This window comes from Amphiura filiformis, chromosome 11 (assembly GCF_039555335.1).
Source record: "Amphiura filiformis chromosome 11, Afil_fr2py, whole genome shotgun sequence".
Classification (NCBI taxonomy): Eukaryota; Metazoa; Echinodermata; class Ophiuroidea; order Amphilepidida; family Amphiuridae; genus Amphiura; species Amphiura filiformis.
In genome coordinates, this window is record NC_092638.1 from 48,600,875 (window position 1) to 48,745,053 (window position 144,179).

The 144,179-nt window shown below is 36.4% G+C and overlaps 1 protein-coding gene across 1 annotated transcript; it reads right to left on the reverse strand.

Moving 5' to 3' along the window:
- Positions 1–29,451: 29,451 nt before the first annotated feature.
- Positions 29,452–116,361, reverse strand: LOC140164923 (GTP-binding protein Rhes-like). The gene is made up of 2 exons (XM_072188321.1): positions 114,882–116,361; positions 29,452–32,396 (listed from the first exon to the last, which is right to left on the reverse strand). Exons 1-2 carry the CDS (start codon positions 115,153–115,155, stop codon positions 31,837–31,839), a joined length of 834 nt encoding a protein of 277 aa, XP_072044422.1. The 5' UTR covers positions 115,156–116,361; the 3' UTR covers positions 29,452–31,836.
- Positions 116,362–144,179: the final 27,818 nt, after the last annotated feature.

Consider the following 144,179-nt stretch of genomic DNA (forward strand, 5'->3'; position numbering starts at 1 on the left):
TCCTCCTTCGGGAAAAATGTAGTGTTTGTCAATGGATAATACAGCAGATACGAAATCAGTTTCGGAATCAGAATGAATGATCACTACTTTTGATACACCTTGATTAAATCAGTATCGATAGTCAACGATTTAGCACATTTTCTGCTCCAGAACTCGGATTCACAGCTGCTCATACAATGTGATGTGTATGTACATTTATTATAGGATATCGTACCGCCTTTGAATATCTTACCATGTTTAAAACCCTTCATAAGTTTTTTCTTGTTGCACATAGCATATTTCTTACTTGTTGCACATAGCATATACAGGTGTATTCAATTCAATACATAAACTGGCCTCAAAAAGAAATTTATAATTTTTCACAAGGTCATATCTTAAAATCCTCTCCATAAAAATGAACAAAAAACAGATTTCTTTTGCTGGGTTCCAATTATTCACCTGTGAATGTGGTCCCGGAAGCTGTTCCGTGTCAGTGCCTTTTACTGTTGTGTCAGTTGGACAACTGCTTGGTTACTGACATGTGTTTAGAGTAGAGTATTGAAGTAATCCTGTGTGTAATTGTTATTCATGTACAGGCGAATAATTGGAACCCAGCAAAAGAAATCTGTTGAGCTGTGAATGTGGTCCAGGAAGGTGTTTATGTCAGTGCATTTTGCTGTTGTGTCAGTTAGACAACTGTTTGATTACTGACCAGTGTTTAGAGTAGAGTATTGAAGTAATCCTGTGTGCAATTTTTGTTCATTTTTATGGAGAGGATTTTAAGATATGACCTTTTGAAAAATTTTCTTTTTGAGGCCAGTTTATGATTTTGGATTCAGCTCGGTAGGGCTTTTATATTTTATAATGTTAAGGGCGTACTACACCCATATATTGGTTTGATTGGTCTAAAAAAATATTTTTTCATTTATAGCTAGGCGATATATGCACGGATCATGTGAAATAAAAAAAAAAGGAAACAACTTCGCAAAAGTGTCCTTTTTCACCTATTTGTCGTAAAGTCGACTGGTTGATAAGGACGCTTATGTTGTCTTTTTAAAGACATTTCTTGTTTAGCGATACGTCTATGTCAATCTCCATAGGGATGGGCGATACCAGCTTTTGGTACCAATTGTCGATTTAGAGCAGTCAGGGGGTGGGGGCCGAATTTTTAGAAAAAATAAAATAAAATGAAAAAAAAATGGCCGCGGAGCGCGCTTGCGCGACGCAGGGGGTTGTCTGAGGGGGGATGTTCCCCCTCAGAAGTAAGAAACTTGTGCAAAATGAAGATCTAATTGAAGCGATTTGGTGGACAATTTTATAGTGTAAAATTTTAGTTGAAAAAGCCGCAAATTTGTAAAATTAATGACGGTCCATGAAACCTTCCGTGGACAAGTTTTCCCTATAAATTGTGTTAACATAGGAAATTTGCAAATGTCGAAAGAAGAGCGAAAATGGTCATATGTTTATCCACTACGCTGTCTGAGGACGGATGTTCCCTCCTGTTTGAAAAATGTGCAAAATGAAGGTCCAATTCAAGCCATTTGGTGCATCATTTTTACACTATTCAAATCAATTGCTTAAAAAAATGGGCCCGAACTCAATTTGCAAAATTCGAGATTCGTAAACATGGTAAAAGCCGTGCATAAATCGATGAAGTCGGTAGGAATAATGACTTTTTTGGCAAAATGTGACGGACCCTGCATATCGGCGGGGCCGCAGTAATTTTCACATGCTTACCCGCCTTCAAGCCCAATGCCTATAATCGCAGGCCATTATTATAGGACCTACTTCAAATCGACCCGACTGTGCGGGTTTTTATTAAGCATGGGCCTACTCAATTACGTGAAATTTAACCTTCCTTTTCTCTCCTCCATTTTCTCCCTTTCTCTTCTCGCTTTTCCTCTTTTTTTTTTGGGGGGGGGGGGTAGCGGGTCAGTCGGCGTTCCCCCTGAATCTGCGCCTGAAATGAGTAGGATGTGTTTGTTCAGGGGATGGGTACGTACGTGTGGCTGTAGGCCTACCACATTAATGAACTAAACTTACTCTTTGTGGGATTACGAATCGTAAACACAAACAACACAGGTGATAATAAAACCAGTAGCAAACATCACTTTAATCAACTAGATGCAACAAGTTTACAACTTTCTTTTTAAAGCCTTGTAGGCCTACGATCGTTTCAAATTTTTAGATTTTTCTTTTTTTCTTCCAAAATGATAAAATAGGCCTAGTTAAAGGCCCATTCAGTGATTTGCTCATCCGGACGATAGTAAAATTCATCAAAATTCGGATTTTGGTACCTTTGTCATTGACATAGATGTGCTAAACATAGCCTGCGAGTGGTTCAGCCGAAAGACATTTTACACGAATCTGTAATTTACATACTGACAGTATCTAAATTAAAGGGCATTTCGTGATCCACAGCCTCATCCCCCACTTTTCTCAAAAAAAAGTTGAGATTTTTATATCACTGGAAACCTCTGGCTACATAATGTTTATGTACAAAATATTTCTTGCAGATTAATTCGTTTTGCAAAGATATCGTGAAATTTGAATTTCGTTCTGGTGCACCAGAACGAAATTACAACGCATTGTCTATGGAGCAGTGTAATACACATAATCATGCATAACTCGCAAACGCAAAATCGGAATCAACTGAAATTTTGGGAATAGGCTTTTTCGTGGATATGTACTGAAAATGTCATAAAAAGAGGATGCTAGGATCACGAAATACTCCTTTAATAGCTACGTGTATTTGAATGTGGCTTCAACTTCGTCAGTACTGCTGGGTTTGTTTTTTCTTTTTTTTCCAAATTTGTAATTTCAAAAATACAAAATGACAATTTGAATGACTTCGTATATCCGCCATTTTGGATTTTGCCATTTTTGCATTTGAAACCAAAGACCAATTTTTTCTTCATTTTTTAAAGTCCGCAATTAATCTCTATGCAATGACCTATTATGTGAGACATGTTAATGGCTTGGCTTCGATTTAGTTTTCTTCTTCTGACAATTTTAACTTTACGGCCGCCATGGATTTTGAGCTGAATTTTCATAAATGTTCAAGTTTTACCGGATTTTTAAGCCGAAGGTGATTTTTCTTCAAATTTGGAAGTCGCCAAGTAATCCTTGTACAATTATCGTTCATATAGTACATGCAAATTGGTTGGCTTCGACTTGGTTATCTTTTTTGAACTTTTTGAACAAGTGATCGAGCGGTCTATGTACATCAACCCCTGTGATCCTTCAAAAACAATTTTATTTTTTTAACTTGCGCTGGGATCACTGAATGGGTCTTTAATATGCAATCATTATGAAAGTTCCCAATACATTTGGAAGCGAAAAACATTTGAAATTTGCAACAACAAAAAAAAAAAAAAAACATCATAAACTTCACCTCTATCACTCGAAATATCACGCCATCAGGCATGGTATGCCGATGAGTGTATCCCATAGACCAGGGGCGGCGCCACAGGGGGGGGGGAAGGGGTGCAATTGCCCTCCCCTAAGATTTTCAAAAAGGTAAAAGGAATGAAAAAAGAAGAAAGAGAGAAAAGGAGGGAGAGAAAGAGGAGGAGAAGAAGAAAAGGAGCCATTCCCCTCCCTGGCCATGGTTAGAAGGAGGAAACTCCCCCTTCGGACATCTTGCCCCTTGTGGAATGCTGACCTACGCGGTTTTAAAGTTGTTGGTATTTATATTTTGGGCCCATTTTCGGCAAATTTTCCCCCATGAAAGTGCCTTTTCTCCCAACTACTTTGGAAAAATCCTGGCTACGTGACCAAAGTAACCCTAATATTTGGCCATTTTAGCCTAAAAAGTGCGCAACTTTATTAACATTTACACCATATTTCACTTTGTGCACATTTGTACCATGAACTTATTTTGTTGCTAAAAGGTGCTGGGTTTACTGATTGAGTAGGTCCATGCCTAAAACCAGCGGGCTGAAAGTCGGGCCCGTGAATGAAATTCATAAAAAATATGCGGTTGGAAAGTAAATAAAGTAACCATAAAAAGCATGAAAATGGTGCATCAAATGGCTTCATTTGTGCTTTCATTTTGAAAATTTTCCCAATTCTGAGGGGGCACATCCCCCCTCAGACACCCCCCCTGCGTCGCGCAAGCGCGACGGGCAGCGCTGTCTGGCGCCGCATGAAATTTCCAACATTTTGTTGCCCCCCTATCAAAATACCCTGGCGCCGGCCCTGCCATAGACAATCCCATTCATTCATTCATTCATATTTATTCGGCAAAATCGACAAGAACAATAAATATAATCAATCACAAATGATCACAAATTTAGCATTATACATGGATACAAGCAAAGACACCAAAAAGCCGAAATGCCAGGATAACCCATAAAGTCTAGCTGCAAATGGGGAGACAATTCATTGGAATTAAATCACTATACCACAAACAATTTATTCGCTACCTGAAGTTGCTAATAGAGAATGAAAGATTAGAATATTTGCTTATATTTGTTTTCAATTTTCAAATATTTTTGTTTTCAATACGTTTCATAATAGGCCTAGTACATTTTATTTTTGCTATCTGTCAAAAGTAGCCGATACCAATTACGATACCACTGGTATCGTAATTGTAGCGCCGAGTACCGCCCAACACCGGAATGCAAAATTCAATTAAAATGGCGACGCTTACAATTTATAAATATCATACACTGGCAGCGGTTGTTTCTGGGTGAAATTGACTGGATTGAGGTGTCCGATGTAAGTACAAATGGTGGCATATTAATTATACTCCAACATAGACTGTCAACGTTCCCATTTTAGTTGATTTTGTGCAATAAGTTGCAAGAAATTAACATTTTTGTCCCAAACACATATACTTGCGTATCGTTTCACGTTATATTTAATGTTCGTGTTTTGCTTAGATGACGGCCCTAAAAATCACCTAATACTGAAAACAAAGGCATTGACTGTTCTTTAATTTCAACCTTATCAAACCTGAAACAAATATGCTGCCTTGCGAACACAAATTTTGCATATCATTGTCAACTGGAAGGGGGAAAAATAAGTTTAATTTCATTGGTAACATGAAATTGATGCATATTAATGTTTTCAAAGCTGTGAATAATTAATTAATTTCCCCCAAAAAATCATTTTTATAGTTTTAGCGTCTGTCATAAATGCTTTACATGTGTGTGTAATTGGATTTACGGTAAAAATTCTGAAATTCTCAAGAAACTCGATTTCATGAATGCAGGCCTATGTACTTCTTCCGGGCTTCTACCTTTAAAAGCATGTAAGCTACATTCATGCCGATGCCACCAATAGAACGAGAAGATTTGCCCCTTCATTTTGCATACCACTTTGACCAATTTTTTTTTCTGATTTCTTCACAAAATGCAGAAAACCCGCAAAAAAATCCAATGGGTGTAGTACCCCCTTAACGACATCATTATATTATGATGCGTCTGTTCACACTATCCTATCATGTGGAATCCTTAATGTATACATTCATTTATATACATTAACATATTGAAATAGACAAAACTCGAACTGATCACGTTAGCATTTGTTCCAATTTTAACTCATTGAATCCACTTTGAATTTCTCCATCAACAATGCCCTTACCGGCATTCAAAAGTATTCGGTCATCGTTATAATAGTTATTACGCCAGATGTACGATGGATGAAGCTATCGGATTTGTTTCAAATCTTAACCATTATGAGAGATCAAAGAGAATATAAAATATGTATTTTTATTTTTACTATCCTCTGCCGTGTGATTGACGACATAGGCATGCCATGGGGTGGTCTACACAGTCATCCCCACATTGTTATGCAAATGAAATGACCAAATTTAAGCTAATATTTTAGCTGACAAATGCTCATTTTTCCCCTTTAATGTTCATTATTTGATCATTTGCGCGGAGCTTGTACCAAGAAGTTTAATCTGTAAGAAAAAGACACTAGTTTCAAATTGCGCGCATTTTGTTCCGTTCATTGTTCAAATATTTGATTATTTAAGCTTGAAATTGGCAAAGTTTCTGCACTTCCCGCTGAATTCTAATTTAACTTAATCTGGGAGCAAAATGCGCTACTATCAAATTGCACATTTCTGTGCAATTGTCTCGTTCAATGTTTACCAATATTTTAGCTTTAAATTGGCAAAACACGGATTTTTTTTTCAAGAAATTTAATCTAGCAGCTAAACACGCTTATTTCGCCCCGCTTCAATATGAATGGCTTCATTGATTTTATCCTCCATCCAAAAAAATATCATAAAGAAAACACCCCTACATTCACCCCACCCAACTTATGAAGTCTTGTACATCATCGCTGATCAAAGGGGCCCACGAGTTCATTTTGCCCCGGGCCCGTAATAGTTCTCGGCGGCACTGTGGGTTAAAGTTATTGTTAAAAAAGAATTGTGTTTCACCCTCCATGCTTTTTATATTTTCGGCGCGGTCGAAAATATATTTGAGGTCAATGATTCACAATTATAGTCGGCGACAAATTCCTTATACAACACACCTCCCCACCCATTCCGACTGGTCTAGTGACGATCCTGCAAACGGACATATTTGATTTCAATTCCACTTTTACTGAATTAGTTTTTTGCGAGCCAATATAAACGCAATGTAACTTTTTTTAATATAATCTGTTTGCTTTGTCCTCTTTAACGGCTTTTTCTGTTTTTCTTGCCCACGATAAACAATAAGCTTTCTAAAGCGGGTCGGAGGGCAGCATGGCCAAGCGTGTTTGCTATTGAGATTCAGACAAATAAAGCCGACACACAAGAGGAATGGTATGGATAAAATGATATCCAAAACTTTATATAAGGGGTGTCATTTCGCTCTCCATGTGCATGATATTGATATTATCATTATTTGCATTAGCTCAAGTAAGTAAGGTTCCTTCCTTCCCACTTGCGTTAAGTGTTTCTATTTAGACCCTTTCATTACAATTCAAACAAGCATCTCAGATGCTAGCTTTTACTCGTGACAAACGTGAGGTATTAATATATCTACAAGGCATTTCTGCCATAGTACATGATGGATTTCCATTATCGTCGATGGTTAAAAAGGTGTTCCCGTAATGAAATTGTAAAATGTGTGTCGAGCACATATGGGCCATGTCCCCAAAGATATACATTAGTACACATCTGCGTGTTGATCTAAGAAGTAAAGCAGGAAGAAAAGCTTTTAAAATGCATCAAACTTTTAAAAGCAAGTCACATTTTAATGTTCGTATTTGGCATTAGCTGGCATAAGATTGTTAAAATGTATTTCAAAATGTCAAATATTTTAGGCTTTTTTTGTAACTTCAAGCTTTGAAATCTAACATTTTTAAAAGACTTATTTCATAATTTCTACAAAAAAGAGGTGATTGCAGTTATTGTAGCCTTTGAATTACACAATAAAAGACAAGATAATTCTTGTTTTTCATATTTTAACATACAAATTATACTTCGAAGTTGTCTTGATGTTTTTACTTAGAGCGCTACATTAACCCGCACTTCAATGAGAACCATCTCATGAGGTGTCGATACATGACTTTTTGCAGCTCAAATGGAATTCTAAATTGAAGTAGTTACGTGACTTGGGTTGGTAACACGCGAGTGCAAGCCTTGAGGTTAAGCTAATCATCTCTGAAAGTTACGTATGGAAATATCCTCCAAAACCAAATTTGACAAAGTAATGATCAAATTACCGGGAGGTTGGAAAGGCTAACGGTGATTGATATTACCCAGATTATACTATGATTTTCCACTGTTTATCAAATTCCCTGGATCAGCCCGTGAGAACCGCACAAGGGGATTACGTGACGATGTTCGGGGTAAATATTCTGACAAAAACCAGTGCTTTTCAAAATGGAAAAATGAAGAATTGGTCAAAACCAAGCTGCACAATCCTACAATCAGGGCCGGATTTACCATTGGGCCAGATGGGCCCGGGACCAAGGCCCCCAAAATGTGGGGCCCCCAAAGTTGTCATGTGCATGTTTCTTTTTAGCCCGAAAACAAGTTTTGGACCAAAATATGTTAAAATTGTACAATTTTGTGCGCTTCGTGCACACTGGCCATTTGTGTAGCAAAATTCACCTTCATTTTGGACTAAAATGGTCTGAATTCGTGCTTCGCGCGCAAATGTCCTATAAAGTTGATCATATAATAGGCCCCCTATTTATAAACCAAAACTTGGCTACTTGAATGCATATATGCCTTTATCACGGTGCATTTAGGGCCTCCAAAGTTTGCCTTGGGCCAAGGCCTCCAAAAGGATAAATCCGGCCCTGCATACAATAGGGGAAATTAGATCAAAGTAAAGAAATTATATCCAGTCACTTAGGATATGTAGTCGATCAGTAACAAATGAAAAGTACCATTGTCGAAGGAAAGTATCGATCACTCTATTGGCTGAATAAGCAGACATCAGTTGGTGCCATGAGCAGACCTGAAGTCAATACCTGCTTTCTATACGAGGTGAAACAGTAAAATTGAAAAACGCTCATTTAAAAACACCTTTGGGCATGCATTGGCGGCAGATGTCGTTTGTTGATGCAAGAAGTACGTTTTTTGCTTCAGAATACGATTGATATTGAGTAACGATTTCGTTGTACAAAAGCCTTGTGTCGTCTGCTTATGCGGCCCATACACGATCAATTTGATTGATCAATATTGGGGACCCTGGATGCAGGATTGGATGTAAAATAATATTTCTCTTGATTTTATTGATGGTTGGCCCATAAAATCACTATTGATGTTCGTGTGTACAGTGCATAATGTCAGATTTTGTATCCACTCTAGTATCTAGTGATATTGATCAATCAAATTGATCGATCGTGTATAGGCCGCATTAGCAGGATTAATTACCATAGCGATAGGTGAATACAATTGAATATATTGCCCTCACTGGAATAGGCAAAGAAAAGGCAATAAGACCTGGATCGTAATTCTATAGAAATTTCACATTATGCCGACATCACTCACTCCTGTATCTCATGTATCTCTATGATTGCAAACATACATAAAAATGACAGGTGATGAGTGCAAAATACTTCATCTATTGCTACGGTAATTATTCCTGTATATTGTGGTTTTTTTCTTTTTGACACACAAAACAAATTTTCTTAAATAGTTTTGTCAAATACTGTCCCTAATTTATGTTAAGTTTGGTACTATGGATTGTTTTCTTTTTGATTGAAATTAAGGTTCAAGACTTTTGATACACCCTGTACATCACAATCATGGAATCATGGAGTCAAAATGTTTTCATTAATGAACGTGCAAAAGCATTTATATGGAACTGTATTATTATTCTAGTGCTAGTGTTTTGTTTATCGCATGCCTTTATGCATAAAAATCATTACAATTCAAATTAAAACAAAACATGACATTTTGCTGCTTTTTTGAAGTGAGTCTTAAGTTACGGTAACATCGTATATAAAACCAGAAGTAGGAAAGCAATCACTTCAAGGGGCATATGACATTACCTGGAGGTTATGATCGATATTTAATACAATGCAAGCAAATAATAGGGAAGAACGCAATTCTAATGATTGTTTAAAATTCCAAACAGATTTGTGGAAAGTTCTATCATATTCCCCACTGGTTTAAACATAAAAATGTATCGGCTTTATATGAATTGGTTATAATCATATATAAATAAAGTTATAATCCATGTGGAAGAAAGTAATGAGATTCTATTATTTCAAACATTAAAATGTGAAGGTTTTATATTAAATTTAAAGTTGTATAGTAAGGTTTGACTTGCGCTTCTATTCGAACCCAACGCTCATGCATTATAACAATTTAAATGGAATTGATACATTGGTACGATTTTGTCTAAAAGGGTTCAATTCAAACATAAATAAATGAATACGTGAAATTGCCACAAAAGACATTACGTTCCATTGGGACTCAATATACTTGTAAAATGCTAGTCTTCTCACTATAATTCATATGCCAATTGCTAAGCTATTTTGAATATAAATACTTCATGCATAAAACACTTGACTCGAATGACTCGACTTTATACGTGCACATTCGTAGAGAACTCGAGTCGACATGTTAGACTCGAGGCGAGTTTCACATCCAAAATTACTTTCAAGACTCCAATGAGTCTTAAGAAACATAAGAAAATGCACATTATAATATAGACCAATACACGCATTTCTACACCTCAATGGCAGCCAAAGCTGGGTCCCCGTCAGTTCCATCTCACCTAAAATGTGAAATGATGCGGCCTTGGAGGGTATTTTAGACTGCATTCTATCACCTGTGTTACACGTAGACAAAAGAATGATGACAGTTTACAATACAAAAGAATCTAACATCGAATTTTAAGCGGCTTTAATCCACCCATTTGGGCAGTCACAACACCACTTTGGCGCTGCGGGGACCCAATAATGGTCGACCAAATCCTGACCATGACTTGGCTCGTTGGATTCGTCTATAACTTTGCAACCATAAGAGTATGTTGTATTATGCTATACTGGACTCGATAGTTTAAAACCCTGGTTTGAAATGCCTCAACTCAATTTGACATTCAGACTCGACTCGTCTCGAGTCACAAACATGAAATGACCAGATTCCAGCGTTAGTAGACATCACTTCCTGCAGGAACTCTAAAGCATACCACATGAAAAAACAGGTCGTAGTTACTCATTGGTGTAGCACATGCTTGTGAATTAAGACAGGACATCAATACTGATTCATAATGAAATATATTCCTCAAAAGAAATCGTTATTTTCATCTTAAGTAAAATATATTGAACAATTTGGCATTACACTATAGCTATTATGTAGAACTCTGAAAGTAGTTCATACGAATGAGCCTCAATCTTGTTATATTAAATTATCAATGTCTTTTTCATCTACCTCCAATTTACAATAAAGCGCTAGCGAGCAGAACGGGAGACAAGAAAAGAGTGAAACCTGGATGCCCGGGGTATATAAATGAAGGTAGGTCCGGAATGCGACAAAAGCGAGACAACTTCCGATTTTTACCTGACAAATGTATTGATAAGAACTCTCAATAGCGGGATTCACGACCGCACTGAATTCCATTGCTTTTATCATGAATACATCGCTACTTTACATTACCCACGACATTAACTTGCTTTATATTTGTGATGTTTATTACTTTCATGTTTGTAAAGTAATTTGATACAGAAGCAGGTTGTTGAATGGCAAATGCACAAACAATCAGGCAATTATACGGTGTTCTAAATTGATTTAAACTCCTCTTGGATAGAACATGCATATTATAAATGACAGGCAAGTCATCAAATTGTGCATGTAATACAAATACTGTGTTTTGATATGAATCAGTAAAGTATCGAGACGTTTAAACTTTAAAACTAGTTCCGGGAGATTCGCGATTTGATTTGGATTTATATTTTATTCCAATGTTAATGATATCTTAAATAAATTTTGTTGAATAGAACAAACTCATCTCTCATATTTTAATGTAGTGAATTTTGATGTAATTCTATATCACATTTTCTATTACGCCCATGACCCATTATTCAAAATCGCGCACTGTGATTTGTTGAAACGCGTCACGTGAAAGACCATTAATTAGCAATAAAGTAGCCAGGGCAGGCAACGAACTTTATGTTCTTCTCGCATCATAGCGCACAGCAAAGCGCGATGCAGTATATTAGCGTCGTTACGCATTCTACGCAAAGCATTACGCTTGGTTACGCGTTCTGCAATACTCGCTGTCACTTACGCTTTGGCTACGCGTAGGCGCTCCACCTTGAGGTAAACAACTTGAAATATTTGGGCAAAAATGTTTTCTCTTTAAATCGCACTATTTTTTGGTAATAGAATAGAAATAAAGGGTGCAGCATTATCCTTTACACGAAAATAATGTGTCTTCGGCAGCAAAAACGTTTAAATAATGGGTTCGGCTGCGCCTCACCCATTATTTACGTTTTTACTGCCTCGGACACATTATTTGCGTGTAAAGGATAATGCATTCCCCTTTATTTCTTAAATCAATGTAAGTACGATTATATCATATGTCTTGGAAAGAAATTGTATTAACAAGAACAACAATTATTAGCGCGTCGTTCTTTGGCACACTTATTCAGCAGCCCAATCTGATAATGTTTGCAAGTATGTTTTGTGTTGTCTTGAAAGCAAGGTTCGTATTAAATTTAATGAAAGTATTTATAAGTTGTGAAGTGTTTCGGTATCTGGCCTCTTGGCCTGAAGCAGACCAAGTTATCAAATCTAAAACCAACATTGCCTCGAAAATGTATAGCTTAAATAGGCTCCACAAAAAATTATGTGACTGCGTCAATTTATTCTTGCGCTAGTGTTTTGTTTATCACATGCCATGGTGCATGAAATATCATTGCAATTCAAATTAAACAAAGCATGACATTTTTGTACATGTTTGAAGTGACTCTTAACGCGGCTGTGTACTCTAGACATTGTTTCTTTCTCAAAATTGAGTTTTTTTGATATGTTTGTACTTTGTTATGTTTTTTATAAATACAAGGAATGAAAATCCAGATTTGCAAACTCCAACTGCAATATTTTAAGGATTTTATTTCACTATTCCACTCGTGTTTGAAATTGAAAAGGAAAGAAAATCTTTGTTGTACCAGCAGGGTACACGCGCGCAACAACACATCGCGTTGCGTATCGCGCAATTTGTTAACGCACAAATACGCTACGCATACGCGACGCTTATCTGCAAGCGCGGCGCATCTTATGGAAGCACCGCGGAAGCACTGATTTCACAAAAACCTAGCGGTCAAATGGCTCCGTTTTAGCTGATAAAATGTGGGTTTTTTCAAGTTCTTTCCCCCGATTTAAATATCAAGTTATGAATGGATTTCACTCAAACTTCTCAAGGATCTGTGGATTTACCCGATGTTCACGTAATATAAGGTACAAAAACGAAAACTGCCGCATTCTCCTGTGAGATTCGATGAAAGTGCAAAATTTGACCACTTTAAACTTCAACGGCCATTATTTCAATGTTCATTTTCTCGGTAAAATGACGATTTAGGTACACGATAACTCAATAAATACAGCATCTATAGGTAAGCAAATATGATCATCGTAAAAAGCATGATCGACTCAAGAAACGGTTTTCTCATTTTTTATATTTTGGTCTATTTCCGATTTTAGGCATCATTTTGTGCAAATAGGCATTTGTGAATTTTAAAAAGTTCAATTTGATGCCTTATATGGTCAATATCTAAAAAAATAAGGCCAATATCAAAAAAATTAAAAACCGTTGTTGGAATGGAGCCTCAAGATTGAGCTAAAAACAAAATAAAATATTTTGGAAAGAGTGTTTTTTTGTTATGATGTACCTGACAAATATTGCCAAAAACTCACATTTGTGTGATTTTCTTCATAATTGTTGTTTTTACCCCAAATCTGTATTTATATTAAGATTTATTGATGTCTTGCCTTCATAAAAATGTATACTTTTATATGTCTTGCGCAAATAATTACAAAGTTATTGCACTTTTACTACATGCATGTCTGAGAGTACACAGCCGCCTTAAGTTACGGTAACATCGTAAATAAAACCAGAAGTAGGAAAGAAAACACCTCAAGGGGCATATGACATTACCTGGAGGTTATGATCGATATTACAAGGAAATAGCAGATTTAAGGGAAAACACGATTCTGCATTGCGAGCAGATTTGCGCAAAGCTGTAACATATTCATCATTGGGGTTAAACTGAATAATTTATCGGCTATATCCTATGGCTTTATAAATTGGTTATGTTTGCAATATAAACACAGCAATAATCCAATGTAAGAAAACAGTAATGAGATTCTACAAAACCATGTAAATCGCAACTAAATTTATATGTAGATCGAGATTGCTTTTTTTCTGTGCTGTTTTGCCATAATACCTGGCACTATGGGTAACACCACGCTATGGGTATTAACATCCAGGATTTGCTGTACAATCATTATAACGTTTTGTTAGCAATAATGGTAATGTAATCATCCCTGTTGCAGCCACAACTCTCAGCAAGTGATTTTGTAAGCTTTGCAACCCAGTTCTTTTATCATGAACGCGTGCGATTGTGCATACTTGTGAATACATGCATACAAATCGGATATTTATTTTATCTGATCACAAGATGACAATGTGAGTATTCATTGCCGTTTAGTTGATAATATAGCAAACAGGATATAATTTACTTAAGTGGGAAACTTCAACAAAACACAAGACGCGTTTCCATCAAGAAACATTATACCCGACTTACGCTCACCCTTTAATATTGATTATATTACGCTTTAAATACAACGATACTGATAGATTCATACGAATAGTTTGATGTCTTATTCTCCCAGATGAGAAACTGATCCTCCTTGGTACTTCTTTGCTGTCAATTCAATTGATGTAAGCTACTTTTATTTCTGTTATCATCAATAGATGACACTCTGTCCCGGGGCGAGACAGCATATCACCCTTATGCAGCTGACAGCCATCTATGCTTACTGCCACGTTTTTGTCGCCAAATATTTTAGTCGGTCTGAGGTGAAGTGAGACATAACTTTATCGTAGTATTATATTGTATTGTATTGCATTGTATTGTATTGTATTGTATTGTATTGTATTGTATTGTATTGTATTGTATTGTATTGTATTGTAATACATAAAACATTATAAACACCTCAAATAAAGAAAGTCCGCAGTTTTGTAATGTAATTCTCATCCCCCATCCATACTTTTCCAATTAACAAGTGAATAAACCGCGCATTATACCGGCACTTGGGATAGTTGGCAGGGATTCTACAAAACCATGAAAATCGCAACTATATCGAGATTGCTTTATTTTTCTGTGCTGTTTTGCCATAATACCTGGCACTATGGGTAACATCCCGCTATGGGTATTAACATCCAGGATTTGATGCACAATCATTATAACGTTTTGTACGCAATTGACACAGTGGTATACTTTGATCAGCTCGTAATCGGCGGGAATGTTAAGCTTTTATCACTACACCGAAAAGTAGTACCGACATTAAGAGTGATATAGTTGATTTGTATGGTCTATCTTTTGTGTTTAAGAAAGTAGAAAAAGCATAGAACTTCAGTGAATAACTTGTGATGCTTCTGTTGAAATGTCTCCAGACAATTATCAAAATAAAATATATTGATATTAATCCACGATGTTATAAGGCCCGCCGATTACAAGCTGATCAAACTATAATGCAATCATCCCTATTGCAGCCATAACTCTCGGCAAGTGATTTTGTAAGCTTTGCAACCCAGTTCTTTTATCATGAACGCGTGTGATTGTGCATACTTGTGAATACATGCATTTTTTTTTTTTTTTTTTTTTTTTTTTTTATTCATTTTGCTTTTAGATTAAACAGGACAAAAGACAAATAACTTGAGAAAAAATAAATAAAAGATAGAAAGAATAAAAACAACACACACAAATACAAAAGCATCTCTTATATCACTAGTACGATACAATATTATACATATTTTTAAATTCGTTTAAATACTTTGTTTGTCCGTGGGCACATGAGAAAGACAATAATAATTAATATGTTATATTTATATATAATTACTTTGTTGTTACATTATTTTCTTACACAAAACCTTCCCATTTCATACGAAAGATATTCAATTTATTTATTCTCTGAAAACAAGCTTTTTCTTCTTCAATTTTTTTACTTAAAAATGTGAGAACGTGGCGATATATGGTTTCTCATTTGAAAACCTGTTCCTAAATAAATAATACTTAGCACTCAGAATAATATAATTAAGCACTTTGAACCTTGAATGTCCTTCCAGTCCCAAAATTATATCTTTGTAACATAGATGTATTCGAGTCTGTATCTTTCCATTTAACCATGTCTCTATCTCCTTCCAAAAAGAGTTTATTTGATGGCATTCCCAGAACATGTGATCAATTGTTTCTTTATTTTGACCTAAATGACAATTTTCGTTCTCTTTCAGATTAATAAGCTTTAAATAACTATTGCTTGGAATAATTCGATGAAGGATTTTATATTGAAAAAATCTCATTCTTTCTTCAGTGGTAATTTGAAAAGGTAATATCCAAATGTATTCCCAATTTAGATTACCCAAATGATCAAACAAACGATCATAATAATTCTGATTTACTGGTTTTGTTGATTGTGACATGTTAAATTGTTTAGATACATCACGAGTTGTTAACTTCTTTACTTCTAACGAAATGTTTTTTTCAATACTTTTAAGTTTTCCCATATCTGTTTCAGAAAGTGTCTTTATTTCTAATTTCCATTCCCTTGGTAAACTATTTATAACACCGTAATATGTTACAAAATCAATACATCGTCCATATTTTTCACAAAGCTCTTCGTATGAATAAAATGAACCTTTATCATCTAATATATCTTTAATCTTTATTAGTCTTGTTCGAGCTCTAAGAGACTTGTTTACATCTTTTGAAAACAACTTGTTATAACTTAGTGGCATATGCAATACATCTTCCAAATTGATTGTGAATACATGCATACAAATCGGATATTTTTGGTATTTTATCTGATCACAAGATGACAACGCGAGTATTCATTACCGTTTAGTTGATAATATAGCCAACAGGATATAATTTACTTAAGAGGGAAACTTCAACAAAACACAAGACGCGTTTCCATCAGGAAACATTATACCCGATTTACGCTCACCCTTTAATATTGATTATATTACGCTTTACATACAACGATACTGATAGATTCATACGAATAGTTTGATGTCTTATTCTCCCAGATGGGAAACTGATCCTCCTTGGTACTTCTTTGCTGTCAATTCAATTGATGTAGGCTACTTTTATTTCTGTTATCATCAATAGGTAGATGACACTCTGTCCCGGGGCGAGACATCATATCACCCTTATGCAGCTGACAGACATCCATGCTTACTGTCACGTTTTTACCGCCAAATATTATAGTCGGTCTGAAGTGAAGTGAGACATAACTTTATCGTAGAATTATATTGTATTGTATTGTATTGTATTGTATTACATTATATTGTATTGTAGTTGTGATGTGCCCTGAGTAATTTAATTTGATGATTTATCTTTGTTTACAAAGTTACATGAGTGATGACATTTTGGGGGAATTCCCCTCTCAAATTGAGCAAAACAAGTTGAATCATATCTAATTTGGAATATTTGGAAACCCCTGAAAATGATGTGATGGGATTTCCCTCAGGAAGTGATGTAATGAGAAAGGTTAATGTTATAATTAAGGCTTGGGAATTTCCAAGTTCTCATCATGTGTATTAATACTTGGGATTTCCCAGGGCCTGATATATAAGAAAAGGTAAACATATTTCTTCACAGTTTATAGTGTTGATCTGGGCTAGCTAGCTAATATGCTTACAGTCCAAAAGGAAATTGCAAACCAGAAATATTTTATGTAGTCAAAGTACTACTATTTACCAGTGTTGTCGGAGAAGATCTAGAATACGTCAAAGAACGTTATTCTTCCAAGAAAGGAATATATATTCTTCTGCCGATTTGCTGAAGTCTGGTTAAAGGAGCAACACAACTGTCAAAATAAGTGGGGACAACTGCATCGCAGTCCTGCTACCTGAAGATATTGTGTGAAAGGTGGAAAATAGCACCAAGTTTGGAGAAAGCAGCGCAAGGAGTTTAGTATTGGAGAACGGCGCAAGGAGTAAAGTGATTTGGAGAACTGCGCAAGGAGTTTAGTATTGGAGAACGGCGCAAGGAGTTTAATGTTTGGAGAACTGCGCAAGGAATTACGAATGTGTTTGGAGAAGACGCAAGGAGTTTAGTACTTGGGAGAAAGTAACACCATTTTCGTATGAGGATTTTATACGCAAGGATTTATCAATGCAAGTGTACAAAGGACTTCGCTGATTTTCGCAGGACAAGTGAATAAGGATATATTACATCAGTCGTCCAGAACATTGCAAGAACTTTATGATCACCAAGAAGAAGAAGAATGCTGGCTAAGTACTAAATAGTTAAAGAGTGATTATATTTGATTATTATGTATGTGCATTTGTTGTCATATATTGTACCAATCATAACTGGCTTTCAATTAAAGACTTAGATTTTATTAGCTTAATCAAACAGTGTATTTGTGTTGTGCATTCGTTTGAATTTGGGTAAAAGGTGATTTTGGCCTTGAGTCAAGTACGACTCGTAACATAGTATTGTATTGTATTAATTTGCATTGTACATGTATTGTATAGAAAATATACTCTAACATGTTACTTGCCTTAGAGTCAAATAAAATAAGATTTTTTTTCTCTTTTTGTTTCGTTTCGTTTCGTTTCTTTCTTTCTTTCTTTCTTTCTTTCTTTGGGAAACATATTTTAAAGAAGTTCTTTCAAAGGTTGGTTCAAATCATTTTAATTCACTAGGTAAAACATACAACTATTTCACTAGGTAAAACATACAACTATGTAAAACATACACCAAGAATTCTGATGAATTCTTTCTTCATGAGGGCGTACCTCAGGGATCCGTATTGGGTCCACTCATATTTACCATGTATACTGCCCCACTAGGTGACATCATTTCATCCTATGGGTTGAGTCATATGATTTATGCTGATGACACACAGTTGTATATAGTTCATGATCCATCCAAGCGTAGTGAGAGTATTGATATAATTGAACGGTGTGTTTCAGATATTAAGGCATGGGCAGTTACCAATAAGCTAATGCTGAATGATACAAAAACTGAGGTTATTCATCTGTCATCTCAATTTGTCAAGACCCTGCCACTACCACCACTTACCATTGGTAATGCAGCTATAGATCCATCGACCTCAGCCCGAGATCTTGGTGTTCGGATTGATAGTGCACTTAACATGAAAGAGCATGTAAAAGCTTTAACAAGATCAGCCTCTTTTGCTATCTACAAGATTGGTAAGATCTGCAAGTATCTTGATAGTAAATCAACAGAGCGCCTTGTACACGCATTCGTCAGTTCGAGACTAGACTGCTGCAACAGTCTTCTGGTTGGCCTGCCAAAATATGAGATTGCCAAATTGCAGCGCATCCAGAATTCTGCTGCACGTCTAGTCTCTCGTGCAAAATATCGTGACCACATGAAGCCAGTTTTATACGATCTCCACTGGCTTCCGATTGAACAGCGTATCGTGTACAAGGTGCTCCTGATTACTTTCAAGGCCTTGCATGATCTAGCCCCATTGTATTTAAAAGAATTGGTTAATACATATCAACCCACCTGTTCACTACGTTCCACTACACAAAAGTTGTTGAGTGTCAGAAAGTGCAATACAAAGTTTTATGGTGAGAGAGCTTTTTGTAATGCAGCTCCAGTCTTGTGGAACAACTTGCCTATACAACTCAGATCTGCAGATTCCATCAATCATTTCAAGAGTATTTTAAAACTCACCTTTTTACCAATGCATTTAGTGATGTTTCTTAAACTTTTTAAATTTGTTTATCTTTTAACCTAGTCTCATCTCAGCTGGTTCTGAGTTTTATCTGGGTATCAGTTGTATATTTTTGATATAGTTGAAATGTATTTGTGCAATTAATCTTTGTAGTTTTGGTGTTTTTAATATATTGTAAAGCGCATTGAGATTTTGTATGTAATGGGCTATATAAGAAATAAATATTATTATTATTATTAACTATATTATTATAGCTCTATCTATTTTTAGTGCTCTTTTTCGATTCTGATTTGTGTCATGGTTATATTTCATTCCAAAGTCATGTTTTTCGTGATACTGAGTTGCAAATCACACAATCAATTAATTTCCCCATCAATAATTCATTAATTTTTTCTGCCCTTCGGGATTTGGTATATCATCTAATAATCATTCAATTTATTGGGTGTAAAATTAGGCAGAACGAAGCTATTATTGAATCGTACGTGTTGTGTGTTTTGTACCAACAAGGTCAGAGCGTGAATTAGGTTAAAATTCATGCGCAAAATTAATTAAGTTATTCAATATGAACATACAACCATAATGCTTATGACGATACTCTGCAACTCTATAACTCTGCAAGTAGTTCATGGGAATGAGCCTCAATCTTGTTATATTAAATTATCAATGTCTTTTTCATCTACCTCAAATTTACAATAAAATGCTAGCGAGCAGAACGGGAGACAAGAAAAGAGTGAAACCTGGATGCCCGGGGTATACAAATGAAGATGAATGGTCGGTCCGGAATGCGACAGAATCAAGGCAACTTCCGAGTTTTACCTGGTAAAGTTAATGATAAGGACTCTCAATAGCGGGATTCACGACCGAACTGAATTCCCTTACTTTTATCATAGATACATCGCTTCAAATTGTATACATTACCCATGACATTACCTTGCTTTATATTTGTGATGTTTATCAATTCCTTCCTTTCATGTTTTTACAATTTGTTATGTAAAGTAATTTGATACAGAAGCAGGTTGTTAAAATGGCAAATGCACAAACAATCAGGCAATTATGTGATGTTCTAAATTGATTTAAACTCCTCTTGGATAGAACATGCATATAATCGTCGGTCGCAACACATAGTGGCGTAGAGTGATTTTCCAAACTTTCCGTTTCACATAGTGGCGTATAGCTTTAGAGCTAACTATTATCCTATAACAGTTATTCCTTGTTAACTATTAAAGACACAGTTTAATAGTTTGAACCTTAAACTTCAATTTCAAATGGAATCGGGCCACTGAGAGATAACAGTGGAGAAGTATAGACCCCGTTACTAGTAGCATATCCTTCAAAAACTGTTTGCTCGGAAACGTATTTTGTCCTTCACGTACGCCACTATGTAATAAATGGCAAGCAAGTCATCTAAATGTGCTTGGAATAAAAAATACTGTCTTTTATCATGAATCAGTAAAGTATCGAGACGTTTTACACGTTTAAACTTTAAAAATAGTTCCGGGAGATTCGCGATTTGATTTGGATTTATACTTTATTCCAATGTAATGCTATCTAAAATAAATTTTGTCGACTAGACCAAACTCATCTCTCATATTTTAATGTAGTGAATTTTCATGTAATTCTATATAACATAATCACTGTAAGAACGATTATATATCTTGGAAAGAAATTGTAGTAACAAGAACAACAATTATAAGCGCGTCGTTCTTGGGCACACTTATTCATCAGCGCAATCTGATAGTGTTTGCAAGTATGTTTTGTGTTGTATTTGAAAGCAAGGTTTGTATTAAATTTAATGAAAGCATTTTAAGTTCTGAAGTGTTTTGGTATTTGGGCTCCATTTGGCCTGAACCAATACGTCGAAGCAGACCAAGTTACCAAATCTAAAACCAACACTGCCCCGAAAATTTATAGCTTAAACATGCTCCACAAAAAATTATGTGACTGCGTCAATTCAATCTTGCGCTAGTGTGTTGTTTAAATAAAATTGCATTAAATATCTTTGCAATTCAAATAAAAGAAACCATGACATTTTTATGCATTTTTGAAGTGACCCTTAAGTTACTGTAACATCGTAAATAAAACCAGAAGTAGGAAAGAAAACACCTCAAGGGGCATATGACATTACCTGGAGGTTATGATCGATATTACAAGGAAATAGCAGATTTAAGGGGAAAGCACGATTCTGCATTGCGAGCAGATTTGCGCAAAGCTGTAACATATTCATCATTGGGGTTAAACTGAATAATTTATCGGCTTTATCCTATGGCCTTATACATTGGTTATGTTCAACATTTAAACAAAGCAATAATCCCATGTAAGAAAATAATAATGAGATTCTACAAAACCATGTAAATCGCAACTATATGTAGATCGAGATTGCTCTGTTTTCTGTGCTGTTTTCCCATTATTACCTGGCACAATGGGTAACACCACGCTATGGGTATTAACATCCAGGATTTGATGCACAATCATTATAACGTTTTGTTAGGAATTGACACAGTGGTAATGTAATCATCCCTGTTGCAGCCACAACTCTCGGCAAGTGATTTTGTAAGCTTTGCAACCCAGTTCATTTATCATGAACGCGTGTGATTGTGCATACTTGTGAATACATGCATACAAATCGGATAGTGTCGGTATTTTATCTGATCACAAGATGACAATGCGAGTATTCATTACCGTTCAGATGAAAAAGGATATCATTTACTTAAGAGGGAAACTTTTCCATCAGGAAACATTATACCCGATTTACGCTCACCCTTTAATATTGATTATATTACGCTTTACATACATTGATACTGATAGATTCATACGAATAGTTTGATGTCTTTTTCTCCCAGATGGGAAACTGATCCTCCTTGGTACTTCTTTGCTGTCAATTCAATTGATGTAGGCTACTTTTATTTCTGTTATCATCAATAGGTAGATGACACTCTGTCCCGGGGCGAGACAGCATATCACCCTTTTGCAGCTGACAGCCATCTATGCTTACTGTCACGTTTTTACCGCCAAATATTGTAGTCGGTCTGAGGTGAAGTGAGACATAACTTTATCGTAGTATTATATTGTATTGTATTGTATTGTATTATATTGTATTGTTATATTACATTATATTGCAATACATAAAACGTTATATTGTATTGTCGTGTATTACATTGATCTGTATTGTATTTCATTATGTTGCATTGCATTATTTTGCATTGAATTAATTTGCATACTCTAATATGTAACTTGCCTAGAGTCAAATAAAAATAAAGGATTTTTTTCTCCTTTATGTTTCGTTTCTTTCTTTCTTTCTTTTCTCTCTTTCTTTTTTTTCTTTCTTTCTTTCTTTCTTTCTGTCTTTCTTTTTCTTTCTTTCTTTCTTTCCTTCTTTCTTTCTTTCTTTCTTTCTTTCTTTCTTTTTTCTTTTTTTCTTTCTTTCTTTCATTCTTTCTTTCTTTCTTTCTCTCTTTCTTTCCTTTTTCTTTATTTCTTTTTTCTTTTTTTCTTTCTTTCTTTCTTTCTTTTTTCTTTCTTTCTTTCTTTCTTTCTGTCTTTCTGTCTTTCTTTCTTTCTTTCTTTCTTGCGTTCGTTCTTTCTTTCTTTCTTTCTTTCTTGCGTTCGTTCTTTCTTTCTTTCTTTCTTTCTTTTTTCTTACTTGTGTTCTTTCTTTCTTTCTTTCTTTCTTGCGTTCGTTCTTTCTTTCTTTCTTTCTTTCTTTTTTCTTACTTGCGTTCTTTCTTTCTTTCTTTCTTGCGTTCGTTCTTTCTTTCTTTCTTTCTTTCTTTTTTTCTTTCTTTTTTTTTTTTCTTCTTTCTTTTTTTTTTTTTATTTCTTTCTTTCTTTCTTTCTTTCTTTCTTTCTTTCTTTTTTTTCTTTCTTTCTTTCTTTCTTTCTTTCTTTCTTTCTTTCTGTCTTTCTGTCTGTCTTTCTTTCTTGCGTTCTTTCTTTCTTTCTTTCTTTCTTTCTTCCTTTCTTGCGTTCTTTCTTACTTTCTTTCTTTCTTTCTTTCTTGCGTTCGTTCTTTCTTTCTTACTTACTTTCTTTCTTTCGTGATAAGATGTTATCAATCTAAAGAAGTTATTTGAACACTAATACATACAGGGTGTCCCAGAAAAAATTACCGAGTAAATAAAATTGAACGTAAGTCGAGAAGTAGACATCAGAATCAGAAAATTTAAACTATAACGTATAGCCTATTTTATTGTGCATCACGTACAAAAATTCGGCTGACTGGTTGCGAAGCAATGAACGATTACATAATGCACGCATAAATGCAGTTCATTCCAAGTTTGATCACAGGCGTTTTTTTATATACTCGCTCATCGCTTCCTAAAGTTTGTGTATCTCATTAAATTTAGTCCACATTATCTATTTTATAATCCGACGGTGTTATGTTATTCCAGTACAATTGACGTATAGAATGCAGAATAAGATGGGCTACCAGCTGACGTTTAAATTTATGGGGTTTGATGTCTATTGTTCGACTTACGGCCAAATCCATTTGCTCGGTAATTTTTTATGGGATACCCTGTATTTCAAAGACTTTCGTTCAAGGTTTGGTACAAATCATTCCAATTCTCCAGGTAAAACATGCAATCACATTATAGCTCTATCTGCTTTCTGTGCTCTTTTTCGATTCTGATTTCTGTCATGTATTTATTTCCAAAGTCACGTTTTTCGTGATACTGAGTTGCAAATCATGTAATCAATTAATTTCCCCATCAATAATTCATTTTTTTCAGCCCTTGGGGTTTTGGTATATTATCTAATAATCATTCAATTCATTGGGTGTAAAATAAGGCACAACGAAGCTATTATTGAATCGTACGTGTTGTGTGTTTTGTACCAACAAGGTCAGAGCGTGAATTAGGTCAAAATTTATGCGCAAAAAATAAGTTATGTAATATTAACGTACAGCCATATATGCTTATGACGATACTGCAGGTTTTAGATCCTCTCTCGTTGCCAAAAGAATGTAGAAAAATATCGTTTCGTCTTAGAAGCGTGAACGTTTATTCCCAGCAAACACAAAAATGTTCTTAACAACATTTAAACATGCGGGTTATAATAAAGGTCGTGAAAACGTTTTTAAAACGTAATTGTAAAATGTTTTGGGCAAACATTTTTGCAAAATATTTTGTCAACACTTAAATAACATTCTATTTAGAATGTTTTGCATCAAGATTTCAAAAATGTTTTTTGAATGTTTTTAAAACGTTTTTACACCTTTTATATAACCCGACTTGTTTTTGATGGGTTTAAACTAATTATTTGTTTTATGTAACATCAGAAGTCAGTACAGATGAATGTGAAATATGTGCATGTAAATATGGGCCTGTGACTTTATTTGTTTGTCTGTTTTTTGCTGAACCGGTCTGTCCGTGCTGATACTTACTTGGATTCTGATGGTACCATATTCTCAATCAAATTGCTAAAACCCTATATAAGAATACTGACCTGTATAGAGAGAAAAAAACATAACTGAAGAAACACATTACGAAAAAGAAAGGCCACTCCCAACAAACCTGTGATGTAATGTTGTCCTTTTTCTACTCAATGCACAAGCTGTATCAATAATAAATACATAAATAGATTTTGGATTTATATTGCGCATTTTTCCAGAGGATTAAAAACGCTGTAATTCGCTGCCATTTGCGAATCATTATCAAATCGCATCCACTAGGTGCCGGTATTTAATTGAGAAGAAAGATATAACACAGTTGGTTTTAGATATTCTTTATTTTACAAAACAACAACTTAAAACATATCAACTGCCTTAGGTTCATAGTATTATAAATAACATGACAAAAGTTTCATAGCGATACAAAACATTACTAATATTACAAGCTATAGCGTGCCAATGAAATCAATAAGCGTTGAACAACTCAACTCACGTCACTACCGTACGGCAGGAAAACAAGCCATTTAAAACTTTCTCACCAGGGCGTTTAGAGCAATTAGCAATTGAAATAAATCACGAGTCATGTTACTTGTACTTGTAGCACAGCAATGTAACTAATGTTGTATCCCCTGTCCTCCATCCATACCAGTTACCACACTCACACACCCTCAACCTAGCATTCCATACGAATATTAAAACAATTTATAAGCTATTTAATAGTAATCCAGTAATATAAACATTCTCGGCGATATGATGATTAACATACGCCTTAATTCGCACAATTACATACACACATCCCTCGTTCCAACGCAATACCCTAGGCCCTACACGACACGCACACGTAACTGCAAATGCAGTAATACTTCACATCACGCGCATACATTGGCTGATGAACACAATCACAATCACACATTTTACAATCTACAAATAAACACACACACCCTACACATAGGCTTACATACATACGCACCTTACTGAATTGAAAACGAAATAATGGAATGATAAATAATTATAGAAAAAGTTACTTTGCCACCATCTTTAATACAATGAAGTACACCAGTCCGTAGCAGAGATGTACACAAATTGTGTGATTTATATAATAACAAATGCATTCGCACACCCCACACACAACGCCCCTGCAAATGAAACAATCGCACTTTTCTTCTGCAACATTACAGAAGCACACACATGGCCAAATCACAGACATACCCCGACACGCACACACCCCTACCCACTATTCACTTACGTACACACCCCGAGATGGTACTATCTAAGGGTTTACACCACCATTTCCGTCAATCTGCACATATCGGCAGACCGTGAACAGTCCACGTTTAGGTTTGTGTCCACGGTTGGTGGTGTGTTACCACAAATATGTACTTGTTTGGCTGCGAACACGTACTCATCCACCAACTCACCCCACACTTTCATAATAATACACCTCATCCGCACCCAAACACACCCCACCCCACCGACATGTACTCTCTAATCCCACCACTGCACGTATGAACACCCATGGTGAACGAGTGAACTCTAACATTCGCACGAAAATTGTCATTTACATTTACTGTGTTCTTGTATTCAAAAAACACCATTATGTTTTGCTAGTTTGTTCAAGAGCTGCTCAAGGGTCAATCACCATTAGTGGCGTAGCTAGGTGTTGTGGCGCCCAGGGCTAAGGATACATAATGGCGCCCATCCCCTATTCTTGAAATAAGTGCGCACATTTGCACAAATAGGGCCTATCACTCATTAATTTTGGTATAAATGAAGTTGAAAATCGGTCTTAAATTGAACTTGAAGCGCGCGAAAATTTGACTTTCATCGCTAGGAGGGGCGCAGAATCGATGCTGCATTAGTCAGTTTGGCGTCACAACCTTAGGGTGGCGCCCAGGGCACGTGCCCCCCCCCCCTCGCTACGCCACTGATCACCATTGAGAACCATAGTTGAATCAATCGAAAGCGACAAGACTGACTTCATGATAATGTGTATGTCACAGTAGAAAGATAACATTGAGCACCGATTGAGGAATAACACCACAAATGCTCATCAACACCTACAATAATAATGAATAATTATGATTAATTTTATGTCCATATCAATCATGGATGGGCAATTTATGAAAGGGTATTCAATCATCTCATATAATATATATGTAAATTTCAAGTCGAAATAAAGAATACTCTCGTTCTTTTCAATATCACAGGCCAATCCATTTCCTAATTCCATTCTCCATTGTATTGCTGTATGTGATTCCACATTAAATTTGACATTTCGATTCATTTAGCAACATATAAATATGATTGATTGATATATATTATAATCCGGGGATTCTTGTATATTGATAAAAGCGCTGATAATGTGATTTTACACTATCGTGCCATCTGCATATTTTAAGAAAATTTTGTGAGCACCAATTTGAAATTGCTTTAATCACCAACCACAAAGAAAATATACCTTTAGTTTTACTTGACACTTCAGTCCTGACATCGCAAATAGTCTCGTGTATATGAAATGAAATCAGGTGAATCTTAAGAATCACTATGAGACTTGAAGTCGCCCTGATTGTTTATTAAACGTTGATCAATAGATCATACAAATCATATTAATTTTCAACAAACTCATTCAAATTTGATTATGTAAACGTCTAAATATAACGTTTTGTGTTTGACCAATACATTGAGCAAATTGTGTTTGCAGTAATTGTTGAGTTTTACAAACGGTCAAGTTAGTAATATTCAGAAAAAGGTATGAAATACATTAGTGTATAATACATTTAACATAAAATCTAGGGCTGTTGCCACATCTTGCTGTATTTAGAAATAAGGTAAAGGTAAAGGAGGCGAACTTGTATATAAACAGTGAACAGAGTGTCCATCTCTTTTTCATTGGCGACTGGGAAAGACCCCAGTTGCTAATGTTGCCATAGGGGATCGCTACACCTCGTCCACAGCGAGTCTGTTACTTTGCCTGCATATCTAAGAATGTCAGTACCAATTTATACACTTGGGTAGAGAGGAGTAATTGAGGTAAAGTACCTTACTCAAAGACACAACACGCATGGCCACGGCGGGGCTCGAACCCACAATCTCACGGTCATGAGGCCTGTGCTCTACCACTAGACCATACATGCCCTCCATGAATGATGAAATAAGAATATCAACAAATCTCCACTGTCCACATTGGTTTATCAGTCAAAATATTTCTTACAATTACAAATTCAATTACACTGTTAATTTTTCAAAGATATTTGAATGACTCAATAATTCATCTTTTCGATATTTCCAAGAATCCTTTGCAAAGACACCAATACTACGTCATCTTGGATGCGCAGATGGTCACTGCGCACATTGAATTGGTCGAGCGTGAGCGGTAACGATGTTCGCATCGACGATGACGCAGTATCTGTTTCTTTACAAAAGATTTGGGGACACTGAGTCGAGTCGGATATCAGTAAGCGTGCATTAGTCGATGCGTTTCCAGAAATTTCACACACATTATCAAAAATATTGAATATGGCACAAAGTATGTCGCTGAAATTTCATTGAAATTGTCTTTTTCGTGTAAGATGTAATTTAATTCATCTTTGTTGTCTCTATTTACCTCGTTTACAAGATATTTTTAAATTTTATTAACATATGTGTGGTCAGAATTCAGATAATTAGTTGATTTTCAGAGTTAAACGTGTTAGTCTTATGATATTTTGAATGGGAATTTTCTGGAAAACGTTATTAACCTAATTATGTACATTGTACAAGGAGTAGAATACTTTGTACAGCGAATTTGCGAGTTTACTTTATCTTAAAAAATGTGCCGATTATCAATTGTGATGCGATAAAGCAAAATCAGTCGGAAGTCGGAAATATTGATTTTGAGATATCCACACAAAGGAAATATTTTCTTTTGTTTCCTGTTGTTTTGGAAACTCTTTAATTGCTCATATCTTTGGAACTGGTTGTTCAATTTCAATTGGGTTTTCTGCAAAATGCAGCTTTGTAAATGCTTTTGCTTGATCGCATCACAATTATGTCCAAATCAATAAGTCCAATCGGCTTTGGAAGTTTGCAATGCATTGTGGGACAGTTTTTGGAGTTTTGGGACACTTTGTCCTTTGACCTTTTTGGGGTTTTGTACGTACAAAATATAATTAAAAACGTGTTTACTAGAATAAAAACAAACCTACAAATTTGGTTATTGTATAAATTAATTATTTTATTATTTATAATGATAACATTATAACAATAATAAATTAATTATTAATAATTACAGCAATTTTCCCGATATATCAGAGGTCAAAGTGTCTCAAAACTGCTCTCAAAAACCGGAAGTTACAATAGCGATTGGGCTTATTTAAGTACAATATATTATTTTACATCGGTTTTATACTGCTTTATAATAAACCTCATCATACTGTGCCAAATATTGCAACCCCTGTATTTTTCTATAATGTTGCTATATTTGGTACCAATGTATAGCCATGGGTCTTGTAATTCTGTGTTCGGTGATACCAAAATAAGTACAAATACACCTCCATTTAGGATCGCTATGACGTCATAAATTGAGCACGCCATCGTAAATTTTAACGTTCAAAATTCTCTATGTACAAGAGTACAGGGAAAATTGATTCTCTAATAATTGTGAAGAGGACAACCAAAAGCATGGAATTTACATAAAGGTGGGCCTCATCCCTACCTTATGGCCGACAGCATGATAGCATGCAATACCCCCCCTCCCCCGTCGAGTACGGTGGTAGGTAGCACGACAATTAGCGCAAAGGATGGATCCACGATTAGCGTAGGTAATTTGGCTGTAAATAGAGGCGTTTTATTATGTCGGGTGAAAAAACCTTGGGCCCTTCAATAGGACGAGGGTTATGTACAGATGATGATATTAAAAGCAGACAATTTGTATAGTATGAGAGAGCAACCATGTGGTCAGACACACATGGCAACACATTTTACAGAAAGTCGGTGATGGCAGTGGTCCAAATCATTCCATAAACCAAAAACATAGGTGGACTAAATTGATACAAAGAAGGAAAATTTGATTTTGAGGGAAATTTTGGTTACTTTGATAACCGAAACATGCATGTTTGGCATGTTTTATGATAATCGAGTCACAAAAATCAAAGACTCGACTAGGATCAAGTCTAATCATTCAAAATCTTGAGTATAGGCCAAATGTTTGCTCTAATTTTAACTTTCATGTGTTACTTTAATTAAAAGATTGGTTATAATAATGACACATTTCTTTTCCAAAAATTAGAATGCATACATTGAAAGTAGACTTCGGCCAAGTCTTAGACTTGATTGTAATAGCAAGTGAAAAACATCCTACAAAATGGATGTTTTGGGTAGTTATAATTCATAAACTTGGGCAAATAGTGATTGAGCGGTGTTTCATATTCATATTCATATCTTTGTAATCTCAAAAAATTGAGTGCTGTATTTTTCTAGAATGGGAAGTAGTCTGTGAAAGTTACCTACTATTCCCTTCCGTGTTTTGCATTTCCTATTACGTTTGGTACTAATGAATGTAACTATTATTTATTTAAAAATATCAAAATATCACAAAGCAAGAACTTACAAACAAAATTATATATCAGGAATGTTCTTATAAAAGTTAAGAAGGGAAAATACCGAACCACATTATACAGCTGGTTATCAAATATAAAAATACATTATATTATTGTTTTTACATGGTACAGCATTTTCAAACAAATTAACAAAGTTATCGATTTCGGGATATCAAGGCTAATAAATTTACTTTGCCAAATTATCATCATATTTACATTAAATATTTTCGACAGTTTTAAAGTACATAAAATACCAAGATAGCAGATCACAAAACGAACACACAGTTTTTAGCCACTGTTACAATTTGTGTTAATTGTTTTGAGAAAGAACCCTGTACAAAAAAGGAGAAATGGTTTCTGTTTTCGGAAGTTTTCAGTCGAAATGATGCCAGATTAATATTCTGTAAGATAGTATTTCGAAGGACCCAATAGACCATGATTGCTTGCGTCCACGTTCGAAGTATAAATGATAATTGGGGAAGTCCAGGGGCCCAATTAGGGGGCTTCTTTTTCATAAAACTAGTTTGGAGATGGGGGAAAATCAAAAGATTTTCTCCACAAATCTGGGAAAGTTGCGTTGTTTTCTAGTAAAATTTGCAAGCATAATGAAAAATATTTGTGGGTCTTCTGTTTTTGTTGTCAATTTGGTGGTTTAATTTTGGGGTAAGTTTTTTAAATCCCCAAAGCACATCTTTACCCAATACAAAAGTATAAAGAAGTACCTTCTGGACTGTGTTACTATAGTATGAGAGTAGTAATCTGGTATCAATTGAAGTGTGTAATAGGTATACTTTTGTGTGTACTTCAGAAGATTGTCAGTCCATCAATAATGACAGGAAGGTCCGTTGAAAATGTACACGTGGTATATTATGTTACGTCTTTAGTAAGTTAAATTTCTCTTAGCAACTTCTGTTCTTGTGCTGCACAATATGCCACCTAAAAAACTTGTCGACATCATGCCCAATTTTAACCTACTTCAAAATTGACCGGGTCAAATCGGGTCAATTAATGTAATCTAACTACCTATAATTGAAGACAGAGATAAAAAGACTAGTTTGCGTCTGACGTCACTGTCAATCAAATTCCCTACGATCCTTGATTGGTTAATAGCGCGTAAAAAAGAAGGTCGATTTATCTGGTGCCGATCGGAGAAAAGGAATTATAGCACAAAATGGCGAAAAATTATGTACTTTTACAAGGCAAAATGCAACTTTTCTAGGCATTGTTGACATGGTGCCTTCGCGAAAGAAAGTTTCCTACTATAAAGACCTAACTTTTGAAATGGTTTGTATGTTTGAAGGTGCAAAATTAACAAGAAGTCGCCTGGTTTTATCGCCGCGTTCAGCAACTCATATCATCACGACACTTGTAAACAAACCGTGCTCGAGTTTGATTGAAAGATGACGTCAGATGCAAACTAGTCTTTTTATCTCTGTCTTCCAGTATAAGTAGAAGGTTGTAATGCCTTCTGTTCCCGATTCCGCGTATCAAAAACACAACAGTTTCTGTTGATATAGATTATGGCCCAATTCACCTGGCCGTCAGTTTTAGCAAATACAACAGGCAATCTTTTTTAATTTGCCTTGAATGCTACTTGTATCTGCATCGTCATCGTCATCTTCCTGGCTGTTTCGATGCAGTCTATGCTGCAGATGTAACAAGTCACTCCTGACACTAGGTCGTCTGGCATTCGCTGTCACCATCCCACAAGCCTCACTCAATTTCCTACGCAAGGCCAACTTACCGTTGTTACTCGGCCTTAAAGAAGGTCCATAACTCGCGCTAACTTTACGATGCAGAGACGGACTCATTTCACTCGGCATCCGGGCATTTTCAAAGAGACATCGAAAGAGCACATCAATGTTAAAGAACTTTTTGGCAGACGTTTCCACAAAGGTACACTTCCTGGCTAATTCAAAGGCTCGCTTGGCTTCATCCGTGCTAACCTGTCGAAAATTTTCCCTATCGAGTTTATTACCAGCAATCACCATGGGAACCGATCTAGTGCCGTTCCCGCCTTTTGTTTCGAGTATCTGTTGTCGCAGACGTGTGACTTCTTCAAATGACTCTCGACTATCAATGCTGAATACTAAGATGAATACATCACCTGAAAAATACAACAAAAACAAAAACACATTTGAGAGATATTAAAGGAAAACTAAACATTTACATAACAATTGATAGCATGTGCAGAGCTTATGGGTTCATTGATACAGAATAGTTCCTTATGAAAATAATTTTATGAACTTCAAAATGCCTGATATGTTGGCGCTTCTTTTATATTATTAGTTTTGATAAAATTTAACATTAACATATTAACTGAAACAGTTCAAAATCGTTCTAGCTGACCACGGTAGCATGGTTTGCAATCTAAACTCATCAAATTCACTTTGAACTTCTCAATCAACAATACCTTACCATGTAGCTATTCCTTAATTTAAAAGTATTCTATCATCATTGCCATGGTAATTACACCCTATTACGTGCGCACGGTTGATAAAGCTATCGCTCCAATCTAAATTAATGCCTGTTGTTTGCTACATGACATACTCTTTACTTCCATTGGAACTGCACCTGATATACCCATTAATTAGAATAAGTATCATTTTTTCCATAGTTAATGTTTTGAGTATCTTGCTTGTCAATGTAAACGGAATCTACCTTTAATATAATCTGTTTGTTTTTTCCTTCATTTCTTTTATCCCCTCTAGTTTTTGTTGTTGCGTTGCACTCATAACGATATGTGCATTCTTATCCATGACAAATAATAGGCAATTAAGCATAAAAGCGTTTGTGTCATCATACCCATATAGACAAATCTTTAGAGCTTTTCATTACAATTCAAACATGCATCTCAGCTTTTACTCGTGACAAACGTGGGGTATTGATATATATGAAAGGCATTTCTGCCATAGTACTTGATATATTTCCATTATCGTCTAACGGTTAAAAAGGTATTCCTGTATTGAGATGGTGAAATGTGTGTCGAACACACATGGACCATGTCTCCACAGATTTACAATAGTTTACATCGAGGGTCTAAGGCAAGAATGCACTATCTGCAATAGCTGCCAGGTGTCATTTTTAGATAATGTACAATATAGAATCCAGAAAATGTCAAATTTCTATAGGGCAGCTATTGCAGACATCTGCATTGTTGATTCAAAAAAGGAAAGAGGGAAGGAAAGCTTTTAAAATGCACCAAGCTTTTAAGAGCAAGCCACATTTTAATGTTCGTATTTGAAATAAGCTTGCATGGGAATTTAAAAAAGGTATTTCACAATATCAAATATTTTCAGGCACTAATCTTTGTAAAAAAATTGGTGTTCATGTTGCTTTTGAATTAAATAAAAAGAAGGCTGCACGCCAAAGACGATTTTTTCTTCATATTTTAACATATGAAGTATATAACCTGTTATAAAGGTCACACTTGCAGTACTCAAATTGCAAAATCTGTACAGTTGATATTGTGTTTTCTTTGACACTGCTACTTTGAGGTTTACTCGATCATCTTTTAAAGAACTGCTCAATAGAGCGCTACATTCATTCGTATTTTAATGCAAAACCTCTCATAAGGTGCCGATAGATGACATTTTGTTTTTTAGTTCAAAGGGGATTCAAATGTCGAATTAGTTACGTGCCTTGGATTGGTAAAGTACAAGCCTTGAGGAGCTGATAATCTCTGTACAAGTTAGCTATAGAAATATTCTCCCAAAACCATATTCGACTAATAAAAGCCGCACAATCCTATAATACTGAAAAGCAGATCCAGATCTACATAAAGAAATTTCATCGTTCAGTCAATTTTGACAGACAATCGATCCGTAACGAATGAAATGACTCGTACCATTAGTGCCGAAGGAAAGTACGGACCCTTCTATTGGCTGAATGAACAGACATCAGTCGCTGCCGTTAGCGGACCTGGAGTCAATACCTGTTTTCTACAAGGTGTAACAGTAAAATTGAAAACAGCACATTTAAAAACACCTTTGGGCATGCAGATACCGTTTGTTATGCATGAAGGGCCGCAGCGTATCTGCGATCGATAGTCGTCTGCGTAAAATGCATTTTATTTCGTTACACAAAGCCGTGTATCGTCTGCTCTGTGCTGCAATTAAGATAAAGCAGTGTTTTGGTTCCATAGTCGGAATTTGTGGTTTGTTAAAACCTGAAAGGGATTTGATCAAGAATTATTGAGTAATTAGAATTGAAGCACGAAAAATGACTGCAAAAGAAACCCAAAAATAAAATGATATAAAGAGCAGAATTGCAAGGTTAATTTTTAGATTTTTATAGATCCTGTGTCTAACTTAAAGTAAAATTTAAAATTTTCAACTCTTAAAAGTTTGGATCCAGCGTTTATTATTCTTTATTTTTTGTTTAATTTGGTTTGAAATTTCACCTATAATAATCATTCTATAATATTTAAGGTTCAATATGGTAAAGCGACTTTTGGTACATCAGAATATTGATTTGGAACTGTATTATTTATTCTAGCGCTAGTATTTTGTTTATCGCATGCCTTGATACATGGATTATCTTTGCAATTCAAATTAAAACAAAACATGACATTTTGATGCAAGTGATTTTTAAGTTTAGGTTACATCGTAAATAAAACCAGAAGTACGACCGCAAACACTTCAAGGGGCATATGACATTACCTAGAGTTTATTTTCAAATCTACAAGCAAATCTCATATTTTAAGGACGAAAACGATTCCAATGAATCCTGAGTTACGATTATAACCTAAATAAAAACCAGATAAGCAAATCACTTAAAGGGTTGTAATAATTGTTCATATTTCCAAGTTGATCTGCGGAAGGTTCCCATGAGTGTTAAAATTGAAGACATAAATAAGAAATAAAAAGACCAGTTTGTGTATGACGTCCTGTCAACCAGACCAAAAATGCTGTACTGCGCAGGTCAGCAATTAATCACATCGCGCGTTTGCCCTGACGTCAGACGCAAACTAGTCTTTTTAAATAAGAGTTTGTTTCCAAAAGGCGCTAAATCCAACGGCTGCTTTATGTAAAATTCAATTGCAGATATTCCTAAGAGTAGCAGTAACCTTGCCAATCTAATAACATTGGACCACTAGAATAGTTCTAACAATTCTTTGGATATCTTTAAAAAATAATTAACCTCCCACGTGCGAAGACAAAAACAATAATTATAAAAGAAAATAATATTTTTTGTTCCAAAAGGCGCTAAATCCAATGGCAGCTATTTTAAAACGTTGCATTGGAGAATTTTTAGGGGACAAAATGATTTTGAAAATAGTTAGAAAATAAGATAGAGTTACTAACATATCCATTCCAATTGTTAAATGTCATTTAAACTTTAAAAATGTTAAAATATACCATAAAAATGTGACACAAGGCAGCTATTGGATTTAGCGCCTTTTGGAAACAAACTCTTATTTTATTATAAACAGAAAAAGTTATCGGCTACTGTAGAAGTAGTGATGTAATAGGATTAATTATAGACATAGGGGGAAAATAATCTTTAAATGTAGTGCCCTGTAACTCTGCATCGGAAAATTGATAATCAAATTGTGACCATTTATTAATTTTTGTAACAAAAAATATTATTATAATATTCAATTCTAGACCTGAATGATACCAAAAGCTATCACACTTATATACTGTATATAAACATATATTTTGTAGCAATTTTTAAAATAGATTTTCGTTTCTTTATCAAATTATTCATCTTTTCTGCTTCTTTTGATTCTATTTCTGTGAAAATTGAGGGCGCTATTTACATATATTTTAAATTTAGAATACTATGAGTAAAAATTCCCGTGTCATTTGTTAGTCTGTTTGCTGATGTTCTAATACCATTTTACAAGTGTCTACCTCTTGTAAAGATGCAAACAAGATTTTAGATAAATAGCGCCATCATGAAATAAACGTATTGACATCCAGGATTGAAATAATGTTAGATTGCGTTTTTGCCTAAAAACGTTACAAAATAAACAAATGAAGGCGTGAAATTGACACAAAAGATAGTACTCTTCATTGGGGGTTGAAACATATTAATAAAATCAAATGCAGGTCTTCCAGGCGCCGTCTGTGCATATATTTTTCTCACTCCAATGTTTATGCTAATTACTAAACTATTTTTGGTTTTATATAAATAAAACTTCACATACATCATCTATGTAGCCCCATTATCGCACACACAACTGACAGTAGACATCACTTCCTGTACCAAACCTATAACTATGGACCACAATGTTCTCATCCCAATGGCATAGTTCAATAACCTCAATTAAACAATCATAGTGCAAAATTTGACCTCAAGGTGCAGAGTATGAGTTTTCGTCCCCTATTTTTCAAAGGTTATTCAATGAATGTACAAATGTATTGGGGTTAAAGAACTGTGCCTTGATAGATGAGCATGTTGTGGATCCTAGTGTATACAGCATACAACATGGAAGAAAATATGTCTCCTGGCTAATTGTCATAGTACACAATCCCTTTGTAAATTAGTCAGTACTGATACATGTAATAGAGTCCTCGTAACAAATCGTTACCCAGCTTAAGGTGGTACTACACCCCCTGATAAATTTTGTGACTAATTTTGCATTTTTCTTAAAACTACACACTGGTAACAAAAGTTATGTATATTATAGGGGCAAGGAATCCAATTACTTCACTGAAATTTCAGTGGTTCAAGACAAGTGGTTCATTATATATACTGCGCCAATAAAGTATCCTTACAGTTGGAAAAATAATCACAATTTCCCAACTGAACAATATTGGGGTAAATTGGATTTTTTAATAGATGCACTATCTAATTCCGCACATTATGACACCACATTGAATCCAATGTGACTTCAAGAAGCAAAGTTACAAGCATTTGATTAGACGAAGGTCCAGTTTTAAAAGTGACAAGCTGGCCTATTCAAAACGCCACAGACTAGACAGCTGGTTTGAGAGTGGTGAATGGCAAATTTATGCAGTTCGCTTTAACTTAAAACAAAAGGAACAAAAGAAAACTGAAACAAAAGAGCTGACAAATAAAATGCAAGTTATGAAAGTGCAGAGAAGTAAAAACTGAAATAAAAACTGCTTTGAATAACACTTCATTGAAGAAACTGTGTTGTCTCTTCGTTGCCTTTGTTGGAATCTTTTTGCGTCTTGTAAAGGCCAGTTTGTCACTTTTAAAACTGGACCTTCGTCTATTCAATTGCTTGTAACTTTACTTCTTGAGGTCACATTGGATTCAATGTGGTGTCATAATGTGCGGGATTTGATAGTGCATCTATTAAAAAGACAAATTTACCCCAATATTGTTCAGTTTTGAAATTGTGATTATTTTTCCAAGTGTAAGGATACTTTATTGGCGCAGTATATGTTAAGAAATGAGGTACATTCTAGCGGTACCACTTTTCTTATCATAAATAACGTACCACTTGTCTTGAGTCACTGAAATTCCAGTGTAGTAACTGGATTCCTTGCCCCTATAATATACTTTTTTTACCAGTGTGTTATTATTTTTTTGAGAAAAAAGCAAAAATAATCACGAATTAATCAAGGGGTGTAGTACCACCTTAAATGAATTCTTCGAGATGTTGTACTATTTGGCATTACACTAGCTAGAACATTAATGAGAGTGAATCTCAATCCTACTGTATTAAATTATCAATGTCTTTTTCATCTACTTTCAATTTAGAATAAAGTGCTTGAGAGCAGAATGGCAGAAAAAAGTAGCCAAGCCTGGATGCCTAGGGTATACATTGAAGATGAATGGTCGGACCGGAATGCGATAAAAGCGTGACAATTTCCGAATTTTACCTGGCAAATGTAATGGGCTATTCCATTTAAAATTCACACTACCCATGTGGAAGATTTTGGAAATATCTTCTAACACATTATCAGCTCTATTTAAAGCTCATCCTCCCTCAGTGCAAGATTCAGTTTGAATATTTCTCAGAGGGTGTATGAAATTCAAATGGAGCTGCTTAAGGGGGTACTACACCCCTTGATAAATTTCTGTCTCTTTTTGCATTTGTCTCAAAAACTAATAACACAGTGGTAACAAAAGTTATGTATATTATAGGGGCAAGGAATCCAATTACTACACTGGAATTTCAGTAACCCAAGACAAGCGGTTTGTTATTTATGACCAGAAATAAGGTACAGCTAGGATGTACCTCGTTTCCTATCATATATACTGAACCGCTTGTCTTGAGTCACTGAAATTTCAGTGTAGTAATTGGATTTCTTGCCCCAATAATATACATAACTTTTGTTACCAGTGTAATGTGTTCATTTCATTTGAATTCATACTCCCCTGTGGAAGATATTTCCCAAATCTTCCACACGAGTAGTGTGGATTTTAAATGGAACAGCCCAATGATAAGCAATCTCAATAACCAGATTCACATCAAAACGGAATCCCCTTACTTTTATCTTGTATACATCGCTAGTAATTCGCTACAAATAGAATACATTACTCCCGACATTGCCGTGCTTCATATTTACGATGTTTTTTTGTTTTTACTTTCCTATTCCGTAAGATAGACGGCAGACAGGTCCAATCTTTTGGGTAGTGGATGCCGGCGCACTACAACATAATAACCGGGTAGTCTGACCCTATCGCTATTTAAAGAGAGATGCACACTCCTGAGTGCACTACAAAATGTGGTCACTCAATTTACTCTTTACTTACTAGTAATGGCTTAGTTTCTTGGGGACATACGAGGCGTGCCAGCACCGAGAGCCTCGACAAGTGCTACCTTTTACCAATTCCTCAATACGAAGTCGAGAAAAATCTGAATAACAATGTGACCCTGAAATATATGTGCTCTCCCTCGATCACCTCATTGCTACATATTCTTTGTACTTGCATACTGATCAGACGTATTGCGGCAACAGGAAATTCAACACAACATTTAGCTCTCACTCAATACTAAAGTACTTTGTAAATAAGTACATGACAGGGAGAAAATATCCTGGAATCGTTGAATGAACTCTCGAAATAGTTGTGCAAGTACTAGAGTAGTTTTCTCCCTTTTCCGGTATAGACTCGAAGCAAGAATACAACAAGGTAAAGTTACATGCGTGTATTTTGGTGATGGCTTTCGGCTTTTAGAACATTCTAGAATATGTGACCATCCAGCACAACTGAGCCCTGAAGTCGCCAATCATCATTTTGAGATATTCAACCAAAATATTCTGCTTGAAATTAGCTTTAAAATGATGTATATCATGTCTATAGTACTTGACATTTAAGTAGTGAAAAATCAATAAAACAGTCAATAAATCCTTTGTTTCCTATTGTTTATTGTTAAGTTCAATGGAGCATATCTCAATAGTGGCACTGGCGACATCCGGGCTCAGTTGTGGTGGATGGTCACATATACATGTTTATATAAGACTTATATTCCCTCTTTTAAGACTGATAGTCCCTCTTTTTTTTACCATAACTAGTGCACCTGCAGCTGTGAGAGCCCTGATGCTGTGAGAGCACTGGCATGATAGCGATACTGTTTGATGACCTAAGACCTCGGTGTAATTTTTTTCATACTCCCCTCATACGAAGGATTCCACCTATCAAGTTTAAGCCCAATAGGGCAAAGTTTAAATTTAGCCCCTACATGACCTTTGACCTCAATTTTGTTTTGCGCATATCTTTCCCTCGTATCAAGGATTCCACCCACCAAGTTTGAGCCCGATAGGACAAAGTTTGAAATCCATGACCTTTGACCTTTGACCTCGGATGACCTCCATATAATGTTTTTCATGCTCCCCTCATACGAAGGTTTCGACCCACCAAGTTTGAGCCCGATCTGACCAAGTTTGAAATTTGACCCCTCCGTAATGACCTTTGACCTCAGTCGACCTCGATTTTATTTTGGGCATATATTCCCCTCATATCAAGGATCCCACCCACCAAGTTTGGGCCCGATTGGACAAAGTTTGAAATTTTGACCTTTGACCTTGACCTCCGATGACCTTCGAAACTACCCGGTAAACAACGCCCGCCCGATACCCATCTATGTGTGAAATATCGCGACGATGCGTCGAAGTGCGGTGGAACGCATAGCCGGACAGACACACACACACACACACAGACAGACAACGGCTATTATTTTAGTAGTATAGATATCGAAAAGTAAAAAATCAAAACAATTCCCTGCAATAATATAATAGTTTGTTTAAATAAATGGAATTTCTTTTCCAAGCCCTCCTATTGCTACTTACAACTTTTCTTCTATTAGAGTAGGGCAGGTGTTGTTGTTGTTGTTGTTGTTGTTGTTGTTGTTGTTGTTGTTGTTGTTGTTGTTGTTGTTGCTATCTTTTGCTGAGCCAAGTCTTGTTAATTGTACCGAATTTGAGAAAAACTAAACTACTTCAAAAATTCAAAACGTAAACCTGATTTTGTAAATGCATGTCTAATAAGCACACAATTTTGTCCTTGTATAATTCTAACAAGGGCTACATGTACTTGCACACCCCTAAATATCACACATCCAACCCGCCACACACACACACCCCTACACCCCCACACACACCCCTACCCCCATAAACTTACAAACAAACTAGAAACATATTTCATGCCTGTGGTCCAAAATATATAACATAGTTTTTTTCCTGTCCCATAATTACCCAGACATCAAGTACATTAGTTACTATTGCATTTTAATCTAAAGTAATTGAATCACATTACACATTTCAGACATTATGTCGTCCTATGACACATAAATGTCAGATTAAGTGGAACCGAACCTCACATTTTGACCTTGAAACAACTTGACCTTTGTGTATAGGGAAACCTATTACCGGATTCTGAACACCATAATTGAAGACCGAATCAAAAAAGACTCGTCTGCGTCTGAAGTCAGGGCAAAAGCGTGCCGTGATTGGTTGCTGACCTGCGCAGTACGGCATGTATGGGGTGGTTGACAGGACGTCATACGCAAACTAGACTTTTTATTTCGGTCTTCCATTATAGTTGTCATTAAAATTATGATCGTTATCAGTCACCAATTCATGTTATGCAAAATTAGATTTAGAAAGATCCAAAATCACCAATTTGTGTAATGCAATATTAGATTAAAACCTCAAAATTTTCCGTGATAGGGTTACTAATAAATATCCATTTGAGCTATACTGTCATTAATCCCCAAATTACAGCGTTAAGGTGGTACTACACCCCCTGATAAATTTTGAGACTAATTTTGCTTTTTTTCTCAAAAAATAACTACACAAACAAAAGTTATGTATATTTTAGGGGCAAGGCAAGTGGTTCATTATTTATGTTGAGGTACATTCTAGCGGTACCTCTTTTCTTATTATAAATAACGTACCGCTTGTCTTGAGTCACTGCAATTCCAGTGTAGTAACTGAATTCCTTGCCCCTATATAATATACATCTTTTGTTACCTCAGCCCCTGTGTGTTATTGTTTTTTGAGGAAAATGCAAAAATAGTCACAAATTTATCAAGGGGTGTAATACCACCTTAAAAGTAATATATTTTTGCACTCAGGGCAGTTGGGATGTAAAGAATACCTTATGTTGCCGAAGTTATTAAGACTTATACGTGTATATATTACACACAATTAGTTTAGGCTTCTTAAAGCCAGACTTGAGTAATTTGCCCAACGTCTGGTCCCATCAGGACACATACAACCGCTTATTTGAAACATACACATATCTCATAACTATTACTAAAGCAACTAAAAGAGCATCTAGGGTATTCTACAATTACATTCGGATATGTCTGTCTCTTTGTGAAATTTAAGCAATTATGATATTCAGTAGACAGTCGTCGTCGGTCGATCGCAAAGACCATTGACGTTGGAATTAATTGCCAAGGTATATCACTACGGACCACAATAGCATCATCCAAGTGGCATATTCCAATAACCTCAATTACATAATCATAGTGCAAAATGTGACCTCAAGATGCAGAGTATGAGTTCGTGTACCCAAATTTTCAAAGATCATTCAATAAATGTACAAATGTATTGGGTTAAAGAACTTTGCCCTGATAGATGAGCATGTTGTGGATCCTAATGTATGCTCCGAGTCAAGTTCTCAACCTTTTGACAATTTCATTGACCCTTTCATCTGGAGCCTCTCTTACCTCGTATACCGTCTGCTTATTATAGTTTGAAGGTTTAGACACGTGCTGGAACATGTTATCAAGGGGGCTACCAGATGTTTTACTTGCTGCTAATATTGAATACATTGATTGGTTGAAATTCAACAAAAATCTTTTATGTTAATTACATGTATGTAGGCTAACATATTCCAAATCTAAATTTGAGTTCAAATAAGTATAAACAGTTCTAAAATTGGTACAGCGGTTTTTGTAAAAATCATAGAATGAGCTATTCCTTTTAAAATCCACACTACCCCTGTGGAAGATTTAGCTAAACTCTTCCACAGAGGAAGTATGAGTTTTTAATAGAATAAACAGTTGGCATGGTTGGGTAACTTCAATTTGAAATACTCACTCCAGTTGTGGAAGATAGTAAAGCCATAATACAGGGAGAGTATGGGATTCAAAATGATCAAACCTGCCCAATTACATTTGAAAAACATACACCTTCTGTGGAAAATATTTCCAAAATCTTACACAGGGGTAGTGTGGATTTCAACTGGAATAGCCCAATTCGAAAAACATTTTCGACGATACTGCGTACAAAGTAGCATTATTGAACACCAAATTATACAGTGTTATTGATTCTTTTAGTAAAACAGCCGAAAAACAATTCCATTGCGCTAGCAATCGAATTCAATTTACCCAATAGTATTGGCATTACATATGGTAAGGTGTAGACTGGTGGAGAAAAACGTTTATGAAAAACTGTATAAAACCCTTAGATAAGTAGATAAGTCCTTACTGCAGGTTAAACACATGCCGCAGCAAGGCCAGACGCTCCTCAGAGGGACTGTACTTAATAATGATGACCAAGGTTAAACTCGTAATAACAGTTTGAGGCAACTAGCTATACCATTTGGTAAGAAAGCTTCTTGAATTGAATAGTCGTTCGGACTGATGTAGCTGCGAATGCATTAATTCTAATAACAAAATGTAATTCGATATACTGAAGCAGGTTGTTAAAATGGCATAAATACACAAACAAACAAGCAGTATATGTGACCTAAATTGATTTAAACTCCTCTGGCGCATAAAATGCATAACAGTATGAAGGACAGATTATTTACGATGTGTTTGGAATGGAAATACTGCCGCGTGTTTTGACTTCATAAAGTATCGATTAACCGGACAATATTTTGTTTGTTTGTTAGAATCTCAAATAAATATCTACCAAAATGTAATTACCCCCTTTAAATAATGGTTTAAATAATGGTTGATCGTATGCCAAATTTCGGATATGCAGTCGAAGCAGAAAATATTTCTGCGCATTATGACACGTCATTTGTTACAATGGCCCCAATATTGATGTCCACAGCGTACATTTTAATAACCCAAGTAACCCAAGATTTGAAAGTTGCAGCAAAATTATATTGCCTTGTATTCAGTATCCATTGAAGGAAGTCTGTTTAGCTCTCATTGGATTATCCTTTTTGTTTAATGCAAATTTAAATGGTAATGTTTTAATAGTCTTTAATTTGGGATTAAATAAACAATGACCAAATTCACGAAACAAGAAGAATAAGCCAATGAGCGCCGAAAACATTTCCTTCCATGGATATTGAATACAAGGCAATTTAGGACTTTGAACTTTCAAATCTTGGGTTACTTGTGTCATAAAATGTGCAGAAATAAATTCTGCTTCGACTGCATATCCCAAATCTGGCATACAATTAACAGTTTAGGAATAATGGCCATTATTTAAAGGGGGTAATTACTTTTTGGTAGATGTTTATTTACTCAGCGTCGTGGCCATAAACTAAATAGATACAATACCAATCTACCAAGTAATATTTAGGAGTCTTTCGCTTAAACACGAAGACACATAACGTTCTATCGCGTAAACATGGCAAACGCGAAGGCAACAACGCGTGCGTGATTTGTTACGATCGGCCCTCATGAATATGCAAGTGTTCGCAGCAGCATACAAAGCACTGTTCTCGTCTTTGATCGTGATATTTGCAGATATTTGCCAATCACACATTATGGCTGGGGTCTTGCAAACAAAGGGTAGCTTAAATGAATGTGAACAACCAAAAAGATTAATTTCATTGAGATGTTATACTAAGCTACACCATTTGTACACGGTTCGATTTAAAATAATCACTACCTTGTACAGTTTACACATGTAATGTTATATATCTGTATATATTGGATAAATTCAACCTACTGCTAGTGTTTTGTTTATCACATGCCGCGATACATGGAATATATGACAATTCAAATTAAATCATAACATGACATTTTGGTACATTATTTGAAGTGGCACTTAAGTTACGATTACAGCGTAAATAAATTCAGAAGTAGGAACGCAAACACGTCAAGGGGCATTCGACATTACCCAGAGGTTATGAGCAAAATTACGAGCAAATATAATATTTAAGGGAAGAACGCGAATCTAATTATTGTTGTAAATTCCAAGCTTATTTTCGGAAAGTTCTATTATATTCCACATTGGGGTAAAACAGAATAATGAATTGAATATAGCCCATGGTCTTGTATGAATTGGTTATGTTTATATATAAATAAAGCAATAATCCATATGTAACATATGCAAGAAAGTAATAATGAGATTCTACAACAGCAAACATTAGAATTATAAAATATGACCTTAAACCATGATAATTGCGACTCCACCAGATCGAGATTGTGGGTTTGTGTAGTAAGTGACATGTATACACTAAAGTTACGTATAGTTTCGTATAGTTTGGTAATGTTTTATACATGTTAGGGGCCAAAACAAATCTTTCACAACTTTTCAACATGGAACATGTATTAAACATTATAAAACCCTAAGAAACTATACGTAACTTTAGTGTATACATGTTGAGGGGCCAAGTTGACTTACGGTCTTCTTGCGCTCAGGTCCTCAAGTTTTGACATGTTGTCTTGCATTTTTATTTGAACGCAATATTCATAAAAACGAAATAAACGTGTTGACATTCCAAACTGAAGGAATTGACAGAAAACATGATACACCATTTTGTCTAAGAACGTTACGTGATTGTAAATGAAGACGTGAAATTGACACAAAAGACATTACTCTCCATTGCAAAACGCGACAAAGTGTGACAACTTCCAATTTTCAATAGCTGGATTTACTAACACCACCAGGTGGAATCCCCTTGCTTTTTATCTTGTGTTCATCACTATAAAATATAGAGTACATTGCTCCAACATTACTGTTTCAAAGATTTGCGATGTTTTATCAATCACTTTCAGTGATGACGTATGACGTGCAAATATGGAATACAACGACTTTGGTAGAAGTTGTTTTCTTTAAAAAGTGTGTAACCATGGTGATATGTGCCGTTTGCTTGTTTACCCGATTCATGAAACCAATGTAGAACTGCACCCGTGAGAGTGTTGTGTCCTTGAGCAAGACACTTAACCGCGATTTACGCCTCTCCAACCGGCATATGCTCGGAATGTTGGGACGGTAGACATACTCATGCAATTGTGAAGGACTCACCCACTACAACATATTGTACCAAGAGAATCTGTGTTATCGCTACTGAAAGACAGATTGGCACTCCGGGATGCAAAAAAAAGTGTGGCCACCCAATTTTTCTTTATACTCAGTTCCTGGAGTTCTAATGAGACGCGCTAGCGCCGAGAGCCTCACGAAGTGCTACCTAAGGGGCGCACCATTAGATTTCCAGGGGGGGGCATGGGAGTTTTTGAAAAAAAACTTTGCCCACTAGTGAAAAAAAAAAAAAAAACTTTGCCCACTAGTGAGTAAAAAAAATTTTCCCTCACCCAACTTTGTATAAAAATGTATATTAAAATTGAAAAAAAAAATTTGGTGCTCTTGGAGGCGAAAAAAAAAAAAAATCCGCCCCCTTCGGCGGCGAAAAAAAAAATTCTGCCTGACCCAAACTCCCATGCCCCCCCCCCCTGAGAATCTAATGGTGCGTCCCTAATACCAATAGACGGCGAGTATTTAAAGCTGAATAACAGTATTGCCCTGAAAATATGTTCTCTCCCTCTCTCATCTTATTGCTACATATTCTGCGTACATACATAATGATAAAAGGTATTGCGGCAACAGGAAATGTAACACAACATTTAGCTCTCACTCAATACTAAAGTAGTTTGTAGACAAATACCTGACAGGGGTTGAACGAACACTTGAAATAGTTTTGTAAGTACTAAAGTAGTTTTCCTCTTTTCCGGGATGAATACAATGAATTGTATGCTCCGCGTTAAAGTTGCATGTGGATGGTGGTCGGATTAATTTCCTGGAGATGTGCTATCCTAAAATGTAATAAATATTATAATGAAAAAAATCGAAGAAATGTAATAAACCTATATTTGCTTCGACAAATTATGTTAGTTTAAATGAAAGTTATCCCTGTCATTTTTTGTCTTGTTTTGATACAACTATAGGAAGTATTATTAATTGTAACGATTTTGAAGGAAAAATAAACTAAACAATGACGACAGTAAAAACTTTGTACTTAAACCCGATTTTAAATTTGTGAATGCCGGTGGCACACCTTGTTGTATTGTATAACTATAGCAAGAGTTTCGTGCATACACACACCCACTCACCCCATCAACACCCCCACCCCACCCCCCATACATATTTTAAAAAAACACGCTAGCAAACAGATATTTAATGCCTGAATCTAAAATCTAACATAGTGTTTAATGTCCAATGGAGACCTAGAGTTACAGTACATTAGTTACTATTGCATTTTAATCTAAAGTAATTGAATCATATTACACATTTCAGACATTATGTCGTCCTATGACACATAAATGTCAGATTAAGTGGAACCGAACCTCTCATTTTGACCTTGTAACAACTTGACCTTTGCAGATAGCAAAACGTGCTTCGTATAACCGGATTCAGATCATTATCTGAAATAAATAAATTATTATATATCCAAATTTTCATGAATGGGTAAATAATAAATATCCATCTGCGCTAGACTGCCAGTAATCCACAAATCACAGTGCGAAAAGTAATGCCTTTAATCGCTATCTCTTTTTTACGCTCTGGGTACCTAGGGGTGTAATGAATACCCCCGGTGAATACCCCGCGTTGCGAATCTTATTAAAACTTATATTTTTACATGTATATTCTGTACTACACAACTTTATTATTTCAATTTACAGTTGATTTTCTTTCTTCTGGATAGTGGGGCACTAGCAATATCACTCAGGGCTGTGGAGCATGTATGTGCATTATTGGTTAAATACCACTAATTATGTATTACACGGGTTTCAATGGGAAAATGGCTAATTTCGGGTGGAATTTTCTCATATTCAGAACTCTCACAGTTAAATGCCACTAATATCAGGTAAAACTATATGATTTAGATGCCAAATGATCAAAAACTCAACAACTCAACGCACTGAACCGTAAACACCTTAAAATGGCAGTGCGGACTCGAAGCTGGAAGTTACAATATGGTAGGGCGAATATTTACTAAAAACCGAAGCCGTGCGTATGAATTTTGGTACTATTACAACAAAAACGTCATATAATGAGACAAAATATACCATTTTGAAGCATCAAACCCTAAAAAGTACTTTTTTGGCTATATAACCTGATCAATTTCAGCGATTTTAATGCAGCCTTTTTAGATGCCATGCAAACAAATAGTTACTCGTCGTATTTCCATGTATCGCCCAGGCCTATTAGTGGTATATAACCAATTGTATCCCAGAAGGGTCATCACTTAGTTCGGAATTTTGGGTTAGAGGAAGAGTGGTAGGTAAAGTATCAGATTGGATCACGATTTTCTTTTCTCTTGACTTAAAGGCAAACGCGAAATGCATCCTAAACCCCGTTTGTATTTCCAATTATCTTTATCCTCCTTCATAAAGGCCAGCCTGCTTGTATAAAGCTTCTTTAAAAAGCCAGTCATGAGTAATTTGCTTTAGTATGTCCTGAGTGCGGGACCCGCACGGAACAACCGCTTATTTAAATAAACAAGCAATCAGCGTATAACTATCATAAAGTTATTGCAAAGAGCGTCTGGGGTATTCTACAATTGCATTCTGGTCTGTCTCTTTCCTAAATCGATTCTAATTTTGTCAACATTCAGTAGACGGTCGCTCAGAGCATAGACGCCGGAGCTCCCAATGTCAGTGTACTGATCAACTTCTCAACCCTTTCACAATTTCATTGACCCTTTCATATAGAGCCTGTCTAACCTCGTATACCGTCTGCTTATTATAGTTCGGTGGTTTAGACACATTCAGGAACATGTTATCAAAGGGCTTACCAGTTTTATAACAGTTTTTCCTACTATTGCTACTGATATTGAATACATATTGATTGGTTGAAATTATTTTCAAAAATGTCAAACATCTCAAATTTAAATTCCAATGGTCATATTTAACATTTGCATGAAAGTGGCAATCAAGTACAAACATGACTAGTATTGGTGCAGCGTTTCCTGATATATATCAGGATATAGAATACTGATGGCGATATGTAGCATCTGGTGAAATTTTTTCGATGGCACCCCGTGCAAAGCAACATCATTGAACAGCTTACTTATATTGATCCTTCAAGAGAAACAGCTGATTCAATTTGTCAAATATTATTAACAATATGTGTTGTAGGTTGCAGCACTCTGGTGTGACAAAATGGCTGAATTAAAAACCATGTTGCCAAATAGAGAAGTCTACACCATCTACACTACAGGTCACATACATGCCGCAGGAAAGCCAGACACTCCTATAATTAAAGTCAGAGATAAAAAGAATTTATCGCGTCTGATGTCACTGTCAATTACGATCCTTGATTGGTTTATACAGGTTAATAGCGCGTAAAAGGAAGACCGGTCTATCTGGTGCTGATCGGAGAAAAGAAATGGCGAAAAATTACGTACTTTTACAAGGCAAAAAGCAACTTAGGCATTGTTGACATGGTGCCTTCGCGAAAGAAAGTTTCCTACTATAAAGACCTAACTTTTGAGATGGTTTGCATGTTTGAAGGTGCAAAATTAACAATAAGGCGCCCGGTTTTACCGCCGCGTTCAGCAACACATATCATCACGACAGTTGTAAACAAAACTTGAGTTTGATTGACAGATGACGTCAGACGCAAACTAGTATTTTTATCTTTGTCTTTCATTATAAGAGGGATGGGACATTAACCAGGGTTAAACTCTAATAAACGTTTGATGCAATTGAAGAGGAAAACATTCAGCTTCTTGAATTGAAACAGTCTTTCAAACTAGGCATTTATGTGATGTAATCAAGAAAAATCAGTCGGAAGTCGGAAATATTTTCATATTTAGCCAAACATAGTATTTAATTCTTTTGGTGTCTTTTGTTTTCGAATCATTTCGACCGTTTATGCTTTTGGAACTAAATGTTTAATTTCTATGGTGTAGCTTCAAGATGTAGCTTTGCAAATGCCTTATACAATCATGTAGAAAACTGAAAATTGAATATGCCCAACTTTTGACTGATTTTGGTTTATCACATCATATTATTCAAATAATAAAATTTAATTTAATACAAAAGCAAGATGCTAAAATGGTTAATCCCACAACAAACATCCAATTATATGGCGCCATAAATTGGTAAGAGCGAAAAGCTCCTCTTGGCAAACGCTTTTTTCTATGTTAAGTATCTCCAAAATTGCTTTACGATTTGCTTTTGATTTTTAAATTATTCCAATATCATAAATTCTAAAATAAATTGTGTTCACTAGAATAACGTGAATAGCACCTTTGCCGTTTAAATGTAATTCTGTATCACGTAATCGCTATAAGCTAGAGAATATGTACTGAAAAGAAATTACATTAACAAGAGCAATTAGCTTGCCGTGGTTTTGCACAATTATTCATCTTCGTAATCCGAGAATTCTTGAAACTATATGCGTTTTGTACTGTTATGAAAATAAGGGTTCTATAAAATTTAAAGAAAGCATTTTAATGGGAACACTTCACAACTTGTTAAAACCAGTTGTGAAGTGTTCCCACAGGTTATTTTCTATGATGTTATTACCTTAGTGTTTTTAATGTGGTGTGGTTTTAATGTGAACATCTTAATACTCACTAGTCCTCTGTGGCCTGAACCGATAAGTAGAAGCAGACTAAGTTGCCAGATCTAAAAACAGCACTACCTCAACAAGTTTATATTGTTTTATGCTCCGCTCAAACATTATGTGATTGGATCAATTCATTCCTGCGCTAGTGTTTTGTTTATATGTATAACAAGCCACGGTGCATCATTGGGATAGCATTGCAATTCAAATGAAAACAAAACATTCAATTCTGTGTATATTTAAGTAACTCTTAAGTTAAGGTTACAGCGTAAATAAAACCTGAAGTAGGAAACTAAGCAATCACTTCAAGGGGCATATGACATTACCTTGAGGTTATGATCGACATTTCAAGCATATACATGTATCATATGTGATGAGATCAAGCAAAATCAGTCGGAACTCAGAAATATTGATTTTGAGATATAGCCAAACAAAGCGAATATTTCCTTTTGATTCCTCTTGTTTTGCAAACTCTTTAATTGCTCATATAAACTCAAACCAGAAAGTATCGAAACGATTATAGATGGTCAGATATATGGGGAACTGGAATATATAGCAAAAACTTATTTAATTTATATAAAGCGCAGCTTTCTCCTGCGCATTTTGATACCTCTTTTGTTGCACTACGATATCATTTGGTTGAGTTATGGGCGCTTGAGTGGCTTCAAGTCGGATTTTGAAAGTTGCACTTAGCTCCTATTGCGCTCGTCGTGTACACACACACCCCCACACACACAAAATCAAGGCAAAGAACACCGATGTGCTCTGTTTACTTAACCATGAACTTTACTTTATTTTACTCCTTCGACTTCCAACTTCAATACTTGCTACCCTTTACTTATCTCTGACTTATCTCATGAACTCTCTCTGCTGACATCTCAATACTTGGTGTGCCCACCATCATTTGAATTTGGCGGACAAAAGCAATGGTTATTTATTGGTCACAGTACAACGCATTTGGCTTGAATAGGAGCTAAGTGCAACTTTCAAAATCCGCCTTGAAGTCACTCAAGCGCCCATAACTCAACCAAATGATATCGTAAAGCAACAAAAGAGGTATCAAATGCGCAGGAGAAAGCTGCGCTTTATATACATTAAATAAATATTTGCTATATATTTCAGTTCCCGATATATCTGGCCATCTATAATCGTTTCGATACTTTCTGGGTGGAGTTTATTTGGAACGGGTTGTTCTATTTCAATGAGGTTTTCTGCAAAATCCAGCTTTGTAAATGATTTTTACTAACCTATAAGAAACTGAAAAAATTTGATAATTCCGAGTTCAGACTGATTTTGCTTGATCGCATCACATATTTAAGCGAAGACCGCGACTGTTCAAAACTCCAAGTTAATTTGCAGAAGGTTCCCCATTGCGGATAAACAGAATAATGTATCGTCTATATCCCATGAATCTTACCTTATGAATTGGTTATGCTTATTTATATACAAAGTAATAATCCATAATTATGTATGAGGGTAATCAATGAGATTCTACAATACAAAACATTACAAGTAATAGACATGACCTTAGACCATCATAATTACGACTCTAGGTAGATCGACATAGATTGATTTTTCTATGTGGTAGTTTTGCCATATTGCTTTGCGTTTTAATCGAGCGCAATACTCCCTGCGTTTATGTATGTAAACGTTACAAAATAAATAAATGAAAACGCGAAATTTACACAAAAGATAATTCGTTAAATGCAAGCCTTCCAGTCCGCTATCTATGGAGGTATTTTTTTCACTCTAATGTATATGATAATTATAAAGCTATTTTGGTGGTAAAGAATTTTACATGCATTTTCTATATAGTATGTTTAATACACAGACAAAATAATGTATACATCACTTCCTGTACGAAATTTAAAGCGTACCACATGAAAACCCGTTATCCAGGGCTAATTTGGTATAGTACACAATTCCCTTTGTAGACTAATCCTCGAAACATCAATAGTGGTACATCTAATAAAGTACTCGAAACAAATCGTTTATCCAGCTCAAATAAATTCTTCCAGATATTGTACTATTTGGCATTAGACTAGCTAGAAGATCGCTGCAAACATTTCATGAGCGTAAATTTAAATCTTACTATATGAAGTTATCAATGTCTTTTTGATATATTATCAATTTACAATAAAGTGCTTGTGAGCAGAAAGGGCATGAAGGGAGACAATAATATAGTGAAACCTGGATGCCTGGGGTATACCGTGAGAATGAATGGTTGGGCCGGAATGCGACAAAAGCGTTTCAATTTCCGACATTTTATCTGGCAATGATCATGATAAGCACTCTCAATAGCGGAATTCCTTGCTTCTATCTTGTTTACATCGCTACATCACAAATAAATTTATTACCGTGCTCTGTATTTGCAATATTTCATCAATCACTCTTTTTTCAAGTTTCTACTTATTCTGACATAGACTATAATAAATGTTTTGTTGACGAATTGCAACGCCTTTGGTATGAGTTTTTTTCTGTAAAAAGTGTGTATTGTTGTTTGTTTTCCCGAATCAAAAGCGTATGTAGCCTCGTGTGAATGTTGTGTCCTTGAGCAAGATACTTAACCTCAATTTGTACCTCATCAGATGATATTGAAACATACATGTGGACAGTGGCGGCACCAGGAATTTTTTCGGGGGAGGCATGGGGGGAGGACAAACAGAATTTGAAGGAGGCAAAATTGACAAAATTGGCCAAAAATGGAAATGTACGTATTTTTTTTTGGGGGGGGGTTGCCTCAAAAGTGGAGGCAAACTGGGGGAAAAGAAACCCCCCCCCCAGCGCCGCCACTGGATGTGGAGGACTAGGCAGGAGGACGCAATCTGGCCTTATCCCTACTGAAAGAGAGATGGACACTCCATGGTGTACTGAAAAGTGTGGTCACCAAATTTACATTTTACTAGAACTGGGGTCCTTGGAGGCGAACCAGTGCCAGAGCCTCATCAAGTGCTACATTTTACCAACTACCATAAAACGAGGAAGAAAGTTGAAAACAATATGGCCCTGAAATATATGTACCCTCCCTCTATCTTCTTTATTGCTACATAGATTGCGGCAACAGGAAATTCTACGCAACATTTAGCTCTCACTCGAAACTAAAGTAGTTTGTAGATAAGTACCTGACAGGGGTAAATATCCTAGATTTGTTGAACGAACTCTCGAAATAGTTGTGCAAGTACTAGAGTAGTTTTCCTCCTTTCCGGGATAGACTAGAGGGAAGAATACAATAAATTACATGCGCGGTAAAGTTGTATGCGTAGTTGTAGATTTTGTGGAGATGGCGGTTGGCTCAATTTCCTGTAGAAAACTACTTTACATAAATTTTAATATTGCATCACCGTTATTTCTTTTCTTGAATCAAAGAGTCGAACAAAGATACCCACAATTTATTTGCTTCGAAATATATGAAATGACTCCTTCCAAGCAATTTCTTACTCCTTATAATTCTGTTAAGACAGAGTGGTATTGTTTGTTGGAGCCAATTATTGTTAATTGTAACAATTTTGATGAGAAAGTGAATTAAAAAACAATCACAACACCATAAAATATATAATTTAAACCTGATGTTAAATGAATGCTGGTGCACACCCTTTTGAATGTATAATTCTAAAAAGAGTTTCTTGAATACATGTGCACTATAACTACCACGCACACCCACCCACCACACACCTCCACACACCTCCACACCACCCCATAATAGTTCATTTAATTTGTTAGGCATGATGACAGTGTGGTTGTTGACTTTAATTGACGAAACATCTAAAAGAGCATTTCAGGCGCCACTGTTGTTTAGATCAAATGAATTTGATTCACCAAAATGCTTCATTACACTGACACGTTAAAGCATACTAAGTTGCTCGCTTTAAAACCATCAGTACCTTTATAGTTTATACATTTATTTATATATATGTATATTTAACAATATGTATATTTATATATGTGACTGGATCAATTCAATCTACCGCTAGTGCTTTGTATATTACATACCACGATGCATGAAATATTTTTACAATTCAAATTAAAACAAAACATGACATTTTAGTGCATTCTTTGAAGTGCCTCTTTAGTTACAGTGTAACTTACAGCGTAAATAAAACAGGAGTAGGCAAAGCAATTATTTCAAGGGACGTATGACATTACCTGGAGACAATAATCAAAATTAAATGATTGTTTATAATTCAAAGTTGATTTGCGGACATGTTTCCCATAGGCGTTGAAGAGAATAATTTATATAGCCCACATCCTTTATAATAGTAATAATCCGTACGTAAGAAGTAATAATGCGATTCTACAGTACCAAACATTACAAGTAAAGATGATATGACCTCAAACCACGATAATAGCGGTTAGATCATCTACAGATACTCAAGTAAGTTTTGCTATTGCCTTTTATTCGAACGCTATATGATAACATTCGGCTGAAGCCAGGCAAAGCCCAATACTGCTCAGAGGCTACTATATTCAAGGGATGCCAACCAAATATGACGGGACAGGGATATGGGAAGAAGTCCAGTTTTAGAAGCAGGAGGAAACCCGGAGCAGCAGGAGAAATACCTGCGAGGACGAGCATAGATCGACAACCAATTTCACATGTAGCAATTGAAATCGGCCACAGTGGTGAGAAGCGAGAAACATAAATAAATGAAGTTTTGAACACCAAAGACCCAGCGTTCCATTCTTAAAATGCTAGCCCATCGTCTGTGAACATATTGTTCTCGCGTATTTTGTAATTACAGGTTATTTTAGTGGCAAACAAATAAATGCTATACATTTATCATCTCTCTATGGTAGTCCCTTTATCACAGCGACAGTGCAAAACCATGACAAAATAGTAATTGATCTTGTTAATATAATTTCTTTCCAGTATATGCTCGTACTAACAGTTACATGTATTACCATATAATAAGGAATAAACAATACGCTCGTACATACATTTGATAAAAGCATAATCTATTGGGCATGAATTACACTAGCTAGAACACATATTTCACGAAAGTGAATCTCAATCCTACTGTATTAAATTATAAATGTCTTTTTCATCTACTTTCAATTTATAATAAAGCGGGATGAGAGAAAAGAGTGGAACCTGGATGCCTGGGGTATACAAATGAAAATGAATGGTCGGACCGGGATGCGACCAAAGGGTGGTAATTTCCAATTTGTACCTGGCATAGGTAATGATCCAAAATTCCCTTGCATCTTTTATACATCGCTACAAATAGAATACATTACTCCTGACATTACCGTACTTCATCTTTGCGATGTTCAATCAATCACTTTAAATCGACATTACACGGAGAATTATAGTGCTATCGCTACTTGAAAAGTGTGGCCACTGAAACTACCAATTTACCTCTTACCAATTCCGTCGAGTAAATTAAACCTGAATAACAATATGAACTTGAAAAAACACGAGGTCTCCCTCTGTCATCGTATTGCTATTATTCTGTGTACATATTGTACTTAATGATCAAAGGTATTGCGGCAGGAAATTCAACACAACATTTAGCCCTCACTCAATACTAAAGTAGTTTGTAGACAAATACCTGACAGGGGTAAATATCCGCTATTCGTTGAACGAACTCTCGAAATAGTTGTGTAAGTACTAGAGTAGTATTTTTCCCTTTCCGGAACGGCTTAGAAGCAAGAATAATATATATTGCATGCAGCGCCTTAAAGTTTCATACATAGAATTTGTAAAAACGGTGGTCTGTCAAATTTCTTGAAGGTATGAGCTTACCTTAAATTTATGTAATAATGCAACACTTTTATGATGTTTAATGTAACAAGAAATCGACGAAAACAACAAACTTTCGACAAAATAAATGTTTGTTTAAATGAAATCATTGCTTTAGATTTTGCCAAACTTTTTTTTGCTGCTCACATTTTGTGTTAGATTACGACAGAGAGGTTTGGAGTTTTGATGAAGCCCCATATTATTAATTAATAAATCAATTCTCAAACATAATTTTAAAGTTGTAAACGCCTTTTTTGGAGAGTATAATTATTATTCTAACTAGAGTTTCTGGTACACACTATAAACATCTCACCCGTCCACATTCCCACACCACACCATACCATACTATACCACACCACACGCTTACAAACAAATCAGCAAAGGCATTTACATGCATTACATACATATCCAAAATCTAATATAGTTTTCCCTGTCCTAGGATGATGTAGGTTTTAAGTACATTAGTTACCACTGCAATTTCTAATCTTAAGTACTTGGATCACATTGCACATTTCAGCCATTATGTCGTCCTATAACACATAAATGTCACATTAAGTGGAACTGAACTTCTCATTTTGACCTTGTGAGCACTTTAAAACCTAATACACAACTATTATTATGTTTAATGTAACAAGAAATCAACGAAAACAACAAACTTTCGACAAAATAAATGTTTGTTTAAATGAAATCATTGCTTTAGATTTTGCCAAACTTTTTTTTGCTGCTCACATTTTGTGTTAGATTACGACAGAGAGGTTTGGAGTTTTGATGAAGCCCCATATTATTAATTAATAAATCAATTCTCAAACATAATTTTAAAGTTGTAAACGCCTTGTTTGCAGAGTATAATTATTATTCTAACTAGAGTTTCTGGTACACACTATAAACATCTCACCCGTCCACATTCCCACACCACACCATACCATACTACACCACACCACACGCTTACAAACAAATCAGGAAAGGCATTACATGCATTACATACATATCCAAAATCTAATATAGTTTTTCCTGTCCTAGGATGGTGTAGGTTTTAAGTACATTAGTTACCACTGCAATTTCTAATCTTAAGTACTTGGATCACATTGCACATTTCAGCCATTATGTCGTCCTATAACACATAAATGTCACATTAAGTGGAACTGAACTTCTCATTTTGACCTTGTGAGCACTTTAAAACCTAATACACAACTATTATTATGTTTAATGTAACAAGAAATCAACGAAAACAACAAACTTTCGACAAAATAAATGTTTGTTTAAATGAAATCATTGCTTTAGATTTTGCCAAACTTTTTTTTGCTGCTCACATTTTGTGTTAGATTACGACAGAGAGGTTTGGAGTTTTGATGAAGCCCCATATTATTAATTAATAAATCAATTCTCAAACATAATTTTAAAGTTGTAAACGCCTTGTTTGCAGAGTATAATTATTATTCTAACTAGAGTTTCTGGTACACACTATAAACATCTCACCCGTCCACATTCCCACACCACACCATACCATACTACACCACACCACACGCTTACAAACAAATCAGGAAAGGCATTACATGCATTACATACATAGCCAAAATCTAATATAGTTTTTCCTGTCCTAGGATGGTGTAGGTTTTAAGTACATTAGTTACCACTGCAATTTCTAATCTTAAGTACTTGGATCACATTGCACATTTCAGCCATTATGTCGTCCTATAACACATAAATGTCACATTAAGTGGAACTGAACTTCTCATTTTGACCTTGTGAGCACTTTAAAACCTAATACACAACTATTATTATGTTTAATGTAACAAGAAATCAACGAAAACAACAAACTTTCGACAAAATAAATGTTTGTTTAAATGAAATTATTCCTTTTGATTTTTCCAAACCCTTTCTTGCTGCTCACATTTTGTGTTAGATTACAACTGAGGGGTTTGGAGTTTTGATGAAGCCCCGTAGTAAATAAATCAATTCTCAAACATAATTTTAAAGTTGTAAACGCCTTGTTTGCAAAATATAATTATTATTCTAACTAGAGTTTCTGGTACACAAACAGCCCCATACCACACCATACACACTACACCACACGCTTACACACAAACCAACAAAGGCATTACATGCATTACATACATATCCAAAATCTAATATAGTCTTTCCTGTCCTAGGATGGTCTAGGTTTTAAGTACATTAGTTACCACTGCATTTTCTAATCTTAAGTACTTGGATCACATTGCACATTTCAGCCATTATGTCGTCCTATAACACATAAATGTCACATTAAGTGGAACTGAACTTCTCATTTTAACCTTGTGAGAACTGTACCTTTGTGTTCAAAAAAACCTATTACCGCATTCAGGGAATTATTTGTCATAAAAATCACCACGGTTATCAGTCATCAATTGTGATAATGCAAAATTAGATGGATATATCGAGCATATAAACAGTAAATATCCATTTCAGCTGGGCTGTTATTAATCCTGAAATCACAGCGTACATTTACGTGATGGGACAAACAATAAATATCCATTTCAGTTAGACTTTTATTACTCCTGAAATCACAGCGTAAAAAGTAATACATTTAATCGCTAACTCCTTTTATCACTCTGGGCAACTAGGGGACAGGCGGCATAGGACACGCAACACGGACGTACTCTCTAAATTCCAGGGACTTATTAGAAGGACAAAACCTTGAAAAGACTTAAAATTCAAATCTAATGGATTTAAATTTTACTCTAATAAAGATTTGAATTTTAAGTCTCTGAAAGGTTTTGTCATTCTAACAAGTCTCTTAGACTTATTTTTAAATCTTAGGAATTTAGAGAGTACGAGGCTGGCGAAGATACAGGGCTGACAGCCCCATTCACAATACACGGTTAGCGATTATAAATGGACAATTAACATACTTGCAGTGGGGTACTTTGCAGAACCCCAACGGTTTTAGAGTAAGATAATTTTGCTTCGACACCACATAACAAATTTAGAATTGTTTGTGAAGATTTCATTATTATGTGTTAATCCAATGGCGACGTCAAAAATAGCGATATCGCATCCACCATCATCTGCTAGGGGATGTAATGAATACCCAATGTTGCGAATGTTAATAAGACTTACAGTTATACGTGTATATACGAGTAGCCTATACAACGTTAATAGTCCATTTACAATTATAGTCTTTCTTCTTTCTGGGTCAGTGGGGCACTAGACACCACTCTGGTCAGTCGGGCAATATGCTTTTAGTGTGCTACTTCAAGCCGGGGTTCCGTAATTTGCTTTATTCTGGTTTCATCATCAGGACCCGAAGGGTCGACCATTTTTAATCAAACATACAAATATCACATAAAGCGGTTGAAAAGAGCATCTGGGGTATATTACAATTACATTCTTAAACGTCTGTGTCTTTCTTAATATGTAGCACATTTGCCAACATGCTTAGAACAGTCATCAGTCGCTCAGAGTCACCTTCTCAAACCTTTTCACAATTTCATTGACCCTTTCATCGAGAGCCTGTCTAGCCTCCTATTCCAGCTGCTTATTATAGTTTGGAGGTTTAGACACATGCTGCAACTTGTTATTAAGAGGGTTACCAGTTTACAGTTTTTCCTACTTACTGCTGATATTGAATGCTTTGATTGGGTGAAATATGTTTCATCAAAAATGAGGACAAACATATCTAGTATTTAGTGCAGTGGCTCTTGAATCAGGTTACAGAATGCTAATGCCGAAGTGTGGTATGTGGTGAAATATGTGCGACGGCAGGGCGTCTAAAGTTACATTTTTGAGCCGCAATTTTATTCAATTTTATTGATTCTTGTCGGGAAACAGGCAAAAACAATTTCATTTAGGTAGAGAGCAAATTCAATTTACGCAATATTATTAGCTTTATGTGTGGTCCTGGAGTAGACTGATGGGGCGAGACGTTGTATAAAAAACAGAGTTTATACTGCAGGTCACACATATGCCGCAACAAGGCCAGACGCTCCTCAAAGGGATGGGATGGGACTTAATAATATGGCCAAGGTTAAACTCTCAACGACTGAAAAGCCAAACATTTAGTTAGAAAGCTTCTTGATTAAAGCAGTCGTTCGGCTAAGATAGCTGAGAATGCATATATTCACATCACAAAATGTAATTTGATATAGAATCAGCTTGTTAAAATGGCAAATGCACAAACAAACAACCTAAATTGATTTAAAGTCCTCTTGCGCATAACATGCATATTGTGAAGGACATTATTATCTACCTCAATGTGTTTGGAATAGAAATACTGTAGTGTGTTTTGACTTCATAAAGTATCGTTTAACCTGAAAATATATAATTAAAGACAGAGATAAAAAGAATTTATCGCGTCTGATGTCACTGTCAATTACGATCCTTGATTGGTTTACACAGGTTAATAACGCGTAAAAGGAAGACCGATCTATTTGGTGCTGATCGGAGAAAAGTAATAGCAGCAAATGGCGAAAAATTACGTACTTTTACAAGGCAAAAAGCAGCTTTTCTAGGCATTGTTGACATGGTGCCTTCGCAAAAGAAAGTTTCCTACTATAAAGACCTAACTTTTTGAGATGGTTTGCATGTTTGAAGGTGCAAAATTAACAATAAGGCGCCCGGTTATACCGCCGCGTTCAGCAAGTCATCATCACGACACTCGTAAACAAACCGTGCTCGAATTTGATTGACAGATGACGTCAGACACGATAAATTCTTTTTATCTCTGTCTTTAATTATAGTTCGTTTGTTGTTTGCTCGTTTGTCTATGCTTCACTTCATGAAGAATTATGTGACTGGTTCAATCCAACCCAATTTCGTTCCTCAAAAGAGGATTTTATTAAAGTATATATAGGCCACCGACCCAAAAATACATTGATAATACAATAAAATATATTATTACAATCTAACGCTGTAATCTTTTCCTGTAAACTTTTGACGAGGGCTTATTTTAAGCGTGCGTAGCATATTTACTACGTTGAAAACGCTCTTGTCTCTGATTGATTGTTGAGGCAATCTGCTGATGCCGAGTGGAAATTTGTGAATGAACTTTATTTGCGCCGTATGCGTTGTTAGCTTCAACATGTAGAGTGTTTTGTTTATTACATGCCACGATGCATGACATACCATTGCAATTCAAATTAAAACAAAACATGGCATTTCGATGCATGTTTGAAGTGACACTTAAGTTACGATTACAGTGCAAATAAAATCAGAAGCAGGAAAGCAAGGCACTTCACGGGACACGTGGCATTTCCGGTAGATCACGATTCTAATCGTTAAAAAAATCCAAGCTGATTTGTATATGCTAATTACAAAGCTATTTTTGTAAAGTATATACCGTAAAACATCGTCTACAAGCATATAGAGTGCTTTTGATGAAAGCTATATTAATCCAGGCGCCATCCATCGACACAATAATTATTATAATATTATGGAGTTTGAGCAAATTAATTACCGATACAAACATATACAAACAAACAAAAATATACAAGCAAGTACTATTGTAAGACCAGTCTATTGTATTGGCATATTTACGGCTGTCTCGTTTTAATATAGCTTTCATCAAAAACACACTTTATGCTTGTAGACGAGGTTTTACGGTAGTCCCTTAAGCATGTAAAGCACACAGACAGACATCACTTCCTGTACGACATCACTTCCTGTACGAACTCTAAACTAAAGCATGCACGTGAAAACCCAGGCCTCAACTTAGGCTAATTGGTACAGTACACAATCCTGTTTGTAAATTAGACCTCGAAACATCAATACTGATACATGTAATTGAATCCTCGAACAAAATCATTTATGCCGTTCAAATAAATTCTTCGAGATATTATACTATTTGGCAATGAACTAGATAGATGACTGCGAATATTTCATGAGAGTGAACCTCAATCTTACTATGTGAAATTATCAATCAATGTCTTTTTCATCTACTTTCAATTTGCATTAAAGTGCTTCCGAGCAGCATGGGAGAAAAGAATATATTGAAACCTGGATGCCTGGGGTATACAATGAAGATGAATGGTCGGACCGGAATGCTACAAAAGCGTGACAACTTCCGATTTATACCTGGTTAAGGTAATAATACGGAATTCCCTTGCTTTTATCTTGTATATCGCGGGTTGAGAGCCAGAAAGCCTTAACTCACTACGGATTCTTTTGTGAGTTGCGGCTTTCTGGTTCTCAACCGTCAATATATCGCTACCAAATAAGATTACTCGGGATATTACTGTAATTCATATTTGCGATGTTTTATCAAACACTATCTTGTTTCTATTTATTCTCACATTACATAGAGTGGTATGGTCCTATTGCTAATGTTGCTGTTGCGCAGTGATTTATAGTGCGCTACGCACAGAGTGAGACACAACGCCTAGACGTTGATCCACAAGCCTCAGCACACTTTACGAGGTTTTACGGTAGTCCCTTAAGCACACGGACAGACATCACTTCCTGTACAACATCACTTCCTGTACGAACTCTAAACTAAAGCATGCACGTGAAAACCCAGGCCTCAACTTAGGCTAATTGGTACAGTACACAATCCTGTTTGTAAATTAGACCTCGAAACATCAATACTGATACATGTAATTGAGTCCTCGAACAAAATCGTTTATGCCGTTCAAATAAATTCTTCGAGATATTGTACTATTTGGCAATGAACCAGATAGATCACTGCGAATATTTCATGAGAGTGAATCTCAATCTTACTATGTGAAATTATCAATCAATGTCTTTTTCATCTACTTTCAATTTGCATTAAAGTGCTTGTGAGCAGCATGGGAGAAAAAATATAGTGAAACCTGGATGCCTGGGGTATACATTGAAGATGAATGGTCGGACCGGAATGCTACAAAAGCGTGACAACTTCCGATTTATACCTGGTTAAGGTAATAATACGGAATTCCCTTGCTTTTATCTTGTATATCGCGGGTTGAGAGCCAGAAAGCCTTAAGGTTGGTCTGAACCCTGGAATTATGAAAACTTTCGGGCCTCATAACTGCTAAATTATTAGTCTAAAGAATATAAAAGTATACATTTTTAGAATGGAAATGACTTGATGAATTCATCTGTGAGGCCCAATTTGGGCCAAAATGCTCATTTTGGAGAAAATCCTAAAAACGGTTTTTTGGCCCAAATTTTTTCGTGCAACGTAACAAAAAAATTGTTTGGCCAAAAAAAAATTTTTATTGATTTTTAAAAACTAGATAAAAATATCTAGGGAGCGTTTTTTCATTTTTTTGAATTTTGACCAACTTCACCAAAAATATTTGAAATTTGGGCGAAAATCAGGCTTTTTTATGATTTTTTGAAAATTTTGCATTTTTGACCATTTTGGTGCAAATTTCTCAAAGTTGGTCAAAATTCAAAAAATAAAAAACGCTCCCTAGATATTTTTATCTAGTTTTTAAAATTAATAAAAAATTTTTGGCCAAACAATTTTTTTGTTACGTTGCACGAAAAAATTTGGGCCAAAAAACCCGTTTTTTTGGGATTTTCTCCAAAAATGAGAATTTTGGCCCAAATTGGACCTCACAGATGAATTCAGCAAGTCATTTCCAGTCTAAAAATGTATACGTTTATATTCTTTAGACTAATAATTTAGCAGTTATGAAGCCCGAAAGTTTCCATAATTCCAGGGTTAAGACCACCCTTAACTCACTACGGATTCTTTTGTGAGTTGCGGCTTTCTGGTTCTCAACCGTCAATATATCGCTACCAAATAAGATACATTACTCGGGATATTACCGTAATTCATATTTGCGATGTTTTATCAATCACTATCATGTTTCTATTTATTCTGGCACACCGAAATCGACAGTACGCGGAATGGTATGGTCATATCGCTAAGGGACGCACCATTAGACTTCAAGGGGGGTTAGGAAGTTGGGGTCGGGGAGATTTCGGCGGCAAGTTTTTTTTTTTATTTCATGCACAGTTAGGGAAAAGTTTTTTTTTTTATTGTTGGTGGGGAAAGTTTTTTGTTTCTGCTCATGTAGTGGGGAAGGTTTTTTTAACTTCCTACCCCCCCCCCTCCCTTGAAGTCTAATGGTGCGTCCCTAATGATACAGGGAGTGCAAATATGGTGGTTGGCTTAATTTTCTGGAGATACATGCTTACCTAAATTTTAGAGAGATTGCGATTTGCAAACGTAGCATCGAACGTCCGGGCAATCTATTCAAAATCCCGTCACAGGAGAGTGATTTTGAATAGATTGCACGGGCGTTCGATTCGTACGTTTGGAAATCGCAATCTATTAATAATGTTTCACCTTTATTACTTTTATTGTAACAAAAAAAAAATCAAAGAAAGGTAAACAATCTGATTTGTTTACTCTTACTCCTAATAATTTTGTTAGATTAAGACTACAACAAATAAATACAATAGATCAATTAAATTTGTGACACACCATTTTGCATAGTATAATTATACCAAGAGTCTCTTGGAATACACACCTCAATGCCACACCCAACACACACATTAGCAAACATTCAATCAAAAATAGTACATGCCCGCGCCCAAATTCTAGCATAGTTTGTCCTGTCACATGATCAAGATTAAAGTACATTAGTTACCATTGCATTTTAATCTCAGCTAATTGGATCCATTGCATATTTCAGACATTATGTCGTCTAAGACACATATATGTCAGCGTACCCAGCAATACACATCTATGTTTTTAAAACGTTATAAACGTTTTGCAAAATATTTTACTTAACTACTAAACATTATGCCAATAATGTTTCGCAACAATTTTTCAAAACAATTTATAATCCGAAAGTTAACTTTTCGTTTAAACGTTTTGCGTTTGTAAGCGAAACCTATTACCGGATCCTGATCACTACCTGTCATAAACATTACTACAGTTTATCAGTCACAATTTTGGTAATGCAAAATTTGATGGAAATATCCAAAGTTTCCGTGATGGGCGAATAATAAATATTTATATGCGCTAGGCCATTATTAAACCTCAAATGACAGTGTAAAATGTTACCTTTAAGGGACGCACCATTAGATTCTCAGGGTGGGGGTAGGAAGTTTTCAAAAAAAAAACTTCACCCACTACATGAGCAAAAAAAAACTTTCCCCACCAACACTAAAAAAAAATATAAAAAAAACCATCCCCCACCTAACTGTGTATAATGCATGAAATTAAAAAAAAAAAAAACTTGCCGCCAAAGGCGGCGAAAAAAAAAAAACTTCGCCGCCTTCGGCGGCGAAAAAAAATTTTTTTCCCCGACCCTAACTTCCTACCCCCCCCCCTGAGTATCAAATGGTGCGTCCCTAATTGGATGAAAATTTCAATCTAAACTACGGAGGGTTTCTGGGAATATAAGTTAAACAATAAAGCACTATCGTTATCTACGTTTACAGCTGTTTACGCTAGGGGGAGAAATGGATATCCACCGAATGTTATTCAGCTTTGCAACTACTGTACAATTATTACAAGAACATAGTAGTCAACTTATAAATCTCTTGTCTTTATTCTGCGTCGTTGGGGCACTAGATTAGGATTTTCAACGTCGAAATTTCAACCTGATTTCAACCTGATTTCAATGTCAGGTGTGACCACTGGGAGAGGTTACTCAAGTCAGTGTGGACTAGATGTTAACATGATTTGAATATGTATGTGCTATTGTGTCCAAGAGGGTCATCACTTAATTCGGAATTCTGGGTCAGCAGACCCGATTCGCATTGAGAGGTCATTCAGCTCAGTGGGCGCACTATAGGTTATTTAAGGAATAAGTGATAGGATACGCAGGTTCCAATATTTCGTAAATAATGAATAGCTATATGCTACATTATTATTAATCCTCAAATTATAGCATAAAGATTTCAATCTAAACTACAGGAGTTTCTGGGGAAAAGGAGTTAAACAATTATCAAAATTCGCTATCTTTGTTTACAGTTGCTTTTACGCTAGAGGGTGCGAAATGGATATCCGCCTTTGCGACTGTTATTAGGCTTGCATTTACTACATGTCAATTGTTACAAGAATGTAGCCTATAGCCCGAGTTATAAATCTCTTGTCTTTCTCATGGGTCAGGGTGGCATTAGAGGACACTCAGGTCAGTGGACACTCAGATTGGTAGTGATGGTTGAAATTTCTAATCGCTGATGAAAACAACATGCCCCGTGTTTAGAGTTTCACCTTCAGATTGATACATATGTGAATTCTAAAAGGAATTATATTTGATTCAATTTTCAATTGGATGTTGAACTGTTGTTAACAATGCTTGTAGAATTGTATTTCATAGCATCCTCTTATATAGTTGCAAGGGCGATATTGTCGGCGCTTTCATATATTCCACACTGCTTCACAGTAATTTTATTAATCGATCAATGCTCTCAGTGGTAACCGTGCAATTTTGATATGAATGATTGTGAATGATTGTGACTTCATTGAGTATTGATGATGGAATTGAACTTGAACTCTAAATTGAATTGTTTGACATTTTGGTACAAAATATAACCCTGTGAATTTAGAGGAAATGCATTTTCGTGCATGGCGCTATTGGTTTGGGATTTTATATCCCTATATTAAAGGAACCAATGTTTTTTGGCATCCTTAAACCTGAAATGAAAAAGATTTGATTGGTTCCATTTTTATGTCCCCTGTGGTTCCCGCGCGGGGTCGAAGTTCACAGAGGGGTCAAAACATCAAAAATAGTCCCACCATTTTGCCATGTATTTCAAATTGTTTCTGTCATCACAGGGAATAAAAAAAGTCAAATGTCATACGGTATTTTTCTAGAGTTATAAGGTCGAATAGGTCAAATGTCCAAAATTCATACACAGGTCTCAAATTACTCTTTTTTGGTCTTAACATAAGAAATCTCAAACATACACTTTTTTCACAATTTTAGTACAATTTGATATTGCCATGTACCCCTTAAGAGTTCGTGCAGTCACAGTCCAATAGAAATGTGTACAGGCATAACATTTGACCCGTGATTTCCAATTCTGAGGTCATATATTTCTTAAACAAGTTATTTTCCTATTGTTTTGCCAAGAGGAGTAATTTAAGAAAAAAATTAAATTGAATCGGTGCATTTTGAAAATTTGGCTTCTGGGCATGAGATATTTGACATTGACCTTATTTTCTCTGTACATGTAACTCAAGAATTAAGCACCCTAGTGCAATATGATAATTAACTTTATTATTTTTAGCAATGAGAGAAACAATTTAAGGTATATTACAACATGATGGAACAAATATAAATGTTGGCCAAATTATGACTTTCGACCCCTCGTGGGAATCATAGGGGCTATAGAAAAAATGGAACTAATTCTAGTTTTATCCTTTGATATTTACTTAAGATTATAAAGCTAATAATAAAGGTAATGATGCTGACTCTGATGTGTAATCCTATTGGGTCCTAGCAGAATTTCAGCTTGGTTGCCAAAATAGCACACATTTAGGCAACTCTGGTAATTCGCATGTTAAAAATTTAAAGTTGCCCCGGAATAATGTATAATACAAAGAGGTCTAACATTTAAAACAGCTATTTTGGTCGCTAAACATACTTGGCAATAATGAAGATCACAGTTTTATATAAAACGTACAAACGTCATTATGACGTAACAAATCATCAACTTCATCTTACTTCAGTTCGTCATTCAAAGATACTGCTTTCAACATGTTCAAGTACCAAGTATTGATTAAAGTTATTTTTGAATGCATGTTCATTATCTTGGCAACTTAGTTGAAAAAAAAACACACGAAAATGCTCTCCGGTTCGATTTTTAAAAAGCGTTTAAAAAGCGCAAGCTTGTGGCGGTTTTATCGAGTCTAACAGCTACTCGTGTATGTAAGAAATTCTATATCCGTAGGATTCTGACTTTAAGCAAACTGTACATTCTAAGGTACAATCGCGTCCATGTCATAAGGTAGATAGTCATTAGACAAATTCATGAATAATATGTATAGCGACAAAGAAAATCATCAGATACGGGGAATTGGAGAGAAAGCTTGTGGGATTCGCTGTGATAATATAAGCAATAATTTCACCTCCCGAAATGTGTAAATCAAAATTCACCGGTGTGTGCAAAGCCATTCTGAACCTCCCTTGGTGATTTGAGGCGTTGAGGCGAGTGACTTACTCAGTAAAGTTCATGTAAAGAGTTTATATTCTCGTGCTAGTCTACTTCTCTATCTATCTCTCTTCTGCCTCTGCCATTTCTTTATCTCATTCATACACACACACTCTCTTTTTTAATATCTCTCCCCTCTATGTTGCTGTTTGTTTGTCCTACCTGGATATCTCTCAACTTGTATACCTTCTGCCTGTCTGTCTCTCTCCTCTCTCTCTACAAGACTCACAGCATCACTTTCACTTCTTCTCTTCCCCTTCGTTATCTATGTCTTTCAATATCACTTTCATCATTCCCACCCGATTTGCTGTTTTTATTTGTTTTTTGTTTGTGTGGGTGTGTGTATGTTTCTTCCTTACTTCCATTCTTTCTTCCTTTGTTTATTTCTTTCTTTCTTTCATCCTTTTTTCCTTCCCTTGTTTTTTCTTTTCCTTTGCGTTCTCTCTTCCATTTTCTCTTTATTTCATTCAGCTGGGGTTAATCAACATTACCCTTTGCACATGAACAGTAATCAATTTTAATAGCAGTTGAATGCTCAAGGGTCCTCTTGAAGTACAAATCAATCAATAGAAATCGCAAAGCAATAATGAAAAAGATGAGTGATTTTCATGTTATTAAATTTATTACTAATTTGTACGGTTGGATCAAATATAGAGGATAAAAACCTTTACATGGCACATTGTGGAAGACTAAATAATGAACGACGTCGAAATTATTGTATTGAACTTTGGGAAAGTATAGTTAATAAAGAATAGGCGCCTTTGCGACAGGTTCGAGGGAACAGTCAAAATCTGACAATTATTTGTGGGAATGAAGATTTTGAATTGCTTTTGTCACTTATTTAACAGATCGTTACACGGTGTTTGGAACTACGGGCCATGTATGATTTAATAAAATATTACATAATAAAGTGCGACATGACATTTACTTTAATGTTCATTTAGGAAGACTTAAGGGGGTACTACACCCCCCTGATAAATTATGTGACTAATTTTTCATTTTTCTCAAAAAATAACTACACACTGGTAAAAAAAGTTAAGTTTATCATAGGGCACGGAATCCCATTATACATGTTAAGAAATGAGGTACATTCTAGCGGTACTTCTTTTCTTATCATAAATAACGTACCGCTTGTCTTGAGTCACTGAAACTCCAGTGAAGTAACTGGATTCCTTGCTCCTATAATATACGTAACTTTTGTTACCTGTGTATTTTTTGAGAAAAATGCAAATATAGTCACAAATTTATCAAGGGGTGTAGTACCACCTTGAATACAATGAAATGTGTACCTCAATATTATATCTGATTACGCTTCAACATGTTCAAGTTTGTTCGAACACACGAAAATTTCGTTAAGAATATTTGAAAATGCTGCTTTAAAATCACTGAAATTTATAAAATTGTAAAAAAGTACATTTTGAGGTTGGAAGCTTTCAAATGGAATATTTTCTTTCATTTTATGGCATTTTTGTTGAAGTATTACCAAAATTCATCCTCACGGCATCGGTTTTTAGTAAATATATACCCTACCTACATGTAATTGTAACTTTCAGCTTCCAGAGCGCATTTTAATACCTTAAAAGGTATTTACGGTTTAGTGCGTTAGAACAAGAAAAGTCTATGGTCAACCTATGTTGAGGTTTTGGCATATAAATCATCTAATTTCATCTAGTATTGTTGGAGTTTGACTGAGAGAGTTCTGAATATGTAAACATTCCGCCCGAAATTAGCCATTTTTCAATAATTGAAAACTAAATAGACAATTAGTGGTACTGAAGTCCATTGCAATTGATAATGTACCGCTATAGAGAAAGTAGTAAGAAGTGTGTAGGCAAAATAGCCAAGGCTGACTGATGTTGTTTTGGTAGGAATGAACGACATTGAGGAGGCGTATGTACAATCACTGTTTGTTATCCTCCATGACATATAAACGTTGCTTAAGCGTGGTGTACAACTAAATATCTTGAACAAAAACAGAGAGCCTTGGAAAGACGTATGCTAAAAATAACTCTTCAGAATCAGTAGTCAGTAGTAGTATAAGAAGCAAACAGGAGTCAAATACATCATGAAAATGATGAGTGAAGCAAAATAGAGATGACGGTACACATGACAAGAAACAAGGACAATAAATGGACAAAAATAGTTACCGAGTGGCCTCAAATAACTGGAAAGCAAAGAAGAAGGCAGAGATGACGATGGCGATATCACTTAAAGCCATATTATAACATTTCTTTAAAAATAGATTAGTATTTATTTTCCATAAAATGTTAGCCTTTACTGTCATAATTATGTCCCTTTTAACTTTGAGCCGAACAAGTGAGGTAAAGCATAGAAAATTGGAATTTACTACTAGTGCCCATGCATGTTACTCCCGCGGTTGTAATACGGTACGATCCTCGGGTGTGTGTGTACATGTGTATCCCGCACGCCGTGTACGTACTGTGCATACGTGTTCGACTAATATTTCCGTCATAATAATAAAACGCCGGTTCCATCGTTTTATTCAAAATCTAGGATTTTGACAAAACTACAGCACCTAAAGTCTTGATTTTGCAAAGTATCTTTATTGACTAAAGTACATTACAATGGTGTAAAAACCAGAATTTGATTTTTTTTAAGGGCGTTCTCCTCAGCAAATGTTATAATATGGCTTTAAAACAGTATACAGAGGCACTACTTAGGCAAGTGATACTCAAGACAGACAGAAGTGGAAGATTCTTGAAGAAGGCTACAACACAATATGAAGCAGCCTAGGTGCGGTGAGGTACTATTAAGGTGAGGTGAGGTGAGGTGAGGTGAGGTGAGGAGAGGAGAATATCAAATATTTCCATGATCATTTGTTATTGTGATGACAATTTGTAGCGTACTAAAGAAAGGTTCATTAATTTCAAGTAAAATGTTTATCTTGAATTAAGGTTGCCTTATGACGTGAAAACACGGTATATTAAAAGAAAACATGTATTCCAATAAAGGTGAAGAATTAAGTATATTTATACCAGAGACGATCTTCTCTATTTATATAAACACAAGTATAGCTACTTATTGATTAAAATTGGATTCTCGGTGACAAAGCTAACAAGATCAAACCAGAGCATGTCTAGAATATACTGATCAAACAAAAGCTGTCATAAACTGCTGATTAGGTTCCCAGAATTAGTAAGTATTGGTAGGTTTATACTTCTTTCGATCAACGTCTCTAGGCAGCTGTCGATGAACACAAAGTTGTACTCTTAAAAGGGTACTACACCCATTGCATCTTTTGCGGTTTTTTGGTGTGTTTTCTTTGCATTTTGTGAAGAAATGAGAAATAAATTGGACAAAGTGGTATGCAAAATGAAGGGGCAAATCTTCTCGTTCCATTGGAGGTATTGGTATCAATGTAGCTTATATACAAGGTAGAAGCCAAAAATTGGTACATGCCTGATGTACCACTTTTTGTTTTGGCTTCTACCTTTAAAATTATGTAAGCTACATTGATACCGATGCCACCAATAGAACAAGCAGGTTTGTCCCTTCATTTTTGCATTCCACTTTGTCCAATTGTTTTTTCTCATTTCTTCACAAAATACAAAAAAACATGCAAAAAAATGCAATGGGTGAAGTACCCCTTAAGCGCCCAGAAATCATCGTCAATACGTTCAGGGTTTCACCTCTACCATTTTTACGGAGAAATTATGACTTTGCTGTTGAAAACGGAATTTTATTTAATGAGGCAAATTATCTTAGACTTGAACCAAGCCACTGTTTTAAATTCTAACAGCAGAAGATAAGACAAGGTTATGTTAACCGGTCAAATAGCAAATAATTAACGAACATTCAACTTATGAAAGACATCGCTGAGCTATGTGAGGGTCGATGGACAGCGATAACATTTGTTATTGTGACATTTGGTAACATCGCTCTGCGACAGTAAACAGGCAATGAGTGAAACTATTGATGGATAATAGATGAAGTATGAAACATTTCAAAGCTTAACCCCTAAGTATGTGAAGGAACACAGCGTGTGTCATACAAGTATGCATGAAGGACTTTATCTGGAAATCCTACTTGAAACATTTTGCCTATGACATGTTATATGTGCATTTAGGTCAATCGCATTATAATTTTAAAACAGTCGTAAGTTTATGACACAGGGAGAAACTTCATGGATCTATTTACACACGTATTCAGATTTTGTCTATTTATCCTCACTTTTGACTATTTTCGTTGTTTCTATTTTGAAAAGTTTTTTCCCTAGAATGCAATGGGTTTATGGGTCAGGAATCTCAACATCTTGTTTAATGTTGTGTAAACTTGCGGGACCAAACTATTTTTTGTCATTGGCAAGGCAATTAGGTATGCATGCTCGGAGGAAGGAAAATTTGCTTTCTGGTTCTAATCACAGCAGAGAGTCTTCCCGTCATTCTTTATTCAAGAGACTTTATAACGCGTACATAAATCTGTGATTTTGCTCATAAAGAATTTTATTTTAAATAATGAGGTTTGGGATAATGGTTTGCTGATGTGTACCTAACAGCCCTATAAAGGCTCAGTTAAGTAAGTCGTTGAAAAGTAAGCGCAGGGCTGATATATGTCATATCAAAATGGTCAATTATGTTTAAAATGTTTTACAAGTCCATTATTTTCATCTTGGGTGCGGAAGATTTCATCAGTCAAGCGCAGATTCAACCACTATCAGTCAAGCGCAGATTCAACCACTATCAGTCAAGCGCAGATTCAACCACTATCAGTCAAACGCAGATTCAACCACTATCAGTCAAGCGCAGATTCAACCACTATCAGTCAAGCGCAGATTCAACCACTATCAGTCAAGCGCAGATTCAACCACTATCAGTCAAGCGCAGATTCAACCACTATCAGTCAAGCGCAGATTCAACCACTATCAGTCAAGCGCAGATTCAACCACTATCAGTCAAGCGCAGATTCAACCACTATCAGTCAAGCGCAGATTCAACCACTATCAGTCAAACGCAGATTCAACCACTATCAGTCAAACTCAGATTCAACCACTATCAGTCAAGCGCAGATTCAACCACTATCAGTCAAGCGCAGATTCAACCACTATCAGTCAAGCGCAGATTCAACCACTATCAGTCAAGCGCAGATTCAACCACTATCAGTCAAACGCAGATTCAACCACTATCAGTCAAGCGCAGATTCAACCACTATCAGTCAAGCGCAGATTCAACCACTATCAGTCAAACGCAGATTCAACCACTATCAGTCAAGCGCAGATTCAACCACTATCAGTCAAGCGCAGATTCAACCACTATCAGTCAAGCGCAGATTCACCCACTATCAGTCAAACGCAGATTCAACCACTATCAGTCAAGCGCAGATTCAACCACTATCAGTCAAACGCAGATTCAACCACTATCAGTCAAGCGCAGATTCAACCACTATCAGTCAAGCGCAGATTCAACCACTATCAGTCAAACGCAGATTCAACCACTATCAGTCAAACGCAGATTCAACCACTATCAGTCAAGCGCAGATTCAACCACTATCAGTCAAGCGCAGATTCAACCACTATCAGTCAAGCGCAGATTCAACCACTATCAGTCAAACGCAGATTCAACCACTATCAGTCAAACGCAGATTCAACCACTATCAGTATCAGAGTCAAACGCAGATTCAACCACTATCAGTCAAACGCAGATTCATCAGTCACTATCATCGGTCAAACGCAGATTCAACCACTATCAGTCAAACGCAGATTCAACCACTATCAGTCAAGCGCAGATTCAACCACTATCAGTCAAGCGCAGATTCAACCACTATCAGTCAAACGCAGATTCAACCACTATCAGTCAAACGCAGATTCAACCACTATCAGTCAACCACTATCGCAGAGATTCAACCACTATCAGTCAAACGCAGATTCAACCACTATCAGTCAAGCGCAGATTCAACCACTATCAGTCAAGCGCAGATTCAACCACTATCAGTCAAGCGCAGATTCAACCACTATCAGTCAAGCGCAGATTCAACCACTATCAGTCAAACGCAGATTCAACCACTATCAGTCAAGCGCAGATTCAACCACTATCAGTCAAGCGCAGATTCAACCACTATCAGTCAAGCGCAGATTCAACCACTATCAGTCAAACGCAGATTCAACCACTATCAGTCAAACGCAGATTCAACCACTATCAGTCAAACGCAGATTCAACCACTATCAGTCAAGCGCAGATTCAACCACTATCAGTCAAGCGCAGATTCAACCACTATCAGTCAAGCGCAGATTCAACCACTATCAGTCAAGCGCAGATTCAACCACTATCAGTCAAACGCAGATTCAACCACTATCAGTCAAACGCAGATTCAACCACTATCAGTCAAGCGCAGATTCAACCACTATCAGTCAAGCGCAGATTCAACCACTATCAGTCAAACGCAGATTCAACCACTATCAGTCAAACGCAGATTCAACCACTATCAGTCAAACGCAGATTCAACCACTATCAGTCAAACGCAGATTCAACCACTATCAGTCAAACGCAGATTCAACCACTATCAGTCAAACGCAGATTCAACCACTATCAGTCAGTCACTAAGTCGCAGATTCAACCACTATCAGTCAAACGCAGATTCAACCACTATCAGTCAAACGCAGATTCAACCACTATCAGTCAAGCGCAGATTCAACCACTATCAGTCAAGCGCAGATTCAACCACTATCAGTCAAGCGCAGATTCAACCACTATCAGTCAAACGCAGATTCAACCACTATCAGTCAAGCGCAGATTCAACCACTATCAGTCAAACGCAGATTCAACCACTATCAGTCAAGCGCAGATTCAACCACTATCAGTCAAGCGCAGATTCAACCACTATCAGTCAAGCGCAGATTCAACCACTATCAGTCAAGCGCAGATTCAACCACTATCAGTCAAGCGCAGATTCAACCACTATCAGTCAAGCGCAGATTCAACCACTATCAGTCAAGCGCAGATTCAACCACTATCAGTCAAGCGCAGATTCAACCACTATCAGTCAAGCGCAGATTCAACCACTATCAGTCAAGCGCAGATTCAACCACTATCAGTCAAGCGCAGATTCAACCACTATCAGTCAAACGCAGATTCAACCACTATCAGTCAAGCGCAGATTCAACCACTATCAGTCAAACGCAGATTCAACCACTATCAGTCAAACGCAGATTCAACCACTATCAGTCAAGCGCAGATTCAACCACTATCAGTTAAGCGCAGATTCAACCACTATCAGTCAAGCGCAGATTCAACCACTATCAGTCAAGCGCAGATTCAACCACTATCAGTCAAACGCAGATTCAACCACTATCAGTCAAACGCAGATTCAACCACTATCAACCACTATCAGTCAAGCGCAGATTCAACCACTATCAGTCAAACGCAGATTCAACCACTATCAGTCAAACGCAGATTCAACCACTATCAGTCAAGCGCAGATTCAACCACTATCAGTCAAGCGCAGATTCAACCACTATCAGTCAAGCGCAGATTCAACCACTATCAGTCAAGCGCAGATTCAACCACTATCAGTCAAGCGCAGATTCAACCACTATCAGTCAAGCGCAGATTCAACCACTATCAGTCAAGCGCAGATTCAACCACTATCAGTCAAGCGCAGATTCAACCACTATCAGTCAAGCGCAGATTCAACCACTATCAGTCAAGCGCAGATTCAACCACTATCAGTCAAACTCAGATTCAACCACTATCAGTCAAGCGCAGATTCAACCACTATCAGTCAAACGCAGATTCAACCACTATCAGTCAAACGCAGATTCAACCACTATCAGTCAAGCGCAGATTCAACCACTATCAGTCAAACTCAGATTCAACCACTATAGTCAGTCAAGCGCAGATTCAACCACTATCAGTCAAGCGCAGATTCAACCACTATCAGTCAAACGCAGATTCAACCACTATCAGTCAAACGCAGATTCAACCACTATCAGTCAAGCGCAGATTCAACCACTATCAGTCAAGCGCAGATTCAACCACTATCAGTCAAGCGCAGATTCAACCACTATCAGTCAAGCGCAGATTCAACCACTATCAGTCAAGCGCAGATTCAACCACTATCAGTCAAACGCAGATTCAACCACTATCAGTCAAGCGCAGATTCAACCACTATCAGTCAAACGCAGATTCAACCACTATCAGTCAAACGCAGATTCAACCACTATCAGTCAAACGCAGATTCAACCACTATCAGTCAAGCGCAGATTCAACCACTATCAGTCAAACGCAGATTCAACCACTATCAGTCAAACGCAGATTCAACCACTATCAGTCAAACGCAGATTCAACCACTATCAGTCAAACGCAGATTCAACCACTATCAGTCAAACGCAGATTCAACCACTATCAGTCAAACGCAGATTCAACCACTATCAGTCAAGCGCAGATTCAACCACTATCAGTCAAGCGCAGATTCAACCACTATCAGTCAAGCGCAGATTCAACCACTATCAGTCAAACTCAGATTCAACCACTATCAGTCAAGCGCAGATTCAACCACTATCAGTCAAGCGCAGATTCAACCACTATCAGTCAAACTCAGATTCAACCACTATCAGTCAAGCGCAGATTCAACCACTATCAGTCAAGCGCAGATTCAACCACTATCAGTCAAGCGCAGATTCAACCACTATCAGTCAAGCGCAGATTCAACCACTATCAGTCAAACGCAGATTCAACCACTATCAGTCAAACGCAGATTCAACCACTATCAGTCAAGCGCAGATTCAACCACTATCAGTCAAACTCAGATTCAACCACTATCAGTCAAGCGCAGATTCAACCACTATCAGTCAAGCGCAGATTCAACCACTATCAGTCAAACGCAGATTCAACCACTATCAGTCAAGCGCAGATTCAACCACTATCAGTCAAGCGCAGATTCAACCACTATCAGTCAAGCGCAGATTCAACCACTATCAGTCAAACGCAGATTCAACCACTATCAGTCAAACGCAGATTCAACCACTATCAGTCAAGCGCAGATTCAACCACTATCAGTCAAACGCAGATTCAACCACTATCAGTCAAGCGCAGATTCAACCACTATCAGTCAAACTCAGATTCAACCACTATCAGTCAAGCGCAGATTCAACCACTATCAGTCAAGCGCAGATTCAACCACTATCAGTCAAACGCAGATTCAACCACTATCAGTCAAGCGCAGATTCAACCACTATCAGTCAAACGCAGATTCAACCACTATCAGTCAAGCGCAGATTCAACCACTATCAGTCAAACGCAGATTCAACCACTATCAGTCAAACGCAGATTCAACCACTATCAGTCAAGCGCAGATTCAACCACTATCAGTCAAGCGCAGATTCAACCACTATCAGTCAAGCGCAGATTCAACCACTATCAGTCAAGCGCAGATTCAACCACTATCAGTCAAACTCAGATTCAACCACTATCAGTCAACAGCAGATTCAACCACTATCAGTCAAGCGCAGATTCAACCACTATCAGTCAAGCGCAGATTCAACCACTATCAGTCAAGCGCAGATTCAACCACTATCAGTCAAGCGCAGATTCAACCACTATCAGTCAAACGCAGATTCAACCACTATCAGTCAAACGCAGATTCAACCACTATCAGTCAAGCGCAGATTCAACCACTATCAGTCAAGCGCAGATTCAACCACTATCAGTCAAGCGCAGATTCAACCACTATCAGTCAAGCGCAGATTCAACCACTATCAGTCAAACGCAGATTCAACCACTATCAGTCAAACGCAGATTCAACCACTATCAGTCAAGCGCAGATTCAACCACTATCAGTCAAGCGCAGATTCAACCACTATCAGTCAAGCGCAGATTCAACCACTATCAGTCAAGCGCAGATTCAACCACTATCAGTCAAGCGCAGATTCAACCACTATCAGTCAAGCGCAGATTCAACCACTATCAGTCAAGCGCAGATTCAACCACTATCAGTCAAGCGCAGATTCAACCACTATCAGTCAAGCGCAGATTCAACCACTATCAGTCAAGCGCAGATTCAACCACTATCAGTCAAACGCAGATTCAACCACTATCAGTCAAACGCAGATTCAACCACTATCAGTCAAACTCAGATTCAACCACTATCAAGCGCAGATTCAACCACTATCAGTCAAACGCAGATTCAACCACTATCAGTCAAACGCAGATTCAACCACTATCAGTCAAGCGCAGATTCAACCACTATCAGTCAAACGCAGATTCAACCACTATCAGTCAAACGCAGATTCAACCACTATCAGTCAAGCGCAGATTCAACCACTATCAGTCAAACGCAGATTCAACCACTATCAGTCAAGCGCAGATTCAACCACTATCAGTCAAGCGCAGATTCAACCACTATCAGTCAAGCGCAGATTCAACCACTATCAGTCAAACTCAGATTCAACCACTATCAGTCAAGCGCAGATTCAACCACTATCAGTCAAGCGCAGATTCAACCACTATCAGTCAAGCGCAGATTCAACCACTATCAGTCAAACGCAGATTCAACCACTATCAGTCAAACGCAGATTCAACCACTATCAGTCAAGCGCAGATTCAACCACTATCAGTCAAGCGCAGATTCAACCACTATCAGTCAAGCGCAGATTCAACCACTATCAGTCAAGCGCAGATTCAACCACTATCAGTCAAGCGCAGATTCAACCACTATCAGTCAAGCGCAGATTCAACCACTATCAGTCAAGCGCAGATTCAACCACTATCAGTCAAACGCAGATTCAACCACTATCAGTCAAACGCAGATTCAACCACTATCAGTCAAGCGCAGATTCAACCACTATCAGTCAAACGCAGATTCAACCACTATCAGTCAAACGCAGATTCAACCACTATCAGTCAAACGCAGATTCAACCACTATCAGTCAAACGCAGATTCAACCACTATCAGTCAAGCGCAGATTCAACCACTATCAGTCAAACGCAGATTCAACCACTATCAGTCAAACGCAGATTCAACCACTATCAGTCAAGCGCAGATTCAACCACTATCAGTCAAACGCAGATTCAACCACTATCAGTCAAACGCAGATTCAACCACTATCAGTCAAGCGCAGATTCAACCACTATCAGTCAAGCGCAGATTCAACCACTATCAGTCAAGCGCAGATTCAACCACTATCAGTCAAACTCAGATTCAACCACTATCAGTCAAGCGCAGATTCAACCACTATCAGTCAAGCGCAGATTCAACCACTATCAGTCAAGCGCAGATTCAACCACTATCAGTCAAGCGCAGATTCAACCACTATCAGTCAAACGCAGATTCAACCACTATCAGTCAAGCGCAGATTCAACCACTATCAGTCAAACGCAGATTCAACCACTATCAGTCAAGCGCAGATTCAACCACTATCAGTCAAACGCAGATTCAACCATTATCAGTCAAGCGCAGATTCAACCACTATCAGTCAAACGCAGATTCAACCACTATCAGTCAAGCGCAGATTCAACCACTATCAGTCAAACGCAGATTCAACCACTATCAGTCAAACGCAGATTCAACCACTATCAGTCAAACGCAGATTCAACCACTATCAGTCAAGCGCAGATTCAACCACTATCAGTCAAACGCAGATTCAACCACTATCAGTCAAGCGCAGATTCAACCACTATCAGTCAAGCGCAGATTCAACCACTATCAGTCAAACGCAGATTCAACCACTATCAGTCAAGCGCAGATTCAACCACTATCAGTCAAGCGCAGATTCAACCACTATCAGTCAAACGCAGATTCAACCACTATCAGTCAAGCGCAGATTCAACCACTATCAGTCAAACTCAGATTCAACCACTATCAGTCAAGCGCAGATTCAACCACTATCAGTCAAACTCAGATTCAACCACTATCAGTCAAGCGCAGATTCAACCACTATCAGTCAAACGCAGATTCAACCACTATCAGTCAAGCGCAGATTCAACCACTATCAGTCAAGCGCAGATTCAACCACTATCAGTCAAACGCAGATTCAACCACTATCAGTCAAGCGCAGATTCAACCACTATCAGTCAAGCGCAGATTCAACCACTATCAGTCAAGCGCAGATTCAACCACTATCAGTCAAGCGCAGATTCAACCACTATCAGTCAAACGCAGATTCAACCACTATCAGTCAAACGCAGATTCAACCACTATCAGTCAAGCGCAGATTCAACCACTATCAGTCAAGCGCAGATTCAACCACTATCAGTCAAACGCAGATTCAACCACTATCAGTCAAACGCAGATTCAACCACTATCAGTCAAACGCAGATTCAACCACTATCAGTCAAGCGCAGATTCAACCACTATCAGTCAAGCGCAGATTCAACCACTATCAGTCAAGCGCAGATTCAACCACTATCAGTCAAACTCAGATTCAACCACTATCAGTCAAGCGCAGATTCAACCACTATCAGTCAAACTCAGATTCAACCACTATCAGTCAAGCGCAGATTCAACCACTATCAGTCAAGCGCAGATTCAACCACTATCAGTCAAACGCAGATTCAACCACTATCAGTCAAGCGCAGATTCAACCACTATCAGTCAAACTCAGATTCAACCACTATCAGTCAAGCGCAGATTCAACCACTATCAGTCAAGCGCAGATTCAACCACTATCAGTCAAACGCAGATTCAACCACTATCAGTCAAGCGCAGATTCAACCACTATCAGTCAAGCGCAGATTCAACCACTATCAGTCAAGCGCAGATTCAACCACTATCAGTCAAGCGCAGATTCAACCACTATCAGTCAAGCGCAGATTCAACCACTATCAGTCAAGCGCAGATTCAACCACTATCAGTCAAGCGCAGATTCAACCACTGCAAATCCATTTAGAGAAGCGATATGGATCAGAAAGCAGGCGGAGAAGAGGAAGTGTGTTTCAACCGTGATGAAGGAACCTCGATGCATTACTGATTAAATCTTCCGCACGGAAGATGAAACATTTAAACTGTTATCTAGTAAGTACTGGACTTGTTACTTATAAAAGATAATTTGCCGGTTATATTATTATAAATACACACGTGATCACATTTGCGCTGCCATAACAGCTAGTAGACAGTAAGTCTCGGAGTGACCTTCTACATAGCGGTTGGTCTTTTTATACATTTGTATGCAAAGGCGGAACAACAAAATGTTGTTTTTGATAACATATTACAAATTCGGAACCCCCCCCCCATGTGTAATAATTTTGGTATTCAATTAATACCTAAATCTGATGATATTTATTTACAGAGTTCCTATCCTTTTCTGTATAGTGGTCAATACATGAGGATTTGGTCACGCATGCTGGTCTTGCTATGTCGTGCCCATGAGTCACGTGCGTATTTATAAAAGCGCATTATAAATATAACCAAGCACACTGTTTAGTATAAAGTTTCGTCAGGGACCGTTCACAAACACTTGTTATGGGGGCCCTGATGCCAAAAAATTTCATCGCAAACATTTTTCGCCCCCTCCCTTTTCAGATCTCCAAAATTTCAGGCCCCCCCCCCCTTTGACATGAAAATGATCGGTCAACCCCATAGAAAAGCATAATTTTTTTATAAACTCAATTTTCTTAGGAAAATTTGTGGTCATTTTTTCAGGCACCCCCCCTTAGGAGGGTCAAAACTTTTAAGGCCCCCCTTTTTGCATCAGGCCCCCCTAACAAGTGTTTGTGAACGGTCCCTAAGGTTCTAGGTATGTGGGTGATTTAACTCAATTTCATGCTAAGCACCACGGGATAACTTAATTTTCTGCTGTGAATTCTAATGTTATCATTGCGTATGATAATCATTCATCATACGGAGACGGAATTACATTATTTGAAATAATTGTGTCAAAGTTACACTTCAAATCGCTAGTAATGAGCGCTTGAGCAACAGCCAATCAGATGATGCGTTATTATTTGGCTTCAAAAAGTACGAACCAAGTAATTGGCCAGATTGCCTTCGCTCTATAGCTAAGGGTTTAATTATGGACTTGTCTTGGATCATCTAGCCGTTAAATAGGGCACGACTTCTTCATGACTTAATTTTCATCTTTACTATGTTTTACTTCAATTATTATTGATTGGTTTTTGACTTAAATTACACTGACATGCAGGTTTAAATTATTTTAGATATTTTATGGGTGCCACTGGTACTACGCAATACGTCATTTTGTAAATCTGTAGTAACAGAAGTTCCTAAAATAAACTATTGATCTTCCGAGATTTTTTTATAAACAATAGCCCATGAGGAATGGCACAGGTCAAGAACTTATAGGCGCCTTTTTAGGAACTATAAAAGACAACCACTTGGGGCAATCAGTAGTTCACAGTAGTTGATAATAGTAGGGCCACTTGAAATTTTGAAATCTACCGTTGGAGTTTCTTTTACTGTCAAGATTGTTCCTTCTGCAAAAGGTTTAAAAAGGACAATCTGTTGCGAAGATACAGCCTTCTAAAGATTCACAAAATTTACAATTCTTACCCCATTTTTAGGAAACATCCCCGGGAAACATCTTGATTTTGTCATAAATTTGCATATTTTAACGAAGCAATAATCATGGGAATAAATAAATAATAATAAATAAATATATTTTGGATTTATAAAGCGCCTTTCTCCAGATCTTAGAGGACTCAAAGCGCTGTAATTTTGCTGCAATGGTGAATCATCACAATCAGATCGCACCAACTGCCGAACGGCGCACACCGGGCGCACACCTATCCGCATTTAGATTGTAACATCAACCAATTATCTGTGCAGCTTCCCAAATTCCCTTGTGTGAAGGAAGTTTTTGATAACCAAACAACTAATCACCGATTTTTGCGATACAGGAGGAAACCGGAGTTCCCGGAGAAACCCTACGAGAGCGACCATGGAATCGGGGTAAACCAAGTGCACATGAGTCCTTGGGCCGCGCCGGGACCTCAGTGGTGTAAAGCGAGGGAACTACCGCTGCGCTAACTCGCCCTCCCAACAAAATACAACTAACGAAGGCATAAGATGTACTGTTATTTGTTTATTTAGTGTTATTTAATTCAAATACTAAAAACTCTGATAAGGATAAAAAACAATAGAATGCAAAAGGGAAAATAAGTTCTAAACGCTCATAGCTCTTCCAACAAAAAATGCTTGGGCTGTCAGGATTTCAGCAATTGGTCGCTGTGAAAGTTGGTGATTATAACCACGGCCTCCTTTAGCTTGGATTAGATCGTATATTTTCATTTAACTGTTCGTTCTGGATCAATGGAGTATGCTGTACAAAACACCAATGTTTCGATAGCAAATACATCCATCCAAATCTCCTTGACCATGTTGACACAATCTTTAGAATCCTGATCAGCGCATACCCGTTATTCTCGGGTATGCACCTATATTATAGCAATATGTTTTGTATTAATTCATGCAGCTACGTCCTATGTCAAGGTGAGAGTTTTGTACGTTAAAATCTAAGAAAGTCTTGTTTGCAGTGCGAAGTCCATCTTGGATATGTGGCAGGTCTTGCATGTTATCTACAAACAAGAAGCATTTCATCGTTGTAAAATGATCAAGGAGCTCAGAATGGCCACCATATTCCTACTAAACACAGAGTGACCCCTTTTGCTTTGTTCAAACAAAATGAAAAGTTATACATTAAAGATACTCGGTGTTCTCGTCATGTTTGTACAGGAAGTCTTTTTAACTTCTACACTTTTGGTGTCTCTATTGTTCAAAATCTACTTCAAAAGATTAGAGTTAAAATTGTAGAAACTTGGAGAAACCTACCGTAGTTGAATAGATGTAGCATATCCATTATTTTCTATCCTGATAAAATATACCGCGAATTTTATATTCTGCTAAAATATTAAAGCAATCCATTTTTGTAATGACTCGGCTACATCCTGTTCAAAGATGACAGTTCCGTACGTTGACATCTACGAAAGTCTTGTTTGCAGTGCGAAGTCCATCTTGGATATGTGACATGTCTTGGGTATTATCTACACATTAAGGGGCATTCCATCATTGTCAACTTATCAATGCGCTCAAGAAAGTTCACAGTAGCCACTTCACTCTTTCTAAACACACACAGTAACCTCATTTGCTCTGTCCAATCAAAATGAGAAGTCATATACGAGTAAATTAAAGATACACTGTGCTCTCTTTGTATGACAGTTTGTTTCTCTGCCGAAGCGGAAGTAAGAGCTAAAGATCTTGTATGTATGTACAATGAGCCTTTTCAACTTCTTAGTTTTGGTCTCTCTGTTGTTTACCTAAAATTCAAAAGATTAGTGTTAATAATGCTCTAAGCTGGAGAAACCTACCATACTCGAAATGTTCTACATTGAGATAGCTCATCCATTATTTAATAGTTGTGGATAGACATGCTCTCATTTACAATTCATCATCTTATGATATACGTATTTAATATCAACAACCAATAATATTTCACTTCTATAAACGATTCACAAAACAAATCCGTAGGATTATTTGAACAAGTATACTACATGTACATTGTATCTGGCTATTTCTTCTCTTCGCGAATAGTTTAGAATAATTTCTTTTGTCTGCTTTGATCAGCTGACTTCTAACTAGGGGTATTAGCGTTCAGATGCTTAAGTAAGAAACTAAAAGTGAAACCAAGCAAAGCTTTCTGAAGGTTTTTGGTTTATAACAAAGGATATAGACAAAGCTATCGATAATCACTTCCGCTACGAGCTTACTTACGACAATAGGAAACCACACGACCAAAACCAAAACTAAAACCAGTAACTTGAAAGTACCCAGTGGCTATGCCATCAGGTTGTTGTTACGGGTATGATCTTTTTCCCGTTGTCGTTCAGATATGTTGATCCATTCTTAAAATATCCATCATCATCATCATCAGTCGGCTGTGGAGCAGGCGACTACAAGCTTTCTCCAACTAATGCGATCTTGGGCAAGCGAAACAATTTTGTTTGGCTGCAGCATCCCTTCAGTATCTCCCAGGAGGTGCTGGACATACTGTAAGTACAGTGTGCGCGGCCGTCCCGGTTTCCTCTTCCCATGTGGTGGAATATAAAGCGCATATTCTTTCACAGGCTCGCCATCTTCAAGACGCAGTATATGGCCGAGAAATTTGAGTTGATGAATCTTGACTCTGGCAACCAGTGGAGTGGTGTTGGTCAGGTTGTAAATGGTTTCGTTTGGAATCCGATCCACACGCTTGATGTTTAACATGACTCTGTAGCAAGATGTTGCAAATGCATTGATCTTGTTTTCCATGTCCTTGGTAATTACCCATGACTCGCACCCGTACAGAAAGACAGTAACACACGTTGTCTGAAACAGCTTGATTTTTGTTTTGATTGGCAGGGACGGGCTTCTCCAAAGGCGTTCCAGTTTCCAGAAAGCTGCCCAGGCTAGTGCTTTTCTTCTTTTTAGGTCTCCAACACTAGAGCCCATCTTGAAGTCTGTGACATGGTTGATGGTACTACCATAGACTTCAAGTGCTGTTTGGGCGTTACAGTTTGCAGTCATATATTCTGTCTTAGGTGCGCTGATTACAAGGCCTAGATCTGCTGCTGCAGTTGCAGTCCTAGTAAGCTGTGACTGGGCCCGGTCTATGAAAGATTCCAGCAGGGCAATATCATCAGCAAAATCCAGGTCATTCAGCATCTTGGCAGGATACCTGCTTGACCGACGTTGGTAGGTAACAATTCCAGCGTCAATTCCAGAAGTTGATTTCATCAGAAGGTAGTCTACCAGGATAATAAACAGGAATGGTGCCAACACATCACCCTGAAGCACTCCAGTTGTTACTTGGAAAGGCTCTGAGATAATGCCATCTACCATAACGGCACTATTGGAGTCTTTGTAGAGCACCTGGATGGCATTGACCACAACCTTTGGTATTCCATAATGCCGCAGCACTGAAAACATGACGGACCTGTTGATGGAGTCGATGGCTTTTTTGAAGTCCACAAAAGTGACTGTTAAGGGAAGTTGGTACTCCTTGAAGCCTTCCATGATCCTCCTCAAAATGTGTATTTGCTGAGCACAGCTGCGACCAGATCTAAAGCCAGCCTGGTTGCTTCCCAGTAAAGGATCAATGTGGGGTCGGATCCTGTTCAGAAGGATCTTGTTGTACACTTTTGCGGCAATGGACATAAGCGAAATACCACGGTAGTTTGTCATGAGAGAGAGGTCACCTTTCTTTGGTAGAGGAATGATTACATTCGTAACCCATTGACGTGGTGGTGTCAGCGTTGAGAATACTTCCATACAGAATTTGAGAATCATATTAATCATGCTATCCCCTCCTCCCTGAAGTGCTTCTGCAGTTATAGCACAGTCCAATCCTGCTGCCTTGTTGGTCTTCATGGCTGCTATTGCTTTGACTACTTCTTCACGAGTTGGGGGCTCAGTGATAATAGGAAGATCTTCAACAGCTGGTGCAGGAAGTTCTGAAGCTGCTGTGCCACTGTCGTTGTTAAGGAGTGAGCTAAAATATTCCTTCCATTCCTCAAGCAGTTCATGGTCACTGGTTGGAGCTGATCCATCTCTCTTTTGACTTTCACCCCTTTCCTTGAGTTCTTCCCAGAAAGCGAGTGTATAATTTTCCAGGTGGTGGTATAATTCCCCATCTCGTCGGCCAGCTTCAGGTCTTCCATCTGCTTATTGAGGGTAGCAAGCTCATCAGATTTATAGGAGTTGTTAAGGCTGGTGTTCAAGTTCCTCCATCTTTCTCTAGATTGACGAGACTTTGAAATGGAGTACCGCTTTTTGGCCTCATCCCTTTCAAGTTTAAGTCTGATGGTTGCATCTGATACCCAACTTGGTAGTCCGCATGGCTCTTGCTTTCCAATAACTTTCTCGGCAACTTCACGGACCGCTGTTTCGAAGGTCTCATACCTGTCAGAGATGGGTGTGGTGTCATCCATGCTCAAGACCTGGAATCTGTTTGATAGCTCCAGCTGAAATTCCTCCTTTGTATCAGGATCTTGCAACTTCTTCCAGTTGAATTTTGGTCTCTTGCAAGGTTTTCCTTTGCTAGTTCGCAGACTGGCAGCTAGACGGATGCTCACAATACGATGATCGGAGTCCACTTCTACTGAGTTGTATGCTCGACAGTTGCGGAGAGAATTTACCCACTTGCTGTTTATTAGTATGTGATCTAGCTGTGCATGGGTTGATCCAGCTGGATGGGTCCAAGTCCAGAGACGGTTCCTGGGTTGCGGGAATCTCATCTGGGCCGGTCTGAGATTGTACTCCTGGCAGGTGTTGATCCATCATAATGTTCTTGAATCTTTAGTGCATGCAGTTGAGGAAAATATTGATATAACCGTCGCTAATGCATTAGATATTCCCCGTAGACTTTTAAAATAAATTTACCTTATTCTTGTCGGTTTTTATGTTTATAAATAATTCCATGGACGTGAGAGTGTTTTCTTGTGGTGTTAAGTATTGCATGGACGTCAGAAATTTCTTCTATATAGCGTCCATGATTATTAGAACTGGCTTAATGCCGTAACTTTGCAATCTTTATATTATTGTAATTCTCTGCGCATGAAGTTTAAGATTTCAGATTGCATTTTTAAATTTTATCGATTAATGCTTACAGTTATTTTGAATGACCTTGACAACCAATCATAGCTGTAGAATAATTTCAGTTCTGATTTTTATGACTTTATTCTCGAATTCAGAACAGAGACAAGATTTTAAAGTTAACTTTTAAATAATCTTTAGCGAAGCCAGGAAAGCCAAATAGTGGCTTAGAATACACTAATTTAAGGGTATGTCTAAACACAAAAATACATTATACACCATAGAGGATTACAGTGGCGGCGCCATGATTTTTTTTTCGGGGGGAATTGGGGGGGCTAAGTGAATTTCAGGGGAGGAATTGGCAAATTGCCTCAAAAGTGGGGGGAACGGGGGGGGCAAGAAAAATATTGGGGGGGAATGCCCCCTTGAAGCCCCCCCCCCCCCGTAGCGCCGCCACTGTTAAGAGGATTATATCAATCTAATCCAAAAAAATCAAGAATTACGTGTTCGTTTCAATCAAAACCTTTAATTTGGTTCTGCCTAATGAAATAGCGCAATTATTTAGACATGATTATTTAGTATCCTATACACTTAATTGTTGTGGTAACAAATTATTATGGAAAGCGATATAAAATCTGAGGTTAGCTGATAAGGACATGACACTCTAAACAAGGACGAATTCATTACGCCCTCTACGGTGCCTCCTATTATCCATAAAAGGAAACAGTCAGATGTGATGACGTGAGTTAAACACCTTCGTTTTTTGTAGGAATTGTTAAAAACGAACAAAATTCACACGTAAAATTAACATTCTTAATGAACTTGTTTAAAGATAAGAAAAACAAGGTTAGCTGATGTTTGCACCATTGTATTTTTGAATAATTATACTGTACAACTTACAGACGTTGTTGGTTTGCGCATTTTCCTGTACAATATTTTTTGCTCAGGTCTTCATGCGATACTTGGTTGAAATCTTCAGTAAACCTGATATTAAAATGCTTAACGTGTTTATACCATTTAGGATTCCTTTACACTTATTGCAAGCGTTATGATTTTCAAGTCCCTTAGGCTCTGGTTTTAATAAATTGTCTTGAGCAGAAATGGTACTGGGCAGTCCAAGTCTCACTGGACATCATTATTTTCTAGTATTAATTATAAATATTTTTAATTAAGCACCTTCTCGCGGGCATTTTTTTCCTCATAGGTATCAAGTCTATGTAAAACAATGTTTGATGGAGCACGTTTTGTGTGTATGGGCTTTGAGGTGGGTGCAGCGGGCGACCCAATACACACATATGTACACGTAACACATTGTGTCAATACGGTATTGGCATAGTAATTGCTGTGCTGGGATGGATATTATGTATTACAGCATTATGTATGGCACGGTGTACCCCGTTGTCAAAATACCACGTACTTTAGTACAGTAATAGCGCCCTCTGTTGGTCATAATTCACTTTAGTAAGTATTTTCAACGAAGTGAAGAAATTGACACAATGTATTACGTGTATATATGTGTGTATCGGGTGGGTGGGCTGGGGTGTGTTAATATACGTGGTGTATGTAGAGTGTGTAGGGATATGTGTATGCCACCGTGTGTTGGTGTTTGATATGGGTGTGGGGTGGGTGTGAACGAAGGCGGGTTGGTCTAGGTATAAGTAAGGAAAACACGCGGAGTACTACATTTTAAACCGTGCAATTTGAAGCTTGTACAGTATAACCATGATAACAGAACGTTTCTTCTGAATATAGCAGATGACGTGTTAGTACTATATTGGATGAAGCTATGAATAATATGAGCGGTAAAATACTATTTTGTAAATATTTAGCGTAGAGCTTAAGTGGGACTTCAGAACCATTAAATCGAAGTTAGATTGTGCAAGCGCGGTTAACGAACTCATAAGAACACTTTTAAAATTTCTAAAAACTCTTAGGGTTCTTAAACCATTAGCCAAGGTATTCGCTTAATTCTATTTAAAACACACAAAAGCAAATACTGGTTTTGTATGTTGTTGTACTAGTGCATTCTTTTAAATAAACATGACGTCAGACATATATTCAAATATAAAACAGGCAACCGCATAACTGAATTCGCAGTATATAACTGGCATTCTGATCAATCACACAAATAGCTGTCTTTTAAGGGGGTACTACACCCCTGGCCAATTTTATGCATATTTTTGCATTTTTCTCAAAAATTATAACGTATGGACGACAAGTAAGATATGTATATTATAGGGGCAAGGACTACAACTACTGCACTGAAAATTCAGCAACTCAAGGCAAGTAGTTATTGATTTATTGATCAAATACTGGTTTTCCTCATTTTGACTGTAACTCCACAACTGTTGTCTGTGCTGAAATAAAATTTCCAGTGCAGTAGTTGTAGTCCTTGCCCCTATAATATACATATCTTACTTGTCACCAATGCGCTATAATTTTTGAGAAAAATGCAAAAATAGGCACAAAATTGGGCATGGGTGTAGTACCCCCTTAATCTATAGAATGGTAGCTTGCAGACTTGCAGTATATTATACCTGATGTGGAAGTTCTCAATTTGCCCAATTCTGTCGACTTTTTTGCAAGTTATTTACTTTAAAATATTTGCTGAAAACATACACTTTTTCAGATTTTCTTAATAAAACAACCATCTATAAATCAGGTTTTACAAACCCATATACCAAAAGCATTTCTTCCTCAATATCTGGAACTACTATCATGTCCGGTGCAAATTCAACTTGTTGAGTAGGGCACTTTGTTGGGGTTGACAATACCTTCCCAGCATGATATTTTGTTATTTTTACTTGTTTGTAATGTACTGTAATAGTACTTTTTGACAAAGGTCGTTTGATCCCATGGTGAGATGGGGGTGAAATCAACCAGGGGGATTAGGGGCTTTTCATGGGGTCTGTGATCTCGACGCGTCAGGGGTTTTGTAGACAAATTTGTATTTGAATGAATTTTGATTTTTGATGGTCTCAGTAACTTAAAGAGATTCTACTCTTGACATGTCTGTTCACATAAACTCAATATGTAGTTCTGTTAATTTTCACATACGAAATCTGTGGCGTATTTGCCGTTTCATATCACAGGAAGCTTGTCACAATGCTGTCAGAGGGTTGGTACTGTCTCGTCTAGATTACGCCAATTTGCTTTTACTAGGTGCATGTGCGAAAGATCTTATGCGTTTGCAGCGCCTCCAAAATAAAGCTGCGCGCCTGGTTTTTAGTTGTGGACGGGACCAGCCCTCTGCCAGCTTACTTGACGAGCTTCACTGGCTTCCAGTTAAACAAAGGGGTCATTTCAAATTACTTCTGTACATTTTCAAATGCATTAATTCTCAAGCTCCAGGTTACCTGATTGATCTAATTCATCTCTTGAATAGTAGTGTTGCACTTGGTCTCAGATCTCGGCTTCGTTCCTCATCTGATCTCACCCGCCTTTGGGTTCCTCGCTCTTTTAGAAAGGCTGGGGATGCTTCATTTGCCATAGGTGCTCCCAAAATATGGAATGAGCTCCCTACTGAGATCAGAGAGGCGGAGTCGGTGTCTGGGTTCAAGCGCATGCTCAAAACCCATCTTTATCCAGATTAGTTTTGCTGCTTGTTTTTGTATGTTATTGCTTCAATTGTTGGAATTGCTTTGCATATTTATTTGCTTGAATTGATTTTGTATATGTTTTCTTGTAAGGCGCTCTGTGCTTTGTGGAGCGCCATATAAATGTTTTATAATAATAATAATAATAATTTTAAAAAAACCATCTGGGTGAAATGGAGAAAAATCTTACGTGACAAGCTCTGGGCATATGTGTAAGTAGTTATATTGAACTAAACTTCTATAAACACGCATTCTATAAACATGCCAGCTTCCTATATAATGTTCTTCAGAGATATGCCCAATTTTCAACCTTTTCAGCCTGGTGTAATATCGATCGTATAACCTAGAAAACCTGCTTACGTATAGGTTGGCTAACCCCTATAATCATTGCATTGTACGCATCCAATACATTTCATTTTTTCTTCTTCTAAAATGCATCAACAATATTACACATTTCCCCCATGTGAATATAACGAGTGACTTAATCAAATTTCTGGTTTATAACACACGTCATACTTGCACTTAATCAAAACTGATACACTTGTCGCTAGCTGATAAGTAGCTGATCATAGACCAATCAGACAACTGGTAAATTTAAGGGTTGGAATGCACAGACTGGCCAATTGATCAAAACCTAATCGCTCGCTTGAAGCGACTTGACCTTATTTCCATCTATTATACCTTACTTATTAGGGGAGTGAACACGGACGTTTCTCAGAGGGATAATACTTGTGATATCACAGAAAAACCGCAGCTGTAATTTCGCACATATTTCGAACGAAATATATAGGTGAATACTCTATCACTTATTATACACTTATTACTTACCAAACATACCGGCAAGAAGCTGTTATACAATATCATACCGTCTGCTTCGGTATTATTGTTAAAGGTGGTCTGACCAGATTTAATCAACTTCACACCTCTCATCAAAATGCAGATTTTGATATCAGGTGAAAGCTCGTAAGTAATAAGCGATTACTGAATAGGGTGCCACTCTACTAGTTTCTTTACAAGACAAAAAATTGTACTTTTTTGGTATACTGGTCCATTAGGATACACGTTTATGCTTCTAGAATCAAAATCGTTGGAGCAACTTAACTCAAAACGTTGAATGAGACTAACGGGCAATGTGCCTTAGGGACCGTTCACAAACACTTGTAAGGGGGGCTGATGCAAAAAGGGGGGCCCTGAAAATTGTTGACCCTCCTAAGGGGGCCCTGAAAAAAATGGCCACAAATTTTTGTGGGAAAATTGAATTTATATGCTTTTCTATGGGGTTGACCGATAATTTTCAAAAAAATGTCAAAAAATAATGTCAAAAAAGGGGGGCCCTGAACTTTTCGAGGTCTGTAAAGGGGGGGGCGAAAATGTTCGCGATAATTTTTTTTGCATCAGCCCCCCCCCCTTACAAGTGTTTGTGAACGGTCCTTTCATGTGAGATGTGCACAATGTGTCGCAATCGGACAATGTGTTGCAATCGGACCACACAATCCGATTGTAATTCCTTGCTACAATTTGGTTATGTGCCGTTAATTTTCCCACCTGTTTTACACATTCCAACAATCTTTTGTTTAGTTTACTCCTTGTCTCTTCCTATGAGACTTGCCTCAACAATTTAGAAGTGTGTTTTTATCCTGCTTTATATGGCTATTAAGGAACTTTAAAATTGTTGTTCAAGTTCCCTTGCCGACGGCCGGTTAAGATTATGCACGGGTGATTGAATACCCTCAGTTCTTCATTACTTCTAATATAAGTAATTCTCAATTATTGATTCAAATACCTTAGATACCGCCCTCTTCCCCTCTTCTATCTCTACTGCGTGGAGGGATTATCCCTGGGAAGAATGCAGGAATAAAATTGATGTTTACCAATTGGCTATAGCAACAACAATTAATATTAACATTTCCAAAACGACTATTCTTTCGTAGCGCGGTGAGCACATGTTTTGAACCTTTATGAGAATGCAAAATTCTGAGTCGTATATAATGGCACAGAGAAGATGATACGACCGTAGTTGCGGGCTGATGTCCTGTTTCATATATTTTGCTTTCCAGACGTGTGAGCATGGTTTTTTCATCTAGGAAAAATCGCAAAGTATTGTGCTCTATATGTGACCTACTACCAGGAAATGAGTGTAAAGTTGCAAGTTGGTAGTTTCGAGACATCCTGGCTAACTGCTTTGATGTTCTTTGTTTGCCGCGCACCTGCAAAAGCCAGTAGTATGTCCATCGCAAATGGCCCATTATGCCCCATTCTCAAAGGACAAACATACACAATACTGGCATGAACAGGTGCGTGTGAAACATAAAACACCAACGCAGTCACTATGGACCACAATGGCCTCATCCCAATGGCATAGTTCAATAACCTCAATTAAACAATCATAGTGCAAAATTTGACCTCAAGATGCAGAGTATGAGTTTTAGTGCCCAAATTTTCAAAGGTCATTTTATTATAAATGTACAAATGTATTGGGGTTAAAGAAATGCGCCCTTGATAGATGAGTATGTTGTGGATCCTAGTGAGTAGCCAGGGCATCCCGAAACTACCAACTTGCGACTATATGCTCATTTTGCGGCAGCAGGACACATATAATTTTGTCTGCATGTTATTGATCAAAAAAAGCAAGGTAGAAACCAAAGCAGGACGGAGCCAGATGTTGAATTTTTACCTAACGTCAAACCGAGTACCGTAAAATATCGTCTACAAGCATACAGAGTGATTTTGATGAAGGCTATATTAACGAATCAGCCATACGTATCCCGATACAATAGATTGGTCTTACAATAGTATTTGTTTGTATATGATTGTATCGGTAATTTATTTGTCAAAACGCCATAATATTCTAATTTTGTCGATGGATGGCGCCTGGATTAATTTAGCTTTCATTAAAAGCACTCTATATGCTTGTAGACGATGTTTTACGGTATTTCTCCAGGGTATAATTGTTTTTTATCCTTGAATAAATTCATCCGGTGTGCAGAAACATAAGTTGAAAAACGTTTTCCAACAGGAAAGTTGGCTAACATAACATTTCACCAAGTCTGAAGTACACTGAGCGTGCTAAATGTACATCTTTGTAAACGCGGTTGCTGAAAGACAAAATCAAGCTGCATTACATGTCTGTGGGTAAATAAACACATAAGGCATTGCAATGAACAGATTTGATGAATTGGAATTACTTTATAAGCCCTGAAGCCGATAGAGTAGGTTTTCCCTTGTTCGTCCTTGAAAGGTGTCTATACACAATTTAAATCTTCTTCGTTAACCGAACCAAATCAATTATAATAAATTCTATGATAATTTCAACTACCCTGGACGCAAGTTTAAAATTTCATAGCTTATGTTTTGTCGAAATCAATATACCAATAGAATACAAAATGTCTTCGGAGTCACACAAACCTGTGTACAATCTGCATATCATAAATATTTGATTTGCGAACATTTAATAAACATACTGCAATAATGCCTTCAGGCTTACATAAAGCTCAAATCTGTAATGTTTTTTGGGTAAAATTATAGTCAATAAATTTAAGCTGTATTTTTATTTGACAGGAAGTCCTGAAATCAAATAAATTTAATTTCCTTTATAAAATAGAGTACTTCAACAAAACTATGTTTGGTAAGGAGGATAATATTTTAGCAGAAAACCATGTATTTGCATCGCACCAATGAAAATTTGAGGTCCTATATTTTTTCAAAACAGGAAACGCATTTCCAAGAAATATTTAAGGAGACGTGTTGCCTGAAGCTCTTCCTTCCAAAGCACAAAAGGAGTATCTGCTTTGTCAGTTGCCAGCAGATACCTACCGTGTGCTCTGGAGACGAACTTAAAATATTTGCCTTGAAGATGACATGTAGCATCTGCTATGTTGTTTACTTGAACCAGTTGAATTTTGACCTTATGAGGAGACTGGTACTAAAACACCTGTCTCAGAGGTGAAACAAAACAGTACCTATTTCGTATTACGACTTTCTCACAAATCTCTGGATCTACGAGATAATTCAAGTGGCAAATTCAACAGATTGTGGGGAGGGGTATTTTGTTGGGGCTGAAAAAGTCATGCGCGTATATTGGGTCAAGGGCTTTGGAGCGGGAGCCCCCTGGGGTAAAAACAGGAGCGGCAAAAATGAAGGGCAGCAAAAGGAATTATTATCTCCAGCTCCTGGGTAGAAGCGGCCTGGGTATGTCACTGAAAGTGGATTTTTTTTAAACTTTGGACCTTTTTGGACCAGAAAGACATAAAAAAGCTGTATTTGTCCAGATTTTAGCTTTCCAGTCATAAGTGGGGTAAGACATTCAAGGTATATTTTCTAGGCAAATCGCAACAGTATAATGCGCTATACTTTATATGTTCTTGATCAAAACAGCAAAGTAGAAAACAAAGCAAAGCAGGACGGTAGTGAACTGTTATTTGTACCCGGTATTTGTACCTCACTTAAAACCGAGTATTTCTTTCGAGTATAATTGTACGCTAAGATTTCATCCTTGAACAAACTCATCCGGTGTAGAGAAACATAAGTTGAATAACGTTTACCAAAGCAAACAGGAAAGTTAGCTAAAATAAGATTTCACCGAGTCTGAAGTACACTGAGGTAGAATCGTGCTAAATGCACATCTTTGTAAACGCAGTTGCTAAAAAAATCAAGCTGCATTATATGGCTGTGGGTAAATAAACACTTACGGCATTGCAATGAACAGGTTTGATGAATTGGAATTACTTTATAAGCGCTGAAGCCGACAGAGTAGGTTTTTCCTTGTTCGTCCTTGAAAGGTGTGTGTATATACAGTTTAAATCTTCTTCGTTAACCGAAACCAAATCAATTATAATAAATTCCATGATAATTTCGACTATCCTGGATGCAAGTTTAAAAATTAATAGATTATATTTTGTCAAAATCAATATATAAGTAGAATACAAAATGTCTTTGGAGTCACGCAAACCTGTGCATTCTAGTTATCTTAAATTTTGATTTGCGAAATCAATATACATTTTATAAACATAATGCAATAATGCCTTAAGGCTTACATAAAGCTCGAATTTGTAATGCTTTTTGAGTAATTACACGTTCACGCAGTAAAATGATAGTCATTAAATTTACACTGTATTTTCATATGACAGGAATTTCAATTCGAATTTAATTTCCTTTATTAAATAGAGTACTTCAACAAAACTATATTTTGTAAGGATAGCGTTTTAGAACTGAGACAACCATGTTTTTGCATCACATCAAAATTTGATTTTCTATTTTCAAAACAGGAAATTCATTTCCAAGAAATATAAATACTCTACGTGCTAAACATAGGCTTCAGGATAAAAAAAAAAGTCCAACTTTTGAGATATTTTCTCAAAATATCAAGAGCTATCTTAATAACCACTAAACCAATGCTATGCTTGTTTATACTCATTTTAATGCATTTTTTACGCTGATTCCACATATGGTCATGGAAATGTACGATTCTGAAATTTTTGAATTTTTAAAGAAAATTTGAAACTTGTCGTCTGATTCTACACCCGCGTGAAGAGGGTTAAGAAGACGCGTTGGCTGAAGCTTTGCCTTTCCCAGTAAAACACAGTAACTGCTTTGTCAGTTGCCAGCAGATACTACCTTGTGCTCTGGAGACTGATTCAAAATATTTGCCTTGAAGATGAAATGTAGCATCTGCTATGTTGTTTACTTGAAGCTGTTGAATTTTGACCTTATGAGGAGACTGTTTCAAAAACACCTGTCGCCGAGGTAAAACAAAACAGTATCTGTTTCGTAATGGGCTATTCCGCTTGAAATTCATACACCGTCTGTGGAAGACATGACCTTAATCGCCTACACATGGGGTGTAGATTGCAAATGGAGTCATCCATTTAGGTAACCTCATTTGAAATTTACACTCCCTGTGTTAAAGATTAAGGTCATGTCTTTCGTAGGTGTATGGATTTTAACTGGAATAGCCGAATTGTTCATACGCTTCGCTTTTACTTAGTGAAGCACAGCTATCGAATTTAATAAGCTAGTAAAATCATAAAAATGTAATATTAGGAACTTGGAAAAACAGTTTCCATGGTCGCCGGGAATTAAACATAATAAACTTAATTTTTTCACCAGGTACGCCGTCGCAAATAATGAAGGAGACAAGTGGAAAAAGTGATCCTGTCTGAGAAGCAAACCCAGGCCCTCAGGTTTACGAAACCTGAGCCTTGAGGCTCGGTCACCCACCTTTCCGTATTTTGTGGGACTTGAGAGCACATCAGACACACTAAATCACATTCTGAATACGAGCAAAGTCTTTATGATATAAAATAATTTAGATTTTTTTTTCATTTCGCGGCGATATAATACAAAATTTATCTCAAATTATAAAAATTGACATGTTTGACATTTTTTTTTTAAATCAAAATTATTGGTAATAATTGGTATCAGAAGGACATTCCTCGTATTCATAGTACAATTTGGTCTGTCTGATGTGCTCTCATGTCTCACAAAAAGTACTGTGCAAAGGTGGGTTACAGAGCCCGTAACCACTTGTCATATACTTCTCAGACTGGTGACTGAAAAAAAAAAACATCTATCCGAGCCAAGTACATAATGCTGTATTGGCGTCGGTGTAGTGGACTCAACATTAAATAACCCTCGCCATTCTGGGCCAGTTTTGTAACACAATCTACGAAGGAGCTTACAACCCCCTTTCATTGTATTAAACGTCATTATGGGCTCCTCTATGTAAAACTACGGGTCTCTTCTATGTATTAATACGAGAATTGGTACAAGTACAAAGTTATTATCGCTATGACGTCATAATGAAAGAAATGTAGGAAATTCTGGCTATGTACCAAGTACAAAATTAGTAGCAGCAAAATTGATTTTGGCTAAACATTCAACGAACATGCGATTTTCATCAAGTTTTTATTGTAACCATGCAGTTTAAAGTCCATGGTGGTTATCACTATACTAAGTATACACTGAATGTGCGCAAAGGATGGATCTACGATTAGTTTAAGTCATTTGGGTGTACACACAAGCGTGATGTTAGTATGCCGGATAAACAACTTGTTGGTACACCCCTTTCTTAGGACGATGGCTCATAACGTAAATCAAATAATGATTAGACGCAATTCCACATTATAGGTTACATACCACTAATAATATGCACGGGCGATGCATGAAATTAAAAAGAGGAACTATTTGTTTGTGGACCATCTGAAATCTTAAAAGGCTGCTTTAAAATCACTCAAATTTACCAAGTTTATGGAGCAAAAAAATACATTTTTAGTTTTGATTCTTTGAAATGGTATATTTTCTCTCATTTAATGAAATTTTGATTGAAATACTACCCAAATTCGTCTGCACGATATCGTTTTGTTTAGTAAATATTCGCCTTACCTAATCGTAGCTTTCAGCTTTGAGGGCGCACTGTCTTTTTAAGGTATTTACGGTTCAATCAGTGAGTTAAAACAAGAAAAGTCGCAGGTCAACCTATGTTGAGTATTTTGGCACCTAAATCATCTAGTTTCATCTATTATAGTTGGCGTTTAACTGAGAGAGTTTTGAATTAGAGAAAATTAGAAAATTTCGACCGAATCCAGAATCACATCACATTATATCAGGCTTATATACACACCATAGTCAGTATGATGTGGTGAAATCAATGAATTCGTGGGATTCTGTTTCACACTGCGTGGAAAGTATGATTTATTGATTTACGTTGTTATTTTTTGAGTCGAACGTTACTGAGTCGTTGACACCATCGATTATAAACATCTCAAAATAAGTAACTAACCCCCTTAAATAATGGCCATTATTAAAAAAAAAAAAAGGAGGGGCTATTGTATTGCAAATCTGTAAAATGCGTTGGAAGCATAATTTATTTCTGCGCATTTTGACACCTCATTTGATACGATAGCCCAGAAAACAATAAAACACCGGTCAATTTAATGTAGTGAGGTCCAGATTTGAAAGTTGCACTTACATACAAATTTTTACAATACAAAAACACTCAGATATCATTCCACAGATTTCCTTCCATTACACTGAATGCAAAATCAATAGAATTTACTGCAACTTTCCAATCTTGGGGTACATTGATTTAATTGTACGCTGTGACGTCAATATTTAATCAATTGCTATAAATGAGGTGTCAAAATGTGCAGAAATAAATTCTGCTTCCAACGCATTTTACATATTTTTTAATACAATCACCCGTTTTTGAATAATGGTCATTATTTAAGGGGGGTTAGTTACTTTTTTTTAGATGTTTATTTGATTGTGTAGCAAATGTGATTTATGGATGTACATGATGAATACGTGGGATACACACATTATTTTCATGCTATAAATTATTGACAAAGTGCTTGCTTCAAACACTCTCAAAATAACAGTAAATTTAACACAAGCTCTAATTTTCCTTTCCTTTTTTATTATACTTTTTTATTATACGTAAAATATTGTATGTAACATATCTACGTTATTTAATCTATTGCCATTCTATTTCCAGTTCTAACGAATGTTTGATGATATTATATGTAACATATTATCGATTTTTCGTCATCAAACATTCGTTAAAACTTAAACATTACTGGAAATAGAATGGCAATAGATTAAATAATGTAGATATGTTACATACAATATTATACGTCGAATACTCGGAGTCTGCATACGACTTAATGATAAATTATTGTGCAATATATTTGTTGACAATTATTGTGTTCCAAACACTCTCACAATATCAGTCAATTTAGCGAAAGCTCTCATTTTTCTTCCTTTCCTGATACATTGATAGATTATTATGTAAGACTACGACTAATTAATCGATTCGTTCCGATGTATCTATTATATCAAATATCACAACAAATATTGGCACACATTATGCTTGTTTGACGTAATTTATTATTAATCAAATATTTAATCAGTATTATTATCTGCTGCAATAATATGAACATTGTTGAAAAGTCCTTGAAAAGCTCTCCTGGACTGGAATGAGCAAATATCGATTGGATTTTGAAATACTAGATATTCTTCAGAACTGAACGCAGAGTACCCAAGTACTGGCAATTATGACAATAATAAGAAAGCAAAAGAGCATTGACTTTCCGTTGTTACTTAGACGATTAGTAGTTTAGCAATTTCAGTGTTGTATATCTTAACAACCCAATCATTTATACTTTGTGTATGTATTTTGTTAGTCAACGTGTCAATTCCCGAACTTGGAATAGTTCTTTCCTATGAATTAATTTTGTTGATTTGTAATAACATGGGGTCATAGAATATCTTTACCTTGGATGCCAAACTTGCAAATTTGCATAAAACCAAGATGGCTACCGGACGCTAAATTATCACTTGCCCTAGAATGAGGTATAATACCACTTTTAAAATCATAACAACAACAACAGCAGCAACTATAAGATCAAATATGCCAAAATGTTCACCACTCACCAATTTAAATGTCTCGCAAGGAGTTAAAACATGAGGCAATATTGATATTTTTTTCATCAATCGAAAAATCAAACCATAAATATATTAATATTATTCAGCCCGAGTTTTATGCTAGAAATTAAATTTTGATTGGACCTGTTGTTTGTCTTTATTTAAATTGATTACGATGGGGGTTATTTAATTTTCTACATTGCACAATTCACCATCAAGTTTTGGTTTTATTCACATAATTAAATTTGAATTTAATGTGGAATTTAGATTTCAACATGCATCTACATTATTCACAACCAAGCTGTTGCCAAGCCCTTAATATATATGAAATCATTCTTCAATTGAGAAATTAGAATTCTAAATTATTGTTACCTGGAATTGCTATTAATGGTTTATCCCTCGAATCCATCATTATTGGCACGAATTGATTATACACCAAAAAGCTTTTTGGGGTTTTAAATGTGACGTTTCCTTGGATCAAATTGAATATTTTGCCAGTGGTTAAATGTTATGCGATCAAGCCAAATCAGTCGGAACTCGGAAATATTGATTTTGAGATGTAGCCTAACAAAGGAAAATTTTCCTTTTGTTTCCTCTTGTTTTGGAAACTCTTTAATTGCACATATCTTTGGAACGGGTTGTTCAATTTTAATGGGATTTTCTGCAAAATTCAGCTTTATAATGCTTTTTACCATTCTATAGGAAACTGAAAATTTATTATTGCCGTGGTACGACTGATTTTGCTTGATCGCATCACAAATAATGTCTGGATTTCGTCACTAAAGTAGCAAGAAAAACCCGAATGCGGGAATCGAGACTTTTATCAAAGTCATTTCCTCATCAGTAATTAGTGAATTAGTGATCGTAAAAATCATCAAAATTCATGTTTTAGCACATTTGTTACTGTCATAGATATGCTAACGTAACCTGCTAGTGGTTAAGCTGAAAGCCACGTATTAAATACAATTTACATAAATCTGTCATTTCGCTACTTAATTAGAAAAATTAGCTACATGTATATTTTGTATGGGGCTTCAACTTTGTCAATTTGCTGTTTTTATTTCAAAAATACCTTTGAATGACTTATCTGTCATTTTTATTTTTAAATTTATATTTAGGCAATTTATAAACAATTTTAATTTAGTTACACTGGTATCACTGAATGGGCCTTCAAGGAAATTATATACTAGGGATTATGTGTAGCTAAATCTGACGCTTTGACGGTTTGAAAACTTGCGTAACTTCAAATTTAACATACTGCTGTTGTTCGGTATAGATGAGGTGACCTATGATGTCACATGTTTACATTCAGACCGCCCTCTGTTGTTTCAAAGCAGGCAAAATAACACAGAAGTGTCTATGACAGACCACATAAATCTCTTTAAAACTCAACTTTCAAAAACCTTAGAAGTTTTGTGTGATATATGTATATAGCTTGATGCATTTATAAACAAGATTGATACCATTTTTTGTATTATTTGCTTTGAAACCAAAGTTATTGAATAAAAATCAACTTCTTCCATGTAAACTATAGTGTTTTTTGCCTGACAATTTTGATCACAGACCAACAGAGGGCGTATCAAATGTAAACACATGTCACCTCATCTATACGTTTGTTACTTTTAGTTAACAATACATATGGTTCCACATAACATATTATATATAAGCTTTCTTCTTGATAAGTACTTATCAAAATCGTATCAAAAATTTAGGTTTCCCTTCTTCGAAGTATCATAAAAGAATGTATTCAAATTGAGACATGATCGTAAAAATCCAACATCGTATATTTATTGATTCATCATGTTCATCTAATAATGTCTATAATAGCCATAGAACCAGCGCTAATAATAATTAATATACTTTATAATGTACGTTAAAAGTGTTTTTAGTGATCTCCGTGAACGCATTATTGTAAATCATCGTTCTACAGGGAATTATATCTCTCTCCCGCTGCTCTCCCTCTCTCCCACTCTCTCTCTCTCTCTCTCTCTCTCTCTCTCTCTCTCTCTCTCTCTCTCTCTCTCTCTCTCTCACACACACACACACACACACCTACACCCCCACACACCCCACACCCACACCCCCACACCCCCCTACTCTCTCTTCCACCCCTTGCCTATGTTTTCTCTCAAACATCTCTCCCTCTCGTCTTTTTCTTGTCTATTTCTTCTCTCTTTCTTCTCTCTCCCCTCCCTCTCACCCTCTCCCCTCTCTCTCTCTCACCCTGTCCCCTCTCCCTCTCCCTCTCTAACTCTCCCTCTTCTTCCCTCTCTCTATCCCTCTCTCCCATTTCTCGCATTGTTTGGAATATACCTAATAGATCATGGTTGACGGAACAGCTCTTTTTGGTCGATTTCCTTTTGGAGCTAGGGGAACACCTTTGCTCTGCTCTCTCCCTCTCTCTTTAATTAAGGTTTCACAGTTTCATGTCGCTGCCGCTGCAATTCATTCGTGATAAATCAGGTTCCTCACTCCCTTGTTCTCTTTCTTTATGCTTTCTTTAGCTATGCGTATAACCCGCAGTCTGCATCGATATCCAATGTAAATATCCCACAAGAAAATTCGAGTATTATACAACAAACTTAAATTGATGTATTTAGCTGCTTTTAAGGGTTCAAATAACAGTGGTAAGAATGGTGCAATAAAATAGACGGATAGGATTTAATAAAAGAAGAATTGCAAGCGAGGTGTGGCATTCGATGAAAAAATAGAGGACCTTGGGAATAACAGTAGATGCTGTCGTGGCACTTGAGACTTAAGAAAAAAGAACGATATAGGTTTTCTTGTCTTTCCTTTTTACTCTGTATTAAAGCTCAGTATTATATTGTCTGTGAGAATAAATATATTACGAATGCTATTACATGTATAGATATCCCTCTCTCCCGTTTCTCGCGTTGTTTGGAATATACCTAATAGATCATGGTTGACGGAACAGCTCTTTTTGGTCGATTTCCTTTTGGAGCTAGGGGAACACCTTTGCTCTGCTCTCTTTAATTAATGTTTCAGAGTTTCATGTCGCTGCCGCTGCAATTGATTCGTGATCAATCAGGTAGAACATGACATGCTGAAAATATTCGTTCCTCACTCCCTTGTTCTCTTTCTTTATATCATACCTTCTTTCCTTCATCAATCCTTAAACCTCTAATTTTATATAATAAATGGAATATTAAATTAAAGGTCAGACACGCTCGATAAATGATTATATGTGACGTGTCATGTCAAAAGGAGACACTTTTGGGCAGGTTATGAATTTTGAGGTTTTTACGTATCTTAAATATGGAGATATTTTGCTCCACAACGCCATTTTCCCCAATGAAATCGGACATTCCTAAGCGAAGATATTGAGTTCGGAAGTTATGGTATTATAAAATTGGAAATTGAGATATCGGCCTTTAAAAATATTATTGACAATGTTGACAGTTGGAATTAACTTGAAAAATGTCTCAAAAAATACAAGATGCCAGTTATATTCCGGTCTGAAACTAGCAGACAATATTTTTAACATTAATAAAATCACAAATTCGCAACAAACCCAAATTGTGAAAAAATCACCCACCGGCAGATTTTTGGCTATTTCTCCATTTACGATCCTGCCCAAAAGTGTCTCCTTTTGACATGACACGTCACATATTCAAATATAAATACACTGATTGACGTTTTTATAGAATCTAATAAATAGAACGCAGGGAGCAAAACTGAAAAAGGCTAAAAAAGAGCAATGTCTCAACGACCCTACATCATAAAGCTACAAACAACGCAAATATCGCGCTAAGAACATTTAGTGCCTAGACCCCGGTGGTCTGTTAGTAAAGGTTTTTGTATAACAGCTATGCGTATAACCCGCAGTCTGCATCGATATCCAATGTAAATATCCCACAAGAAAATTCGAGTATTATACAACAAACTTAAATGATGTATTTAGCTGCTTTTAAGGGTTCAAATAACAGTGGTATGAATGGTGCAATTAAATAGACGGATAGGATTTAATAAAAGAAGAATTGCAAGCGAGGTGTGGCATTCGATGAAAAAATAGAGGACCCTGGGAATAACAGTAGTTGCTGTTGTGGCACTTGAGACATAAGAAAAAAGTACGGTATAGGTTTTCTTGTCTTTCCTTTCTACTCTGTATTAAAGCTCAGTATTATATTCTCTGTGAGAATAAATATTACGAACGCAATTACATTTATAGATATAGCCAGTGCTTTTAAGCACATTAAAACACATCAAAACACATCAAAACACATTAAAATGTGTTTTGATTGTATTACAATTAAAATAATGCAACTTTGCTAGTCAATCAAAATGTTTATACTGTTTCGAAATGCTTTTTGGGATACTATTCATAGAGCCTTACTTTCATTGACACATTCTATGGTGGGATGTTTGTTGTACATGTACATGATGCACACCTTATACATTTCATCCCCATTCCTATACTAGCAATACACTAAAACACCTCCCCCACTCCCCAACCCCAACCCCACATACCCACACATCGTGCTATATGTATAACATACTCGTAATTCAAGATTGGTAATTCGCGGAGCATCGTGTGATAGAATACACACATTTTAATAGCCATTGCTTTGTGACAGGAAAACCATGCTTGTGTACACAGACACGGTTTTTTTGGTTTTGATCAAAACACATTTTCTCTCCAAATTGATTCAGTAACTTCTTTCATCTTTTACGTAGCCTACGCCGAAGCAATTTCATAAATGTATTCACTGAATCATACCTGGTTCATACTCAATTGAGTCCACCTGCCTTTGCATACAATTGAGTGCATTACTGAAGAAATTGAATAACGATTTCAAGTCTAAATTGCTACATAAACTAGTTCACTGTGAGGCAACGCTTGTAATTCTCAACACACTCTTGACCCATATTTGAATAGTATGATGGCTAGCCACACACCTCGGTTTAGACAAATGTAGATCTAATCCTATTATTATGCGTCTGGTATGGATTCACAAAACTGGATCAGATAAGAACAAATTATGGGTACTCGCTTTACAATCACGCGAGATTCGTATGATATGTGTCAACTAATCTCGTAAACTGGACCTTAAACTTTGACAAAATAAAATGTAGACTAATTCAATTTAAAACCAACAGTGTCGACATCCGAAGTGTTTTCCTATCAACAACCAAACCGTGATATCGGACAACAGCAACAGTTAGATACCATTATATAAGACAAGATGGATTGGACATTATAAAATAAGAATGGATGGACATTTTGATCTCCTATGAAGAGTGCTGTTGACCTTGATCTCTGAAGTATAGGTGTCGATATCGGGGACAATGAACGTAATTTACCACTATGTCTTTCTCGTCTGACCCTACCCTTGTCTCTTCTTCCCTTCACCACTGCCATTTCTCTCCCATCTCCTCTACAACATTTTATGCAATTCTGAATAGAAGAAGGGCTATAAAGTTTGGATAAAAGAATATTTCATTCTTGCAATATCGTGTAGCTGTCATCTCAGTTAAAAACACAATATCTGTTTTGCTTATCGTAAGCAGATAATGCATTGGGCTGTTCTATTTAAAATCCACATTACCGAGCAGGTGGGAGTCTGAATTTCAAATAGAATGAACACATTAGACAGCTCCATTTGAATTTCATACACTCTCTGAGAAAGATTCAAGCTGCATCTTCCACAGAGGGAGGGTGAGTTTCAAATAGACTTGGTTAATGGGCTAGTTCCATTTGAAATTCATACTCCCTCTGTGGAAGATAATTCAGGGGTAGTGTGGATTTTAAATGCAATAGCTCATGTTACTTTGGTGCAGACTGATTCAAAATAGTTGCCTCCCAATTAAAAGTGCTGTATTTGCTATACTATTCACCTTCACTAGTGGACGTTTTGGATGAGAAAACGGACATTTTGATGAGAAACGGTCAAAATGGTGAGAATTTAAATGTTCTCATTCTTTTGGATGAGAAACTTCCTGGTGTGTGTGTCAATCATTATTGTCTTATTAAAACTGGTGAGAATTGCTAATCCCCGCTGAGCTCAAAATAAACATTATTATTTTCTCATCCAAAAGAATGAGAAAATTAAATTCTCACCATTTTGGCCGTTTCTCATCAAAATGTCCGTTTTCTCATCCAAAACTTAATCTAGTGCTTATAGATACAACAACTTATGTAAACCGATTAATGCTCTGCGTGCTTGCCATAGGCAACAACATAAAAAGTTCAAGGTTTGAGATATTTTCTCAAAATATCAAGAGCTGTCTTAAGAACCACTGAGCCAATACCAGGCTTGTTTGTACTCATTTTAATGCATTGTTGATGCTGATTCCAAATATGGTCATGACAATTTACAATTCTGAAATTTTTAATTTAAAAAAATTTAAACTTCTTCTGCAGTTGACACCCGGATGTAGAGAGTTATAAAATACCAGTTTTCAAAATAAGAAAGCAGCATCTGTTTTGTTATAAATTAAGAGATACTTCATTTGTATTTGAGATGTCAGATATAGGACATGTAGCCCTTCATATCGGGAAGAAAACAATCTGCTGACACTTATGTCGAAATATGCACCAGAGCAGATGCATCGTGAACTCTACAGTTGGTCATGTGAATGTATCGCATACTAATTTTCAAAATACAAACCATCTCGTCAAAAGGTCAATTGACTTTACTTGTTGCTGTTTGTTTCGTAACCGGTTAACATGTTTTTGAAAAACAAGTCGTATTTTTCTTGCAAGTATTACACTACTCAACAAAATTATAGGATCAAACACCGACAGTCCTGAATTCTCTCTTTCCTGTTCTCATGGTGATAACCAAAGGGTTCTTTGACTTGTTGCCTGATAATTACTGAATGAATTGTCACTCATCTGATTTACAATGTTAACTCTCCACGCGGGTGTCGACTGCAGACGACACGTTTCTTTTTTTTTATTAAAAAATTTCAGAACTGCAAATTTTTATGAACATATTTGGAATCAGCATGAAAAATACATTCAAATGAATACAAACAAGCCTAGTATTTGATTTTGATTTTGATTTAAACTTTTGATCCAAACACAAAGAATTAATTCCTACTTCGGAATTTTCAGATGGTACTCCATCTTTCATCAGCGAGTGAGTGACTGTATCAGGTCGAAATCAGGTCGAATCAAAATCATGATTTATACCAACACAGATGAACTTTCATGAACGTAAGCCTAGTATTTGTTCAGCAATTCTTACGATAGCTTTTGATATTTTGAGAAAATATCTGAAAATTTGGAATATTTATATATGGCCAGCACACTGCGCATTTACTGTTTTTGCAAATACGAATAAATGAGTCTGAGACTTTAAATTTGTTGAATAGTGTACCTTTGGATACAAAAATTTGCTTTCTTTCACAAATATATGAATTATTAAGAACACGTATGCGCTTCTTAACTCAATTAACATAACAAGTAATTACTATTTGCATTACCATTGTATATACAACTACCGTTTTTTGCATTATCTCTTGCACTGGTTGTCCAAAACAAAATGTTGATACTGGTTGATGCATAAAATTGCGTAAACTTGAAGTGCACTAATATATTTGAGAAATCTCCCTTTGCTTTTAAGGTACTGGAAATACTTTGCTTTGATTTTAGTGAATAAGGTTTAATTGCCGATGCAAAAAAAATCATTGGTTGGAGGTCAACTTGCCGGTCAAGTGTTTCTTTTTATTAGAAAAATAATAATTGTAAACAAATTTTGATTAAATTTAGCCTGTCGATGTTGAAGACTCTATCAGTGACCTGTCAAAAGCAAAACTATATTTGATATAGCTTAAAAGTGAAGTGTAAATGATTTTATTAGGTTTTTTTTCATATAAAATTAATATGAAGGAAGATGGCAATAGTATTGAAAATTGCGAAGCTCTATTCAAGAGCGTGTTGGTGCCTCCAACATTTATAAAATAAAAGGATTATGGCTCTCGGTCCTATCACTTGTAGAGTATATGTCAGCACACATATTTGTTGCAAAAATTAGAAAATCTCACTTTTCTATGATAGATAGTACAGTGGATACTACGTTTTTAATGTGTACTGCTCCTAATGTAAAACAAAGAATCTACCGGTAATTAAGAAAGTAGATATTGCGTTTTAAAAGGGCATTTCGTGATCCACAGCCTCATCCCCCCACTTTTCTCAAAAAAAAGTTGAGATTTTTATATCACTGGAAACCTCTGGCTACATAATGTTTATGTACAAAATATTTCTTGCAGCTTAATTCGTTTAGCAAAGATATCGTGAAATTTGAATTTCGTTCTGGTGCACCAGAACGAAATTACAACGCATTGTCTATGGAGCAGTGTAATACACATAATCATGCATAACTCGCGAACGCAAAATCGGAATCAACTGAAATTTTGGGAATAGGTTTTTTTCGTGGATATCTAATGAAAAATGACATAAATAGAGGATGCTAGGATCACGAAATACTCCTTTAAATGGGAGGGCAGATTAATACTTTTAGGTAAAAAAGTCCAAGTTTTGAGACATTTTATCAAAATATCAAGAGCTATCTGAAGAACTACTGAACCAATAATAGGCTTGTTTATACTCATTTTAATGCTTTTTTCATGCTGATTCCAAATATGGTAATGAAAATGTACAACTCTGTAATTATTCAACTTTTAAAGAAAATTTAGGATTTGTCGTCTGCCGGCGATCCGGGCCGGCGACAGGGTTAATGGGCTGTTCCACTTTTTAAAAAAACCCACTGAGAAAGATCTTGGCATTCCATCCAAATGTAACGGTATATATTATTCCAAATCCAAATTCATCATTAAAAGACATTTTCATTCGCAAAAAGTGAAAATGGTGTGGAAATGAAATCTTTCAATATAGCTTTCAATGTAAAAACCCAATACATTTGTTACTCATTCGTAGAAGGTCGACTGACATAAAATCAGTTTTTGCATTATTTCAGATATTGCATTCCCACTAAAAAGGACACGTAGACATTTGATGTCGTAAGCAAATGCTTACGTAATGGCGAATTGGCTAGGGACCACTTATGAGAGACAAACATCCAATATCATTATGATATGCAAGTTGGTTTACGAACGCTTTTCCTATTTCCAAGAACACAATGATTATACATTGACAGCCCGATATTATAAAGATTGGGCGAAGACAGTAACGAATATATAAAATCACATCCGAAGTTTTAAAGGTCCGTAACCCGATCGACAGCATCATCCCCCCAATTTTTTTCATTGTTGATGAGGTTTTGGTATCACATAATAGATACTATTTTTCTCATTACTATCCTGAAATTTGACGCTCCAAGTCGATGTATTTCCGGAGAAATCATGAAACACATCGGTTTTTACAGGTTACCAGTTGTTCGCATTTTACACGACACGGGAGTTTTGGGTAGTCATAGAATGAAATCGGAACAGATTCGGAAGACTTCACCCCAGTACCAATTCGTCCGCAAAAATACATCAAATAGGCCCCCAAATGTCAAACTATAGATGGCGCTATAATGATATAAAACAAAAAACAAAAATAAAGAAATACATAAGAGGCGAAATAAATAAGGAAACATAACCTATCTTGTCAAGCATGATACGAGGAATATGAAAAAAATTATGAGAGCACCTCCCCCCATTAAAAAATTAGTTTAAAAATAAAACAAAACAAAATCATAAATATGTGAAAATGTGCATCATATAGCTAAAAATAAAGAAATAATTAAGCGAAGTAAATACAGCATGGGCTATCTTGTCAAGAATGAGAATGAGTGCAGTGATATGTAATGTTTTTTAAGATTATTCAGTATAAATAGAGGGTATAAAAGTGTACAGGGGCGCGCCGGTTTTCAGTGCCAAGGCGAACACTTCCTGTTTCCACCGGGACATACGCTCGGCCGTTGTTTCAGGATGCCTGACCAGAATGCAATTCACGCGTACCAGTGTATTGGCTTGCTAATATGCTAATTATTCACATTTATGCTGAAATTGTTCCCGTTTTCTCACATAGATGGATAAAGGGGACAATATTTGCCATTGTATGTAAGTTTGAAGAGAATCCATTTCCTAAACCGATAGGGTTCCCCCCCCCCCCCCTTTAACAAGTGGCTCGCACTATTACATGCATCCAAACCAACACACGAGCTCGTGTGAGTGTTCGCACTCCCCAAATCTGCTCGATGTGTAAAAGGCAAGTGTAATATCAATATGGTCTCTCCTGTGTTGAGATTTTCTCACAAAAATAATGCTGATACTAACAAATGGGCACGCATGCATGTACACATTGTGTACAAAGCAAGTCTATTGTAGAAAGCAAGTGTAATAGCAATTTCCTCACAACACGGTTGTTTGATAGTATGTAAAACTATGTCATTTTTAAGAAAAGGTGAATACTGATGGCACTATTTATCTTAAATCGTGTTTTCATCCTTACAAGGGGTAGACACTGGTATAATACAATTAAAACATTAGAAAAACAGTAACAAATAGCAATGAAATGTTCAAAACACTTTTTATCATGAAATGTTAGGAATAATAATATTATATGGCTAAATTAAATTCAAAATATATCTAAATAGCGCCCTCAATCGCAATTGGCATATAAATATACAGTTTATAGAATTACAAATACCACAAAAAAGCAGAAAAAGATGAATAAGTTGAAAAAGAAACGAAAATGTGTGTTAAAAAGAGCTGGAAATATATGTACAAATTATTATGATAGTTGTTGGTATTGTCCAGGTCTAGAATTAAACATTATGTTTTGTTTGTTAGAAGATTTAATAAATGATCATATCAAACAACCGTGCCCTACAAGCACAAAATGGTCACTTACTCTACCACTATGATGTATGCATCAAACAATGTAGATTTGTCCTGTCTCTTAAGGTTGGTCTGAACCCTGGAATTATGAAAACTTTCGGGCCTCATAACTGCTAATTTATTAGTCTAAAGAATATAAAAGTATACATTTTTAGAATGGAAATGACTTGATGAATTCATCTGTGAGGTCCAATTTGGGCCAAAATGCTAATTTTTGGAGAAAATACCAAAAAACGGGGTTTTTTGGCCCACATTTTTCGTGCAACGTAAAAAAAAAATAGTTTGGCCAAATTTTTTTTTTATTAATTTTTAAAAACTAGATAAAAATATCTAGGGACATTTTTTTCATTTTTTTGAATTTTGACCAACTTCACCAAAAATATTTGAAATTTGGGCGAAAATCAGGCTTTTTATGATTTTTAGAAAATTTTGCATTTTTGACCATTTTTGGTGCAAATTTCTCAAAGTTGGTCATATTCAAAAAATAAAAAACGGTCCCTAGATATTTTTATCTAGTTTTTAAAATGAATAAAAAATTTTTGGCCAAACAATTTTTTGTTACGTTACACTGAAAAATTTGGGCCAAAAACCCGTTTTTTTGGATTTTCTCCAAAATGAGCATTTTGGCCCAAATTTGATGAATTCAGCAAGTCATTTCCAGTGTATACTTTTATATTCTTTAGACTAATAATTTAGCAGTTATGAAGCCCGAAAGTTTCCATAATTCCAGGGTTAAGACCACCCTTAATCAATCAAAATCAGTAGGAAGTCGGAAATATTGATTTCTTTTGCTGTCTTTTGTTTTGGAAATACCTCTTTCATATCTTTTAAACTAAATGTTCAGTTTCAATGGGGTTTTCTGCAAAATGTAGCTTTACAAATGTCTTATACAATAATGTGGGAACTGAAAATTGAATATGCCGGACTTCAGATTTTGCTTGATCACACCACAATTATGCTTAAGAAATACATCTATACGAACTCTGTCCCTCACATACATACCACACACACACCCCATACCCTACAATCTCTCACACCACATCCAGACTCTACCCACTCCACCCCCTCCCCATCCCACACACATTTGCTGTGCCAAGGAGTACCGGGTAATAAGAAAAAGTGCCCTGCCGCTGTCGGTTAATCCTTATTTTTGGCAACAATTAATATTCCAACCCGCAAGTTGGTCAGTGTTTGTACATTTGTATATTGTGTTACAATTATTAATATAATCAATGTTGTCGTATTCTATTCGCGCATTCATCTCTCTAAATCTCTTTGATCCCTAGAGGTCCTAAATTGATAATCAGCCATCCTACACCATCCCTGTTCCCGGCCTCGTTCCCATTGATTATAGTGTCATTAGTGTCAATAATGACCAGTACTTTTCTAGTGGTCACACATTGTGATGAAATGTCATTACTTATTCCAATTTGTAACTTCAAACTATAATTAGCGTTACAGAGCACAACACACTGGTAATACATATGGGCGTTTGAAATTGCAAACGGTAGTTTGCTGTAAGTATGGTATAGTTGACTCGCACAGACAAATTCGCAACACTGTGACAATTCGCAATTCAGTGATTTGCTCATCCGGACGATCGTAAAAATCATCAAAATTCAGATTTTGGTACCGCTGTCATTGTCATAGTTGTGCTAATATAGCCTGCGAGTGGTTCAGCCGAAAGCCGTGTATTTAAGACAAAATAAAACATTTTACACGAATCTGTAATTTAGATACTGCCAGAATCTAAATTAGCTACATGTATTTGAATAGGGCTTCAACTTCGTCATTACTGCTGTTTTCTTCGTTTTTGCCAAATTTGTCATTTCAAAAATACCAAATGACAATTTGAATGGCTTCTCCTTCACTTTTAAGCAATTTATAAACAATTTTAATTTTTTCACACTTGCGCTGAGATCACTGAATGGGTCTTTATAGTGAGCATAGAAGTTGTCAATCTAAAACCTCCGTGTGTATCAAGACATGCCTTATACAGCTGAGTGGGAATAAAGCTGTCTAATCCCTCAATGTAGTCTTGACAAAAAGCTAATTCTGTGTATGCTTACACGAAGGAGGAACCATAAAAAGGGCTCAGTACACTTCATAACAACTGAGCATAGCGGCCCAAGGCCACATCTTATTTTCAGTTTTCAACACAGAGCATGGCACCTATAAAAATAATATTATTCACTGAGTTTGGCAATATAGAATTCAGTCCGGGGTAAATATCGTGATTTTTGAAACTAAACAGTTATCTTATTTTTGAGAATAAGCGGGGAGGATTTGACTAATATTCACTCTCCCCATACAGTGTAGCTAAGCTTCGGTTACGCCAAGTAAGATCATCGATTTTACTCTAAAAGGACAACTTGTTGTTAATATAAAGGAGGGGTCATGAATTCATTCAAATGCAGGAATGGACAGTTACGTAGGGAAAGTCGTTTTGGTATTAAGGGGGTTTCCTTCCCAGTATGGTCCTTTATTGGATCAACAGGTCAAATCTGCTTTTTAATTACCCCTGTCCACGCGGGTGTTGACTGCAGACGACAAGTTCTAAATTTTCTTTAAAAGCTGAAAAATTACAGAATTTTCATGACCATATGTGACCGTCCACGGCTATAACTTCCTCCCCCGGTCAATTTTGTTTTATTGCGTATTTAAAAAATAAACATCATAAACTTAAAAATGGTATATCATTTGACTTCAAACGATATCCAGAAGCGGAGTTATGGTTAGTTAGACTTTGCTCCTTCAACAAAATTATAGTTTTTTTCGTTTCTATGTGTGTCTCTTTTTCCACATTGCTGGCAATAAATACCAAACAGTCATAATTGGCGGTCATTTTAAATCATCCCCAAGTCAACGAGGTTTAAGAAGGTTCTCTCATTGTTAATTGTTGGTTATGCATACATATACAAATAACCCACCACTTGAAAAGGATTTAGCAAAAGCAAACAAAGACCAGAGCTATTAAAAGTTCTATAGCCATCTAAGGTAGAAGCTTATTACCCACTTCAATAATAGGATTATTGATTGGTGTTGTGACTATCCAAATAAGACAGATGTCGCGCCAGCTTAAGTGACCGATGAATACGACCTTCGTACACATTTTACACCATAACTTAGAATACAATTTAGGGAATTTACGGCTCGTTTGTGCTGCCGGGTCACATATTTGGAATCAGCATGAAGAATGCATCAAAATGAGTATAAACATGCATAGTATCGGTTCATTGATTCTTGATATTTTGAGAAAATGTCTCAAAACCGGGGACTTTTTATCTTGATGCCTATGAATATCACGCAGAGTATAAACAGAGTGCTTATAGTTCCCTTACCTGTTAATATGGAGAGTTTATGGATTGCAGGGAATGGGTTATTTCCAGACATATCCAGAATATCCAGTTGGTACATCTGTCCTTTGATCTTGTACATCTTACGATGGAAATCCTCAATGGTAGGAGTGTATTGATCGTCAAATTTACCGTTTAAAAATCGCGATACAATGGCAGTTTTACCAACTTTTGGAGAACCTGCAACTACTAGACGATACTGGTTTTGCAACGGTGCTGGAACGATTTCAGAATCTGGGGTTGACGCTTTGGATGCCATTTTTGATTATACTTTATGAACAATATTAATTCTAATGTCTGCGTCCGAACGGCTAAAATGTCTTAAGTGGCTCTTAAAGTGTATGACAGTCTCTATCCAAAGGCTATTCCATCAAAGCACTTTAATCACTGCATACAACTGTCATGAACACAGAGAGTATTATTCATCACAACATACAACGGTGATTAGCCCAAATATTTATATTCATTTGCCATAGTGGCTCGTCACTTACTGACAAAAATCGTGTTTAGTACTGATTTATTATACCTGACGCTCTTCAATTCATTCTATTACGGTGCCTGTATCGGGGTCTATATTTCAACACTAGTTGCAATTAATGAAGTGACAGTAACTATGGTCTCGTAAAATCCATCGGGGTTAAGCGTAAATTCAAACTCGCCACTAGCACTTTCATCAATTTGATTCCTTCTCACTTCACTGTTCAAGTAAAATTTATGTTTCAAAGATAGATATACTCTGCATGACGGTATCATCCACCTACCAAAATCCGCGTATTGCAGAAACAATATGAAGTTGTTTAGGAAACAACTTATTTACGTCCAATAAATCCAGCGCTTGTATTCAACTTTTACGAGCACACCACGTAGATATAAACCCGCCAATCCAACACCTAAGACATATCCAGATCCGGTAAGTGTGAGTGTTTATCTTTTATATGCAAACACCCCTACGGCCAGGAGATGACCAATGACTAATGATGTTACATGCTGAAATGCTCCACCAATCACAAATATATTTCACACTGCAAAAGATCCTGGTTTTGCTTCTGACTTTTGCAAGAACACCGTGTGATTATATAGGATATTGAAGCAACAAATACAAATCCAATACAAGGTTTGATCAATTTTTGTAATATTTGAAGAACACTGCCTTTTGGTATTATTTCCCGCCAAATTATAGACAAAACTTAGAAGCAGACGACAGAATGTAGATATCCGTTCAATCAGAGCTGGCCAATAAAGTACTTGAAATGCGCATCATCATTATCACCACTAGTGCTTATATCCCGTAGGTTTCCATATGATGTCTTTATAATGTGGCGTGTATGAGTGTGTGTGCTCCGGTCCCAGGGTTTTGATTGGTTTAACTAAGAGCTGCAGTATAGAGCCTTCGTCGACTGAGATGCTCGTATCGCCTGTGTCGCTGCAGAGTGTGATGCAAGTACAAGCAGTAGCACAGTAATGAGTAGTGAAAAAGCACGCCTGTCTGTTTTTTGCCAACCCAACTCAGCCACTCAACATCACTGCTAATGACGATTGTCTGCCACGTATGTCTATGCCACCAAAATTGCGAGCTGAATTTATATGCATCATCCGCGAGTGATGAGCGAACACATGTTAGCCACTAAACTGCTTTGTACTTGACGTGAAATATCTAACGATCCATCTTATTTATCATCGGTCAATCGCTCGTCCATAGCGTATTAAGCAGACTTTGATACATACATTTGATCAATGTGAAGGCAACTGGCATCTTTGTCACTTTCATGCATTTACAATGTATTTACAATAATTTGTTTATTCTCAATAAAAACTAATTTGTCAGCACATAAACACTTTTCAAAATGAAGATTCTACACACAAATATATTTATACTTTATGTGGTATATGAGAAGGAACCCGGAGAAATGTATATAAAGCACCAGCAATTGTTCTTTCGGGTAATAAGAACCTTTTTGGGCTCTGTCTGAAGAAAACCAATTTCTTGCTGTCAAGTGCTTCTATAGCTTCAAGCAAGTAGTAGTACCCTATATGATTCGTTGTTAAGAACTGCTAATTGAATTAAGAAAGATTCCAGAGTCCAAAAAAATAGAAACTGAAAAGGTTACCATGGTTACGCGATATTATCTTATTTGGCATGTGAGTGCTGGGTGTAATAAAAAAATGATTACGAAATACTAGAGATATGACTGATAAAAAGACAGAGTTTGACTTTTGCTTCTGCCACGTCAATACTGCCATGATATTGATCAAATTTCATAAGCACGACAACAAATGGGGAGTTGATTATGGTAGTGCACAATGCATGGTAAACATGAGTGGATTGCAGATACTCAATATTATTACGAGTATTTTTAAATTTCCGAGATGATATCGATGGTTTGTTTTATTGATATCTGGAAAATACCCGGTGAAAGTACCAAAGTTTACGACTCTGGTATTTCATCCGATGTCTCAAATTACGAATAAGACAACGTCGCATAAGACAAATTTAACAAACATTGCGTACTATAATCAAATGCTGCAAACCTTTAACGAGCGCGACTACCGCGATGTTGCAAACTCGGAGCTTAACAACGCGTACGGCGCACAGTTCATTCATAAATTTCCACTCGGCAACAGCAGATTGCTTCAGCAGCCAATCAGAGACGCAGTAAATACGCGATGTATACTTAAAATACGCGCTCGTCAAAGGTTTACTGCATTTGATTATAGGCACAGGTTTTGAAGTCCACAATTCCAATTCAAACTGGATTTTATACAGTCGTGTGTAAGACACCAATGTCAATAAACAAGGCATAATCAAACCTCATTTGTCAATTTAATCGACAAACTCATCTTTGCAATCACCTTCACCGTATAGCGATAATACCATTGACTGCATGGTCGTAAAGGATTCCTGATCTGGCTGTAACTGTAACTCCCTGTTGGTTTCTATACTCAAAGTGTTTTGTTCTGTTGTTTTAGCAGTCTGTATTTTGTCGCCCTCTATGGTTTGTCTTGCATCTCAGTGGTTTGCCATGGGGTCTCTATAGTTTTCGTGTGTGGTTGGATAGTAAAATACTCAAGCCAGATTAGGTTTATCATTGGCGTAGATTTGTCCAGCTGGGAGTAAAATTAACCAAAGGGGGTAATTACCAGTAATTAGGCCTGGATTTATCACCTTTATCATATTGCAAGCCAACTATATATGTATAATAAATGTGATCCTGTGGGGTGTTTGTGGGGAGTGGGATAGGCGGAGTATTTTGGTGTGTGTATTTGTATGGGAAGGTGTATTGTGTGGTTGTTTAAAGTGTCATTAAATATATTTCCGATTAACAAACCTAAGACACACAGAAAAACCCACGAAATCATATTTACTTATAATTATTGATCAGGTCAACGACTTAGCGTGTTTCTACAGGCGCACCACAAAGTTACCGCTAAATGGATAACGCTATCTTACCGTTATCTTACCGTTTAACCTGCTGTTTCCACAGACAGGTTTTTGCTTTTGGCGTGTTCGTGTTCATGCCGTTTAATCTGAATGGCAAACATGTTTTAAAAGTGTATTTTGTCTTACCTTTTACGATAGTATGGCCAAAATCTTGCATCGTAGGCCTAGCTAGAATTAATGCTGGAATGGATTGTTTAATGGTTGATTATTGCTAAAATATCACTTTTTTTTGTTATATTTTGCAAATCAACAGCAAAGTTTTACATTTTACACAGTTTTTCACTATTTTGTAGCATTTACAAATTTCCGTGAGCAAACCCCGAATTCCGTGAGTTTTTCTGTTTTTCCGTATCACGGAGAAATTGTGGCTTTATAGTTTGGACTTGTTATGTTGCCCCGGCTGTTATTAATGTTTTTGTCATGCAATTAACATGTTGATTAACAGCCATTTTGCTCAATAATCGGCAAGTTACCGCTTAGGTCTGTTTCCACAGAAAATCTACCCGCTTCGTCAACGGCAAAAACCTACTCCAACGAGGTTTCCGTTGGCGATGAAAAGGCGTTGCAAAAAGGCGTTGGAGGTTGTTTCCACAGGAGTGATTAACGGTTCCATACCGTTTCCGAAACGGTATTTGGCTCTGTAGAAACACGCTCATAGTAACGTTCACCTCAAACAATAACAACGTAAATCAATAAATCATACTTTCCAGGCATTGGAAAACATATCCTGTCAATTCATTGAGTTCACATATCATACTGGTCATTCAAAATATGGTCATGCAAATTTACAATTCTAATGCTAATAACCCATACTGCAGCTACTGTTCATTTTCCTATACAAAATACACAGTGATCTCACCATTGAGGTGTGACCTCTACAAACAGTGTATGTTAGAGGTATAGGGCATATCCTAGTTAATGTCACTGTGTAAAAAATAACCGGCCAATATTTATTGTACTCTAGGAAATTCTAGGAAATATAGTTTTGTAACATGTCCTAAATTTTTAGCTAATTTAGATATTTGGAAATATTCGCACTTTGGTGTTTTAGGAAGTGGGGCACGGCATGGCCTGCAAATTTCCCTGTGTAAATCGAATGCAACTTTTAGTGACTATCACTCACTTGTAGACCACTCTCTTCCGAAGGGCATTAAGGGGGTACTACACCCCTGGCCAATTTTTTGCCTATTTGTGCATTTCTCTCAAAAATTATAGCGCATTGGTGACAAGTAAGATATGTATATTATAGGGGCAAGGACTACAACTACTGCACTGGAAATTTTATTTCAACACAGACAACAGTTGTGGAGTTACAGTCAAAAATGAGGAAAACCAATATTTGATCAATAAATCAATAACTACTTGCTGTGAGTTGCTGAATTTTCAGTGCAGTAGTTGTAGTCCTTGCCCCTATATACATATCTTACTTGTCACCAATCCACTATAAATTTTGAGAAAAATGCAAAAATAGGCACAAAATTGGCCAGGGTGTAGTACTCTTAAAGCTAAACCACTTGACGGATATTTTTTGTACTTGCTGTCAATCAAGAATAATGTATGATCCTGCGTCATGTACTGGGGTGCCCAAAAAGGTGGTTTTGTTACATTTTGATGTGCAGCTTGCATTTCAAAACATTGTCTCTTGAGTATTCGTTCACTTAGAAGATTCATTTACGTCTTAAATTCAGGCTAATTTATTCTATATTACTTTTTTATCCTGTTTTAAAATTATTTTTAATTATTTTCTTATGACGTTTGGCATGAAATTTGAATCTAGTAAAAAAATGTCTAAATGAACTCCCAGACATCTAAACCAAGTAAATAAATACAGAAGGTCATTTAAAAGATTAATACTTGCTCAGAATGATCATTAATGCGGCAAAAAGAGGTGGGGTTGAATCCCATCTACTTTGTGACTGTTTTTGCCTACACTCTCTCAATTTTTAACCGATTTCCATTAAAAAAAGATGTCAAAAAGTTCAGGAGGATGAACCACTTCAAATGAGTGTAGGTAAAATGTTTGAAACATTTTATTTTTTTACTATGTAACACAAAGGTACCCCAGTATACATAGTACCGTATACATTACATGTAGGCTAAAAACTTAGTATGTGGGGCATCTGCAAATGTTCGTACCACCCTGATATGTAAATGACAGATAACAGCAAAAACAGCTCCCATATCTGTCCATAACTTTGGTCGGTGATTCAAGTGGGTGATTATTGATTGGCAAGTGCAGTCCACCATTCAATGTGGAGGATAGACTAGACTTTATCGATTGATTTTGATGGAGTAATTTCCTGTTAACCAGGTTTAAGTACTACAAAGGTCGAATGAAGTTTGCTGTGCAGCATAACTGCACTATGCAGCAGATAATGCCTTTAACTTTGTGAACAGATTGATTCAAACTGTATGCCTCCAAGATTAAACGTAGTAGTTGCTAAGAGAAGATTTTGAGGAGATTTATTCAATAAAAGCAGTATTTTTTTTTTGATAAGTTGCTCACAGGCCTACTGCGTTTTTTCTTACAGAAGCAGACTGCTTCAGGCAGTCAGGCAGAGCGTCACTTTAATACTTCTTGGAAATGCGTTTCCTGTCTTGGAAAAAGATATCAAATGTTCGTCAATATGGAGCGACTACGGGTGTTTCTAAACAAAATGCTAGCAACCTTACAAAGATAGTTTTGTTGAAATACTCGATTTAATATCAAGGAAATGAAATTCTCTTTGATTTCAATATTTTGGAATTCCTATCATATGAAAATACAGTGTACAAATAATGAATAATATTATACTCCGCGAACGTGTCATTACCGAAAAGGCATAACAGATTTTAGCGTTGTGTACGGCTTGAGGCAATGTTGTATTATGTTTATACATGTATATTGATTTCGCAAATCAAAATTTATATCTAAGATGCAAATTTATACATAGGTTATACGTGACTCCAAAGGCATTTTGCATTCAGTTTCTATATTGATTTCGACAAAACAAAAACTTAACGAAATATTAAACTTACATCCAGCACAGTCGAAACTAAACTGAGCTCAAAAAGAAACTTATAATTTTTTACAACTTGTGAATCACAAGGTCATATCTTAAAATGCTGTCAATCAAAATGAACCAAAATTACACACAGGATTACCTTAATAATCTACTCAAAACACATGTCAATAACCAAGCAGTTGTCCAACTGACACAACAGCAAAATGCACTGTCATGGGACAGCTTCCTGGACTTCCTTCACTTTCACAGCCCAACATTTGGCACCCAGGACAAAAAATCTGTGAGAATGCACGCAAGATCCTTGCACAGATGATAAAATGGTGCTGCTTTCTGCTTTTCATACACTTTTTTCATGAAACAGGGCTGGGCTGTGAATGTGGTCCAGGAAGCTGTCCCATGTCAGTGCATTTTGCTGTTGTGTCAGTTGGATAACTGCTTGGTTACTGACATGTGTTAAGAGTAGAGTATTGAAGTAAATCTGTGTGTAATTTTGGTTCAATTTGATGGACAGGATTTCAAGATATGACCTTGTGGTTTCTTTTTGAGCTCAGTTTATTATGGAATTTAAAGGAACACTCCAGCAATCACAACAATATGCCTTGTATGTTAGAAAAACAATTATTAAGCAATAATTACGTGGTTTTGTTTTATTTAAAACAAACTCATATTGTATACAGGTGGATATTCATACATAGTGGTAGATAAAATGAATTTAAGATTTAACTTCAACTAGCGTCTTCAGCAGATGGTGATCATAATACCTTAAAAACAAATAAAAACAGTCGTCTCTCACCACGCGATATTCACATTTCCCGGGCACCGAAATTGACTGTGGCAATGACGTCTATGGCAATGACGTCCCAGTAGCACAATGAAGGCTGACGACAATTGAGTACAAATAACCTTGACGTCATTGCCCTAGACAATTTCGGCGCGGGAATTTTGAATATCGTGTGTTAAGAGCCGGCTGTTTTTATTCATTTTTATGGTCAATATGAGTTTGATAATGTTGTGATTGCCGGAGTGTTCCTTTAATATTTTATTTGGTGTTGGTTAACAAACGAAATTTGCACTGACTTATTTCTACCCTCAGTGGCGGCATCAGAAATGTTTTCGGAAGTAAGAGGGGCAAAGTGAATTTCAGGGGAATCAAAAACCTTTACGCAAATTGCCACAAAAAGTTAAAATTGTGGTAATTGTTACTGGGGCATCTGGGGTAGAGCGTTGTGACTGGAGATATTCCCCCTCCATGCCTCCATGGCGCCGCCATTGTCTGCACACCGTTCAAGGACAAACAAGGCAAAACTACTCTGTCGGCTAGGGCTTTCAAAGTAATTCCAATTCATCAAACCTGTTCGTTTCAATGCCTATGTGCTACTCATATTTACTTTATTTAAAGATCCCCTGCTGGTCAGTTGGTTCTGTTTTAGGTTGTTGTTTAGCTATTTACTCACAGACATGTACAGTTTGATCAGCTCGTAATCGGCGGGCCTTATTACATCGCGGATTAATATCCATATATTTTATTTGGAGAATTGGCTTGTGAAATTTTGCAAGAATTAAAACAAATTATTAATTGAAGTCATGTACTTGAAGACAGGTCTACTATATCGCTCTTAACGTCGATCTACTTTTCGGCGTAGTGATAAAAGCTTAATAATTCCCGCCGATTGCGAGCTGATCAAAGTATAATGCAACTTGACTTTTTCTTTCAGCAACCGCGTTTACAAATGTATACATTTTACGGTTCGCAGTGTACTTCAGACTGCGTGAAATGCTATGTTTGTTTTGATGGAGAGATGAGTCTGCCAATCTGGTCGAGTACCTTTAACAATAACTGAAGCAGACGGCACAATATTGTATAACGGAACCGTTACACATCTTCACCAAGTTTTCTGTGATATCACAAGTCCCGGTCATAAGTATTATCCCTCTGAGAAACGTCCGTGTTCACTCCCCTAATAAGTTAGGTGTAATAGATGGAAATAAGCTTCATTCGCTTCAAGTGAGCGATTGCGTTTTAACCAATCAGTTTATTTGTACATTTCAGGGCACAAATTTTTAGTCATCTGATTGGTCAATGATTAGGTACTCGTCGCTAGCGACGAGTGTATCAATTTTGATTAAGTGCAGGTATGACGTGTGTTATAAATCAGAAATTTGATTAAGTCACTCGTTATATTCACATGGGGAAAATGTGTAATATTGTTGATGCATTTTCGAAGAAGAAAATAATGAAATGTAATGGATGCATACAAAGCAATGATTATATAGGGGTTAGCTAACTTCATTCAACCAGGTTTTCTAGGTTATACGATCAATATTGCTCCAAGAGGGAATTCTAACTTTTTTCACTGAAAAAAATCGTTAAAATTGTCGTTTTCCTAAAATTTCTTCATTTACATTTAAATTTTTCACCTTTTTTCATAAAACATCTCTTTCCATGAAAACGAAATATTTTATTGCCCACAAATCTCCCATTGAAGTAGACATGTTCAAAACCCACAAATTGTCATAGGACGAAATGGGTTTGGATGAAGTGAACCGGTACCTTCTCTCTGAAGTAGATACAGACCATGCTATATGGTTACAATAGTAATTTTTCACAAATTAATTAGAGGTTAATAACTGCGCATCGGTTATTTGGAGGGCATTCTGAAAATTCTAAACATTTTGCCTTTGGAACCTAGGAATACCCTAGGGGCGTTGTCGGTAGCCCTAGAGATATTCCGAGGTCCAAAGCAAAATGCAGACGACGGTGGACTACATTATTCACTGTGGCAACAGCCAATATCGTAAACAAAACAGACAATATGACGGCAACACTGCCTGGACATTGGACGCCCCGTGCCGAGTTGTGTTTTTAGCTCTATTGGCCCCGTTACAGAAAAAAAATGCACAAAATATATTTCTCAGTGAATGTATAAATTTTCACATAAAAATAAATATTTTTGGATTCAAAATGAATGTGAAGAAAATAAATTATAGCCGGTAGTGATCGGGACTCGATCTCGGGACCCTCTGCATCGCAGGCGACAACTTTACCATTACACCACGCTAACCATGATACACAATGGGGGAAATTTTAGGTATATATCATAAACATACCGTGCGTTATTCATACAAAACATTCAAAAACAGTACTTACAATGAGGTTCACTGTCGAACCTCAACGGATTTAGACTGATAAAATAGTGCTTAATAACATACGTACAGTTTTGGAATAATTTGAGACATTTTGTGTTTACGTGTAAAACCAATGACGACGTCAAAATTCAGCCAATCTTGGCCGGCCCCCCTGGCAAAATGTTTATATTTTTCACAATGCCCGACATATTACCGATGCATAGTTATTAACCTCATTTATAACCCTCACTTTGATCTCATCACTTTACAAAATAACACAAAATTTTGCTCAAAAGTTTGTAAAAAATTAAAAATAGATGATATTTACACCTTCCCTTTCCAAAAATCGAGCAGGCTAATACAGGACGACCAATAACAAAAGTGCGTATCACAATCTGTGCAAATATGGTAGCGTGCAATCCAAATATGGCAGCCAGCGCGCGCGCAGTGCTCACGGAGGTTACTAATATTTAGTTTCGACAATTACGCATTTTACGAGCAATTGTGATATATTAATGACCTCAATTTGAGTTCGCATTTTCACAAATAACTAAATGTGATTGGATCGCACGCATCGCGTTTATGAGGTTATGAATAACAGTTTAGTTCGTTTTTATGGCTATTTATAGGTTTCCAACAATAATCACCGTTCAGTCTCAGGCGTTTTAATCAAAGGTATTAAAATCGATCAGAGTGTCAGCTATGCACTTGCTTGTTTTATGTTTGAATAAATATCTGACGTATTGTTTATTTAAAAGAATGCAATCAACATACAAACTTGGTTTTTGGTTTTTTAATAGACTTATGTGAATACATTGGCTTATGGGTTACGAACTATGAGAGTTCAGAAACTCTTTAAGAGTTCTTATGAGTTCGTTAACCGCACTTGCACAATCCGTCTTCAATTTAATGGCACTGAAGTCCCACTTAAACTCTGCGCAAAATATTTACAAAATAGACTTTTACCACTCATATTATTCATAGCTTTATGAATCACTTACTAACATGGCATAGTTATAAACGAAGAAACATACTGTTATGTATAAGCTTCACATTGCACGGATATGATTCTTCTAAAAGATACTCAGCGTGTGCTCCACTTCACTGAATATGCGACGACCGATGAAGGGGTAAAAAATGTGGATTTTTTTGCTGTGATGTAAAAATAATGTAAAATGACACATTTTTGGTCACCATTTTGACCTCGTTGTTTTTAGATGATGTGATAATGACCACATAGTTAACAAATGTACATACCCGCCCACTTTCACACCCACAAACCCTACACCCAAATCCGGTTATGGGGAAAAATTATTGATTATTCGAACATCTACACCACGCTTTCAAATGTAGACTGACGTGTTCGATTTCTCTGGTCGTGAATATTGCACTGCAAAATTCAAACATTTCTTTTGTATACTTTGATCAAGGTAACTTTAAACCAATTGATTCTGTGGTCTCACGATTATGTAACAAAATGAAATGAAAACCGAAACTGCTTTCTGTAAGTGTTAAGTTTTAACAGCGAGTACAGACAAAGGTATCAGTAATGACATCAGTCAAGAGCTTAGTAATAGGAAACTACGTGACCAAAACCAAAACCAATCCTAATACTCATAACTTGACCAGACCGAATGTTATCATCCCCAATGTGTCTGTTCACTCCGAGAATTTTTCGCAGATACCAAATCCCTGTCTCATTTAAGCCCACTAACACACTGGGACAGAAATTACTTCAGCCTAAGGACAAGGCCCCAAAAGACAAGCAGAACAATCTCGTCTACGCAATTTAATGTTAACACAATGGATGCGAGGACATGTTGGCCTTCTCCAATATTCCATTGACTTCCTAAGTCACATCTATGACCCTGTCATCACAACAAGTACACGACCTCTACAGGCCGAAGCTCACCAGGAAAGACGCTGGGTCAAAGTTGACCACTCTAAGGAAGAATGTCGACCAAGACATTCGAAACCGTATGGTTAGTTAAGTGTTTAACTACTTTGGTTTTGAAAATGAACATTGAAATCTGATTTTCTGTAAACCTGATGAATCTATTTACGGACTAAATACTAATATTGCAACTTCCGGCATCAAGCCAATTTCAATAATCATGGACGCTAGAAGATATCTCTAGCGTCCATGTAATTATACCATCTTGCAATGTAATGTATTATAAGAAAAACACTCTCACGTCCATGGAATTATTTATAAACATAATAAAAAGCGACAAGAATGGGATGAATTTATTTTAATGGTCCACAGGGAATATCTAATGCATTTCTGGCGGTTATATTAATATTTTCCCTCATCTGCACTAAAGATTCAAGAATCAAGACCATTATGATGATATTTGGAAGATGGGTTAGTGTAGTGGTGTTCTCACTCGCTTCTCACCACTGCGGCCAGGTATCAATTCCCCTCGTTGCCACATGTTAGTTTGGTTGCCGATCCATGCTCGTACTCGCAGGTTTTTCTCCGGGCTCTCTCCGGGCCTCTTCCCATATCCCTGTCCCGTCATATTCAGTTGGCGTTCCTTGAATTTAGTAGCCTCTGGGCTTTTCCTGGCTTCGGCCGAATGTTATAAATAAATTTTAAAAAGTCTAACTACTAAATAATGGATATGCTACCTCTAATCAGAACAATTCGACTACGATTGAGAGGTTAAAAAGATCCACTGTATGGTATATACATGACGAGATCTATAGCCTTTTCCGTTTCCTTCGGAGAAAACACCTGATTCACATAGTTAACACTGAGTATTTTTAATGTATAACTTCTCATTTTGTTTGAACAAAGCAAAAGGGGTCACTCTGTGTTTAGTAGGACTATATGGGTATTCTGCACGCCTTGATAATTTTACAACGATGAAATGCCTCTTAATTTGTAGATAATACGCAAAACCTGTCACATATCCAAAGTGGACTTTGTACTGCAAATAAGACTTTCTTAGATTTTAGATGTTAACGTACAAAACTGTTCCCTTTAAACAGGATGTAGCCGAATTAATACAAACAATATTGATATAAATATAAGTACATATACAAGAATTCAGGGTTAGGCACTGATCATAATTCAACAGATGGTTCACGGAGATTTGGATGGAAGTATATGCTATCAAAACATGTTCTATCAAACCTAGATTAAACTTTGATCCCTAATGAATAATGGATAAGCTATCTTAATTCAGAACATTTCGACTACGGTAGGTTTCTACAGCTTGAAACATTTTAACTATAATCTCATGATAGAAGTTGAAAAAGTTTGTTGTACAATGTCATTGTACATTCATGTACATAACATATAAACGAGGTTTTTGAGCTCTTTCTTCCGCTTCCTTGGAGAAACAACCCTGCCACACAACGAGAGCAAAGTAGCATCTTTAATATTCTCGTATATGATTCTACTTGTGTTTGAACAAAGCACAAAAGGTCAGTGTGTGGGGGTGTGGGGGTGTGTTTAGAAAGAGTGTGATGGCCATTGTGAACTTTCTTGAGCGCCTTGATAAGTTTACAATGATTGAATGCCTCTTAATTTGTGATAATACCCAAGACCTGTCACATATCTAAGATGGACTTCGCACTGCAAACAAGACTTTCTTAGATGTTAACATACAAACCTGGTATCTTTGAACAGGATGTAGCCGAGTCATTACAAAAATGGATTTCTATAATATTTTAATAGAAATATTAATAAAAGTGCATACATATTTATCAGGATTTAAAGGATGGCGTGACGGAGATTTGGATGGAAGTGCTTGCTATCAGGACATCTGTATTTGACAGCTAGTGAGTAGTGTGATCCAATGTATAATTGGTCTGTTCAACTTCTCTCCATGATGGATAATATATTATGCACTCCCTGGACTCATTCCAGTGATAAGGAATTTCCAGGTGATCTCATTCTTTTGATATCGAAATTTTGATCACGACACTCTGTAAAGATTGCAAAGGCCCGTTTTTTTGCAATGACATGAGATCGTGAACAACAACATTACCACAACATTTAACACCAAATGAATTTCATGCTGGATATCATAGCAACTGCTGCAATAGCAAGATACACGTAGCACTATATAGTAGACCTCATCAAAAAGAGTAGTAATTTCATTCTTGGGTCCCTTACTTGCTCTTTCAGCTATAATTCCATCAACGATATCCGCATTAATCCCAGGTAAACCGTACTTTAAAATGTATGTGTTATTAATCTCACCAGATCAATAGGTTATGTAAGAACTTATGTTAACACAGATTTACAACATGTGATGTATTGCGTAGTACCAGTGGCACAGATAATTATCTAAAAAATTTAAACCTGCATGTCAGTGTAATTGAAGTCAAAATCCAATCAATAATAATTGATGTAGAACATAATAAAAATGAAGATGGGGTCATGAAGAAGTTGTGCCCTATTTCACGTCGAGATGACTCAAGGTAAGTTCCTAATTAAACCCTTAGCTATAGAGCGATGCCAAACTGGCCAATTAATTTCGTACTATTGTGCCCCAAAAACCAACGCATCATCTCAGTGGCTGTTTCTCAATCGCTCAATGCTAGCGATTTGTAGTATAAATTTGACATAATTATTCCAAATAATGTAATTCCTTCTCCGTAAGATGAATGATTATCTTACGCAATGATAACATTCACAGCAGAAAATTAAAGTCTTCCCGTGGTGCTTTGCAGAAAATGCCTAATGTGGAACATGATTATCGCATTCTAATATCCTCCTAGGCAGTGACTGTAATTGGTTCATCCCATTTTTTCCTGTTCTGATTAATTTCGCTGGACCAGGAAATCTACAAGGTCAGCCGAGTTATGCATACATATCAAATACACGTGCTCTATCCTTTACTGCGATATTAAGTACACATGCCCTATCCTTTACTGCGGGAGGCAACTCTTTGGTTGATTTGAAAATATTTAGTACTCTAGGTTAGTATTAAAACATGAGTAGGAATTAATGTTCTCCTCACGGTTGTTTGATGGCATGTAAAACTGTTGTCATTTTTAAAATAAGTTGAACTTTTTACATGAAATGTATGGAATAACTCATATTATTTGGCTAATCTAAATTTAAATTTATGTAAATAGCGCCCTCAATTTTCACACAAATGTACAGTTTATAGAATAAAAATTACCGCAAAAAAGCAGAAAGAGAAGAATATTTTGATATAAAAACGAAATTCTATTTTTAAAATACCTAAAAATATCATGTGTGTAAATTAGTGTGATAGCTGTTGGTTTTGTCCGGGGCTAGAATTGAGCATTTTATAATACTTTGTTGGAACATTTATAAAAGATCACATCAAAAATCCAACTTTGAGGATTCAAATTATTTTTTCTGTTGCAATTTTAATATAATTGTAAGTTCATGACATATTCAGTTCCCAATAGATCACCACATGCTGCTGTACAGTCAAGGTCATACTTTCCATATTTGGTGTTGTTCTTGGACTGGTAATTGTGGTTATAGACTGGAAATATTCATAACACATTGACAATCTGATTACACATTAACACTACCCTTACCCATGGAAGTACTAGTCCAGGCGGCATAGGACACGCAACACGTGACGTTCGAGGCTGGCGAAAATACAAGGCTGACAGCCCCATTCAAATTATACGGTTAGCAGTTATAAATTGAAAAACAACATACTTACAGTGTGGTACATTGTCGTACCCCCAACGGTTTTAGAGTAAGATGATTTTGCTTTGACACCACATAACAAATTTAGAATTGTTTGTGAAGATTTCATGATTATGTGTTAATTCAATGGCGACGTCAAAAATGGCGATATCACTTCCACCGCCGCCTGTACTAGTCTAGTTACTTCCATGATTAAGGGGGTACTACACCCCTTGATAAATTTATGCCTATTTTTGCATTTTCTCAAAAACTAATAACACAGTGGTAACAAAAGTTATGTATATTATAGGGGCAAGGAATCCAATTACTACATAGGAATTTCAGTGACCCAAGACAAGCGGTTTGTTAGTTATGATAAGAAAAGAGGTACCGCTAGAATGTATCTCATTTCCTATCATATATACTGAACCGCTTGTCTTGAGTCACTGAAATTTCAGTGTAGTAATTAGATTCCTTGCCCCAATAATATACATAACTTTTGTTACCAGTGTATTATTATTTTTGGAGAAAAATGCAAAAATAGTCACAAATTTACCACAGGGGTGTAGTACCCCCTTAAATGGGACCTCAGGCCATTGAAAGTCGGAAATGTTTAAAAAAATTAGTTATCACTGCTAACTACCACTACTTACTTATTCAGTACCTACATTTGAAGACCTGAGCGCAAGAAGACCGTAAGTCCACTTGGCCCCTCAACATGAATACACTATAGTTACGTATAGTTTCTTAGGGTTGGATCATGTGTAATACATGTTCCAGGGTAAAAACCTCATGAAAGGTTGTAAAAGATCTGTCTTGGCCCCTGAACATGTATTAAACATTATCAAAATATAAGAAACTATACACAACTTTAGTGTATACATGTTGAGGGGCCAAGTGGACTTACGGTCTTCTTGCGCTCAGGTCTTCATTTACTGATGTTAAATCCCTAGGTCTCTTGAATACTTTTGCAAAGTTATGAACCTTTTATATGTCTATTGTCTGACTTATGTTTTTTATTGTTTATTATCCTCTCTTTTTTCCTATTCCTCAATTTCATTATTGCTGACTTCCCAGCAAACACAAAACGTTTTCGACATCATTCGCAAAAGGTTATAAAAGGTTGTCAGGAAATGTTTAAATGTCGGGTTTATATAAAGGGTATATTAAGGGATCTAGAATGAGCGTTTATTGCGTTTCGACAGTATTTTTTGTGGGACATGAGAGCACCTCAGACCTATCGAATTGCATTCTGAATACGAAGCATGTCTTTCTGATATCAAATAATTTTCATTTTTGAAAATCACAATATAATACAAATTTTATGACAAATTATAAAAATTTGATATTTTTCAAATTTTTGATATATAACAGTCCTCAAAGTAAATTATATAAATCTAATGATATATTCTTAAAGTGTATGTATCTGGGAGGAAAAGCCGACGGTCAATTGAAAATTTTGACCTTTCATATTGAAGATATGGATTTTTTCCCAAAAGACCTATTTTATTTTTGGTGTTTTGGGAAAAAAAATCCATATCTTCAATACGAAAGGTCAAAATTTTCAATTGATCGTCGGCTTTTCATCCCACCTACATACATTTTAAGTATAAATCATCAGATTTATTAAGTTTACTTCGAGTACTGTTAAATATCAAAAATATCAATTTTAATGATTTGCCATAAAATGTGTATTAAATTGCGAATTTCAAAAATGAAAATTATTTGATATCAGAAGGACATTCTTCGTATTCAGAATGCAATTCGATATGTCTGATGTGCTCTAATGTCCCAAAATAAATACTGTCCAAACGTTCATACCCCAGCCCTTAAGGGTATAAAACGTTTTCATAACATTTAAAAACATTTTTGATAATCTACTGCCCAACAAAAATAAAATGTTTTACAGAAAACGTTTAAATGTCGGGTTATAAAAACGTTTTAATAACATTCCAAAAACATTTTGAAAACTTGATACAAAACATTCTAAACAGAATGTTATTTTGGAGTTGAAAAAAAAATTTACGAAAAATGTTTGCCCAAAATATTTGCAATAACGTTTTAAAAACGTTTTCATATAACCCGACATTCAAATGTTATTAAAACGTTTTGAATCAAACATTTTAAGAACATGTCTGTGTTTGCTGAGTGCAAATATTTTAACATAATGTTATTTAAGTGTTGATAAAATATTTGGCAAAAAACGTTTGCGAAAATAGTTTACAATAACTTTTTTAAAAACATTTAAAAAATATTGTTGTAGTGTGTTTTCATATAAAACGTTTTAAAACGTTATCATGACCTTTATATAACCCGACATTTTAATTTTATTAAAACGTTTTTATCTAAACCAAAAGCCAAAATATAACTTATTTATAACGTTTTTAAAACGGGTTTGTGTTTGCTGGGTTAAGCCTGATTGGATCAGATCTGGCCACAAATAATGTAATAATGCCGCTTTATACTGGTAATAAAGGCACTGACAAAGAGAATGGCGGGAAGACACGAATATCTTCTGTGATTACAAGTAGAGAGCAAATTTCCTTTCCTCCGAGCATGCATACCTAATTGCCTTGCCAATGACAAACAAAATATTGTTGTCCCGCATGCGAAAGTTTACACTACATTAAACAAGATGTTGAGATTCATGACCCATAAACCCTTTACGTTCTGGGAAGAAAAGTTTTTAGTAAATTCATCTGTAGGAGTAGTTAAAGTCTCTTCTAATCTCCCCCACCTCATCTGAAGCGCTATAATCTTAAGGTTATATTAATATTAAACGGTGTTGAACTAAATGCGTATTATGGTGTGCCCTAGACAAAATGTTTCAAGTAAGGCCTTCCAAATAAAGTCCTCCGTGCATCCTTGTATGACACAAGCTATGTTCCTCCATACTTAAGGGGTTAAGCTTCGAAATAGTACGTTCATACTTCATTCTATGTCAATAGTACCGCTCATCAACATTATATTATTGCAGAGCGATGTCGAAGCGACATTGTTGGCGCTACGGGGGACATTGTTGGTCAAATTTGGATCGCTGTCCATCGACCCACATACCCCAGCGACGTCTTTTCCAGATTTCAACTTCTTCGAGCTTCTTACCTTCCTTTATAGAATCAAAAGCAGTGGCTTGGTTCAAGTCTTAGGCAATTACCTCATTAAAATTTTAAAAAATTAGCCTTTTGTTATGTGTACCGTTTTTCACAAAAGGAGATGTATTTTCTATACAGAGATGAAGCATACATGAGTAAGCATTTATTGATAGCGTAATTGTTATCAATTAACAAAGGCGTTTCAGAGTTTGTTCACTCAGGCATGTAAGGTGATTCGGAAAGAATCTAGGCGTTGTCACTTGATGTCTTTCGCTCATAACAGCTAGATCGGTACGGAGTATTGTCCTTGTGCGTGTATGCTTGTTCGATTCGTTGCAGTCAGTTATACATCGGTTAATTAATTACTATGTCCGAGGAGGAATCGGGACCAAGCCAAGGGGCCAAGAGTAAACCTACTGGTTCTACACAAGAATTCGCAGGATTGTTGGACAATTTCAAGTCTTACTTTGAAGGCAAACTGGATCGTTTTCGCAAGGAAATTACGGATCAAAGTTCGCTGACCAGGGAAAAAGTGGAGAAGCTACAAACGCCAGAACCGGAATTCAATTATAAAAGCAACGAGAAACAATGGCGGTTCAATACTGAGGTAGGAGATAAAGTTGAAGAAGCGAGCGTATTTCTTGAGAAGAATAAAGTGGGTGAAGCAAAAGAAGTGCTGAAACAGGCTGCGGCGAGTATTAAACACAGAAATAAGCTGATTCGTCTCGCAGACAAGAGTGACGGGGGTTGGTTGGCGGTAGAAGAATACGAAGAGGATGACCTTGCGTCAGATAGCAAGATGACAAGCGTATAGGCCTACGGTCAACACAGAATCCTGGGGCAGCTCGTAAAAAACGCCAAATTCGTCAAAAATCAGATTCGTCCAAGCGCCGTGCTCAAGACCCAAATTTCAAATCCAACATGGCGGCTACTTCTGCTGATTTTTTTCGCGGCTCTAACCAATTCAACAGACGCAGTTTTGGAATTGGATTCTCACCGCAAAGCTCCGGTAATTGTTTTGGATGTGGGCGACCAGGGCATTTCAGAGCAAACTGTCCGTTTAAGCGACCCAGTGGCACCCACCCCCACCTACTGGCCCCCCAGTCATCAACCACTGATTCTCAGAAATCTCTGCAAAGGACAACAGGTTAGTTTTTTAATTAAAACATGAATTTTGCACTGGCATGAATTGATATGGTAATGATAAAATATTTGATCCATGATGGATATATTATCATGTAGGCCTAATGGTCTTGATGATCGGTATTGTAAATGGGCGATGGCCTCTTAAAGAAAGCATACCAGTGTGGGTGTGGTCGCTGACGCGGCAAGTAGTCTATGCCTATATAAAAGGTTGGCATAGGAATTTTTTTTTGTTTCTTTTTTCTTGCCTTGTTTATAGATCTTCCAAGAACATCGGTTTTCAACGCCTCTGATATCATTAATCTACCGGAACTTCGATATTTTTTGGACTTTGATGACATGATGAAGAATTATTATGATTACGAAGCGGGTACTTCTGATCCTTTCATTAAAGGAAGACTCAAAACATCTGTTCAATTTTGGCGCTCAATTGGTGCAAATTAATTTGTAATAAGTATTATTGAGCAAGGATACAAACTTCCACTTATTTCATTACCAACATCCGTAGTTCTTAAGAACAATAAGTCTTCCATAGCTCATGCAGAATTTGTTTCTAAAGCTATTTCAGAATTAGTAAGTGCAGGGCTAGCAGTGGAAGTAAATAGTAAACCGACTGTAGTTAATCCACTGTCTGTTTCTGTGCAGAAGTCGGGAAAACTTAGATTAATCTTAGACTTAAGGCATGTGAATGTCCATATTTGGAAAGATAAAGTGAAATTTGATGATTGGCAGACTGCTCTTAGTTACATTTCAAAAGGAGATTTTTATTTTCATTTGATTTGAAGTCCGGTTACCACCATATAGATATATTCCCCCCTCATCAACAATATTTAGGGTTCTCGTGGTTTCTCAATGGTAAACAGAGATTCTATACCTTCACCGTTCTCCCATTCGGTTTGACATCTGCTCCCTATGTCTTCACAAAAACTTTGAGACCATTGGTAAAACACTGGAGAAAGTTGGGGTTTTTCCTTGTTTTATATTTAGATGACGGTTGGTGTCGGGCTCCAGATGAAGAATCGTGTTCTATTATTGCTAAGAAAGTGAAGTCAGATCTGATTAGCGCTGGTCTTGTTCCAAATTGCGAAAAAATCTGTTTGTGTTCCCACACAGCAGTTGCAATGGCTCGGGTTGCTGTGGAATAGTAAAGATGGATATCTGCAGATATCTCATAGTCGGATTCAGGATATTATCGAGTCAATCAATTCCTTGATTTCTTCTCTGCCTAAAACATCTGCTAGGAAGTTAGCATCAGTCACTGGCAAGATTGTTTCAACCTCTCCTGTTTTAGGTAATACCACCAAGCTTATGACACGGTTTCTGCATCACGAAATTATTAAGAGAACATCATGGGATGATCTTTTTAATATTCCTTCCAGTAGTTTGAGTATTAACGAGTTGTTTTTCTGGAAGTCCAAGTTCAAAATTCCAGTTAAGCGTGATTTTGCTAAGTATCTTGTTCCACATACCTTCGTTTTTAGTGACGCCAGTAGTACAGGATGCGGAGCTTTCATTTTAGGTTCTGACGTCATCAGTAATCGGACCTGGGACGAAACTGAAATATTGGAGAGTTCTACTTGGAGAGAGTTGCATGCCATTCTTTATGCTTTGATTTCTTTTTCTTCAAGGATTACTTCCAGTTCTGTCAAAGTTTTACAGATAATAAGAATGCAGTTTCTATATACCAATCTGGATCCATGAATTTGAAATTACATGTTTTGAGTCTAGCTATTCACAATTTTTGTAGAGATCGGGCAGTGACGTTGGACGTACAGTGGATACCGAGAGAAGAGAATCAATTGGCAGATGAGATCAGTAGATTTGTAGACTGGGACGACTGGGGCGTATCATCGGAGTTTTTCTCTTTTGTAGATAACATTTATGGTCCTCACACAGTAGATCGTTTTGCCGATGAAATGAATTCAAAACTACCTAAGTTCAATTCCAGGTTCTGGTGCCGAGGGTCAGATAGAGTTGATGCTTTTTCTTTAACTTGGGAAGGAGAAAACAACTGGATAGTTCCCCCGTTAGCTCTCGTCACAAAAGCTATTTTTCATTTAGTCGCTTCCAAAGCAGTAGGTACTTTGGTGATCCCTGTATGGCCATCTTCTTCATTCTGGCCCATTCTTTTCTCCAGATATAGTAGTGTGAGATATATAGTATCAAGTGTGTTTGAGATTACAGATTCTCGTGGTGTGTTTATTCATGGTCGTAACAACCGCTCATTGTTTGGGTCAGACACATTTCAAGCACCAGTTATGGTAATTAGGCTAGATGCTAGATAAATTGCATCTGATGACAATTATAAATGTCGTGAAGCATGAACATCGCCATTGGGTGATGGGTAGTTCGATGGACAAATTGCCACTGGGCATTAAGGCCAATGGGCCAGGCGATGGGTTAGTCGCTGGGAAAAAATTGTGAAGAAAATAGCCATTGGGCTAGGTATATTGTGACTGGTGTAAGAGATAAGTCACTGGAATAATATAAAAAGCCATAATTGCAAAGGAATATAATTATATGTATATAGAATATGGGTTTTTGATGAATTGAGGACATTACAATTAAATTGGACCCGTATCTGTTTTGGCTTTAAGATGCGATTGCATAGCCAACGGCCTTGTTTTTGTTTTTTGTTTTTGCTATTTCAGTTTACGTTCAACCTAAAGCACCTATGAGTAAGAATAGTACCAACATGGCATCTCCTAACATTCCAAACGATTTTCAAAGTGTTCTAAACCATGTGTTACAGTCTTCGAGAGCTTCTTCTACATCTTCCAGGTACAATGCGGCGTTTGATTCCTGGGAAAAATGGGCAAGCAACAGAGGGTTTCCATCACTCCCGAGCAATACTGAACATGTCGCAAGTTATTTAGTTTCAATGTTTCAAGAAGATGCACCGTTTTCAAGAATAGAGGCAGCGTTTTACGGTATTAAGTGGAGACACGATATTGCTAATCACGATAATCCTTGCGATTCAAAATTCTTGCATTTAGTTGTTGAAGGTTTAAAGAGAATTCTATCAAAACCAGTTGTCAAAAAATCCCCAGTCTCTGCTTCTATGCTTCTAAAGATTTGTTCACAATTTTCCTATCCTTCCGCGTCATTGCTGGATCTCCGTGTCAGTACGTTGTGCTTATTGGGATACGCGGGGTTTTTAGGTTTAGTGAACTGGTAAATATTAAAAGATATGACATTCAATTGCATGAAGAATTTGCTCATATTTTCGTGGAGAAAAGTAAAACGGATATATACAGACAAGGTGCATGGGTTATCATATCGGCTACTGGGAAAGTCACTTGTCCGGTTGCAATGGTGACGCGGTTCTTACAATTATCAGGGTTACTGGAGAATGAATTATCTGATCAATTTATTTTTTGTGGTCTTTCTTTTTGCAAGAAATCATCCTCGTTTAAGCTTAGGAACAAACAACTTTCATACACAAGAGCGCGCGAAGTATTCCGTGATGCTATAAAGAAGATAGGAGAGGATCCCAAAAAGTTCTCTCTTCATAGTTTAAGAGCAGGAGGTGCTACGGCTGCGGCTAACTTGGGCGTCCCAGATAGGCTTTTTAAAAAGCATGGAAGATGGCGTTCAGAGAACGCTAAAGATGGCTACATTCAAGATTCTGACGATGTCAGAAAATCTGTGTCTCTCAATTTAGGCATTTAATGATTGTTGTTATTATGTTTGTATAATCTAAAATGAACAATAAGCATTTGTATCATGGCTATATTTTTGGCAAGTCAATAATTGATTCTTGATTAGTGTTAATAATAAAATGTTGAGCATCCTAATGTCTACTCCTGATTTTCCCGTTCTTTGCTACACTTATGAAGGGGAGCTAGCCCTTAGCTGCTGCGGTAAGACGACTCCCCAGTACAAGGATTTCAATGTTTGTGTATATAACATGTGGCGCAAGCGCGTTAGAAAATGTTTTATTCGCGTTTAAGCAGCGCGTATTTAGCGAATAACATCAAGCAAATCCCAGGTCACAATGGCAAGCTGTCAATCAAATTCTGAATTTAACAAAAGGTAGTATTACAATACGTAATACATATGTTTTTCACGCATTTCTAAGTATTAGTATGGGTCCGGTAAGTATGGATGAAATATAGAAGTAACAAAATATGTAACTAACTCTTTGTTATAACTCTTTGTTATAACTCTTTGTTATAACTCTTTGTTATGCATTACAAAACATTTGAACTGAGCCCATGTAAAAGCAAGGTAAACCCATAATTTCTCAGTAAAGCCGCAGAGGTGAAATCGTGAACCACCTGGCGATGATCGGTGGTAGTAGTTCAACATTGTCTTCATCGCGACAGCTACCTAGAGACGTCGACCGATGCACAAAAGTAAAGTATAAACCTACCAATATTTGTATTCTGGGTACCTGCCAGCAGTTTATGACATATTTTATTTAATCAGCATATTCTAGACATGGTTTGGTTTGATCTTGTTAGCTTTGTCAACAAGAATCCAATTTTAATCAAAAAAGTATCTACTTATGTTGGCTTAATTCTGCACCTTTGTTGGAATGCGTGTTTGTTTTAAAATGCCGTGTCTTCATAGGGGAATCTTAATTCGAGAAAAGCATAATTATGTTTGCTTGTAATTAATCCATTTTTCCTACGGTATTCTACATCTTTTTTGTAACAATACATTATTTAAACAAAAATGTAAAAATCCAGCAGTTGGAGCATTATTAAAACTCAAAATTAAGATATCTTCAAAATCGTATGCTCAAGGTGCTTTGCGGCTTACATGAATATACCACCAAGGTCCATATGCAAGTTAGACCAGGTCTAACGTTAGACCTGGTCTAACTATGGAGGTTAGCCTAACAGTCGTATGAAGGAATCCTTGTCATCTTTCCTTTTCCTTCTTTACTACTATCAAATTCCAAAAGTTAAACTGCAGCCAATCAAATTAAGCTACATGTAATACATTGAACAGTGTCCACAATGATATAATTAAAGGTATGTAAATACCAAGGTCCGTATTCACAAAAGAGTTAGACCGGGTCTAAAGTTAGACATGGTCTAAGTGGAATTTAGTTCCATCCGGAATGGTCGTTTACTATTATTGCCTTCCACCTTATAGTAGCAAGCAAATTCTAAAAATGTTAATGCAAAGTTCAAAAAGAATACAAAATTACTTGAGCAAATGTAAAGGAAAATGTCCTTTCTCCTAGTAGTAAATTCCACTTAGACCAGGTCTAACTTTAAACCCAGTCTAACTCTTTTGTGCATACGGACCAAAGGGTTCCTTCTCCGTAGGACTAATATCGTAATATCTATAGCCTTAGACCAGGTCTAAAGTTAAACCTTGCTTTGTGCATACGAACCTGGTTAGCAAACAAACCATGCTCCACAAGCACTACTTTACATATGGAAGATATCTCATCTATTCTTATTAAAATCTCCGATACCAAAATCACATATAATATTATATAAACTTGAATGATGATAAGATATAATCCTGAATTACATATTTTATTTAAGTCTTCCTTAATGGTGTCCTTTTATCGTGTAATATGTTATTAATTTATAATACATGAACCGTTCCGAACACTGTGATCCGATCTTATAAATAAGTGACAAACTTGAATCCACCAATCTACGTCTTTCCCCGGAAAAAATGTCAGATTTATATTGTTCTCTCCAACCTGCCACAAAAGCGTCTATTTTTATTGTCTAATACTTTAATAAAGGTCAATACAATTCGAAACTCTTTCATTATTTAGTCTTCCACAATGTTCCATGTAAAGGTTACTATCCGTTATATTTGATCCGACCGTACAAATTAGTCCAAATTTAATAACATGAAAATCACTCATCTTTTTCATTATTGCTTTGCGATTTCTTTTGATTGATTTGTACTTCAAGAGGAGGCTTGAGCGTTCAACTGCTATTAAAATTGATTACTGTTCATATGTAAAGGTAATGTTGATTAACCCCAGCTATATAAAATAAAGAGAAAATACGAGAGAAAGCATGGAAGAAAGAGAGCATGGACAGAAAGAAAGAAAGAAAGAAAGAAAGAAAGAAAGAAAGAAAGAAAGAAAGAAAGAAAGAAAGAAAGAAAGAAAGAAAGAAAGATAGAATAAAAGAAAGAAAGAAAGAAAGAAAGAAAGAAAGAAGAAAGAAAGAAAGAAAGAAAGAAAGAAAGAAAGAAAGAAAGAAAGAAAAAGAAAGAAAGAAAGAAGAAAAAAGAAAGAAAGAAAGAAGAGAAACAGAAAAGGAAAGAAAGAAAGAAAGAAGGAAAGAAGGAAAGAAAGAAAGAAAGAAAGAAAGAAAGAAAGAAAGAAGGAAAGAAAGAAAGAAAGAAAGAAAGAAAGAAAGAAAGAAAGAAAGAAAGAAAGAAAGAAAGAAAGAAAGAAAGAAAGAAAGAAAGAAAGAAAGAAAGAAAGAAAGACAGGCAGACACCCAGACACCCCGACAGACAGACAGACAGAAAAAAAGAAAAAAAGAAGAAAGAAAGTGAAAAACGATACGATGACAGTTATGGTTTCTCACAGATAGTGGCAACATTTACATACTAATCATTAAGCCAAAAACAAAACTATATATCAAAGGTTGGGGGGATTTTGGATCCATTACGAAATGCGGTACTCCCCTTTTCTCTGCAGATCTGTCAAAAACGTTTAAGATGCTCGAAAATATGAAACACTTACATTCGTATATACGCATAATGTAATATTAAATGTATGAATCACACAGATGTATTATTTTTAACAGATTTTTTTTTTAAGCTATTGGATGATTGGTTTAATATCACACCATTATTGTTGTTTGAAACGTAAGGATTAATACAATTGTAGAAATAAAATTTATTAAAAAAGGTTTAGCTCCAAAGCTTCAAATTTGTATGAGAGAGGTAGAGGGGAAAGAGAAGAGATAGACAGAAAGACAGACAGTAGACAGTTTGAAAGAATGTCAGACAACAACTTGCCTGCATCTACCATTAATCTACCATTACAAATTCAGCTTTCAAGTCTGCCCTAGCTGAATGTAGCGACGTAGGACCCCGACCCCTAAAATAAGACCTCTCAATCACACCTCCAGTTAAAACTTCTGTAGGGAGTATTTGGAGGTATAGCATCCAAGATCCAAGATCCAAGATCCAAGATCCAAGATCCAAGAGATGAATAAAAGGCTGTACAAGTTGAGAGCTAGATTCTGTGTCTGTATGCATATTTAGGTATAACAACATGGACAAGTAGGGAAAAAATTAAAGCAATATAGATAATTATATATGATGATCGAGAGAGCAGTGAAGGTGTGAGAGAGAAAACAAAGATAAAAGGCGAGAATAAAGGAAGAGAGAGAGAGAGAAAAAAGTAGACAAGCGAGAGAATATGAAATCTTACCGGCTAAAGTCATTCACCTCGAATCTCCTAGGGAGGTTTAGATTGGATACTACATTCACACACCATCGAATTTTTGATTTACACATTTCTGGAGGTGAAATTATTGCTTATATTATCACAACGAATCCCATACGCTTTACTCTCCAATTCCCTGTCTCTGATGATTTTCTTTGTCGCTATACATAATATACATGTATTTGTCTAATGACTATCTACGTTATCACACGCACTTCATTGTTGCATGGAATATACAAACTGCTTTAAGTCAAAACCCAACGGATATACAATCTTATACATAGACGAGTAGGTGTTTATACACTTAACACAACTGCCACAAGATTGCGCTTTCTTTTTAAGCTTATGTCTAACTGGAGAGCATTTTCTTTTCTTTTTTCGTTGCAGGTAAGGAATATGGGTTCAAAAATACTTTAATGAATATTTGGTACTGAAAAGCAGTTTCTTGGAATGACGAATTGAAGTAAGATGAAGTTCAAAATTTGTTACGTCATGATGACGTATTGACGTTTTGTATAAAACTGTTATCTTCATGATTTTTCAAATGTTGTTAACCATCGAAATTAAAGGTTACAGTGAATCCAGTGAAAACTTTGCGTATCCAACAATGGCAAAATAATTATATGTTACAAAAATAAACTTTTTATTTTGCAACTGTGTAAGTTCATAAATGCTGGAAACAAACCAAGAAGTAGAAAGATTAAAACATTCAACTACACTCAGCAGGTTATTTTTCCCAAATAGTTTCAGTATCAACTGATCCCATCCTCAGTGGGTAGTGAGAGATTCTGAGATCGGTGTTTCTAGAAGATCTTCTACTGACAACTCTAGTAGAAGATCTAGAAACACTGTAACAAAACATTATAATAATGTTTAATTCTAGACCTGGACAATACCAACAGCTATCACATACATTTTTAGCTATTTTTAACATAAATTTTCGTTTCTTTATCGACTTAATCTTCATTTCCTGCTTGTTGTGGTAAATTTTAATCTATAAACGGTACATTTGTGTGCAAATTGAGTGCGCTATTTACAAATATTTTAAATCTAATATAGCCAAATAATATAAGTTATTTCTTACATTTCTTGATAAAAAGTTTTTTGCAAATTTCCTTGCTATTTGTTACTCTTTTTTGATGTTTTTCTGCCATTATACCAATATCTACTCCTTGTAAAGATGAAAACACGATTTAAGATCAATAGCGCCATCAGTGTTCACCTTTATTTATAAATGATGCACTTTTACATGCTTTAAGGGGTTGTTTGGAATGACAGGTGAGTCAGGGGTCAAAAACAAAATTTTTACCTTTTTGACCTCAGCACATGTGTATGTATGATCTGCCATACAAAAATTAAAAAACAATACCTCAAAGTATCATTTTTAATGTTTTTTGTCATAATCACGCTTTTCTACAAATTTCATCTGTTTGTACCGGGGCGTGTCTGTTGCCAGGTAGGCCTACATGACAGCATAGACACACGTTACAACCTTGAATAATAATACAGAATTGTGACGTTATATTCTTCTTAACCTATCTTAGAACTGCCTATTATTTCAATTGTTATACTGTTCTGGTTGGTTTATTGCATATACTGTATAGAAATTATGCAATATGACGTCGAGCATGACAGAGTCATCTTCATTCAAATAAAATTCAGGTACCCGTAAGGTACCAGGGAGCAATTCGCACGATAATACAATAAAACAGATGAAAGGTATGAATGGTTGTGGAATCGAATTGCAGACCTGTCCCTCTGTCACCTTAGAACTGCATCTCGTAGGCAATGGTAGGTAATAAACCAACCGGAACGGTATAACAATTGAAATAACAGCATGTCTTGGTCTCAATTCAAGATGTGCAATTTGGACACACCTACTCGTTGGCTGATTTATACTTCAACAGTTCCTCAAAGCTATATCAGAAAAGCCACTATCTCATTGTTCATTGGCCCGCAGTATGCGCTCGCCCTGGGGCACTCAACTTTAGAATTGATGGGTATATGTGCCTACAAGCGTCGCGAAGTAGGCGCATATCAGTACAAAACGTTGGGGTTTTTTTTATTAAAAAAGGGTCATTATGTACAATCAAAATGAAAAAGGGGTCATTGGGTATAATATTTTGAAAACTGAAGGTGCCTGGTCATCGGGTATAGTCGGCTTCAAAAGAGGGGCATATATTGACAGGCACATACCGTCACCTCTAAGTTGATGCCCCCCCCCCCCCCGGGTGCTCGCATTATATTTTGTTCATGGCTCGGCTTTTAAAACTCCCACACATCACAATAAGGCTATTGAAAAGTGTATAGAATAGCTAATGATAGACCGGTCCCTGCGATTAGTCGCGGACCCGAGCGACAATATAGTAAACACATCGAGTTTATAACACAAGTGACAGTAGTCGTGAATTATGGAGGGTTTCATTGAACTTCTACCAGCAAAATATGGAATAATACTA

Bases quoted from the DNA above. Each gene is read 5' to 3' on its own strand.
- LOC140164923 (XM_072188321.1), bottom strand. From the start codon at position 115,155: ATGGCATCCAAAGCGTCAACCCCAGATTCTGAAATCGTTCCAGCACCG. The intron at 32,397-114,881 runs GTAAGGGAACTA...TGTATTTTTCAG, and splicing joins TAAACTCTCCATATTAACAG to GTGATGTATTCATCTTAGTA.